This window comes from Mytilus galloprovincialis, chromosome 13 (assembly GCF_965363235.1).
Source record: "Mytilus galloprovincialis chromosome 13, xbMytGall1.hap1.1, whole genome shotgun sequence".
Classification (NCBI taxonomy): domain Eukaryota; kingdom Metazoa; phylum Mollusca; class Bivalvia; order Mytilida; family Mytilidae; genus Mytilus; species Mytilus galloprovincialis.
In genome coordinates, this window is record NC_134850.1 from 19,784,246 (window position 1) to 19,889,401 (window position 105,156).

The 105,156-nt window shown below is 33.0% G+C and overlaps 6 protein-coding genes and 1 long non-coding RNA gene across 8 annotated transcripts; 1 reads left to right on the plus strand and 6 right to left on the minus strand.

Annotated features, from left to right (window-relative positions):
* Window positions 1-16,219: 16,219 nt before the first annotated feature.
* On the minus strand, window positions 16,220-23,512 carry LOC143056605 (uncharacterized). The gene is made up of 7 exons (XM_076229718.1): window positions 23,324-23,512; window positions 22,636-22,905; window positions 20,602-20,784; window positions 18,618-19,493; window positions 18,270-18,308; window positions 17,473-17,545; window positions 16,220-16,648 (listed from the first exon to the last, which is right to left on the minus strand). Exons 1-7 carry the CDS (start codon window positions 23,406-23,408, stop codon window positions 16,480-16,482), a joined length of 1,695 nt encoding a protein of 564 aa, XP_076085833.1. The 5' UTR covers window positions 23,409-23,512; the 3' UTR covers window positions 16,220-16,479.
* Window positions 23,513-33,953: 10,441 nt separating this feature from the next.
* LOC143055909 (uncharacterized) lies at window positions 33,954-36,263 on the plus strand. Its single transcript, XM_076228959.1, has 4 exons — window positions 33,954-34,112; window positions 34,521-34,790; window positions 35,240-35,419; window positions 35,773-36,263. The coding sequence occupies exons 1-4, from the start codon at window positions 34,043-34,045 to the stop codon at window positions 36,105-36,107; spliced, it is 855 nt and encodes a 284-aa protein (XP_076085074.1). The 5' UTR covers window positions 33,954-34,042; the 3' UTR covers window positions 36,108-36,263.
* A 3,878-nt stretch (window positions 36,264-40,141) lies between these two features.
* On the minus strand, window positions 40,142-48,027 carry LOC143057059 (uncharacterized). Its single transcript, XM_076230287.1, has 4 exons — window positions 47,558-48,027; window positions 45,976-46,242; window positions 42,304-42,495; window positions 40,142-40,933 (listed from the first exon to the last, which is right to left on the minus strand). The coding sequence occupies exons 1-4, from the start codon at window positions 47,619-47,621 to the stop codon at window positions 40,485-40,487; spliced, it is 972 nt and encodes a 323-aa protein (XP_076086402.1). The 5' UTR covers window positions 47,622-48,027; the 3' UTR covers window positions 40,142-40,484.
* A 699-nt stretch (window positions 48,028-48,726) lies between these two features.
* LOC143057061 (lithostathine-1-like) lies at window positions 48,727-76,210 on the minus strand. 2 transcript variants are annotated; one of them, XM_076230290.1, is made up of 4 exons: window positions 76,058-76,210; window positions 74,319-74,585; window positions 71,146-71,337; window positions 48,727-49,075 (listed from the first exon to the last, which is right to left on the minus strand). In XM_076230290.1, exons 1-4 carry the CDS (start codon window positions 76,119-76,121, stop codon window positions 48,816-48,818), a joined length of 783 nt encoding a protein of 260 aa, XP_076086405.1. In that variant the 5' UTR covers window positions 76,122-76,210; the 3' UTR covers window positions 48,727-48,815. The 2 variants fall into 2 exon arrangements, with proteins under 2 accessions (XP_076086405.1, XP_076086404.1); XM_076230289.1 differs by lacking the exon at window positions 48,727-49,075 and adding an exon at window positions 70,043-70,512.
* Window positions 76,211-79,210: 3,000 nt separating this feature from the next.
* LOC143057060 (uncharacterized) lies at window positions 79,211-88,020 on the minus strand. Its single transcript, XM_076230288.1, has 5 exons — window positions 87,908-88,020; window positions 83,634-83,900; window positions 81,611-81,808; window positions 80,680-80,793; window positions 79,211-79,549 (listed from the first exon to the last, which is right to left on the minus strand). The coding sequence occupies exons 1-5, from the start codon at window positions 87,963-87,965 to the stop codon at window positions 79,254-79,256; spliced, it is 933 nt and encodes a 310-aa protein (XP_076086403.1). The 5' UTR covers window positions 87,966-88,020; the 3' UTR covers window positions 79,211-79,253.
* A 537-nt stretch (window positions 88,021-88,557) lies between these two features.
* On the minus strand, window positions 88,558-92,202 carry LOC143056218 (myogenesis-regulating glycosidase-like). The gene is made up of 2 exons (XM_076229298.1): window positions 92,126-92,202; window positions 88,558-90,798 (listed from the first exon to the last, which is right to left on the minus strand). The coding sequence occupies exon 2, from the start codon at window positions 90,788-90,790 to the stop codon at window positions 88,796-88,798; it is 1,995 nt and encodes a 664-aa protein (XP_076085413.1). The 5' UTR covers window positions 90,791-90,798; window positions 92,126-92,202; the 3' UTR covers window positions 88,558-88,795.
* A 2,518-nt stretch (window positions 92,203-94,720) lies between these two features.
* Window positions 94,721-101,521, minus strand: LOC143056323 (uncharacterized). The gene is made up of 6 exons (XR_012972297.1): window positions 101,407-101,521; window positions 99,475-99,624; window positions 98,336-98,468; window positions 96,288-96,435; window positions 95,999-96,089; window positions 94,721-94,975 (listed from the first exon to the last, which is right to left on the minus strand). It is a non-coding gene; the product is annotated as an uncharacterized LOC143056323 (long non-coding RNA).
* Between the last annotated feature and the right edge of the window lie 3,635 nt (window positions 101,522-105,156).

Below are 105,156 nucleotides of genomic sequence, written 5' to 3' on the forward strand. Positions count from 1 at the left end.
CCTTGTAGACTCATTATTCTTAATACGTATTATTTGCACCTCCGCTCATGGCAGTGTAATATATAACTGCTAGAAGTACTTTAACATATAATAAATAAGGTCAATGTCAGAAAAATATTAAGGTTTTCGTATGAGACCTAAAAACTTGAGAAGGCCAGTTTATAGATTTGTGCCGAAAAAGTTTATTCTTTTAATCCAGTCAATTCTGCTAGAATAGCATGTTTAACAAGAGGCTGTCACAACGACAGCAAACCGGATTAATAAACATTTATTTGTGTCCTGGCAATATCACAAGAACCATTACTGATGAATGGTGAAAGTGAAAATCGTCAATATCAAATTTGACCTCCATTTTGTCATCAGTATCAACATATTAAAATTTGAAAAGCTTAGATTGAATGGTTCATGAGTAAATGCAACAACGTGAATGGAAACGCCATTTTACAATCTTTCAAGAACCATAACTCCTGAACGGTAAAAGTCAAAATCGTCATTATTGAACTTGACCTCTATTTTGTCATCAGTAACAACATATAAAAATTTTAAAAGCTTTCGTTGAATAGTTCATGAGAAAATGCACGGACACGACTGGAAACACCATTTTTCAATCTTTCAAGAACCATAACTCCTGAACGGTAAAAGTCAAAATCGTCATTATTGAACTTGACCTCTATTTTGTCATCAGTAACAACATATTAAAATTAGGGAAGCTTTGGTAGAACAGTTCATGCGTAAATGCACGGACACGACTGGAAACTCCATTTTTCAATCTTTCAAGAACCATAACAGTTACTCCTGAACGGAAAAGTCAAAATCGTCATTATTGAACATGACCTCATTTTGTCATCAGTAACAACATATTAAAATTTGGGAAGCTTTGTTAGAACAGTTCATGCGTAAATGCACGGACACGACTGGAAACTCCATTTTTCAATCTTTCAAGAACCATAACTCCTGAACGGTAAAAGTCAAAATCGCCATTATTGAACTTGACCTTCATTTAGTTGTCAGTAACAACATATTAAAATTTTAAAAGCTTTGGTTGAACGGTTCATGAGTTAATGCACGGACAACATTTGATTGCCGCCCGCCCGCCCGCCCGCCCGCCGTACATCCCCAATTCAATAACCGACATTTTTGTCACAAAAATCCGGTTAAAAATGTTAACACAATATAATTCTTATTTTCTATCGACTTTTAACAAGATGACACTTTTTGGAGTTCTCAATTCTCATCACCATGTTCGTACTTTATTTGTCTTTTAAACGAATATATTCGAGCGTCAAAGATGAGTCTTTCTGTAGACTAAACACCTCTAGTGGAAACAGTTTCAAATCTGGCATCAATAACGAGTTTTCGTTTTACTATATTTGTTCAATAAACAACACAGGACTATCAATTTATATCGTTCTTTTTGATGATTTGTAAATCGAGGAAATGCAAAAGAAACAAAAAAAAAACAAAAAAAAAAAAGTTTTTTTATCTTTCTTAAGCTACTGAAGTTAAGAAAAAGGCTTATATATATATAAATACTTTTTTTTTTTCTTTTGTGCTTTTGTACGATGGTATTCGAAAGTCAGCAAATAAAAGATATAATGAGTCTATTGTTAGAATTTTTCACGAGTTATTTTCCCCAAGTCTTTTCAAACTGCTTATGAAAAGAAGCAAACTTGTGCCCTTCAGGCCAATGATACTCGCTGAAACTGGTATTTTTGAAACATAATGAGATATTTCTTATTTAACTGTCTTTAGGAAAAATGTTCCTTGTAATACTCGTCCTAGATAAAAGTTCTATTGTTATTAAATTCAACTGGCTACAGACTGTTCCCCGATTGACTTATTTGTCTCGTTATTTTCAAAGGAAAATAAGTTTTCAGGTATATTGGCATCTTTTCAAGATAGTTAGAGACAGCAAGAAAAGATTTGATAAAACAGAAATTGTATGATAAACAATTAGGGAATGCATACAATATCTAGATATGATTTCCGTGTAGACTTATTATTTTATAGCTAGTATAAAACCAGGTCCAATCCACATAAGACAATGCCCGTACAACCTCAGAAATTTTACCGTTGTTATCCATTAGTTTGATGTGTTTGAGCTTCTGATTTTGCCATCTGATTAGGAACTTCGTTTTGAATTTTGAAGTTCAGTATAATTGTGATTTTACTTACTATGTTTGGTAGATTAAGACAACACGAAGTGTTATAACTGTAGTGTAAACATGGATATATGCGTCATGTATGTACATGTCAATTTTGTTTTTTTGTTTTGGCTAAATTAGTTAAATGTAGACCCTCTGAAAAAAAATGAACAAAAAGAAAAAAATACAAAATCAGTATTTACTTATGTGTAATATTTGAAGTTGAAAATAAAGCAAACAATACAACTATAGGCGTTAACGCGTTTACGCATCTCGAGTTAATGTAATTAGTTACGATATGATTGGTTTAACGCCGTCAAGTGGTGAACCTTATTTATCTGTATGACATATATGAAGTCAGGAGATTTTATTCGGATTCCGAAAGGGTTAGTAAAAGTCATGGGATTTGGCGAATTGAATGATTCCATGCATGAGAAGGACACATATTTTTTTAGAACTATGTGTAAAAGGTTACCATATAAATATAATGTTTCTTCTTATATAATTTCAAAGGAAACTTGTTTTCATTTGACGAATCAATATTTTTCAGTAAGCACTGCCTGTTGAACATATAATTCGTCGACCACAGCTCAAAAAACCTGATGTTGTTGACAAATATCTGCAGGCTGATAATAAATCCACTGTTGCTTGTCCAAATTATACACTCCTCAGCATTCATATCAAAACACGTTTCAACACTGCAAATTAAAACAAGAAACTTTATAAAAATATTAATCAGATTGAGGTGGTAATTTATAAGTTAATGTTGAAAATAAAAACAGTTAGTTTGTGTTCGACATGGGGATTACAATTTTAGATTTTAAGGCAAATTTTAAAGATATGATATTGTTACCAAAACGGCCTAAAGGCTGAAAATCTAAATGAACAGACCCTGTGTTGTCTGATTTTTTCCCCCGATAGTAAACACGAATTTAAAAGTTGGTTGTAGAAAATAGAATATGCGGGCCATCGGATAACACTTGTTGAACCCGATTGTCAATATAATTTGAAAAAGTAGACACTATACACCGTTTCAAGCTGGTGCCCACAATGTCCGAAATTCTAATATAACGTGCTTCTTTCGCTTTGTGAATAAACCCCTGCTCTAAATCCAATACAATGTGTTTGCACATGCGTATATGGACTACTGCAAAATAATGAATTTTATCAAATTGGCATGCATTTGATATATTTCATTAACTTAAAGTTCTTCCAAACTCATTTAAATGATGCACATGTTGTTATTAATTCATTTATTAAGCCTGTAATGTGTTGCAATTGGAAATGGACATATTTGACTTAGATACGACATCCGTTCATGCTGGCTATTCATACTCCTCCCTCTGAAAAATCACAATGCCAGTCATGTGCTGGTTTACAGACAAAAAAGGGAGTTTCCAGGAAGAGCCTACACAAACCTTCTACACTCATACACATCAAACATAGAAATTACCTTAAGTGTGCTAATCAGAATCGAAATAATTGATGCAAGCTATTCTGTATTGTAGTTTTAACATGGATAGGCATTATATTCGTGTTATTTTAGCCATCACTATATGCTCGGGCAAAGATATTCACGAATATAAACATATCCATGTAAAAACTACAATAAAGTATAGCTTGCGTCAATTATTTCTTAAACAATACGAAACGAATGATCGCATTGTTTACTGGTAATAAACTCTGTTCTTCAAATAATAAATCATAGATTTATCGATTCCATTCTCACAATATAGCTTAATTAGCAGCAACAAAAGTTATCATGCAACATTAACAAAGGGAAAGGAGTTAAATGACCATATACAACCATACACGTAATTGTAGTACAAAATTGCAACGTGCATATCAGTATCGTCTGTATGCATTGATACATAATTCATCGCTTATATTTTATTCCAAAGGTATAACGGATCCACATTATGAATTGCTATAATAAAAGTTGTGTAAAAAGAAATTTGTGACCAATTACCATGGAAATCCAAAGTGACTCTCAAACATCCGGTACTTTTATCATACCCCGGTCGTTTTTACTTGGTGTTATTTTTAATAAAAAAAATGTGATGGATTGTTAAAATTACTTTTATTTCAACCGTTTTCAGATTTAATAATATGAAATCTTTGTGAGGGTTATGTTTTTTTACCGATGTGAATAAATTCCATGGGAAATGTTTAGGTCCATATTTACATGGTTCAGTTTAAATCATTTAGAGTTCACACAATGGTGCTGGTGACATAACGTGACACATGTATTCTTTATGAGATTTCAAATTATTTAACAAATATCATGAAGGCAAATATATGGCTAAGTACATTTTTTTTTATCTACCATGACTGTGGACAACGTTTTTCTCCTACTATTGCATTTCAACATAGATAGTTGGAAAGTGTTGTCCTTTCCTCCCATACATCACGTATCCAACGGTTGGGTGGACGCTGCATATTTAAAAAAACAATTAAGGAGAGGAATTTGTATAAGTGACTTGTCACTTTTCCAATCAATGTATTGTAATTATTTATCTGTTTCTGAATAAAATATTGTTTACACTAAAAAAAAACAATTATCTCCTGTGGCATGGTTTCCACTCTTAAATATTCTTTTTTCTAAAAAAGCATTTTGAAATTTTCAGGAAAGTACATTCAAATGTTTTACCTCAATTTACAGATTACACCTGCAGATTCCTGATATAGGAAGGATCCCAGCTTCTTTTGTCCCCGACGTTTTCTACATGACATTGTATATTAAATTCCAAAGTTTCAAGTCGTTTAAGCTCTTTTGTCCTCATTTCAAATTAAGGCGACAATCTTTATGGTTTTATGACCTGTAAAAATTTACATACTTTTAAGTGCATATAGGTGTAATACCATCAAATCAAAGTACGTCACATCCGGTTGCATACGAAAAAGGGTCGAACAAAATATTACCTTGAATTTGATCCTACTTTTAACTGCGATAAAAAAAAATGCTGGGTCATAAACATTTATTTGGTGTGTTTCAAAGCACCAGTGTTATTTACATGGTGCTCCTATAAAACAATTTGGTAAATTGAGCAAATGTTGAGTAAAGCTTGTCCACAGGGAAAAAGGTAAGAACATTTAATTGGTTAACTTCCAGTAATGGTTATTTTCTTATGTGCAATGTTCAATCTCAAAACTGCTAGAAGAGTTCTTTCACCAATTTTCACCTCCATCTTTAATAAAATCAGAGCTACAAAACAAATACCGCTTTTCTTTAAGACTGGAATTACCAACCCAGTACTAAAAAAGCTGAAGGATCTAACATTAGTAGAAAGTTAGAGAGGAATCACAGTGACACCAACAATCACCAAACTATTTGAATATGTTCTGTTACCACGTCTTACCAAAAACTGTATCCAAGCAAACATGCAATTTGGTTTTACAGAAGGGGTCTCTATTCTTGTAGCTGCCTTTCTCGTATCAGAATGTAAATCAGAATCCAAACACGTAACTTTAAAACCGTTATATATGATTGCGGTAGACAGCCAAGCTGCATTTTTCGTGGTTTCTCACATCATTCTTCAAGATAAACTGTATGAATGTGGCATACATCCAAAGCTTTGGTCCATAGTCAAATATCTTTATACAGACATGTCCTCAAAAATAAAATGGAAAGGTGAAATAAGTGACAAATTTCCAATACAACAAGGAGTGCGACAAGGTAGTGCCATTTCCACTCACCTATATCAGGTTTACATTAACAACGTATTGAGTGAACTAATAAAAAGCCGAAAAGCCGTGTAGGAATAATTGGCAATATTTACACTGGCACACCGACATGTGCAGATGATATAGCACTTCTGTTTGATGATAGTGAAAAATTACAAACTATGCTAAACACTGTTCAACGAAATGCCATACAGGACATGGTCACAATTCATCCAACAAAAACAAATGCTGTTATCATCAATAAAGGCAAAACTGTAAGAAAAAATCTACAATGGAATCTCGGCACCACTTGTATAATACCAACCAACCAAACTAAACATCTAGGTATAATAAGAGCTGAAATTAACGAACGCTAGCTCGCAGGACACTCTATTCCTTAATTAACAGCGGACTTCATGGATCAAATGGCTTAAATCTCATCACCTTTTACCAAATATATCGGAGCTATGTAATACCTAAACTACTTTTTGATGTTTAAATACTACCACTAAAACAAATAGATATTGACCGCCTTAGAAAGTTCCACATAAACTGCCTAAGAAAATTCCAATCACTGTCTCAAAGAACAGCCGTCTTTGCCGTATATCTACTTATTGGTGCACTACCCATAGAAGCAGAGCTCCTCAAATGTTAACTGAGCATTTTTATATAGCCTTCTAATCAATGAAAATGATAGTATACAACAACTTAATCAAAGACACATCTCTATCAACATCAACAACTCAGGAAGTTTGTATAACATAGTATCCAAAACGTTGGAATTGTATAACCTACCGAATCTAGAATTCTTTCTGAATAATCAAATGAACAAATTACAGTCGAAACATCAATATAAGATAGCGATTAACAACTATTGGTCACAAACCTAAAAAGACCAATCAGCCAATAAATCAACACTGAAACATCTCTGTGTAGATCAAGTGGAAATAGTAAAACCGCATCAAATTTGGCAAACTATTGGGTCATCAGTCACTGAGTTGACAAGGTCTATCAACCACTGTCGAATAGCAACAGGAACATACCTACTACAAACCAACATAGCTAAATTCAGTAACAATAAAGAAACTGCAACATGTCCATTATGTGGTCTAAAAAAGGAACATATGATACACATGCTCACAAGTTGCATACTGCTACATGATGTCAGAAAAAACACATCTATTAAGATTAAAAAAAAACCCATCATCATTGGATACAATGGACTAAGACAATGAATTCTTTTTTTTTATAAACAGTCAATTACACAGCTGATAGTTGATCCAACCTATTACAGTAAAACAATGAAATCCACATCAAATTTAGTACATATAATAAAAGCAACAAGTGCAATTCATCATAAAAAACTGAAATTAAAATTAGAATTGAATATTACATAAAGAAAGGTATCCTACCAACAAACAGCTATCCTTCTTAGATTTAAGAGATACTACTTTTAAACAAACAGTATAATATAGTAACTTATTATATACTTAGTAGTAAATACAGATAAATTGTATGTGTAATACAATCATTGGTAAGCGTGCTGTATCAGCCACTCGTGATGATATCGATATCAGCACGGTTACAAAAGCTTTATCACACCTTTAATCTGTATGACGTCACGTCATCGATTGCAGTCACTGTTGCAAATGTTTTCAAATCCCTAATCTGTATGACGTCATGTCAAACTTATAATCTGTATGACGTCATTTCAAACCTCCTTATCTGTATGACGTCATGTCACATAAAAAAACATCTACTTGAGGTATATGTATATAATAAAGTGTATATGATATGGCTTTTTCAATATCACACACCGTATCAACCCTCAACCAATATAATCACTCGAGCAGAGCTCTTGGGATTATATTGGTGTCTCGGGTTGATATGGATGCGATATTGAAAAAGCCATATGATATTCTCTATTCATTCTTATCTTAATATTTGAATGCTGCATGAAAGTAACTGTTTTATGTTTTAACTATTCTCCACATTCATGACGTCCTTGTGAGGAAACCAAATAGTGCTTTTAAAATATAAATTTATTTTATGGTGAACTGCATGAAATAAGAATAACGTTTTAACTGTACAAAATCTTATCAGAAGGAAAGAAGAATTTTGCTAGCTTTGAACATGAGCTATCTTTTAGACAGTGTGCTTACTCTATAAACATTTTAACCTTCTTGTAGTATAACACAAGGATATGGATGTATATATGTTGCACATGCTTTGCACTATAGTATATATACTAATGGATGACACTTTTTAACTTGTACATGGGGGTTGGAGTTGTTAAAAAAATACATTTTAAAACTATCCGATGTATATAGTACTTTAAAAATAATCTTAATAATACAAGTGAAAACAACTCCGTTTCTAACTGGTGTTTCTAATTGGAAGGAAATACGAAGAAGAAGAAGAAGAAGAAGAAGAAGAAGAAGAAGAAGAAGAAGAAGAAGAACAAGAACAAGAAGAAGAAGAAGAAGAACAAGAAGAAGAACAAGAAGAAGAAAAAGAACAAGAACAAGAACAAGACGAACAAGAAGAACAAGAACAAGAAGAAGAAGAAGAACAACAAGTAGAAGAAGAACAAGAAGAACAAGAACAAGAAGAACAAGAACAAGAAAGAAAAAAAAGAAGAAACAATGAAATGTAATGTAAAGTTTTGTCTTTCGTACTGGACAGGGTAACAGTTTACTCATGCCAAGTAATCCTTTACCAGTATTTAAAAATAAGGAACATTATGTACAATTGTTATCGAGCCTTAGACTTTTGTCGAAAAAGCGAAAGATAGCAATCCTTCATTCCGTCGTCGGTGTTGTCGTCGTCGTCGTCGTCGTCGGCGGCGGCATAGGTGTCCATAAATATTCACTCTATGGTATAAGTTTTTGAAATTTTAATAACTTTGTTCAACTATCATGACTATCCTGGATTTCTAACAGACTTGGACAGAAGCATGTGTATGATTATAAGATAGTATCCAGAAGTTTGTTCTTTAACAGAATTTATTTAAGTTCTTGCGATAACAGTGTTTTGTGGATTAAAATTAATGGTATGCGTTGTTTTACTATAATCAAGTCTGCACTACTACTAGTGAACATTTGGTCATCACCCTAGTGTTCTTTTTTCTTAGCCGTAAGGACTTTGGTATTGGTATGATTCGAATGATAAAAGCACTCTTCATTTTATAAAGGGATGCTGTCATTATGCATTAAAGTACACTGCAACAAAACAAATTACAGACTATAACTTGCAAGGAAAATAAAAAATCTCTGATAAACTCAAGGTTACAAATATGTAAAGGCAAAGTTAAACTTATTTAAGGACAATTTAAGGAGTTATAATATCAAAGAACACACACTCAACCGATAATGTTCTAGTAGTATTTAAAATACAAAACTAATTAAACATATTTCCATGTATTGTTTCTAAATGTTTATCTCTATAGTATTATTTAATATGATAAGATAAATGACTTACCGAAGAATACGCAGTCGGAATTCATCTACTGTACATAAACTTTCTTCCATTTCTAATGTAGTGATTTATTCATTACAAACGAGAGTTATACGCTGGGAAAGTTCTCAGTAAAATAGTGTAGCTCTTTATTCATGATTTTAATTTGATTAACATGGTAAGGTTTGACAAGAATTTGAAAAGCTATGGATTGCAACGGGTCATGTTAACGCTGCTCACTCATACAAACTATATAGTAATATATTTTGTCTATAAAGTACATGTACAGAACCAGCTACACGATCGGAATTGTAGTACTTTAATATTAATACTCTAGAAAATGAAACTGTACTTTACAATTTTCCCTTAAATAATATCGGAGAACAGAGCTCTATGAATTTAAAGTGTACATTTTTATAAAGAATTTTCTGAGATAATTAAGAAATGATATATTTATCCAATTATGAAAATCATAATTTATCAATCACCTGCAACACTATTACCATGATTACCATAAAAAAATGTAATGTTTATCGATAATTTTTTGACAACTGTAGCTAAAGATTTTCTGCATTAAATAAAGTGTTAATCTGTTCATATAAATTTTTAATTCACAATTTATATGCAACAATTAACATTTTGTTTCGGCAAATACGAACGATATGACATCTTAATATAAGCAAGCAATAGATAATTGATTTGATTTTAACATGTTTAATGATAACTCTATTAAATGGCATTCAAGCCGAAAAAAACTATACTTGCAAATCTAATAAATGTTTCATTAAAGCGAAACATGGATAAAAGATGATAACTTAATAAATGTTTTACCAGTACCTGTAGTGACGACTTTCATTGTCCGATCTTCTTGATATATATCGACTTACTCCAAAAAGTGCTTTATCAGTTGTTTATAGGATAAGTACTGCGGCGCTTTGAGTTCATGCATTAAGTTTTTTATTCATATATACAATTTAAATTTATATAACATACCGCATTCTTATCTATAGCTTTAATATATATAATAAATATAATAATGCCGCGATATAAATTTTAAGTTATAAAAACTAAACATAGTGTTCACGCAATTGTCTGGTTCTAAATACGCCACGCGAAACTATTTCTCGTCAATTGTCAATGTAAATATAAATATGAAAATGATATAAATATGAAATATGATAATGGTATGAGTGTATACATATAATAATTAAATAACAGATAAATAAAATAATGAAAACAATAAACAAAACACAATGAATACATTTATCCGGTGACATACACCAACACTTTCCATAAGGTGATCACTGCTTTTAATATTATATAATTATATCAGACAACCATTTAAATAAACAAGAACCAGGAATATTTACTTTGAACGACAAAATTAGTTTACTCGCGTAGTGGTTTTAATTATATGTAGATTCTTAAAAATTCTAAAGAACTTCTGATTGATTTTAAATCTCGGTCTGTTTCTGAAATAAGTCCTAACATAACTTTTGATTTTTTAAAACCCTGTGTACCACCACTCGCCATGTAAACCTATTTTGTTTTTTAAAATACTTTGAACGACACAATTATTTTATATTTCTTCCTGTGGGACGTTTACATATTCTGACGTCATACACGCGAAGCAATGAATGTGGTTTTTAAATTTGACAGATGCTTTTTATGTTTTTTAGTTAAAAATTTGTTGGTTTTGAAATAGTTACACAGTGATGACTGCTGTATCCATATTTTGACTATTTGACCTATTATGTCTGTTTTGTCCATACGCCGCTGTAAATGTAATGAAATTCGATGCGACTGTCGTGTAAGTGAGGGGTTTGGCGCTGTGGAACCGTGTTTGATCCAACATTTTCTACATTTGAATACCTGTACCAAGTCAGGAATATGACAGTTGTTGTCTATTCGTTTGATGTGTTTTATCATATGATTTTGCCATTTGATTAGGGACTTTTCGTTTTAATTTTCATCGGAGTTCAGTATTTTTATGATTTAAATTTTTAACATATATTATCATCCAGGTTATTTTAAGGGACTACATGTTTATAGGGTTACTTACCGCCTTTATTGTTGTGTGTATGTGTATTGAGAACTGGAAGTGTAGTTCTATTTGTATTTTCTCTCGTTACTTTGTCGGTTGTCGGCGTTGCTTTTGTCGGTATCATTGTTGGAGTAGGTCTAGGAGAAGTTGTTAACCAAGACTTCGGTGGTCTTAATGTTGGAATTGGTGTCGGAGAAACAGTCAACCCAGCTTTCGTCGTTCGCCTGGATAAATTAGATATTGTCGAAGACGGTGCATGTTGATTTGCTGTTACGGATAAAGTGGACTTAGTTCTTGATAATGTAGTTGAAATTGTGTTAGTTGTTATTGTCGTAGATACATAAGTCGTTGGAAAAGGCGTTGTAGCTCGAAAGGACGTTGATGCAGTACTCATTTTAGTGGTTTTCGCAGGTATCTTTGTGAAATTAGTGGTTGGTAATATTATTGCTGATTTCTGTGTAGCTGTTGCAGGTGTTGTCGACGTCTTAGTAGTTTTTACATGTGGTGTCTTTGACGAGGTTTTCATATCAGGTGTTTTCATTTCATGTGTTGTTAACAAAGTGTTCGATACATGTGTCATCGTGGACAAGGTGGTTGAATCAGCTGTTGTTGGATCGATTGTCGTTGCAGGTGAATTTCCTGTATTGGTTGGCTTCTGTTTAGTTGATATTGTTGTCTGTAGTGGAGTTGTTTTTGAACAGTAAACAACCTTAATGGTGGTACAGTAGTCGAGGGACGAGTTTCAACTGATATAGTTATGGCATCATAATCGTTGATCTAGGAGTGATTCGGGTAAAGTCTGTTGAACAAGTCTAATAGCATTCAATAAACGAAAAGTGGTACACATATAGTTTATGAATAAACTTTAATTTTTCGTTTATGCTATTATTCAAACAAGTCTTCTTAAAAGGCAATTTGCGCCATTCGAAAAGAAAACTTACTATAAAATCTCACCCGAGAAGATATGATTACTTGTATTAACCGGATTTGTAATAACTTGAGCAACACGACCGGTGCCACATGTGGAGCAGAATCTGCTTACCCTTCTGGAACACTTGAGATCACCCCCGGTTTTTGGTAGGGTTCGTGTTGCTTAGTCTTTGGTTTTATATGTTGTGCCTTATGTGTTGTTGTTTGTCTGTTTGTCTTTTTCTTTTTTAGCCATGGCGTTGTCAGTATATTTTCGATTAATGAGTTTGACTGTCTCTTTGGTATCCTTCATCCCTCTTTTGTGCAAAACAAATTCGGAAAGTTGACATAATATAAAGATAATTTTTACATCATACTTTTTCTATGTTTATTGTGCTTGTCTCGGTTATTTTTCTTCTTTCACTGCATAACAACTCATCTTGGGTCCCACTTATGGGTAAATTGGTGTAGAAAGGAATAAATTTCATTTTCAAAGAATTACCAAAATAAACATAATCAATTGACAGAATGTTTTAGCACATATAACTAATATTACTTAAAAAGAACGAAGTTCGTGTGTATAGGACATGGCAATTCATTGTGGAAAGAAATATTTTACCGTTCTTAGCATTTCTTTTGTAAATGTCCAAATAGACTATCCAAGCTACAGTGAACCGATATAATTACTTTAAAGTTATAAATCAGCAGTTACTGTATTAACAGATACTGCTGTAATGATATTGTGGTTAGTTGCACGGGTAATCATACCATTTATATCCTTTATCTGTGCGAATTACCGCGCAATCTTCCAATTGTCCACTTAAAAAGATAAATTTATATATTTATATGTATATCTACCAGAAAAAAAAAGTCATTACAATAAAAATCGGTGATTTGTTGGTTAACATATATCATTATTTTTATTATCATGATTGCTATTTTCCCTATAATGGTCTACATGATTTGAGTTTGGTTACTGGATATTTCATTTCCAGCGAAACGAGTTTATCAAACAATCTTTAACAAGAACACTCGAAACAAGCACCATGACATTTGAAATTAGTAAAATATTTTTAGATTCAGAATGAAGACAACGTTAACATTTTTTTTAATTCGGTGCGCCTTTCTAAATATGTTTTTGCCATCGTTCGTAAACTCTGATCAATTCGTGAATGATTTTGTGGAATTTAATAAACCTCGTGCTTTCTCGGTAGATTAGCCTGTATGACAATTACAATTGAGGATATTTCCTTTTTGTCTGTCTCTTTGGAAGCGATTGTTGATTTGAATAAAAAATCTACTATCGTGTGAAATGGAAATATGAATTTTCAATTTACTTTAGTCTTAGGGGAAAACAACTACGTCACAGCTTGCACTTTTTCAGTCTATGTTGATCGATGTAGTCTAGTTGACGGAATGATATATAAAACTTATAAAAAAGAGGTATACAGTATTGATGTATTGTAATGTTTAAATACAACAGTATAAGAAAACACAGTTTAGAACTAAATACATCCAACTAGCTCCACAAAACAAAATAGCGTCCTTTACCCACTGAATTTAACAAAACCGATTTCGTAACACGTGTACCCTTTCTAAATATCATTCTACCAATAAAAGTAACGGATAGAAATATCTTTGTTAACATTAAATAATCACATCTTAATTATATATATATATATAAGGTTACAATAATTTTCAGAATCACGGTCAATAGCATATCACTTCAACCAAACTATATGTTACAGCTGTTTACGTGTGCATTTTGTTTAATCGAAAACTATTAATTAGTACTAATGTTAAACTAAATTACAATATGAATTGTTTTATGGTTTTATGTTTCACAATTAATATAATATGTCTAAAAAGGCATGAATTTTTATGTCTTGTGATGCAACGATTTTCTAAAGCTAATACTTATTTCATCTGGTAGCAACGACGGGTCATTTGGGATCAATGACGATGAAGATAAAAAAAAAAAAGGTAACCTCTCGAGCAGTTGATATTAAAGTGAAGCATGCAGATATACTGCCACTATACCAGACTCCCAACATATAGTTAATCCGACTGTTCTAGTCCGTCTGAAATTAGAGAGACTCGCTCGCTTAGCTTTTCGGGAAGTTAAATCACGAAGTAATGCCAAGTTTGAATTGGGAAGTTGAATATGATAAATATAGTTATTAATGTGGAAACCATTCAGCATTTTCTATTTACTCTGGTTTTCATTCTGGTCGACCCTATTATAGCATACCCTACCTTGTGAATTTGTTGTCGATTTTTTTCTCATCCTTATGCCACCGGTGCTTATGCGGGATAAAGCAACAGAATTTTGTCCATTAACTATTCCGTTAGAAATTAAAGTGAATGTTGTAAGAATGTAAACATATTTTGTAAACTGTATAAAACTAAGAGAAGAATATATGACAATTTAAGGGTGTACAAAACAACTGGTCATCGTATGGCCTTCTACAAAAAGCAGACCGCATACCGGTACCGTAAAGTATGCTCTAAAGGTTCACTCATTTTAACAATTTCTCTATTTCTTGAAATTCTTTCATTAAAAACATAGGAAATATTTGAAAGCCAATAATGTAATAATTCCTGAATACTTGAAGAGTGATGTACTATTATATTATGTATGTATGCATTTTTCTGTGCTGAATGTTGTTGTGTTTGTTTGTACTGTAGCGATGTTGTTTATATTGTCATATAAGTGGGAGGATTGGCTAGCCATAACACCAGATCCAACCCACCGTTTTGTTTTAAACTGAGTATCAAACTTCCTTAGGTTGTTTGAAAGCATCAAAAACTTGTCTACCTTAAGCGAGAGGTTGTTTAGTCAACTTTTTTTATTAGGAGTTCTGTATTTTTCTTGATACATTTGTTCGGTAAATGCAGTTCACAGAAATGAATTCCCGTATAATTCGACCTTTTTTCAAAGTAAATAAATGGTATATTTGATAAACTTAAATGGCAAAATTTCACCATCAAATACGTAACATATCATTTAAAAAAACATCCTTTCGGTTCTCCAAAACTTAAAAGACATACAGCTATATAATAATTGTCTTTTCTTACACTATGTCGTGTTATGAATTCAACACCCACAAAGCACGAGTGCGACTGGCAAATCGCAATGAACGTTAAAGTAACCAGGCGTTGAAACATTATATCATCAGTCGATTCTATGCGTGCCTTAGTGTAATCATTTTATCCAGTACATATAATTATCATAACCAATATTCATAGATAAATTGTATACATGAAAACATAGAATAATTCGTGTTTTGAATAAGATAATGATTGCTTAAAAATACCAGTTATTTCATATTGACGTGGATCACTTGGAAAGAAACTGTCAGACTACCCATTTTCAGCGAAAGAACAGAAAGTGTGCCAATCCACGTAAATAAAAAGTTTGTTCGTTATTGATACCAAAAAAGGCATTTTGTGCTTAGTTGTTTAGCTAATGTAAATATTCTTTGCTTTGTTGTAGAAGATGTATTTCCAGAAGGAACATGAAAGTGTTACCCGACGTGACACTTCTTCTAAAGTAATATAGTAAGGAATAGGTAGGTCTTTTTGATCTTTTTGTATGCTGCATTCTTATAAAATTTTAAGCAAAATATACTATGTATTTTGAAAAGTTGTGACGCATACGTAGCATTGACGTAAAGAATTTATTGCGGAAAAGAACGCAATTTTGTAACGTAAAGACAATATGAAATAAATCATTTGGCTGCTAATATTCTCTACAAAATGCATTTCAAAAAATAACAATTTATAATATACCTTCGAGAATCCGAAGGTATACGTTTTTGCTTCTTTTGGTGCATTATAATTCCTGTATTCAAACTTTTTTTTATAGTATTTAGATTATAAAATTGCAAATTGCATCTCAATGTATTACAGCTGCATTGACTTTTAAGAAAGGAGTTCTCAAATTTCCCAAAATATATAGTGTCATCTTGGTGATTATTAAAAGTATAAATATAATGTGTAATATAGTTTTGTAAAAATAGGTTTATTTAAAGTCGATATGTTTATATTACATACAACACATATACATTGGCACTCAAAACATAAAACAGAATATAAAAACATATGTAAGAAATGATGGTTACTGAAACAATAATACATAAACACGCAAAATGATACTCATATAAACCCAAACAAGCATACACATATTAAATAACTTAGCATTCATTCAAATTCAACTATTCAATTGTTTATACAGATCTAATTTACATTGGTATATACAGATTAAGACATGGACTCTCCATTCGTAAAATATTTTGTCGGTTCATACATATCATTTATCTGAATTTCAGCACCTACTGGTGGAACTGATGTATCGTCATACATGACACTATACATAGGATTTTCGGCTGCATGTACTTTTCTATTTGCATCATTTGAGGATATCCTTCTCCTGTAATTGCAAAAAAATACATTAGATGTATGTTTGATTGTAATACGTTTTTCTTCCTCAAATTAACATTTATTTCAAAATGAATTGTGACATTCATAATGGCACGAGTTTTATAATAAAGTGCACAGGTAAATAAAATAAAACTTGATAGAAATCGAGTCTTCGTGATCATAGTGAAAAACGTAATTGTAAGTATTGAGTGCTTCTTTTAGTACTTTAATAGGGTTTTAAAGTGTTGACCGTGTGCACATTTTTTAAATGAAATGCTTCCGTGCTTCATAAAATGTACTTCGGTCAACGCTTTTACACCCAAATGAATTTACAAAAAGAGGCATTCAATTCTTATATCATCAATAGTTATTGCATTTCAGAGATACAAACAACAGTATAGCACAGTCACATACTTTTATTTTGACATTTTCATGTGAGTAGTTTAAATATATTATTTTACTACGTAATCTTTACAGTAATTTTGTGCTTTTCCTGTCAAAAAGATTTTAAATTTAACTCAATCAAATGTAGAGTAGAAACTCATGTATTGACATTAAATCGGTAATTGGTGAGAAAATAATCTAATTTGTAAGCAAACGTTACGCTGTTTTACATGCAAATATCATATAAGATCAGAGGGTATGCCCCTGAATTATCAAGTTAATATATTCAAGACATAAATGACGAAGTCAAGATGATGTAGTCTGAAAGTTTGAACAAAAAACCATGAACCCTTTTATTAATACATTACGATAAACGACGATAAAAATAACACGGATTTCGGTATTTTTGTGATTTTACTTATTAATTTGACAAACAATAAATATAAGTACCTCCTGACGACAATAACAGCAACAATAATACCTGCTACGACAACTGCAACACAAACTCCTCCAATTATGTAGCCTTGAAATATATATAACATTGATTAATTATGCATACGAATTTATCTTTAGTTAATGATTATTCTATAATTCTATCATGAGTTACCATAAAAAAAATTATTCAGTGCCCATATTATTTTGTATTTCTCATGTACTCGACTTAATTAAAGTGCGCTCCAGAGTAGCTGTTTACAGGTAATAAGTTCTCGAAAACAGTATAAAAGGTAGCAATTAAAAGTTGTTATTCATAAATTTTGAACGTGTAAAGCAGCGGTTTGAAATGGAGTTTTTCATCCTGCAGTGCACTTATGCAGTACATATTGTCGTAAATGTCCTTTAGTAGGTGAATGCACATAACCAGCTTCACATTTGGATGTGTTTAAACTTAAGGAGTAATACTTAAAAAAAAATGGCCGTGAACTTTTAAAGGTTTCAATACATTATGAAATCAAACAACGTAGTAATTAAAAAAAAGATTTTGATACAAGATTTTTCAGAACTAGTTGGTGGTATTGAAGGAAATGATACATCTATCCAATTATGACAATAGCACTTTCAATTATTTGTTAGTCTGTATTTAGATGTAGGGATCAGGTGGTTTGTTGTACTTCAAAGAATATAAAGTATCTTTTTGTAACTTTATTGGGGTTTAAAAGTGTTGACCGTAGCACATTTTGTATTTTGTAAGTGCGGTGGAGCTTCTTTCTAGAAATTTTCGTGTGTGATTTAAATCATAAACAAGTTACCTGTACTTGACTTGTTTGTTGGTTTATTTCCATTGTCACCTGTAATATTATTGAAAACAGATGAATAACAATCACTTCGCAAATAGTTTTTAACCGTCGAATACTTTTGTCAGTTTTAAAATGTACAAATGCAGAAGTCTTTGTGAGTGTTTTTGTTTCTATCTTTCTATCTTTCAAGAACATAATCAATACACCAAAAAAAATAATAACTAACCGACTAAATAGGAGTAATTTGTTTTTACCATACACGTAAATGTGCACAATTCACGTCAAAATAGTGAGAGAAACAAAATCCTATTGAGTAATATTTGGATATTTTGTTTTTTCTATGTTTATAATGGTTCTTACTGCGTCTTAAGAGGCCGCCTTGATTATTGACTAGCTGTGTAGGTAGTGGATTTTCTGGGCTAGTCGTCGTTTCCTTTATTTCTTGAGTAGTTGTGGGAGCAGCTTTCGTCACTTTCATTGTTGGAATAGGTGTCGAAAACAAAGTTGACTTAGCTTTCGTTGTTCGCAATATTTGCGTTTTTAATGGCGTTCGTGAGGTCGTTACCAAGTTAATGGTTTGAGCAGGTGGTTTTGTTGACTTAGTAGTTGGTATTGTTGTCGTCGATATTTGAGTAGTTGGTACAGGTGTTGTTGATTTCTGAGTAGTTGCCAATGTTGTTGCCAATGGTTGAGTAGTTGGCAATTTTGATGTCGGTATTTGAGTACTTAGTACAGGTTTTGTCGATGACCGAGTAGTTGGTGCAGGTTTTGTCGTTGTCTGAGTAGTTGGTGCAGGTGTTGTCGATGACTGAGTCGTTGGTGCAGGTGTTGTCGTTGACTTAGTAGTTGGTGCAGGTGTTGTCGATGACTGAGTCGTTGGTGCAGGTGTTGTTGATGACTGAGTAGTTGGTGCAGGTGTGGTCGATGTCTGAGTCGTTGGTGCAGGTGTTGTCGTTGACTGAGTAGTTGGTGCAGGTGTGGTCGATGTCTGAGTCGTTGGTGCAGGTGTTGTCGTTGACTGAGTCGTTGGTGCAGGTGTTGTCGATAACTGAGTAGTTGGTGCAGATGTTGTCGTTGACTGAGTCATTGGTGCAGGTGTTGTCGATGACTGAGTAGTTGGTGCAGGTGTTGTCGTTGACTGACTCATTGGTGAAGGTGTTGTCGATGACTGAGTCGTTGGTGCAGGTGTGGGCAATGTTTGAGTAGTTGGTCTATGAGTTGTGGTTGGTATAAAATCTGTTAAATAAATAAAAATAACTTCAATTGATATAAAAGTTGTAGCACAAATAGTTTTTGTGTAAACAAAATTCGTTGTCTCTGTAAATACTCAAATAATTATCCTCAAATGTGAATATATGCTTCATGTGTTTCATTAAAAAATACATAACTGCTACTGCCCACAAACAAAAGCTATGATTAGTATGATGTAAGTTTACGTAACGAAGATGCAACTGTATAAAGAAATATTTGGCAAATTATGTGTTTTATTTAAGATTCTCTTTTACAAATAAAATCCTTGTTGCACTCTGTGTAGGAGTAAGCAAATATTTTAGAATATATCAAATTTTCAAGGAAGAATCAAACAACTGATCTGCATTGTAGTATATCACAAATTACTACCATTTCTTAAAAAGGATTACGTTATTTTGAGTAAGAAGGGAACAACATCAGTCAATAACAGGCTAAGATCTATTATGTGAATAGTGTTAAGACTACAGTAACAAATATTATGCTTAAGGTGGTATGGATGTCTTTCACCGTCTTGGATTGTAAAAAACAGAGAATCTAAGGTCCAGATTTTCAATCAATTTAGCAAAATTTGATGCAGAAATGCAGATAATTAATGTGAATTTGCATTTTAAAGCACAAATTTATAAGATTATAACTTATAAATATTAATATTTGTACAAGTGTTGATTAGTTCTGCTTGAATTTTAATATTTTTAAATTGGCATTTTAAGGGGAGGTAACTCTGAAAAAGTGCATTTTCTGAAGGAATCTACATGGCTATTTTTATTTAGCTAAATAAAAAAGCAAAGTGACCCTATCTTTTTTTTTATATTCTCAAAGCAATTTAGAAAAGCTATCTTCTCGTATTTTATTTTACAATTCTATCATTTAGTTTAGCTTCTAATCAAATAATGGTGATATTTCATGTTTAATCCATCCAAATGTGTCATTTTATCACGACCTGTAGCTTGAGAATATGCACGGTGACCTATCAATTTTATGATATTTTTGAACATATATCAATAGATACTACGTTTTGGCAAAGTATGAACTAATTCTATCATTTTTAATTTAGACTCCCATGCCACCTTAAGTAAAAGATTAATATACTTACTGTATTCGCATATACTGCTGTAATGATATTGTGGAACGTAACTGTTGCAGGGGTAGTCATGCCATTTATATCCATCATCTCTGCGAATCACAGCGCAATCTTCAAATTGTCCACCAGAGAAAAGAAATCCTCTGTTTCCTGGTCCTTGTCCTCTCTCCCAGTTGCCCCATGTCATTTTGTGTCCTAATATAGTTTAAAACATACATTTCAAGATATAGGCGTTGCCACAGATTTTCAAATAAATTTACATACATTTATCTAAATTCATGCAAGACATTGTAATAATTTTTACTATTTTATTTGCTTTAATTGTAATAAACAAACATATTGTATATTTTGAATCATAGAATTGTATGAATTAAACATATCTTTAAACTTTTTAGCACTATTCAGTCGGAAACCCGGTTGAAATAGAACAAAAGAATCGAAGCTCTTTGTTAGAGAAAGCGAAAAATGCCTACTGAAATGTTAACTATTATAGTAACAAAAATTTTTTAAATTAATAGAAACAAATAACAGTACAATTTTCTTCTCAATAACGATGTGTTTTATTTTAAAACACCATTTGCATAAGTTTTTATTTATCTATTACATAGTTAAGCAGAACAATTAGATATCAAGTCGACGACATGGGTATCTTTCAAGTTGGATGACGAAAATGCATAACCTCCGATTAAAAAAAAAAAACACGGACGGAGAACATATCAATCTATTAGTTATTTTATCTTGAAATCTTAAAAAGCAAGAATATTTGATACATCATCTCGCTTCAGATTCTATCCTTTTCATATATCAAAGCTACAGGTTGACTTAATAACATAAAAAAAATCACAGTACTTGAAGATGAAATATATCGGTCAAGTGAAAAACCTATCTAATGAATCACAAAAACAGAGTAGGTGTGTTTGAATAGCTATTTTTTTTTTACTAAAAGTACTTGACGACAGTCTTTCAAGTTGGATGATGAAAATGCATATCTTCGGAAAAATAAAATTTTGAGTGTGATAACTAGGGTTTATAGTCAACCACTAAAAAAATCTAGTCTGTCCTTCCACGAAATAATTAATTTTAATTGTTTTAAATGTTTATGAATTTTCGAAAATTCCACCTGACAACCGATCAGACAATAGTTTTAAGTCGAACCAATGCAGATAAGATCATTAACTGATGCTCATTAGCTAGTAGATACATTTGTCTTTTAAAATACAAATGACATTTAAAGATCGTAATGGTGCTTTGTGGATAAATTTATCGATTTTCAAGAGCAAAATTGGCAGCGCGTCATCCCTACAATGGCTTTCATTTTTACGATTGTGAAAATGAACTGGCGTAATGGGGAGATAATTTTAACGAAGTAGAATCCTGACTGTATTATGTTTGCGCTGTCACTTTTTTGCAAGACTTATAAAAAGAACAGGTGTGTATCAGCAATGTCTTAAACACATTTGAAAAAAGTGCCAATGACTTTTTTTTTTGAAAGATGTATGCCCCTTTGTAAGCACCCTTGTACATTTTGTAAAACTATCTTCAAATGTATATACATTTTGTAAAAGGTTGGTATGTTAGCAATGTCTTGGTGAGTTCTATAATCAGCGCTCAACTATTATTTTTACAGGCATTATGTCACTTTGAAAGATAAATTAGATTGAACTTTGCACAATAAGTAGCCTGACACCTATATTTATTGTCATAGTTTTATGAAGTGTATGCCGAAGTCTTTCAACAAGGTTTACAAAACCTTGATACAAGTTAAACTATACTGAAAATTGCCTTATCGACGATCTCATGCATTAAATTATAATATCTTCTGATTGTGTCTTTCGCTGAAGTTAATCTGATCTGGGTTTTTTGTTTTATGCTTCTTTTTATTTACATTTACTCGATAATTGTTATTATAGATATGTAAAATAACGAATATGGAAACAAATCTTCTTCAGAGTTTTCTTTTATTACACGATTTTACCATATGGATATTTTACATTAATTTCTTTGATATCCTGTTGATAAAATAAACATGTTAGTGAACTAACATACCATTAACCCACTTCCAATGTCCTTCCCTTTCTCTATCAGTTCCACCAATCCAGATGCCGTTTTTAACCCAGCCTGATGTTTTTAAGGCATTCATGATAAATTGTTGTTTTGTCATGTCTTGTATCACCACCAAGTCTCCGTGATGTTGTGTACAATATTGTCTTGCATCATTCCAGGAGTGTTCCTCACGTATCAGCTGAATACATGTATCATTAAGGGCATACAAGAAGTTATCTCTTGGAATGCTCTGAGGGCACCGCTGAACATTTCCTATTGGGTAATGAATTTAAACAATGAAAAATATAAAAGTATTGATGTATCTGCATTGTAATAAATTGTGTACAGATTATCTATTTTAATTCGATTGATCATATTCTGGTTTGTTTTTCTCTCAGCCAAATGTTGTTTTTTTTTCATATTGAAGAATTTTATTTCATGCAAATACAAAATGTTAATGAAGTACATACTAAGTATTTGATTGTTTATGACAGGAATGACCATTCTCAGCTTAAATCTTAAAATATCAGGTCACATTTCAAACAAAAACATGTACTCATATGAGCAAAATCATGGTTTTTTAAAATATGACATCAATGCATGTATTTCATTAGCAGTGCACAAAAACCTTTGCAAGTCATACTGCTCGTACCTCACACCGTAGACCACAGATTACTTGTTATTTACTTACCATGATCTAAAACCCCGTCAAAAAACCATGGTTCACAATAGGACAAAAGTGTCACAAATATAATAAAAGTAAGTAATCCATCCATGTTTGACAACAAATTAAATGATGATGCAGTTTAAGGTAGCTTCAAGTTATATGTTTACAATCATTATTATATCAGCTTGTCCAAACTAACATGTAGACAGTCCAGCATCGTACGATGAGAGATAATTATATATTTATATCAATAATCAAAACAAAAGTCATTATTTACATTAAATTGATAATGAAAAGGGATAATTTGTTGACTGACAAGCCTTACATTGATATTAATAGTGTGAGACTTATATGTATAACGTTTGTTATCAAAATTAAAAGATATATATATCATTCGTCTTTTCGGGAGATTGTCAGGTATAAGAAATTCGTACAGAAACTAAATCACTCGTTATATTTAATCGGGATTTTTTTGTTGTTATCCGCGGAATGCATTTAAACTATTATATATGCATGTACGTACAAACAATTGTATGTAATCTAGGTCGTTTTCTGATGAGATTCTTGCACGAATAAAAGTTTAATATTAAGTAAACTCGAAACAAAATGCATTGGATTCAAAATTAGTAAAATATTAATGAGTTTAGCATGCATGCAAAAACCGCCAAAAATCGTTCAAGTTCAAAATAAATCAAATGAGTTTCGCCTTTTGCCCTTGAACAAATAAACAAAGTTGATTAGTTTCAACAATTAAACACATTTTAGAAATCTCTTGTCTTTTCTTTGTTCAGCACTTTCCAAAATTCATAACGCAGGTGTATTTTTCATACATATAATTTTTTTCAAAATGGGGTTAAAGATTTCAATTGTTTAAAGTCTATTATATTAATTACTATGGCTGCTTTTATACAGAGTTGTAATTCAGATACTATAAATCACTGGAGCTGAATTTTTACTACTTAATAAATAAGCTTTTAAAATATTTATAGAAAATATAACCCACCTGAACTGGAAATATTAGCTTCATGTCGATCGCGGTCAAATGTAGTCCATAACCCGATCTTTTTATTACTGCATGGATTAGATCAATAAATACCTATACGCCGCTGCTAAGGCAGCAACCATTTGATTTTCGGGGGGGCTATGGTTTTTTTTTGGAAAAAAAAGTTTGTTTCCTGTTTTTGGAGAAAAAAATAATTTGTTTTTGATTCTGAGAAAAAAAAATTGTTTGTTTCACCCTCAGCTGCCGATATATGTAATGCTAAAATTGAAAGAAAAAAAATTGTTTTCGACTTGTCGCGAAAAAAATAGATTGTTTTTCGCCGCAGGCGAAAAAAAAATTTGTCCAGAAAAAAAAAACCAAAGATTACCTCCCACCCAGACCATTGGTGTCAAAAAGTATGTTTAGCCAAAAAAAGTCATATACGACATTTTAGAAGCCTAGCGACGATACAGTAATTTTCGCGACGTCAAACGTCGACATCGGAAAAAATTGCAGTTTTCGGCTGATTTTTATCATTCAAACTGATTTAACTTGAAAACGAGTTCATGGACCCCTCTTGTTTAATATGACATTTGGTTTGATTACGTAAGAAGGTTATGTGTACCAGTTTTTATGAAAACGTAAATAGTGTATTTTTTTTTAATTTGATTAATATACAGCAAAAAATGACGGTTTTTTCCTACATTCATGATTATTTGATAAATTTGAGTTATTTGTAAAAATAAAATGTTCAATTTTATGCAATATTTATAAAACACATAAATTACAAATAATTTAACAAAAAACAGATCGTGTTTATCTTTTAAAACAAAAATGTTATGTATTTCTATCGAAAGGAAAAATACGTCCACAAATCCGTATTTTCAGGAAATATCTGAAATTTGAACCTCAATTTACTCAAAAAGTAGCGCATGAATGTATATTTTTTATTACATAGTTGATATAATCAGGTCAAAAATAGCCTACATGCAAACTATTATCAAATTTTAAATACGGGATCAAAACTGTATCGTATGTCCTTTTAATAGAATCGAGAATACAAATCTTAGTTTGTATTTCTGCTATGGCCTTGAAATGTTTGAGTTTAAGCGTTCGTGATGCAGTTAAACCAAAACAGTCATTTCGGATGCACCAAATCTAGAAAATTTTATAAAAAATTATAAAATCTGGTTTGCATGCAAATACCACCAAATTTCAGATGAAGTGAATGTACATTAAGCAATTATAGACATCCGTTCAACTTCAAAAATGTAAAAAAAAAAAAAAACATTCTGTATAGTCGGTTATAAAAGGCCCCAGCATGAAACGATTCAATTGAGAAAACTAACGGCCAGTTAAAAAAAAAAAAACAATTTACGAAAAAATAAATATGGCAAACATGAACCAACGACAACTACTGAACTACAGACTTGAGACAGGCACATACAAAATGTGACGGTGTTAAACGTGTTTGAAGACATAACCCATTCCCTAACCTGGAACAAGCTGATATTCCAAAAAATATCATGAACAACAAAAATACGAAAACTACGCATTACATGCTTCTGACTCGGGATAGGCATATATAGAATGTGGTGGTGTTGAACATGTTTGAAGGCGCCAACACTCCCATAACCTTGGACAATGATGTAACAATGCAACACGAGAACACACTAGAAATAAAAAATAGTATTTAGTCTGCATGAATTAAAAATTTAAAAAGAAGTTATTTTTTTTTGGAGAGAATTTAAAAACATTATATAAAAGGAACGAAATGATACGAAAGAAGAAGTATACATGCAATGTACATTTGTCATTAAAATAGTCCATTAAAAATAAACTTATAACAGTTACTACTCTTTAATGTGAACACAATTTTAACCCCGCCACAATATTTATGTATGTGCCTGTCCCAAGTCATAAATAAGGCCGTTAGTTTTCTCGTTTGAATTGTTTTACATTGTCTTATCGGGGCCTTTTATAGCTGACTATGCGGTATGGGCTTTGCTCATTGTTGAAGGCCGTACGATGACCTATAGTTGTTAATGTCTGTGTCATTTTGGTCTTTTGTGGATAGTTGGCAATCATACCACATCTTCTTTTTTATACAATTACACATTTTAGAATTATTATTTCTGTTTGAAAACAAATAGTGTATAAAAATGTATAATATACATGTAGTTGTTATCTTGTTTGTGTACATACTTCGATTATGCCCGCGTCACACTGTCCCGATTTTTATATACGATGGACACCCGAATGCGAAAATTGTAAGTTCGTACGAAGTTGGTCCCGATCTCGTTAAAATACCAAAAAGTGACCGAAGCAAGTACGATGAATAACGAAGTCTATACGATGGTGCCGAAATTATATACGATAGCAAAAGATGGACATACGAAGGTTAACCGAAGACGGGTATTTAAGCTTCATATCTCAGCCGAAGCCTACACGATGGATCACGAAGGCTACACGATGGATTACGAAGGCTACATGATGGATTACGATGATGGCGCGATGGCCATACGATGTCTAAAAGACGTCGTGTACAGTACAGCTTACGATGCATTAAATTATATGCCGAAGGCATCACGCGTTTTAAATTGTTTGATCAATATTGAATATATATTATATTGTACATTTAATTTCTGGAAATTGGTTACTCATTTTTTTGGAAAGTTTGCTATAGCTTGCTATTGCTACTTTCCATAGGCATCGACCTCAAACTTATGGTGACAGATTATCGCAATTTATTCTGCTCCGAGATAATTTAGTACTAGTACTAGTGTTTGAATTCTGATTCTTGGAAGATTCTTTTAAAATTTTGAGTAACTACTCTTTTGACTGAATAGATTACAGCTTGAACAAAAAAGAAATGAATGTTCACCGACGATTCAGATGAATTTAACTTGTATTACATTTAATTTAATTTTGAAAAATGAGTATGACAAACACTACTTCGCGGATCTGCCATGCGCTGAAGAGAAAATCACAAGAAATCTACGCGAGATTGCGTTTTCATTCATAAAAATTTCATGAATGAACATTTTCCGCTCTACTTTTACCTGTTTACTATGTACGTACGTAAACGTGGTGTATCGAAAAAATTTGGAATGACTGCCGGATTAAAATGCGAGAACAAGTTGACATTTTGACCAAGCCGTCGGATAATTGACACGTGATAATGGTTTGTTATAACAAAACACAGGTGTGGAATATAAAATACTCGATAATCATATGTCTAATGTCTCACGCTAAGGAAGAGTAAAGTTAAATACCGGCTTTGATAAAAAAAAAAAAATGCATTGTTTTTGTCTAATTTAAAACATCGCTTGGATTTTGATGCCAAAAATCATATGAAACTTGTTAATTCCGTTATTTAAATACATTCCAATGTGGATATAAGGCCCTTCACTCGTTCAGCATGCTCAAGTGGATCAAACTGACAGGAGAAAAAAAAATTGACCCAATGTCAATTCTTCTTCAGTCTTCTTCCAATAATTTAAATCATACCACCTCTGGTGTATTATCGCAAATTCGTATCATATAGCATCCGTATTAAAAGCAACCGAGTCAGCATGTACTTCTTAGAATATCAAAGCTCAGGGTATGATGACAAGTGCTGTAGAAATTATTAAGGTTCATGATGTGTACCCTTTGGCTAAAATGGCTGCATTTTAACCTCAACATTTAGATAGATTATAGACAAACATGTGCATCTGGAAAAGTTTTAAGGCATAGCATGACCTATATAAATAGATTTCAATTTCTGTGTCATCCAAACACAGAGGCAATGATTACTGTAATATATCAAATGAATGGCTTACAACAAAAATTCTATGAATCTAGTGTATATAAACTTTTTATTCCTATGGTCATACTGCTGTTGTTATGCTCCCATCGTATTGAGTTTTATCCTGTTCTCTTACTTAAGTTTGCCTGAACCAAATTGTATGAAACTTATACGCAATGCTTATAACCACAATTCACAAGTCAAGTTTGAATTTTAATTGTGTCACTTTTACCATTCTAACGTTTTATTCTACATGTACTTAACAAATAGAAAAGTTGCTGGAAATTTTAGTTTCTGTTCTCTAACTTTAGTTTGTTTTAACCAAATGTTATGAAACTTATACAGAATTCTCATTAACGCAAACACTGATCAAGTTTGAATTTTTGTGGCGATAGTTATACCGTTTAAGAGTTATGCCCCTATACATTCATTGTATGTAAAAATTGCTAAATATTTTCGTTTCAATTATCTAACTTTTGTTCGCTCAACCAAATGTTATGAAACTTATACACAATACGTTTAACCATAAAACCAAGATCAAGTTTGAATTTTGGTGGAGTCATTTTTACTGCTCTAGGGTTGTGCCTTGTTACAAATGGAACCAGATGCTCCGCAGGGCACAGCTTTATACAACCGCAGAGGTCGAACCCTGAACAGTTGGTACAAGTATGGACACAACATTCAAGCTTGATACAGCTCTGAATTTGGATTGCATCAATTTTCTTTACATAACATATAGGTTTCTGACACAAAACAAATGTCAATATCTTACAAACCTATTGTGCATTACTGTGTAATTAGAATGAATACACAATGCTTATTTCCCCATAATTCAGATCAAGTCAAAATTTTGGTAGTTTTGAAGTTGACATAGATTGCCCATGATTGGTTTAATATAATAATGTCTAATGTCTAATGTCAAATGCCATAGCATGGGTACTTAAAGAAATTAACAAAGCTTTCTGCATGTATATATTTCATTATTTTAGATCTACAGTTTAAGATTGCAATAGAATATATCAAAACTTTTTATGATAGACATAAAAAAAGTGATTTTTGATAATTACTGACGAGACAATGGTTTCGTTTAAAACATTAAAGCTGGGATGAAATACATATTTGAAATAATACACGTCTATAACCTTTTTGGAATAATACACAACTACAGTTGCAAACTTTCCAGAGGTGCTATCCAGCACTCTGATTACCTGCTGGTTCTAAAGACAATATTAAAGGTATTTCCAGTTACTGAACGTTTTGGTTGATTTCTAAAAAAATAGTTTATGTATCAAATATGCATATTCAATTTACCATTTTCTGCATGTGTCATATACAAATAAAGTGTCCATATTTGTCCCCAATATGTTACATACGAGGGGATGCCACGCTCAGCATTGCCTTGTTTGAACTGTAAAATGTGTGCACTAGTCTAGATAATCACCCATAGTTATGCCCATGTTTACTGATCTATCTGAAAGGTAAGGTAATGGGTTCGTTGATCCCTTTTATTCAAAAAGAGCTCTTTCCAGAAGAATATCATAATAATGTAGACAAAAGGAAGGATGTGGGGAAAGCAACAAATGCAGCAAAACATGACATATAGAAAACAAAATGGTTATGGAGTAAACATTCGTGTGACAACAACTCAGACGATACATAAAAAAATCAGAATAATGAAGAAAAAGTTGGTTTCCCTATATACGTGTACCTGTAGTGTTGGTGTACGAGGCGCGTTTATGATTTTCATTATGTTACTTGATATGAAAAATTGACAAAAAATAATATTTTACTTGTAAAAGTAAATCCTGATCCTGTAATTGCTGCTCTTCTTGTTCCATTTGAATTAATAGAAACAACTCTGACGCCTTTCTTGTTCTCATAGAATCATGATATGAGCTCCATGTTTTGTGAACGTCTCTCTTAACTGTCGTATTAGACTGACTAGTGCATATCGCGCATGACACTTTAAATGTATTTTAGCGCGAAAATTAACTTACATTTAGCTGGATTTATTGCCGTCGTAGTTCCATCTTGTCGCCTTCGTACTTTTATTCGATGGCAACACGACGGGATTACGAGGTCTTCACGAAGTCGTCTTGCCATCGTAAGACCTTCTGGTAGTTTCGTGATTCATTCGTGTAGACATCGTAATGTCAAAACTGCCCGATGGAAACGATGGAAACACGAATGCAATTCGATGTTCAAAGATGCATTCCCGGTGACATTACGATGGTGAGGATGGTGATACGAACTCAATACGAACTCTCAACATCGGACGCACCTTCGGGGATTTTTTAACATGTTAAAAAATTTAGAACTCTTCCCGAAGTTGTCCCCGAAGGCTAGAAAAAGTGGCCGATGGTTCTACGATGGTTAAAGATGGCACTACGAATAGCCCGATCTGGATACGGTCAGTCCCGATTTTGAAAATTTCCATAATCGTGTTGCCATCGGCGTAAAAATCGGGACAGTGTGACGCGGGCATTACTGATTTCACACTGATACATGTTTGTGTTTAAATGACCTTTCAAGGTCAAATTTTTTACATGTTTGGAAATAAAAAATGTTTCGAAATTAAGCAAAGAAATTCTATTGAAATTTTTTTTTTTCGTTTTAAAAAATATCTTTTTATAAATTTTTTTAGAAGTACACTCTAGATGAAGGAAACCCTTTTTATAATTCTCATCATTCCTTATTGATTGTTCACCAAGCGGGTGAGACATTTGCTGTTTCGAAATGGTATGCTGTTAGAAATACCACTTGCATTCATCGCTGATTTTGTGACAATTTGTAACTTGTTCAAGTGTTTGTATCTTACTCTGTGGGATATTACACCCTGACACATAAAACCGCGACCGTAATCGGTGACCTAAAGGTATAGTACAATCGCTGATAATGAACGGATTGTTTATTTACATTTCATATTTATTATCTTTCTGTACATGTATTCATGTCAGAAATGGCAGGAGATTATTGGCTCATGATCATCCATATCGGACCATATATAATTTCCTTTCTTTTCTAATCAGATTGGATTTATATTTGTCATACATCCAGTGGCAAACATTTCATGCATGTTTAGAACGCGAACAAATTCATAATACATACAATACGTAGATCTTGTAGTAAGGGCTAACCAATATGATAGGCGGGGAATTGTTAATACTACTAGAAAAAAGACTTTACTACAAATTAGCCTCGCAACATGGCTGTGTATTTATACATCCCGCAACCAAACGAACACCCTAAATTGACAAAAGTTCGTTTGATGTGTTTGAGCTTTTGATTTTGTCATTTGCTAAAGGACTTTCTGTATAAAATTTTCGGCGGATTTTTCTTTATTTATTTGACTTTTTTCTTTTTACTGTCTTTTGTAAGATGTTAAAAAGTACCTAACTCTATTCCCAAGTCTTGGCGTATTTCAAATTAAATGACATTTTCAATGTTGTTTTGAAGACCAAGGACGTCAAACTTATAGCTGTAACCAACAAATATGTCATTAGACAACCTCAGTATTGCCTGTGCTGTTCATTACCTTACTTATCTATAAAAAGTTAATTAGTCGTTTAATTATGAATGATATCAAAAGAAAATTGCGTCTTCTTGAAATGTCCCTGTGGACAGCATTCTTTTGTAATTTAAAACTAGTCTGAAATGTCCCTGTGGACAGCATTCTTTTATAATTTAAAACTAGTCTGAAATGTCCCTGTGGACAGCATTCTTTTGTAATTTAACACTAGTCTGACAGGCAGCAACATTTAAATTGATGCATTCGTTCTCATCACTCTTAATCTAGGATTGTATCATACATTTTATATTTTATTTAGGAATTAATTATTTCAAAAGTTCAATAGAGGTTTTTTATAAGGCAGTACGAAGACGAATATTTATAGATGTATAATAAATTGGGAGAGTCACGAGGATATTATTCTTACAAAAATAAACTGCAGATTGTATTTCACAAGCATTCATTAAAATTCAGTTACACGTATTGGGGACAAGATTTTACTTTATCATACAACTATCCACTAGAGTTCAAATGCACGCGAATGTGCGCATTTATAACAATAAGAAAACCCAGTACCGCATTGTCAGTGGAGATACCAGGGGACATGAAAACTCATAAGTCGAAAATAAAGTGACAAAGCCATGGATGATAAATACAAACAGACAAGCAAATCAACAAGACTGAGCAACACGAACCCCACAAAAACTTAGGTGTGATCTCTGTAGCTCATATGGCACCCAAAAGTTTGCTCATGTTAGTACAAACCCGGTAAAAAGTCTAATTGATAACAATTCTCGAAATTCAAATATTATAGATATGGCCCAACAAAAATCACTAGTTGATAAAATGCTATAAACTTAGGACAGGAACATAAATAACACAACACAAGAACAAACTGTAAAAATCAGTTGCAAAAACTCAATGTCTCAGTACAAAGCTCTACCACGATAAACAAAAAAATATGTCAAACAAAGCACCCCAAAACAAGTACTCGCGCTTATTGAATGCTACTCTCGAGAAAGATATACACCAAAAAAAAACATAAATCAAATTAAGTAAACAAATAAAGAAATATAACAAAACGAAATGACACGAAAGCATCAAATACGTTTTTTTGAAAGACAACACCACATATGGGACCGGATCTAAACAAGAAATTATTCGGATTGCATAAGCTAAGGTACTTCAACTTTCATTCTCATTCGGTACATGTATAAAAGACAAATGCAGGTTCATTAAGGACTTAACAATCCCCTATGACTATCTATACCAGGAAACCAACGAAGAATGGTGGACATATAAATAATATTTATTTAACTCCGGGGTGCCATTGTTTTAAGTTATCATGTTTCAATTTATATTGTTTGATGTTTATGTTGGTGGGGAATAAAATTACATAATTGTTTATATATAACTATCGAAATATTCATAGAAACAAAGGTACATTAAATCTAATGAATTCTTTCTGATTACAATGGTAAATATTTGGTTGAATTGTCTGGTAGTTCAAATTTGAGATGAGAACGAGTAGTTTGAAGGTAAGAGTCACGCACAATTTTGGATTGGTTTGAATAAATAAATATAGACTTTAGACAATTTAGTTTTTAAAATATCTTTGAACAATTTATATATCGGAATGCCGGATTTCCTTTATTTTCTTTTTTTTTTTTGTCAATGGTGGTTGCTGTCTCATTGACATATAAACCGCACCTATTTTACCCTGGTATCAAAGAGTTAAACTGCACTGTACGGAAAGTAGTTGTATGCAATTAAACCAAATATTATTTATTTGATAAAAGATCAATAATCGAATTGATTTTGCACAGCACTGGTTCAATAGATGTATCATAAATACACACACTTCGAAGGAATATATCCCAGTTTCTTTTCAGTACTGAATTTTCATTCCTGAATCTAAGTGATTAATTCAATCTGAATGAATTATAAATTCTAGTTTAGAAAAGATTACATCTAAATTACCGTTTAAGAACAACACACACAGAAGTATTTACTTTCTCGGAAGCGTCGTACAAAATGTAGCACTAATTTTCATATCCAGAAACGAAGAATGAAGTAATCCTTAAATTATCGCAAATGTAAATCTCATAGACATTTATGGTGGAAATAACCGCTATTAATATTTCTAAAAAAAAATTCATGTTATCTATGATTCATTTATATTCACTGTGTTCAATGTTCGGACATTCGATGACCGATAAGAGCACGTACGAGTGATCAAGATATCGAATGTTGTTATTGTACAGTTCAAATAGTTCGGACACAGACAGTCATCCTTTCCAAATGTCAATGTATACATGGTTCGTTTTGGTAGTTATCTATAAATGCCGTTATACCCTCGGTCATTGTTTGTCTACATGTCTATGTTGATAAGGTATACAACTTAATGTATATAAAGTGAATGCGACCCCTTATGTACATGTGAAAAATTAGAATAACTCAACCATGGAAGCAGTACTTTTATTCTTAAGCTTTTTAGTCGTACTTTTAGAGGCAAATGTCATCTTTAACAAAGGTAAGACCGTTTGTTGTACAGAATAAATTGATGGGTTGGTGTTTAAAGCACGTTTCAGCATTATTGTGCTTTTTCGTGACGATCAGTTTTTTTTTTTTTTTTATTATTGGAGGAATAAACTATGCGGGACATACAAAATTATAATGGTACTTAAGCACATTATGGAAAGACTTCTATTGGTCAACAAAGTTAATGCTTTTGTTCATTTCAAGCAGTTTGCATGTTTTGGGTGTGTCTTATGTTCTGATATTAAAGCTCTATGGAAGTGTAACCCTATTTTTTTTAAATATAAAAAGTCTGCTACAATATGTATTCTCATCAATTAATGTATATTTATGGCTTAGGATACTGAAGAACTTGAATGAATTTGTCCGTCATGTTAACTTTATTCATATAACATCATTACAGATGATCTAACACGTTGTCCTCCAATTCTTCCTCGGAACTCAAACTTATTTGCCTACATAGACACGTGTTTTGAAATAGTTCACGACGAACATTCCTGGAATGATGCGAGAGGACACTGTCAACAACATGGCGGAGATTTGGTTGTCATCAAAGATCTTACAAAGCAACAATTTGTAATGAATGCTTTAAAATACCTTCGTTGGGATAAAAAGGGAGTTTGGATCGGCGGAACAGACGGAGACCATGAAGGCGAATGGAAATGGGTCACAGGTAAATATCAAGCGTCATTTATTGGGACATGTTTTACTAAAGCACAAATATTCCTCTTTACCGACTACACGGTCATAAAAACTGTTAGTTGTATTCTTTTTTTTTTTATAAGTTACTAGCAACCATCTCTTAATTGTTGTTAATTAGTAAATACTCAAAAAGCATCAGTGGTAAAAGACGTATCTGTTAAACATTAAACTAATTTTAAAAGATATATCAAATTAAGAATGAAAAAGGGGAATGTCAAAGAGACAACAACCCGCCCAAAGAGCAGATAACAACCGAAGGCCACCAATGGGTCTTCAATAATTTTTACAGAAAATCTTGAAAGATAATTGCTAAATTTGAAAATATAGGACACGAAAAATAGAATTTCTATATAGACTTTTTTTTTTAATATGTCTCATGTTTCTAAATTGAACTAAAGAAATCTTCTTTTTTTTAATCAGGAGAAAAGATGACTTGGGGTTACTGGCAACATGGTCAAGGAGTGACTCAAACTGGGTTTCTGTTTGCAAAGGGGACTTTTGAAGATTGTGCTCAGATCCGTGTAGATGATTCCTACAAATGGCATGATTTTCCATGCAGTGGTGGACCTGCTTATCACTATTCCAGTATTTGTGAATATAGTGAGTAGTAATAGTAATAAGAAGATTTTAAAAGGATAAATACATACATGTTCATGTATATACAAGTGTTGATACATGTACACTGAAGCAATCTTTGAACAACTGTGTTTTGACACGTCATAAAGTCGTTAATACATGTACCTGTGAATATAGAAGTCAACGAAACTTTCTTCCCAACGAATGAATGCATATATTTGGAAGAGAGAAACGAATACAATATATGCAACATTGTTTGCATCATATTTCTTAAAATATCATTTATGTAAAGACAAGATAAAATTGTTTCAGAACTGTGTTTGTATACAGCTTTTGTAAGGTGCAAATATAATTGTGTAAATTATCATATTTTTCAGAAATGCCAAAAATGTTGACATCTTCTACAACCATTACGAACGTTAAAACACCGGTGCCAACAACTATGGCTAAGACTGAAACACCAGCGCCGACAGTTTTGCCAAATGTTGAAACACCAGCGCCAACAGTTTTGCCAAACGTTGAAACACCAGCGCCAACAGTTTTGCCAAACGTTGAAACACCAGCACCGACAGTTTTGCCAAACGTTGAAACACCGGCCCCTACTTTACCAAATGTTGAAACACCGGCTCCTAATAAAGACACATCAACCAGAATGAATTCAAACACTCAAGGTGCTGGTATAGTAAACAAGGACACCGTCGTAATTGGCTGAGGAAAAGGATATGAGTTTTGGGATTTAATTAAATTCCAATTACTGTTTGAATTACCTGTGCATAATATATATAAAATGAATCATAGTTACGCCTGTCCTATATGGGTATTTTTTATTTTGTTATTATTTGTAAATAAAAGTTTTTTTTTTTGTTTATCAATGTTATCATTTTGCCTTACAAATGTCTTTGTGCTCATCTTTTCTATTTATGCGACCTACTCACAATCATATAACATCATTGGCCTAGATATAAGAAGATGTGGTATGAGTGCCAATGAAACAACGCTCCCTCAAGTCACACTTTGTAAAAGTAAACCATAATAGGTCAAAGTACGGTCTTCAACACGGAGCCTTGGCTCACACCGAACAGCACTTACGATGTACAACACTATGTAAGTTTAAACAATTTTTGTTTGAATTGGAGGCATGACTTCATGGCGTCATCTTGAGATGTATCATTTTAGGCACATTTGTTCTATGGGTTAATCAGTATGAATCAAAAAGTGTGCGTAAGGTAATAATTCGTCCAATAGCAAAAGTAATGTTAATACAAAAAGACGTGTGTATGTCGATCAACACAGAGACACATGCAGCTGTCTATAGCATGTATAAGGAAATAGTCTAGACATTTCAACATCATTATCAGATGACAAACGCAAGATGTAGAGCTTAAGGTTACAATAAACCATTAGATTTTATTGGCGCAGCCATTTTTACATGAAGGTAACATGTAACATAGTATTCAAAATTAAGAGTATGGCTGATCCTGATTTGTTGATATGTGCGCCCGTTATTTTTCATCATGAGAGACTAGCTCTGCATTATACCAAAGGCAAAATGCAAAATAAATCATTTTCCTTAGCCCTAACGGAACACAGATGTCGTTTCAACGCTAGGATAAGACACGTGTTTTTACGCCCAACATTGATGGGCATGGGAGAAAAGTACATATTACGTTAAGAAAAGCCACACGAACCTATATTATTTTTACCACAAAATACTACTAGAGTATCCGAATAATTTTTCTTAACTCTAGCAAGGTTTTGTTAAAATCAATCTTCTAAAGTCTGCATCTCGAAAAAGACTATCTAAAAATAAGATCATCGAAAGTATCAGTGGAACAGAGAACACCCCAAGAAGGGCTTGACGGCAAAATATTCGCCTTTAAAAATGAATACAACATTATTTAAAACATGAATAATCGGGCAAGTACTCGCATAACATGGGTCAACAGTTTAGAAAAGGGAAGTAACAAACACAATATATTCGAACTTAACATTCTGCTCATGTTTACAACTGATTTAATGGAAAACAATAAACGATGCATCTAGAGGAAAACAAAAAACCTAACAGTAAGGAAAACTTATGTCGACGCATATATTTTGCAAAATATAATAAAAAAATATAGCGTTTACTTAATCACTGATCAGAATATAAATTGATATACTTCCATTTATTTTACACACAGATTATAATAACAATAAGTTAATACACTTTATTTCATTTTTATATATTTCTTATTTATCATGTAAATCTTATACCTAATAAGTTAACGTGAACAACATTGCACTTTTATCAAGATGACATTGACATTAATTTCATCGCTATAATTACATTTCGAGCATGCGTGTCACGTACTATTTATGTAGAATAGTTGCATAACAAGTCTTATCTTTCAGTGGTCGATTAAAACACAAAGCTCTCATATATTGCCCGAGAACACAGTTTCTTCGTAGTGCAATCCTTCAATAAATTCAATTAATAAATCGCAAATGCTCTGTCTCAAAAAGATTTTTACAGTAGGAAAGAGTATGAAAAACATTGGCAACTTATACATGTACATTGTTTACACTCAAAGGACGGTAACTGTGTCATTGGACTTTATATATAAGATTGCTAATAGTTTCATTGGTTCTATGAGGGTCTGGATGGGGTTAAATGATTAAGAATAATGCCCTTAAAAATGAAGATTAGAGAATAACGGGCCAAAAAAAATGAAGATTAGAGAAATGCGTGGTCTAATTTTTGAAGATTAGAGAAAAAAAGGGGTTATCTTTTGAAGATTAGAGAAAAAAGGGGTGAACATTAAATGTTTATAGAATAACAGACCCCATCCAGACCCTCTTTTTTGGTCTATTGATTGGTTGGTACATATAAGATTTTTTTTTAAACATGTAATCACTGAGCCCTTTATTATCTTATCTACTCTATAGAGTTTTTCCATCCGAATATGTCAATGAAAAAAGCTACATAAACTTGAACAATATATAGTAAGAAATCGAAGGATTTGATGAAGCTTTGACATATCTGTCGAGACACACTGTCGATGTCAGTTGTATGACATTGTGCGAAGTAGTGTTTACGTTTTTGTCAAGTACAATATAAAAGAGGGGCATTCAAACTAATAGATTGAAAATAAACTGACAACGTCATGGCTACAAAAACAAAAAACAGACGGGGTTTAGACAAATAAAAGTACACAAGACACAACATAGAAAACTAAAGACTAAACGAACGTTAAACCTACCAAAAACTGGGGTGGTTTCAAGGGCTCCGGAAGGGTAAGCAGAGACTGCGTCACATGCAGCACCAGTCGTGTTACTCATGTTATTACAAAGCCGGTAAATCGGTAGGTCACATTTGTGAAAAGGGAACGGGATTGAAGTTATGACATGAGGAACATATCCGATATAAAGATTCATTCAACATTACCACCATACTTTGAATTTTGCAACATCTTCTTTAAAGTGAAGCGGAATGATAAAGCAGGCTCCGATTCATATTTTCTGATAAGAAATTAGACATAGTGCGTTTCATATCAATGAATCTTATAGTAACGTTACCATAGATAAAAAAAAAATCATTAGGAGAGTCAACTATCTATAATTGAAAACAAGTCAATCAAGCCAAACGCACACATTAGTACATGTACTAGTATGTCACTTAAACGATCGGGTATCTTTATTAATATATAAAAATATTAAGATGTGGTATTATTGCCAATCACCAACTGAATTAGAAGTTAACAACGATAGGTTACCCCTATACGGCCTTCCACAACGAGCAAAACCAATACCGCTTAGTAAGTTATTAAAGGCCTCAAAATGACAAATGTAAATCAAAGTACTAAAGTACTAAACATCGGATTACTGCAAGTTCTTGTGGATGGTCACAAGCACTTGTCTCAGAAAATATCACACCTCTATACCTGTAAGTGAGTTTAATGTACCGATGTCAAAGGAAAAGTCTGAGAGAAGTTCGTGCGAGGATGATAAATAAATAACAGGGAATTCAACCTTATCGTAATAACTATTATAGTATATTGATACAAATCAGTATCCTCTGGTTTATTGTTATACATGTATATTATAATAATATTTGTATATTACAGTTACATGTATATATAATTTTCCTCCATTTGTATATCATTATGCTCTACTATATTAATAATAGTGCAGTGCATGTGCATGGTGGACACTCTTCTGTAATACTTCGATTTTTCTAATAGAATTAGATTAAAATATTCTTCCGCATGCGTAAACACACTTTTCTGTACGTGTGCATACATATTAAAGGTTTTTTACTTAATATAGTATATATAATTCAAACGACAAAACATTTACATATTATTAATTTATGTTCTAGAAAATATATTTTTAGGAGTATCCATTGAAAACTGAATTTATAACAAGCGATAAAGAATATTATTTTGCTTGATAATGTCCGTGCATTTATCATGTTTATAGATCGGTTACGATCCGAAAACGAAAGTTATTAAAATCTAGGCGACAGCAATACACCGAAATGCCCTCATGGTCATCCGATGTGAAAATTCAAACGAGAAAACAAACGGCCTGATTTTTCATGTTCAAAATAATGAATGAAAATAAATCAGATATATAGCAAGAAATAACAACGACAGGCTAAATATTTGTTCGAAAGTACTTCAAATGATACAAGAAACTTGAAGGTTTTTAGGTGGTATGTGAAACAAACTTTTACCATTTCTGGTATCAAAAAGTTAATGCCGTAAAAATACTTTGGAGATTTTATTTGGTAGATTTATAATTCTGTAATATATTCAAATTCAAAAGCCATTAGATTTTTTAACATGCCACATTATATATCCTCATAAATTGTTAGATATGTAAATAGATTCATAACTTGTGAAGAACAGAATGGGTTAGAATGCATTCGACAATTATAACAATTATTCATTTTTTTAATATTTTGACTGCTATGACGATATCATTGCGCTATTCAATTTTGACACATAATCGACATACGTAATATAGTTAATGGCTATGGCATTATCATTTCAATTGTTTTGTTCATAATAATTATTAATTAAAGATAACTGGTAGATAAAAAGAGTTTTCATCGGCGCCTCCTGCGACCAATTATAGCCGTTGGTGGAGGAAGAGTTGAGGCAGGAGTTTCTTTGTTTGGTTGAGCTGTTGTCGGCGCAGGCGTTTCAATATTAGGTAAATGTGTTGTTGGTGCTGGGGTTTCCACATTAGCCATGGTAGTCGTTGGTGCTGGCGTTTCAGCTTTTGGCATTGTTGTTGGCGCTGGGGTTTCCACATTAGCCATGGTAGTCGTTGGTGCTGGCGTTTCAGCTTTTGGCATTGTAGGCGCTGGGGTTTCAACATTTGCCATGGTAGTTGTTGGTGCTGGCGTTTCAGCTTTTGGCATTGTTGTTGGTGCTGGGGTTTCAACATTAGCCATGGTTGTCGTTGGCACTGTTTTAAAAGACGACATCGTCTTCATTGTTGATGATGACACGGTGATCATAGGCTCCAGTGTTGTAGCCATTTTAATTTTTGCTACAAAAGAAAAATTTAACAATTCGCCTGTTAGATCTAATGTTTTTAGCATTCAATTTGATGGTGATAATATTACATGGCAAAAAAGGCTGTTTTAAGTATTTAAGTATGTTTAGTAATTTCAATACCTGTTGATATGCGATTCTTAATCACAAAGTACTACTGCAGCACTATGCAGAATACACAAACTGTGTGTTATAAAATATACAACTGAAATCACTCGCTTTTATTGTAATCATTATTATACATAGTGTCGATGTTGTCAATTTTATCTATAATGAAAAAATATCTTAATACTTATGTGCTATGAGTATTATTAATAAATACATCTAGTGCATACGGCATAAGTATTACACATCGTAAATGTTTACTGTAATAACTGTAACACATAAATAGCACCATAACTGAAAATCCTAAACATTAAGGTCCGAATTAACTATTTATTTTTTACCGTTTTTTTTTTTAATTTTTTGCTTCCAAGCTATAACACATAAATATTGGTTAAAACGGGGGAGGGCGGGGGGACAAGCAGATCCAACTGAAGCATAATTTGTTTTAGATCAACTATTTTGATATCCGGATACTTCGTCCTCGGTTAGTATAACCTGAACAGGCCAATATATAACGTATTGATCTTGTCAAAAGTCAATAATTGATAAATGTATGTGTATTGCTCTATGTTGAAGGTCATACTGTGCATGCCCCAACTAGACATACAGAGATAGTGCATGGTTAACTATCGACAAGAAACAAATTACTTCGGTGTAATCACCTATTATATGCAAATTTACAACATTAAACGATAAGCATTTCATTGATTAAAAAATCAGTACTACTACAAAATTGTCATATGCAGATGTCATTAATTCAAGAACCAAATCTTTGCTTAAGTTTGTTAATACATTTCAATATTTATATATCGATGTATAGTCTATATTTTTTTTAATGAACACACGACTAATTTGAATTAAAGCAGATCACGTGAACTGGCTTCGCTTACAATGAATTTGGAATGCTCTCTTCTGTTTTCAATACCGTTTTGGGGTCCTCATGTTTTGACGTTATGGTATACAGCTTCATTCTTTAAAAGTATATCGTTTGTTCACCAAGTTAATAGAATTGTGAACTTTTCATTTCTATATAGCAACATTCCAGCAGCGCCTAAATACGGAGTATATATCTCCCAATTGATACGATATTCCCGCGCTTGTATTTCTTATCATGATTTCCTTGATAGAGGATTGCTACTCACAAGGAATCTATTAAACCAAGAGTTCCAAATGGTGAAGTTTAAATCATCAAGAAAAATTAAAAGGAGTGCAAACGCATTTTTTTTTTATCAGAGTGAATATACTATATTTATATCTTACGGAATTCACAGGCATACGAATATGTATAGCCAAACGCTCCTAATATTGGTTGACATGGATAATCGTGCCAGTGACCGCCATCATCCCGTCTTATCAGTGCGCAATCTTCATTGCCGCCATTTGCAAACAGAAATCCTGAGTTGTGATTATTTCCTTGTCCATTTGCGAATCGGCTATAAGAAATCTTGCTTCCTACATAAATAAAAAGATGATGTATGTTGGATAAATAAATTGACATACTAAGATAAATGAAGACTTTAGTGTTTAAAACTAAGGATTTTCTTATCCCAGGAATAGATTACCTTAGCCGTATTTGGCACAACTTTTTGGAATTTTGGACCCCAATGCTCTTCAACTTCGTACTTATTTGGCTTTATAGATATTTTGAAATGAGCGTCACTGAAAAGTCTAATCATATGTAGACGAAACGCGCGTCTGGCGTACTAAATTATAATCCTGGTAACTATTTGCTTGTTTTTTTTCTCTTTTTTTCTTTGTTGATATTAGCTGTCTCATTTTGATACACATTATTATAAAGTTAACGGAATATTATCTCCAAATTAAAGATAATTCAGGATATTAGGCACTTTTGATGTTCGAGTTGTTGGCAGTAAAGTTTCAATCCATACGCAACTATATCAGTCCTATTCAGGACCGATAACTCTGTCGATAGATATTATAGGGTATACGATATTGTTGAAATCAGAGCAATCGTATTATACGACGTCTCTGTTTAAATGTATTACAATAACATTTTTTAACACGAGTTAAACTTTATACTGATTCACTGAATGCAGGGATTTAGCTTAAAATATTTAATTAAAAAAAAAATAATAATAAAATCTCGTTGAATTTCCTATAAAATAATAAAAAAAAATCCATTTAAATTAAATTAAAATTTGAATCATAATATTTCTTGAAAATAATTATGGAAACATAAATATTTGATTATCTTTTATATGTTCTTAAAGTTTATTATGATACAAACGTCTTCTGATTTGACACGGGAAATTAAAAGAAATTATTTATTTGTACATTTATTAAAACTTTTGTATTATATCACAAATTTTAAACTCTGGTAATACATGTGTACACACTGACAGGATAAATCGGTGCATTACGTTTGCGCGCATTACCATTACATTTGCGCGCAAAAATCATTACGTTTGCGCGCAGCTTTTGATTACAATTGCGCGCATTTTTTTGACAGGTAAACTCAGGTAAATACAGGTAATAACACTTATTTATTTATAATTTGTTCAATTATTTATAAGTATAAGTACTCAATCCTGTTAGTCATAGTCCCCTGCTCACCAACGATGAGATGGAAGTGGGATTTCGAGCAAGATAAGTCCGTTTTATTATGCACAAGCACTATACATCCTAGAAATATAATACATATGAAAATGTTAAAATGTTAAAACATAGCTGTTATCTTTAATAAAGTTAAAAGTATTGATAAATTCATTACTTTAAATGTCGGTACGTGCCGAAACTCCATGTTTGTACCTTGGTGTAACTTCACAAACTAATTTGAATTATTTACTAATTTTTAGAACGAACACTATAAGTTGAAACACTTTTCATCCTGAAATATTCACAATGAACAATATATAATTTGACTTAGGAAAGGTTTTCAAAATTAATAATTGATAGTCATATTTATTATGAAAATAAAAATAATATATAGTCAATTACAATTTGATTTAATTTTTATTTATATTTTTACCTGAGTTTACCTGTAAAATGAGTGCGCGCAAATGTAATCGAAAGCTGCGCGCAAACGTAAAACATTTTAATCCCCAAATGCGCGCAAACGTAGTGTGCCCGGATGCTTAATGTCACCTGGTTGCTTTTGGTTTGCACGTCTACCTGACAATATATTGTTACGTAACATTATAACCCAAGTCAGAGTTCACCTGTTCTGTAAAGGGATGAAATTTTAAAGGTATAGAATATTTATCTATAATAATTGTTGGGCATTGGCGTTTTTTCTCATCGGATGAAAACATTTTTTTGTTCTATAAGAAATGTATAAATATATTTCTACAGAAAGATAAAATATACAGAAAACAGGAAAAACACCTTTAAAAAAAGAAGAGAAAAAAATGTATTATGAATTTTATTGTAAAATATTTTCCGGTAACAGTAAATACTGGATATCTGTCAAAATAAATGTTCCCGTGTCACACTTAAAATAATATTTTCTTTATCAAGACATTTTGAAATCAATCATATCGAAATGTCACCAAAGAAAACAACAGAAATATCAGAGATTCTGAATGAAAATTTAAATATAATCTAGAACAGTCCTACTATACAAATCCTTGATTTGATGCAACATTTCCATATACATCATCCGCCATTTTGAAAAATCCCGAAAATTTCCCTTTTTTAAATCGATGTTTGACCGAATTTGCCCTAAAATTAAACTGTTTTAAGTAGTATTCCCCGCCAGATATATGTTTCAATATACTTAATCGATTTGCAAAGTTTGTTTTTTATTTACGGAATTTCTTTATTTGTTGTACAAGTAGACATGGGTATCGGTAATTTAGCATTGAGTCAACGGAGAAATGACGAGAAAAAGTGCATGTTTTACAACTCTAAAATGACCGACTTTAATCAAAAATTAAACTGTTAGGACCAACATTGTTTGATAGAAATATGTTTGAATATGCAAAAGTTAGAAAACGGGTCAGGTTTATGAGAAAATTGAACTTTATTGAAGCATTTATGCATTTTATATGGGGAAATATAATACAAAATGGCGGCAAGTATACGTCACAGAAGTCACGTGATGTCTAACTTAGTTTGATATTGGTACGAATTTGCAGAGGTACGAGTTGACACGGTACGAGTTATCTTGCCATTGACATTCCTGAGTGGTGTGTCACGAATTACAACACCATTTTGTTTCATTTCCCTGTTAATATTTAGACGCAAGTTTAGTTTATATGTACCTAGTTTTTACAGATAATGTTTACAGTGTTGTAATAACTTGATCGGGAATGCGAAATGCATATATAAAAATTTGAATGGAGTTTTCAGAATATAGAGTAATAAACCTACAACAAAAGGTCAACAAAATGAAGAAAAGATAAAAATAGCCCTAAATAATGAAGCAAAGGGAAAAAAAGGTGAGTAAGTACAAATAATAAGAGAATAATGGACAACATAAATAAAAAATTTGTTTTTAAAACCCCACTGAAATGAAAGTTCTCCGTTCCAGATCCTGATATTATATTCAAGAAATACCGTGAGAATAAAACAAAAAACGATTAAATTTTGAATACCAAATTACTATCAAGAATTAGATTAACTCGTTTGTCAGCTAGTCAACGGTTTTATAAGTTTTGGGGATTTTCAAATCTTTTTGGCATGATGATCATCACTGAGGAAATATCAATTGTCGAAGTGTATTAATTTGTTCAGTAAAATTGTTCCTGTTATGCTGTTAAGGATTTCGTACTCTATAATTGATAAATTAAATAAATTAAAAGAATGGTCAAAATATGGATGTTCAGTCGAGAGTATTATAATTTTAAAATGACTATATTCAAGAAATATATGCTATAAATATAAGAAGATGTGGTATAATTGCCAATGAGACAACTCTCTACAAGAGACTGACACAGAAATTAACAACTATATGTCTAGAACTAGACATACCATCAATCCAGCGCCAGTCCCCTTCTCTCTGTTGGTCAGTGGCACCTATCCATATATTATCAGTATCCCAGTGATCGAGACGTAGATAATTCAGTAGAAAAGCTTGTTTACTGGCATCCTTAACCATTACCAAATCTCCTCCAAGTCTTCTACAATTAGCTCGGCCATCTGTCCATGATTTTTTGTCACGGACAAAAAGTACACAGCTGTCGAGATATTCATGGACATACCTTAGAGAACGTATTCTTGACGGACAGTGTGAGAGATCTGGAAAATTGCACAAGTTAGATAGTAGCTACAACATGTCGAATATATATTAACTTGTGTCGGACAGAACACGACCTTATGCAAATGAAAATCAATGCATTTTTGTTTACCCATTTCGATTCATTTTCTATATAGAAGACTTCATAATTATGATTTACTTGTGTCTAATCCATTTTGCAAATAAAATATATTTAAAATGATTCATTAAATTATTAAATCTTTTTTTCTGGTTTAAAAAAATATCTCTACGGAAAGTATGTATTAACTGTTTGAAAACAAGAACCCTACAACACAGATCAACAGTCATCTTTAAGTTCGTATTTAAATGTTCTATCATTATATAATTACATTAGATGTATGTTTCATTATAATACTTTATTCTGATTGGCTAACTGCACATCACCTGTTATTCCGTAAGCAGTTGCATTGCTCAATACAACTTTTCATTCATGATAACACGTTGTCCAACAATAAAGTGCACAGGTGAATTAAATAAAAAATGTATGAAATTCGTGTTTTCATTATCATAGCTAAAAAATGTAATTATAAGCATTGCATGCTTCTTTTTGTAACTTTATAGGGTTGTAAAAGCGTTGACCGTGCGCACATTTTTAGAATGAAGCGCTTCCGCGCTTCATACAAAATGTACTTCGGTCAACGCTTTTACACCCCAATAAATTTACAAAAAGAAGCATTCAATTCTTAAATAAAGTCTCATGCATGTACATGTATATATTGATGGTGCACTTGCATGGTGATTTCTGTCCGACGTATCTTATATCATAATTATAACAGGCTGTAAGTTATTAAGATCGTATTTTTGAAAGATTAAATTAAATTCATTTTTATAAATAAAAAAAATATATTTTCCTTCTTTCTTTTTTTCTGTGTAATAAAAGCTATAAACGTTTAACAAATTTACCAGAATTTGGCGCCTTCGATAATTTTGAAAAACAGAAAGACAGGTACAATGTATTCAACTGCATCTAATAATTATAAAAAAAAAAAAGCACGGACGAAATGCATAGAACAATGATTTGTATAAAGAACTTTTAATAACTTACAATGTAACTTGAGATGTTTGGCTCACAGAACATGTCTGTAAAGCAGTTTTTTCGCGTTTTTTTTTTTTTTTTTTATTACACTTGCCTTGACCAATTCAAAAATAATGAAGTTGTTTTGTTTTTATCTTATTTATTGGTTTGAAATGATTTATATTTTCAAATTCAGTTTTCAATTATTAGACTATCCTTTTTTAATTCCTGTTTTTATCAAATATTTCTATTTTCCTATATATCAACGAAAATATACTTACCAGCACCATAAACTGCTTGCTGTACGAAACCAAACAGAAAAAACACAAAAACTAGATTCATCATGAATCAATGAACTTAGAAAGACACCGGTTAGAAAGATTTGGTGTTAGATACTTGTTGGTTCTTTAACCCTTGTTATTGAACTATCTTACACTTAAGAATCTTCCTTGTATTCCTAAGCAAACAATCATATCTCAAAGTTAAAAGGATATATGAACAACATTCTGCTCTTGTGTATCAAACGGAAGATTGTCAAATCTTCTAACCTTTTAAGTTGTTGACACTAAGTGATAGTATTGTTTGTTCTGTCTTAGTGAGAAAGTTGACCCTTCAAGTTGTAGTCAATTTGCATTACCTATATTTTGTATAACTCTTGTGTCAGTTTTTATTGCTGACTGCATGTTTTTCAAGGGTTCTATTTTTTTCTCAAAAGTATGGTCTGATATGCATGATATACATCTGAACACGGGGTACAATTTATGTGTGCTCGTATTTGTTTCATATGCTAAGCGATTATTCTACATATTACGTATACGCTATCGCTGACAGTTTTAGAATAAAAGTCTTTTTGAGTAATAAACTTATCAAATATAGTTGAAATATCACAAAATAAATGGTTATCAGGAAAACGTCAGCTGAACGCGAATCTTTGGTCCATGAAAATGAGACTATTTTAGACACCCATGTAGATTGTAAGAATAACTTACAATCCAAAAGAAGTTGAAGTATCGTGTAGAAATAAGAATTGTCACAAAGACAGCTCTCCACCAAAGACCAAAATATATAGAAGTTAACAACTATAATAGTACGGCCTTCAACAATGAGATAACCCAATACTGAATGTAGTCAGCTATAAAAAGCATCGAAAAGATAAATGAAAAACAATTTAAACGAGCTTCGAGAAAATTGAATGCCTGAATTATGTACAAAACAATGAACCAGGTGAGCCAAAAAGTCTTTGTTAAAGTTTTGTAAGTGGAAGACATTTAAATTTGTTTTTTTCTCGAGAAAATCAATTATTTGTTGAAGTAACAAGGGCTTTAAAATATTGTCTTTGGTTTATTAGATTTCAATAACAGTATGAAAATGCAATCTACGTTAGTCAACAAACAGTCTAAAAAGTATCTAAAAATCGTTCGCTAAAAATAGATTTAGATTAAAATTGAAATTGAAAAGGTTCATTTCTTTAATATCGTAGTAAAGATCAAATTGAACAACATTTTCTTTAGGTTTCAGTAAACTTATCAGAATAAAAATTTAGAGTCTTCGTTTTTTGCCAATGATGTTTGCCATTGTTGGTGCTGGTGTTTCAATATTTGCCATCGTTGTTGGCGCTGGCGTCTCTACGTTAGGCATAGCTGTTGTTGGCGCTGGCGTCTCTATGTTAGGATTAGCTGTTGACGGTGCCATCGTTTCAATAGTACTCGTTATCGGCGCCATTGAACTCGTGTGATTTGAAATATCAGTTGAACCTGTTTGGTTTGTCGGACCAATTGTTGTACCATATCCACTTCTGGCTAAAAGTTATAATCAAACAAGAACTTTTATGACAAATCTCACATACATATCTTAAAATTACTTCATTTCAATAATGTTCTCAACAGAAATATATATATTTACTATGAAAATAATACTGTTTTTAAATGAGCGAAGAAGACAGTGTTGTCGTTATTTTTATCATATATATAGTGCCACAATTCAATATTAGCGAACGACCTTCAACAATGAGAAAAACCAATACAGAATAGCAAGCTACTTACTGAATTCACAGGCATAAGTGTAATGATATCCTAAACTCCCTAAACCAAAATTACATGGATAATCATGCCATAGGCCACCATCACTTCGTCTGATCAGAGCGCAATCTTCGTTTGAACCATCAGAAAATATAAATCTTCTTGTGTTGTGGTTATTACCTTGTCCGTTCGCAAAATTTCCGTATGTTACTTGACTCCCTGAAAGTAAATGAATTCAGTTAAACAATGCAAACGAAAGTGTATCCCGTCAAATAAATTGACTTTCTTATTTTGGAAAAGATAATAAATATAAATGTGATTTTCAAAGATTTACAAAGAAAAATTTGTTTGTACCAAAAAAGTGTTCTTATTTGACATTCAATAAACAGTTAATGAGAAACGTGTGCATGGGCATCTTCTATTCAATATGTCCTAACGATTTCAAATAAAAAAAGTTCCCCTAAGAGTTTCAGAAGTTATTTGAAAATTGGCAAACCGGAATCTAAGATTGGCTCAGGGGGACGTGTTTTTCATCAAATCGATTATGGTTATACAATTTTGTAGAATATTTTCCATACGTCAATTTTGCCAGTTGTGGTTAAAGTCGACCAAGTATTACAAATGCATGTAGGCTTACAACAACAACAAAAAACCAAATCAACAACAAAAATAAGATTTTCATAGGGTTCTAATAAAATTACTATTTGTAACTATGCGCAACAAACAGTGCTACCATGCGGTATATCATATAGTTATTTTCGTTTATTGTTATGTACATAAGTAAGGCCATTCGTTTTCTTGCTTGGATGTTTTTACAAGTGTCATTCTTGGGATTTTTCGAGCTTGCTATGTGTTAAAGGGTTAGCTCATTGTTGATAAAGGCCGTATAGTGATCTTTGATTAATAACCTTCTGCGTTTGTGGTATCTGGTAAAAGACTAAGTTGTCTCATTGTCATTTATACCACGCCTTTTTATATATTGACTCAGCAGACCTGAACGGAGCACCCAAGAAAGACAAAAGACCAAAGTCGCAGACCTCAGACAATCATAAAAATTAAACAAATCAGGTTTTCTTTACTGACACATCTTAGGAATCAATTGTCAGTGCTTCAAAATTATCATGTGGTATCTGTGACGTCACAAATCACACAATTTGAAATGGTTTCCTGCTTTTACTGCTACTCGAAGTGAATAGTGACTTACTTTTGATGGGCGCAGAAAGCTGCTTTTTGAATTTGTTCAAAAACTTAATATTTTTCATAAAATCATCCGTCGGAGATGTGTATCAGCTTAAAACATTAAACATATATATATATATATGTGTCATATATTTATACATTAAAGTTACCATGGATTACAACCAATGTATACATACTTAAGTGGCCATCAAGTTTCCTTGGTAACACTCAATTGTAATTTTTTTCGGAAATTCTAAAACAAATTAGAAAATAATCTAAAAGTTAGTTGTTCTCTTTTAAGGTACAAAAAAAATGAGTCTGGTGAAGAGTTAAAACACAAACAAATAAATAAAAGACTTAAAACTAATACCGTCTATCCAGCGCCAGTCGCCTTCTTTGGCTTTATCTGTAGCACCGATCCATATATTTTGTGTATTCCAATGTTCGAATATCAGAGAATCCAAAATGAACTTTTGCTTTGCGCTATCTTTTATCATTACTAAATCTCCTCCAAAGCTCCTGCAGCTTTTACGAGCATCGTCCCATGAAACTTTATGTTCGACAAACAGTAAGCATGCATCTGTATAGACACGTACGTGTTGCAGTTGCTGAATTCTTGATGGACAAGTTGATAAATCTACATAAAAAAGATGCGCCAGGTAAATTCAAATACATGTATATAATTATATACTGGTATAACTGTACAAGAACTGTTCAAAACTAAGTATCTTACTTCCTACACAATTCTAGGAATATGGTTGGTTAAAAGCGTCCACGTGTAGACTGTGTATATTTCATATTAGGTTAAAAGGGAGGCGGGCCTTATTCCAACACGGTTAGTAGTGGTGGTACGTCACTTTCTAAAAACAAAACGGTACTGAGACAAAATCTAAGAGGTTTCAACAGAAGAAGAAATTGATGATTAAGATTGAAATAAATTCGTAAAACACATTTAAATCAAACAAATTGTTATTGTTGGCATCTGTTTCTGTAGAATCAATGGAAGAAGTTTTTTGATGCTACCAGTATTGAAAACATGCTCATTTTGATAGGTTACTAGTCTAAATTTCACACCTTCGCTCTCACCCCATATGGAATTTACTGACCCCATATATACCGCATTAGGTCACAAGCACACTATGTAACTAATTATGTTACAGCATTCATTTAACTCGGTTTTTGAAAATGCCTGTACCAAGTCAGGAATATGACAGTTGTTATCAATTCGTTTGATGTGTACTATCATTTGATTTTGCCATAAAAATGATTAGGGACTTTCCGTTTTGAATTTTCCTTGGAGTTCAGTATTTTTGTGATTTTACTTTTTTTTTGCATGATTTTCTATGTTGTATTTTGTATTCTATTGTTTGTTGTTTGTCGCTTTTTTTTCGCCCTGTTATTTCGTCATTAACATGATTTCGTGTCATAAAATAATCTCTAATATGAGCACAAATTTGGTTATTCCTTTTTGAAATTTGTTTTTTTTTAGGACATGTGCAGATAGTTTTTTTTCGCCAAGTTTTGCCATTCTTAATAATCTTGATAACACCTTCGTATTTCCATACAATACAAAACACTATTGGTACCAATAAAGTTTGAATAACTAAAACATATCGGTAACGTTTTCTTTAAACGCTCTCAAAAATGATGTTTGCACGAAAATGTAAGGATAATTCACGCAATTGTGATGCACCGATCAAAATAGAGCGGTATTTTTTATTTGAAAAGTGGATTAAGATTCACCTTAATTATTGTCTAGACACATATCTGAGAGCGTTTTGACAGAAATATCAATATGGTCCGTGATGATCGGAATTATTATAGTTCCTATACACTCACACATATTTACAACGTATTCACTAGTCCCTCAATACACACACACACATGAACAACGTTTCCACTAATCCATCAACACACACACATGAACAACGTTTTCACTAGCCCCTCAACACACACACATACACACACATGAACAACGTACTCACTAGTCCCTCAACACACACACACATGAACAACGTTTTCACTAGTCCCTCAATACACACACACACACACACACATGCACAACGTTTTCACTAGTCCCTCAACACACACACATGAACAACCTTTTCACTAGTCCAACAACACACACACGCATGGACAACTTTTTCACTAGTCCCTAGACACACGCAACATAAACAACGTTTTCACTATTCCCTCAACACAGACACACCTGAACAACGTTTTCACTAGTCCCTCAGCACACACACACACATGAACAACGTTTCACTAGTCCCTCAACACGCACACACACATGCACAACGTTTTTACTAGTCCCACAACACACACACACATGAACAACGTTTTCACTAGTCCCACAACACACACAGATGCACAACTTTTTCACTAGTCCCTAGACACACACACATAAATAATGTTTTCACTATTCCCTCAACACACACACACATGAACAACGTATTCAGTAAACAATGTAACTGAAAAAAAATAGACAGTATTTCAATTAGTGTTACCTGCTTGGCAGTATACTTGATGAACAATGGCAATTATAACAGGTACAATCCTAAACGACGTCATCCTAGTACAAAAGAATTCAATACAATGTATTATATAATGCATTATCAAGAACTAATGTCGTTAAGATCATTCATGACACCACTGTACACTTGTACATGCAAGATTACTATCGTTTAGATAAAAAGTACTATACATTTCGTACATTTCGTACGTCCCGATACTACATGATATCATTATTTACTATTTGGTTACACCAATTTAATTTTGAATCCATATGGTATCATAGAAAAATTGGTCTGAACTGACCTCCAAACCATCAATGATTCTGTAATGAGGAGTACCCAAATTACATTCATGCTTAAAATCGCAGCCTCAAAAGTAAAAAAAACAGAGCTTTTGTTTATTTATTTTTTAGATATTTTGAACAATTGGATATTACAATGTAGTCCATGCTTATTCTCCTTTTTTTAAGAAATGATCGAATACTTGTAGTGTTGAGACCTCATAAACATGTATAACCCCGCCGCAATTTTGCGCCTGTCCAAAGTCAGGAGCCTCTGGCCTTTGTTAGTCTTGTATGATTTTTAATTTTAGTTTCTTGTATATAATTTGGAGTTTAGTATGACGTCCATTATCACTGTACTAGTATACATATTTTTAAGGGGCCAGCCGAAGGACACCTACGGGTGTGGGAGTTTCTCGCTAAATTGAAGACCCATTGGTGGCCTTCGGCTGTTGTCTGCTCTATGGTCGGGTTGTTGTCGCTTTGACACATTCCCCATTTCCTTTCTCAATTTCATTGTAACATATTGTATTTGCTAATTTTAAAGAGATGACGTTTTGATGACGTCGCATGGCGCCGGTTCCGTACATTTTGCTTTTTCAGTAAATATACATACTGTAAACGTTTTGTGTATATCTGAATAGTTTTATGTTAAAAGACGTGCATAGTATCAAATCATAAAAATACAAATTGTTTAGTCTCTACGCTGCTGTTTTTTTTTTCTTTCTAAATAAGTGCAATTTAGGTACTCGGTGCAATTTGGGTACCGTGACGTTAGGTCTTTACAGAAATAATTTTGAAAAACAACTTTTTTTAGTAAGTTTCTATAAAATATCATCATGAAGATGTACAATGAAAATAGATTCTAACACTGCATCGGAGCGTTTTAAATATTTTTTAAAGATTTAACTGTCGAAAATGGATTAATACGCGTAATGGATTAATACGCGTACTAGACGAGATTTGGTGGGGAAATTTGTTTCTGTAATGATTTTCAAACAATACGCAGTCAAGTTATTCTTTCTTTTCGAATGATCTGCAAAAAGATGTGTTCTTTCTATGTAACGTCATCAGGCATGGTCGCCTTTTTGTCACGCCGTCACAAAAGGAATCTCAGAGGAAAGCAAGAAAAGTCGACGTCATAATCCGATTTTAACCAATGAAGAAATGAGACCAAACAAATCACACGTTGATTAAAAAACAATTATACAATGGATGCAGAAAGGGAAAAATTGACGAAGAACTAGAGACATAAAAATATATTCTTTTTCGTATATTAAATCATTAGGCAGCAGTACAGTTAATTAAAAGCCTACGTACATTTGTACCTGAAACACACATTGTTATGGCTGTTTGTGGTATTCAGGTTTTCATTGTGTGTTAATTTGTGTTACTACGTTTTTGTATTGCGTTAAGCCTTCCAATTTATATTTTATAGTTTGTCTTTCTATTTTGTAATGTTATCCTATTGTTTCAGAAATGGGAGAAGGTTGGGTACAACGGTCCTAAGTCAGGAATCTGATGTTCATTGGTTGTCGTTTGTTATGTGGTTCATAATTGTTTCTCGTTTCTCGTTTTTATATACAGTAGACCGTTGGTTTTCCTATTTCAATGGTTTTAAATTAGTAATATTTGGGGCCCTTTATAGTTTTATGTTCGGTGTGAGCTAAGGCTCCGTGTTGAAGGCCGTGCCATGACCTATAATGGTTTACTTTTACAAATTGTGATTTACAGGGAGAGTTGTCTCATTAGCACTCATACCACATCTTCTATATCTAGTTAAGGTGTGTCGTGATTCAACGAGATTAGATACCCTGTTTCTGTCATGAAGCCGCACAACAGTTCTATTCCTCTCCTATACAAATCGCTTCTTCAATCATAACAATGTATTGCATGGGAATGATATCCCATGTGCGTTAATTCCATTTCCAATGTTCTATATTTAGCAATGGAAGCCTTCTTTTTTGATTGACAAAACACATATTAAATATAAAAAAAGAGGATGTGGTATGACTGCTAATGAGACAACTCTCCACAAGAAACCAACATTACACAGAAATTAACAACTACATATATAGGTCATCGTACAGCTTTCAACAATGAACAAAGTACATACCACACAGTCAGCTATAAAAGGCCCCGAAATGACAAACGTAAAACAATTCAAATGAGAAAACTAACGGCCTAATTTATGTACAAAATGAACGAAAAAAATAGGTACTAGTAACACATCAACAAACGACAACCACTGAATTACAGGCTCCTGACTCCTGTTAGACGAGGGTGGTAAAGGGGAGGGGGGTGCTTGCACGAAAAAAACGTGAAATAAGACATAATTTCACGTTGAACGTGAAATAATTTCTGTAATGAACGTTGCACGAAAATAAATACTTTTATTTGAACCTTTTGTGACCTTCTTGTATATATTAACTCTTTGTTTTACTTGATATTCCCGATTTAGTATACACATTTATGATATAATTGGTTTACGGCTTTTAAAAAAGTATTTCTTGACGATCCCTGCCAAGTGTTTGAATTCTATTTGAAAAATACCGAGCACGCAAAATAAGACTTTGAAAATCACGATGCACGTAAAATTAAATAAGCAGAACACGTTGAACGAGGCACCCGTCTTGCACGACTGTACGTCAAATAAAAAAGTAAAAACACGTTGAACGTGAAATAAAAAACGGCGATCACGTTGCTCGAAAATAACCCTTTACCACCCTCTTAGACACATACATACAGAATGTGGCGGGGTTAACATGTTAGCGGGATACTCACCCTCCCCTTACCTGGGACAGTGGTGTAAAAAGTAAAATAAAAAAAAATACGGAACTCCAAGGAAAAATTAAACACGGAAAGTCCCTAATCAAACGGCAAAATCAAATAATAAAACAAATCAAACGAATGAACAACAGCTGTAATATTTCTGACTTGGTATACAGGCATTTTCAAATGTAGAAAATGGAGGACAGAACCTGGTTTTATATACATGCAGTACAACATAAAAACGAACTATAAAAATCAGTTGAAAAAGACTTAACTCATCAGAGGGATACACATAGAAATGAGGCCCCTCATGGGGGGGTCCTAGTAATCACATAATCACCATTTTTTTGCCAATATAATCACATAATCATTAAATATTTGCTTATCTTTAGTAATCAAATAATCATAAACTAAAAATACAGTCCTAGGTAATCAAATAATCATGAAATATTTGGCTTAATAATCAAATAATCATTAAAAAAAACGGCCAAGTAATCACATAATCAAAAACCCCATGAGGGCCCTCAGAAATACATATTACAAAAACCCAGAATGGACGTTGCCGGGTACATGAAGGTTATCCCTACAACAACAAACCAGATGCTCCGCAGGGCACAGCTTTATCTGACCGCAGTGGTCAAATCCTGAACAGTTGGGGCAAATTTGGTCACAATTTTCAAGCTTGATACTGTCTGAATTTGGATTGTGTCCAAATTTTGACACAAAATAGGTTTTGTCACTAAATAAATGTGTTCAAAGATCTAACAAATCTATTGCACAATACTGTGCAATTGAAGATTTCTTCTTGAAACTTTTGAGAACAAGCAGTGTTAGGGAGGTAATCAAGTAATCAAACATAAAATATAACAGTATTCCTTAAACTTTAATTGCATCACCTCCCTTACACTGCTTTTAAATTGTCTAAATTGTCCTTTGTTTTCCCCCTTTTTTTGCCCCTAATTGCTTAATGATTTGAGCCATAACCCCTCATAACCATCCCTTTAGTATGGAAACTTGTAGTATAATTTCAGAGAGATTTATACACTTAAACACAAGCTTTTGACTAAACACTATAAATATGCTTATTTGGGCCCCTTTTTTTACCCTCACTTATTGAAACCCCTCCCCTTGGAGCAAGAACCTCAAAAATCAATTGCAGCCTTTCCTTTGTAGTAAGAAACCTGTAGTATAATTTCAGAGAGATGCATACACTTAAACCCAAGTTATTGTCTGTAAACTAGAAAAATGCTTCTTTTTGGCCCCTTATTCCTAAATGTTCAGGGATATTAACCCCAAACTGAATCAAAGTCTTCCCTTCATTATATAGAACCTTGTGGTAAAATGTCAGAGAGATCCCTACAGTTATACATAAGTAATGGTCCCAAAACTACAAAAATGCTTGTTTTTGGCCCCTTTTTTGGCCCTTAATTCCTAGACTGTTTGCCCCATAACCCTTAAAATAAATCCCAATCTTCTACTTTATGGTATGAACATTGTGGCACAATATCAGAGCAATTGAAATACTTAAACCCAACTTATTATCCTGAAACTAGATAACTGCTTGTTTTGGGCCCCTAATGTACCTTTGGGACTATAACCCCCAAAAACAATCCCAACCTTCCTTTTGTGGTTATAAACATTGTGTTAAAATTTTATTGATATCTATTTACTTATACTAAAGTATAAAGTTTCAGGGCACTTTATACCAAATATATATGGTCACCACGTGAGTCAGTTAACTATGGCATGGTATTGGTTGCAAAAATTCGATATTTTTCATTTAAATGCAATATTTTATATTTAATTGGTATATTTCTTCATTTAAATGCAATATTTTTTCATTTGAATGGTATATTTTTTCATTTAGATGCAATATTTTTTATTTGAATGGTATAATTTTTCATTTAAATGGTATATTTTTTAATTCAAATGCAATATTTTTTATTCAAATGGTATAATTTTCCATTCAAATGGTATAATTTTTCATTCAAGTGGTATAATTTTTCATTCAAATGGTATAATTTTCATTCAAATGCAATATTTTTTTATTCAATTGGTATAAAAAATCATTTGCATGCAATATTTTTTATTCAATTGGTATAATAGTTTTATATTTATATGCAATAATTGCATCATGGGAAATTCTTTGACGCCTTAAGGTCAAATTTGCAACAACGTTTGTGATTGGTCGGTATTGATTTGGATTTTTCCCCCTTTCTTTCTAAACTTGAGTGACCAAGAATTAAAAAAAAAACGCGTCAGCCTCAGAATATCGCCCATCTAACTAAAATTTGGCGTTCGTGCGAGTTCGTTCACTGGCAATTAATGCCAATAATTATTTGAACTGAGCCACCTCTTTTTTTGCTACACGAAGAAAAAAAAATCACCTAATTACAACAGCAGAACCAGAGACCCCGCGACAAGGAGAGACATAGGCTGTTATACTCCGGAACTAGTTCTTTAATAAAGACAATTTAGGATAAATTGGAACCAGTTGCTAACCCATGTTACAACAATAGTCCTATGACATACGACTTCACTGTATGAGGCGTGAACTTTATATTTAATACTATCTATAATATGTGCTCTCATGTATAATGCCGCAAATCATTTTACATTTAGGATTCGTTGCTGAGCTTTTTTTACTGTTCTCATCTCCGAATCCCTTAAATAGACTTTTTTAAAGCCCCACAGTAGTTCAATAATTACTATATCATGTATATGTCATTGCTAAAATAAGTATGCAGAGCATATTTCAAAACATATTTTATCTTCAGGACTTTTAAATGATTTACTTTTCAATACTGCATTGGGAAAGGAAAGGGGGAAAGAACTTTATTTTGTGATACAGTATATAATATAATTATAGGTATCCAACAAATTATATGATTGTACGTTTACCATTATCTAGACCCGTACAAAATGTATATATTAAGACACACATAACAGGGGCGGATAAAAAAAACCTCGGTGTCTTAGGGGGAGGGGGGAGGTTCAAATTTAGATATTTGTATAGAGATGTATATATGCGAGTATTGGCAGCAATGGTTATGGCGTGTGTGTGTAGGGAGGGTTTCAGATCAAAGATCGTTTCTATAATTCTATATTTTTAGTTTTTACCATTTCACTCTATTCTTTATCCTTTGGTCTCTATTATATTTCTCCTAAACATGCGTGACATATTTGCCACTGGACATAAGGCAACCAAAAATCAATCAACTTATTCTGTATATTTCATCATTTCTTTATTATGTTAACTTAGGTTTGGTCCCGCCCCTTATCTATTTTTTGTTTATATATTTGATAATGCCATTTTTTTCGAAAAAAGGTAGGGGCAAGGCGTTTTTAAAAACATATTAATGGGTCGCGTTTTTTGTTTGGTTTTTTTTTGTTTGTTCTTCGGAAGTGAGCCAGAAGAAGTATATTTCTGTTTTCTTTTTTGCATTTGGAAGATCTTCTGGCTCTCTTTTACCTCTTCTTTTTTGATAGGTTATGAAGACGGTAGGGGCATATAACAAACATGGCGTCGTTTAGTCTAAATGAAATTATTAATTTATGAATGCAGATATATAAGAATGTGGGCTCTTTATAAACGTTTTTTTATGGTATGACAGTAGGACAATAAGCTGGATAAATATAAGAACTTCACGGACAATAACTGTTTTAAAAGGACAATTATTTGATATTCTAGGGAAGGGTTTTTGATTGATTAGTGTTTAACGCTACTGTCAACACTATTGGGCTATTCCGTGGTGGTCAGTTTAAATTTATAAATGAAGGATGGGGAAGGGAAGGGAGAGCATTATTACTCAATTCAATGTCACTAAGGGGATGACCATTTGATATTCTGGGGGGGGGGGGGGGGCAGGAGGATTTGTTTTTGATCGGTTATTTATTTTTGTAAACTAAGAGGACAGATTATTCATTTTCTGCACTATTGAAGCAAGATTTTCCATTTTCATTAAAGCAAGGGACTGATTATTCATTTTCACAACCATATTTTTGATATTCGAAAACATACAATTTTTTAAATGATTTGTTTATTATAAATAATACATATAGTATAGTCAAGTCATTATGTACCATTTAATTAGATTAACCATCCCCCTCTGCAGAAATGAATCTTTTAAATTCCCAACTGCATATACATGTATTGCATACATACATAGTATTGAAGTTTAGTTATAAGTAGGAACTTTTAAATGTATTGGCAAACATACTACGCCGAGCGGAGCGAGGCAAAATTTTTTTTGAAGGGTTTTGGAGCCACTGAAGGCCCAAGAAGCTATAGAACAAATGATGCAAAATCATGCTTTCTGGGTGTTCCGAAGACCCTTTCATAATCTGAAAATGAAGTTTTGTTTTAATAATTTTTTGACAATATTTTGGTCTCAAAGCAAAATGTATAAATTCAGTGCAAGACTGAAGTTTCTAGGGACAACATCAAAAGATCAATGTGCATGATAAAGCAAAAATGGAATTCACATAGTTAGGCCTGTGGCTGCTGTTTTTTTTTTTAAACTCATGATCAAGTTCATAACAAAATTACTAGATTACAAAAGGAATGCAACACTAACAGAATACAGAAGGGTAATCAATGAACAAAAGACAAATAAATAAGAAACATTGATCCCGAAAAATCAGGGCTATAAGTCTGAGGGAAAACAGAACTTTCTTCTTGCAAGGCCGTGAACACAATTTGATATGGAGACAAGCGTTTGGTTTTGAAATTTCCTACATGTAGTTACGGCCCTGTTAAAATAAAGGTGAGGTAAGGTTTCCTGAAACAATATACCTCAAGTTAAATGAAACCAATTTTCAGACATTTCAAGTATATTTAAATAATATTTATACTTTTGTTATTAAAAAATTTGGGAAGTGTTTCCCGATTTTTTTTGGGGAAAAAAGATGAATTTATGAAGAATCTGGTGCCATCTCATACTTTCGATTAGACCTGCTGAGTTATTTATTTTCTATACATTGCAAGTCAGGTAATTTTTTTTCAAACTACCACAGAACAAACCATTTATTTTTGTGATTATCAAGGCTGAGTTATCTATTTTCAAAATCCTCCTGCCCCCCCCCCCCCCCCCCCCCCCCAAGAATATCAAATGGTCGTCCCCTAATCATGCATATTTTTCAGCTCTTACCAGGCAACCATATTCATATATGAAATCCTTCTGTCCCCCATGGACCCGAACAAATAAATAAATATAAAATGGCTCTTATTTAACACAAGTTTAGATTGATTGATTTTATGTTGCTAATTTTAACACCCAGTGACAAATATTTTATGCTTGTTCATGAAAACACGAGTTTAGAAGTCAGGTATATAATATAAAAACGAAGAGATGGAATGTGATTGCAAATAAGGCAACTATCCACCGGAGTTCAAATATGAAGTGGATGTAAGCAATTATAGACCATCGTAAGGCCTTCAACAATGACAAAAACCTGATAATGTAAAGTCGTCTATAAAAGGCCCGACATGAAAATGTAACGATTCAAACGAAAAAACTAACAGCCTAATTATACATAACAAAACACTTTACAAAATATCAAATATGAGTCGAGACATGAACCAACGATAGCCACTAAATAACAGGCTCCTGACCTTGGACAGGTAAATAAAGAATATGGCAGGGTTGATATAGAAACGAAGATGTGGTATGATTGCAAATGAGACAACTTTCCACAAGAGACCAAATGACACAGAAATCAGCAGCTATAAGTCACCGTACGGTCTTCGACAATAAGCTAAGCATACATCGCATAGTCAGCTATAAAAAGCACCGAAATCACAAATGTAAAACAATTCAATCGAGAAAACTAGCGACCGAATTAATGTACAAAAAAATGAACGAACACAAATATGTATAACACAGCAACAAACGGCAACCACTGAATTACAGGCTCCTGGCTTGGGACAAGCACATACATATAGAATGTGGATGGGTTAAACATGCATGTTAGCGGGATCCCAAATCCTCCCCCTAATCTGGGACAGCGGTGTAACAGTACAACAACATGTTTGTGAGCACTCAATCCATCCCGAATATGGGACAGTGGTATAACAGTACAGTAATTTAACAACCTGTAAAATCAGTTGCAATTAGATTAACTCAAAAGATCGGAACGAGACACACACGAAAAAACTAATTTTAAGACAATAGACACAAAGCACCGACATAAGAGTATTTGCAATTACTGGAAATTTGCTCAGAGCTAATACATGTAACAACTAGAACTGAAATAAATCTTTTTCTTCCTGATTGAGTTATCAAACAGTACACAACGCGCGGCAAAGGATTAAAAAAAAAAGTCTGAGAAACGTCTGGTTTACGTTGTATATAGATATAAGAAGATGTGGTATAAGCGCCGGTGAGACAACTCTTCATCCAAGTCAAAATTTGTAAATGTAAGCCCTTATAGGTCAAAGTACGGTCTTCAACACGGAGCCTTGGCTCAAACCGAACAGAAAGCCATGAAGGGCCCTAAAAAATGACTAATGTAAAACCATTTAAAGTCTCACCTATTTTAAAAACAGGTATACAATGTACTTGCATATATATCTATATAGAATTGAAGTTTTTGAAAAGTGGCCCGAACGTTGTGACCATCGAATTTTGCAATAGAAATACTAGTCAGGACCACAAGATTTTAATAAAACAGCCAGTGCAGGACTCGCACGAACGCCAGATTTAGTTAGAGGGGCGATATCCTGAAGCGCTTTTTTTTAATTATTGGTCACTCAAGTTTAGAAACAAAGGGGAGAAAATCCAAATCAATACCGACCAATCACAAACGTTGTTGCAAATTTGGAGAAGGGGCTATAAGGGGCAAAATTGGCCCCACTTCAGAGTCTAGGCTTAAATTAAAATATTGTTTGTTTGCAGTTTACCGACCGACCCTTGAAAATCCTCCCGACTGTGAAAATTTTATTGCTTTAAATTTGAAGAAATTTTTTTTAATACTTCTATTGACGCGATCCGGAACTTTGGGTCCTTTCCGGAAATGATTTAAAGTCTGGGTCAATTACGCATTTCAAGTTCGCAATCGTAACTACTCGGCCATTCTCGCTATGCAATACAATTTCTTCGTGCAACCAGAAAAGCCGAGTAGTTCCGATTGTTCAAGTTAGGTTTTTCTTAGCTTCCCGTCAAGCGTTCATGTGACCATTTAATGATAAAGCACATGGAAATTGTTTACAGGTATCCATGAAGTCACGGAGGAGTACTTTACGCTGTCGTCTCGTTTCAATTTTAAGACAAATAACAAACAAAAAAAGTTCATTACTAGTAAACTGTTTATACAGATTCAAGCACATGTAATGATGTGTGATGATATCATTGACGATGATACAGCGGATATTCATAACTGACACGATAACCATTCTGTCTCAAACAAATCGGGTACAGAATCTGTGGCGCCTGACTTTATGGAACCAATTTCAGTGGTTAAATAATTCGACAGCAGCTTGAAGTATGGCATATTTTCTACAAATCGTTGTGAAGACGACAAAGATGAAACCACTCCTCCGTGACTTAAATCTTCATGGATATCTGTAAACACGCCTGTACGGAGGAAGGGCTCATTTGAAATGTTAATGGATGTAGATCATGCCAAATCAATAAGAAGCAACCCTAACTACACAAAGATGTAGAGAAAATGAATGGTTAGCTTGAAAAATAAATATACTCTCTCTATATTAAATCTATCTTCGATTGCAATGTGTATGCTCCTTTAGGATAAGGGGGCTGCCCCACTCATTGCAATTATTCTCTTTCTTACAATATTAAATATACCCAAACTGTGTGGCCTGCGTGAATTCAATTAAAACATGTCCTTAGGAGCTATGCTGCCAATTTTTTTTATGCATTAAAAACATTTCAGTACAGACCATTTACTTTTAATGGGGTGCTATGGATTTCACCCCAAACTTTAGATTTCTTTGGTTTTCATTAAAGCCTGGCAAAAATATAACCTTTATATCACATATAATTAAATATTGTTAGAAATATGAAAACAGTCGAATGTCTTAATACTTTTTTTCAAGTTGCCTTTTTTCAATTGAGGAAGATTCAATGGTTATTTTTTTTTTATTAAAAATACACTCTTTAATACATTGTCTTATAAATCTTTAATATCTACATTTTTCTGATGAAAATACTCTACTCATGAAAACATTCTAGTCAAGAAGCATTCATGTCTGAATATATTTCTTTAAAACAGTTCTGGTCATGACATTCCTTGTTTATAAGTGTTCCAGTATCTAATAATTATACCATATTTTATGTCATAAATTGGATAATGACACTATGTTAAAGTTTCAGTTTTGGTTAAAAAGTTTTTTATCTGAAAATGCCTGTTCATTTGATGTTGGTTTTCAGCATGTCCAGTGTTTGTTGTTTTAAAATGTTTTTTTTTCTTCACAAGAAACTTGGTTTAGTGTACGTAACTGCTTGTTTAAACTGTATTTTGGCTGATAAAATAAAATATTTTTCCTACCTACCGACCCTTCAGTCTGAAGGTACAGTCGGAAAACTGCAAACAAACATATTTTTAAGGTTGGCCCTATTGATATTTCTTCCAATTGATCTCTATGATATGGAGCTTATAAAACACCAAAAATTTTATAGTTATCTCTTGCGGTTTTCTTGTTAGGACGTCGTAAAAATGGTAGGCCGACTAAGCTTAAATATCAGATTTTTACGTATTTTATCCTTTTTCATGTATTGTGTACATTTTACAATAGATTACACCTTAAATAATCAACGTGCATACATAATTACTAGTGAACCATTGTATTAATTCAATGAAGAACAAAATTGATATAAAGTTTAGCTATTTAATATCAGTAAAATAGTTGCTATGGTAACAACAAGTTAACATTCGTTCTATGTACATGTATGACCAAATTATAGAAAATTTTCACCAGAGAAAATCTACAGTTATTGTTTGTATAAAAAAGAAGATGTGGTATGATTGACAGTTAGATAACTGTCCACAAGAGACCAAAATAACACAGACATTAACAACTATAGGTCACCAAACGGCCTTCAACAATGAGCAAAGCCCATACCGCATAGTCAGCTATAAAAGGCCCCGATATGACAATGTAAAACAATTCCAACGAGAAAACTAACGGCCTTATTTATTTTTCTTTTAACTTGAATAACCAAAAAAAAAATGAGTTTGTGTGTACTTTAATGTACTCGGCTGATAAAAACATAAGGAGGTGGGACATATTACGCACTAGTATACATATAATATATGAATAAAGATCGCAATTTCATAAACTATACATTTCAACAATTACCGGCTCAACCTTAATAAAACTGAAATATTGTTAGCACATTTTTTTATTTTTTTGTTGTTAAGGTGTCTTTACAATATCATGATAATGTGATTTAAAATGACAAATGTAAAAAATTACGAAACGATGAAAAAACAATTGTATTTGATGGGACTCGAACGTACACCATCATGCCCAATGCGCAGCGTGTAGGCGATTTGAACCACATTGACACAACTATTTGAAGTTAATAACTCATATTGATCATTTTGATTCATAAACGGTAGGAACAATTTTTTTTTTTTTTTTTGATTTCTTTACTTTTTATTCAACTAAATTGTTTATATCAATGATATGGCCATTTTATCTTTGTTGATTATGTCGTGGTCTAAATTATTTTTGTTTTACCAAACAGACGTTAATAGTGCAAAATGGAAACTGAGGTTTTCGTCTGGGCGTGTTTTATTGGTCTCTTCTGCACATCTCCAGAATGTCTTCTGGTGAAGAGTAAAATAAAAATTGATTTTGACGTCGAATATAGCAGATTTTTGTTATGTTGGCAGACATAAATCAAGTTTTCGATGACCTTTTTTTTTTTTTTTTTTTTAGAAAATTAAGATACGTCCCGTAGACATGCATGACTGTGAAAGTGTGCTCTGTTCGTTACAATTTTTTTGTGCTTTCCTATATCTCAATTTTTCTAAACAAACCAGGCTTAATCTCCCGCTATTTGATTTTTAAGATTAATCTTTAAACTGCACGAAAAATCGTCAATGTTTGTCAATATGACTGATCAAAAAGTACATCTCAGTCTATACATTTTTTTTTAAAGAAACCGAACTGGATTTTTTTTGTATAAAGCTAAGATATCTGGAAGTTCTAAATATCGTTTTTCTATGATGCTCCTTGAAGAACATCTTCTGGTCCTAACTATTATTTCTAATGCACAATTTTGATGGTCAAAACCTTCGGACTACCATTTTTCTACAACCTTCATTGTATATGGATCTATATCGTAGTGCATTTATTTTAGACAATAAATTCAAATTTAAAAAATCGCACCTACTCTTTCTCAAAAAGATTTTTACAGTGTAGTGTACTACCAGTGGGACAAATAATATCAAAATTATAGAAACTTCTACCAACTCTAACTCAAAATATTGACAATTCTGTGTTAAGGGGGTGTAAAATTCAGTTTGACAACTTCAGGCGTGATAAAATTTGGACCTTTTTGAACTGGACCAAATCACTACTTAACATAAAGATTCAGCACCCATTTTTTTTTAACATGTAAATGCATCCCCCTACTTAATATTTCATGCATTTAATATCAAGAAATAAATTGGGAAAGTGTATCAAATAAAACATGTAAGTTATACACTGTTTACACTAGGGACTATAGACAACGAAAACCAAAGGACGATAACTGTGTCCTTGGACCAGTTGGTTGTGTACTGATTGATACTTCATTCTTGGAGAACAAGATTTATCTCAGTACTAGTTGCAACAAGTTTTGAACACATCACCAGTAATTGCAAATACTCTTAGTTCAATACTCTATTGTCTTAATTCTATTTTGCTGGTTTTTTTTGTGTTTGTCTCGTACCGATATTTTGAGTTAATCTAATTGCAACTGATTTGTGCAGGTTGTTTTTATATTGTACTGCTACGCTACTGTTTCAGCTTCGGGGAGGGTTGAGCGCTCACAAACATGATGTTGTGCTGTTAAACCACTGTACTAGGTTAGGGGATGGTTGGGATCCGCAGCTTACATGTTTATCCCCGCCAAATTATGTATGTAAAAAACTATATGCTTGTCCCAAGTCAGGAGCCTGTAAGTCAGTGGTTATTGTTTGTTGCTGTGTTACTTACTTGTTTTTCGTTCATTATTTTGTACATTAATTAGGCTGTTAGTTTTCTTCTAGTGATTTCGGGGCCTTTTATAGCTGAGTATGTGAAATGTTGTCTCTTTGACACATTCCCCATGTCCTTTCTCAATTTTATTATGCTTATTGTTGAAGAGCGTATGGTGATATATGGCTGTTAATTTCTGCGTTATTTAGTCTCTTGTGAGAAATTGTCTCATTGGCAATCATACCACATCTTCGTTTTGATATCAACCCCTGCCATATTCTTTATGAACCTGTCCCAAGTCAGGAGCCTGCAGTTTAGTGGTTATCTTTGGTTCATGTCTCAACTCATTTTTGATATTTTTTAAATTGATTTGTTATGTATAATTAAACCGTTAGTTTATTCGTTTAAATTGTTTCACACTTTTCATGGACTTTTATAAACGGCTTAACAGTATCAGATTTTGTCATTATTGAAGGCCTTACGGTTGCCTGTAATTGCTTACATCCACTTCAAATTTGAACTCCGGTGGATAGTTGCCATATTATCAATAATAACACATCTCTTAGTTTTTATATTATATATATCTGACGTTTAATCTCGTTTTTCCTGAATATGCATGAAATATGTGTCACTGTGCGTTAAAAATTAGCATCAATTTAAAGTTGTGTTAGATAACTGAAAACCATCTGATATTTAATAACTTCGGTTGGGGTGGGGACAGGAGTATTTCGTATATGAATATGGTTGCCTGCTAAGAGTTGAAAAATAGGCATGTTTAGCGACATATTAAAATGATCAATAATACCCTCGTTCCTTCTTCATTCCTCATCTAATGATTTAAACTAACCACTAGCCAAGTCATGAGTGATGAAAGTAGAGTTTAACAACAATAAATCAAAATTCCTTCCCTAGAATATTAAATAGTTGTCCCTTAACTGTTATTGTCCGTGTAGTTCTTATATTCATCTAGCTTATCATCCTACAGAGATGTCCTACTAAGGCTGTCGTACCATAAAAACATGTATAACACAGCTCACATTCTAATATATCTACATTCATAATAACATTGAGAAAGGAGATGGGGATTGTGTCAAAGCGACAACAACCCGACCATAGAGCAGACAACAGCCGAAGGCTCTCATAATCTAGTATAATATAAGAGCATAAACCTTAAGCACGGGGAGGCTCTCTATTTATTATTGTCATTTCGACTAAACAACGCCATTTTTGTTTTGTGCCTCTCCCGTCTAAACCACATATTTAAAGGGAAGAGGTAGAAGAGAGCCAGAAGATCTTCCCAATGCAAAAAAAAAAAACAAAAACAAAAACAACAGAAATGGACCTCTTCTGGCTCACAACCAAAGAACAAAAAAAAAACACTCCCCTGCTGTGCTGTGGAATTTTTTACGTGTTAAGTTATATATTGAAAGTTTTTTTAATTCTGTCTGTTAATATCAAGTATTTAACGAATGATACACTGATTTCTATTCCGCTATAAAAAGTTTCTTATCAACAGAAACCAGTAAAATTCCGTGTGTCAGTTCCGTAATCACTTACAATAAATATAGACGACAAGGGCTAGGCTGTACTTGAGAGGCTATGTTATACCTTTAAATGAAGAAAAACACTTTATAATTTACTTTCTATAATGAAACTGTTTTATTATCAACCATTGACAAATAATATGTTAAAAAAATACAACTGTTCCTGGTCAACCTTAGTCCGATAACGGTATATATGAAAAACGGACGAAAAATTTTGGAACTTTGATGCCGTTTTTGAGCAAGTTTTTAATTAAAATTCAGTATGAGCGCAGCTTTGCCCCACTGAAATATTTCAACATAAGATGCTTTATGTTGATATTATTGCTCTGATAAAATATTTCGTTGGGGCAAGAATGCGCTGGTACTTTTTTCGTAAAAAAAAGTTAGTGAAAATGAGTAAAAAATTGTGAAAAGCCAACAAATATGCACGTGAAGTGTTGTCAAAACACGGCATTATGACGTCATAACTACAAAAAAACATTTTTTTCATAAAATGAATATGTGTAACGGAAAAAGAAAGCCGTACACATACGAATAAGTAGAATTTGAAAAATTCTCGAAATTGAGGCCAATTTTGCCCCTTATAGCCCCTTAAAGCGTCAAAGAATTTCCCATGATGCAATTATTGCATATAAATATAAAACTATTATACCAATTGAATAAAAAATATTGCATGCAAAGGATTTTTTATACCAATTGAATAAAAAATATTGCATTTGAATGAAAATTATACCATTTGAATGAAAAATTATACCACTTGAATGAAAAATTATACCATTTGAATGGAAAATTATACCATTCAAATAAAAAATATTGCATCTAAATGAAAAAAATATACCAATCAAATGAAAAAATATTGCATTTAAATGAAGAAATATACCAATTAAATATGAAATATTGCATTTAAATGAAAAATATCGAATTTTTGCAACCAATACCATGCCATAGTTAACCAAATTGCATCATGTCCCCATAAATCTATAGGAGGTAAAATGAATAAATGTATGTTAAATATATGTATGTTAGTAAATAACAAACTAGCACGTATCAATCATCATAGTACGTTTATCATGTGAAGAAAAACAACAAGAAAGCTGTATTGCTAGGTGTATAAAGGTGATAGAACAACATCCACCAAAACAGAACGATTTTTCTTATGAATGAAAGGATATTTTGGATATAGTGACCAGACGTAACAAAAAAAAAACAAAAAACAAAAAACAAAAAACTCAACATACAGAATTCAACACTATTAAAAAGAATCTACACATCTACACTGCTCGCTAAAAATGGGTAAAAATTAAAATTGAAAAGTTTCATTAAGTTTTATTATCGTAATACATATTAAATTGAACATCATTTTATTTAGGTTTCAGTAAACTAATAAGAATGACAATTTAGAGTCTTCTTTTTTTACCAATGATAACAGTATTGTTGCCAACGATGATATTATTGGATGCTGTTGGTAATGGAGTCTCAATGTTCGGCATTGTTGCGGCTGGAGTTTCGACATTGGGCAGAGTAGTTGGTGCTGGTGTTTCTATATTCGCCATCGTTGTTGGTGCTGGCGTCTCTATGTTAGGATTAGATGTTGTTGGTGCTGGCGTCTCTACGTTAGGGTTATATGTTGTTGGCGCTGGCGTCTCTATGTTAGGATTAGCTGTTGATGGTGCCATCGTTTCAATAGTAGTCGATGTCGTCGCCATGGTAGTCGTTGTCGGCGCCATAGTAGTCGTTGTCGGCGCCATAGTAATCGTACTCGGCGCCATAGTACTCTTTGCTGATAGTTTGAAACGAGAATATTTATAATAAATCATGTACAATCTTAATAAAAGTCATAACAGTTTTAACTTTAATCATTCACATTATAATAATTTCTTAGACAGAAATATGTATTATAAAAGCTGAATTCGTGTCAGGCCTTTAGATCAAAATTATTTGATTTTCACTATTTCATTTCTGTGTTTTTAATAATTATAAGATGTAAAAAAAATTTGATTCATTATATTCCTATGCTGGTATGTTCTTCATTTTGCACCGTTTAATCTCTTGATATATATTGTTTCGTGTAAATGTTAATGCTTATTTGAAAGTGAATAATGAATTTGTACTACCTATTTCTTACATTTCTTTTATTTCCTTCAAATGATAAGTTTCTGAATTATAGAAAAAGACGTTGTTTCCGTAAATTTTGTCTTGGTTCATTCCAACGTTAAGTGTAAAAATATTTAATATCTAACTATGTTACACTATAAAAATAAGAAGATGTGGTATAATTGCCTATGAAACATCTCTCAATCAGAGTCCAATTGACATATGAATATTGAAAGTCAGCAACTGAAGATAACGGTAAGGCCTTCAACAATGTGTAAAACCCGTACTACCGAATAGCAACCTATAAAAGACTACTTACGGAATTCACAGGCATAAGTATAATGATATCCTATGTTCCCTACGATTGGATGACATGGGTAATCATGCCACAGACCACCATCACTACGTCTTATCAAAGCACAGTCTTCATTTGAACCACCAGCAAATAAAAATCCTGTGTTGTGGTTATTACCTTGACCTTTCGCAAAATGCCCGTATGCTAAATGACTTCCTGAAAAGAAACGCAATTAATTGAATAAATACGAAGTAACCGTTAAAAGTCAATTTGTCAAAATAAAATTGACTTTTTAATTTCGTAAAAAAAGATATAAATCAGATGTTTTAAAAAGTTTAGATGGGAAAAATATACATGTACTTCACATGTGTTGCTGGCACTTGCCTATTATTGTACTTTCGTAAGATCTTTTTTTTTAAATTGGCCAATCAGAATAAAAGATTTCCGATCCAACTGATAATTTGTAGCACAATATTAGGACTCATAGCAACACATATTTTTCAGAATGTTGCAATATAATGTGATTTTTTATTACTTATGAGTTGGAATAAGGAGATAACTGTATTGTATTTTAAGCTCCGACGGCATTAATTGGGGATTTGATGGTCGCAAATTAAGTTTACTGGCGACGCGTTAGCGGAGACAGTAAACGGGCACTTGCGACCATCAAATCCCAAATTTATTGTTATCTCCATTCTAATGAAACTGACAGAAAACAACGTTAAAACATTATTTAAAATCTGTCATATGCCCTCTGTGCTTGCTCCTACGTCCCAGAGCATCAATTGTCAATTGATGCTATGTAAGAAAGTGACGTTATCCAATCAAAATGAACGTTACAAACGTTGTTGCATTAGAATGTCCATTTGCTTCAAATGTATCTTTGGCCTCTCTTGGACAACTTAACCAGTGGAAAATTTACATGACTGGTATTATTAACAGTGGTTTTCTATATAAAGGAAAACGATTTGACTTGCAACAGGTCACATGCAAACTTCTCACAATTTGTTGTAAGGGTGCTTTACTTGCGTAGAGCTGGAACTTTTCATACATGAGCAGTATAAATTAACGTCCTCCTTCCAACCGGACGAAAAAGCGTTTATATATACATGTATATATTTTTCAACTATCGATGCATATCTGTCGAGTTGGTTACACTTGCGAATACAAGGGCCAAGTGACCATTTGGGGCAAAGAAAGGGAAACATATCATGCGTGTTCATAACGAGAACACGTTAACAAGTAAAAGAGGGACGAAAGATACCAAAGGGACAGTCAAACTCGTAAATCTAAAACAAACTGACAACGCTATGGCTAAAAATGAAAAAGACAAACAAAAAACTTACAGCACACATGACACAACATAGAAAACTAAAGAATAAACAACACGAACCCCCAAAAAACTAGGGGTGATCTCAGGTGCTCCGGAAGGGTAAGCAGATCCTGCTCCACATGTGGCACCCGTCGTGTTGCTTATGTGATAACAAATCCGGTAAATAGTCTAATTCGGTAGGCCACATTCATGAAAGAGAAGGGGATTGTAGTTACGACGTAAGGAACATATCCGATATCATTTGTGAAACGGTTATTCCATAACGGTCAACCAACTCGTGATGGCGTCCGTAAAATTTACGAAGAGATGATTTCAACTTCACCATTTGGAACTCTTGGTTTAATAGCTTCCTTGTGAGCAGCAACCCTCTATCAAGAAAATCATGATAGGAAATGCAAGCACGGGAATATCGTATCAATTGGGAGATATATACCCCGTATGCAGGTGCTGCTGGAATGTTGCTACTTAGAAATGGAAAGTTCACAATTGGAAAGCTGAAATCATCTCTTTTGTCGTAAAGTTTTGTTTTCAACCGACCCTCATTTCTAGATGTAAGTCAAGATATGAGGCCGACTTAACTGTATCTGTGGTATCCTTTATCTCTAGCTCGATGGGATAGATGCGTTCCACATAGTCACCAAATTTTGAATTATTTAGTGAAAGAACATCATCTATATAGCGGAAAGTAGAGTTAAAGGATATTGCTAACTTCTTATCTTTCTAAAATAGGTTAGACATGTAAAAGAAGCCGTCTGTGCTGAAGGTAGGGGACATTCGGACTGCCACTAGAGAGTATGAGTATATTGGATATGGACAGACATTCTGCCTTGCAATAGGCCAGATACGGCCCTCTTAGAGAGTTTTGGCACTCTCCACACGAGATTTTGGATAAAACATCCCAATTCTGATATGACTGGACGTGGCTGCGTATTTGGACATGGGTTGTATTACCGATCGAATATTTACTGCATTGCATCAAATATCAACATTCGTTGACTTTTAGTAATAGATAAAGTTGGGAAGTAGGTTGTTTCAGTGAGAGAGAACCATACTCCAGAAATTATATAGTGTGGATTTCCATAACAGATAAAACTCGGGTTATAAGAAGGAATACGTTTTATTTAAAAATAAAAAAAGATGTGAATGTGAAAATAACAACCAAGTCCAAATTGATGAGACAATTATCCTTCAGAGTGCAAATAATAATCATAATCCACCATTCAGCCTTCAACAATAAGAAAAAACTAATACCGTACAGTCGGTTTTACAAAGCCCCGACCTAGCTTCGTTGTTCTTAATATACATAATAGATAAGTCCCTGCACGATTTGCAATGTTTACAGTTTGTTATTATCAGTACAAGGAAACTTTATAAAATTAAATTTAAGTATGCATATGGTCTAATAGAATAGATAAGGAGTTCCTATATGATTGTTTTGATAAAAAAAACATTATTTTATTCAATTAACCTAATTGTTTTCATCGAAAACTACAGGGATAACACCGAAAGCCAATATCACCCAATGAAATAGATTGGTTTATCAAACTAGAAATATCATCTTTTTTTGTTAGAAGCAAATGGATATTTTGCATAAAGGTAATATGACAAGCAAACATGTACCATATGTCGAGCAGGATCTTCTTACCCTTACGGAGCAAATAAGATCACCCCTATTTTTTTGTGGGGTTCTTGTTGCTTACTAGTCTTTATTTTTCTATGTTGTGTCTCGTTTACTATTAGTTGTCTGTTTGTCTTTTACTTTTTTTTTTAGCAATGTCGTTGTCAGTTTATTTTCTCTTTATGAGTTTGAATGTCCCTCTGGTATCTTTCGTCCCTCTTTTTGAACAAAACATGAAACTAATACCGTCTATCCACCGCCAGTCCCCTTCCTTTGCCCTGTCTGTTGCACCAATCCACACATTTGCTGCATTCCAATGCTCCAATCTTAAGGAATCCAGAATGAATTTTTCTTTTCCACTATCTTTCACCGTTACTAAATCTCCTCCAAGGCTCCGGCAGCTTTTGCGAGCATCATCCCATGACAATTCATGTTCGACAAACAACAAGCATGCATCTGTATACACACGCACGTGTTTCAAAGTCCTAATTCGTGTTGGACATGCTGATAAATCTACAGAAAAAAGGGGTCAAAGAATTTTATAATATTATATAAAACTTCAAAACTTAATATTTACAGCATTCGTTTAATGAGGCTTCGCATGATTTGCATAACATGACAAGACCTTTTTTTCGCATAACACCATAGCCAAACTTATTAACGTGTAAAAATAATGATGACACGAGCGTTTGTAAACAATTCAATTTGAAAGAACTGCCATAAAAAAACCTACTAGTATTGTCGTAAAAACACATTGTTTTCCTTTTATACATGTAGGTAGGAGGTCGACCAAACTCTAACGAGTATCGGTCAAATCGATTATGATAATTGCGAAATTAGAAATTCAACACGATAGAAGCAAACAATCATAATTGATTTGTATACTATCAATGCAGTGATTCAAAATGTGTGGACTATAATTATATTAATTAGTCCCCGTTTACTCCACCATTTTCTAGTTAAACGCCGGCCTGTAGTTGTTGGTCATTCATTTAATGTCTTTGAACGTTTGAGTTTGCTATTTGATTAGGGACTTTCGGTTTTGAATTGTCATTACTGTGCGTATTGATATATGTTTTTCTTTATTCTACATTAGACAGAGGTATCAGGAGAGGGTTGGGATCTCACAAAATATGTTTACCCACCGCATTTTTGCGCCTGTCCCAAGTCATGAGCCTCAAGACTTTGTTGGTCTTGTATGTTTTTATTTAATTTTAGTTCATTTGTATGTTTTGGATAAAATTGAGAATAGAAATGGGGAATATGTCATAGAGACAACAATTTGACCAAAGAGCAGATAACAGCAGAAGGTCACCAATGGGTCTTCAATGCAGCGAGAAACTCCGCATCCGGTGTCGTGCTTCAGCTGGAGTTTAGTATGACGTCCATTTTCACTGAACTATAGTACACATTGGTATATATGGGCGAGCTGAGGACCACCTCCTGGTGCGGGAGTCAAATACCCATATTGATGACCTTCAGCTGTTAACTGCTCTTGTCGGGTTGTCGTTTCTCTGACATATTCCCCACTTTAGTTCTCTATTTTATTTATAGCTCTTTAACTGTTAAGGTTCTTGTTTATCATTGACCTTGAAATATTATGTGTAAAGCAGCACTGTTTATTTTAATACAGTAAAGTGTTTCAAATGCAAACAGTTTTTGAAGCGTCGTTTTCATTTTTTTAAATAATACGGATAAACGTCTCCTTAATATATCATGGCAAATAAACATTATACATATTCTATCAGAAAAAAAAATATATTATTAAGAAATTAATTGAAAGCTTGAGCGTTTGTATGGTTTTTTTTTCGGAATTATTAATATGGTCATCATTATTACTTTTAAACATACATTGAATTGTACATGTGGACAACGTTTTTGAAATTGAAGGAATAAGAATAATTTGTAATAAAACGCAAGCAATGAATTAAGGGTAACGAAGAAAAAAAAACATTTTCATATTAGGGAAATACAAAAAATGTTACCTGATTGGCCGAAGACTTGATGACAAAGGCCAAGTGCAATGGTCAAAACTATGGACAACGACATCTGAATACGTAAGAACTAAATACAATAATCTAAAAGTAGATAATGCAGTAGCACGATTTCAAGTCATTAAGTGCATTCATGACGCCATTGTACACATACATAAATATATATACATGCAAGATCATTATCTTTATGATCGACTTTTCGCACTTCAAGATAAATGAAAAACTCAGATTAACATAAACTTAAAATTAAGTGACAGAAAACAACGATTCAATGCAGGTCTTTAACCAAAATATTGTTCGAACTCTAATTTTTCTTCTAGTAAGTTTTTATAAATTTAATCATGAACTGAAGATATTTCAAAATAAAATACTTACTTATTTTCATAAAATAAAGGCAAACATGCAAACATTCCGGAAAAAATATACTCTTGTTGATATTATTTCAATATAATTACATTAGATGTATGTTTCATTATAATACTTTATTCTGATTGGCTAACCGTACATCACATGTTATTCCGTAAAGCAATTGCATCACTCAATAAAACTTTTCATTCATTTCATGACCATAGCTAAAAAATGCAATTATAAGTATTGAATGCTTCTTTTTGTAACTTTATAAGGTTGTAAAAGCGTTGACCGTGCGTACATTTTTAGAATGAAGCGCGGAAAATGTACTTCGGTTAACATTTTTACACCCCAATAAAGTTACAAAAAGAAGCATTCAATTCTTAATTGGAGGACGCTCGAGTGCGGCATGATGATGTTTTCACGATTCTTGTTATCGATCAGGAAGCCGAACAGAAATTGTTATCCTCTGATAAACATGTGTACACATTATTTGTTGTATTATCAGTGCCATATATTGCATTGGCATGTAACGTTTCATGTACATTTATTCACAATCTTTTTTAATCACAGAGCATCGATTCCGATATGTGTCGTGTTTATAACGGAGTCACCACAAAGGACCAAGCGTGTATAATCCCGGGTTATAGAAATGGACCATGTTCATCCATATGAGGATGTACATCCACTTTAAGTATCGTCTTTTTGCTATACGGATTCTTTTAATACGAAGCCACCTCGATAATGGGAATGACCACGCTAAATTTGATACCTCTTGAACTGAAAGTTAAGGAATATTGGTAACAATGTTTGAGGATTACTAAGTCTGGCCATTGATCTTCTACTCTTATCCAACATCAAACGTACTACGCTCTTTTTCCTTTTTGCTGTCCATTTATCGGCCTGTTTCCCAGTGCATAACACATTTGATTTAGTCTTGTTAATTTGTAATCGTCTCAGTATGTCTGAAATATTTGCCACTGGACTTTGTAAACAATAAGCAATCATGCAATTGACAATCACATTGTTGAGGAACATATTAACATTAGTGTTTACGCAATTTACAAACATAAATTTAAAAAGTCGAGGCTAGTAGTAGCGAGAACATTTAAAATACAGTTTGTTTTTATCCTGCTTTTGTAAAAGGTTACCAAAATGTTTTTTCTTCTTTATTGTTGCTTTTCGGAGAAATAGACGTTTATGGACCAGAATGAAAGGAGGACATCTGCATGAAATGTGAAGAAATCCGTGATATGATTTTAACTGTAAATGTGTAATTCGAGATAAAGTAAGTTTACGTTCTACTTTATTTACAAAATGATGAAATTAAAACGATAAGCAACAACAAACAACAACATGTACCACATGCAGTAAGTGACTGTATAACAAGATCATGAGTTGAGGTACGTGTATATAATGAATAACGACCAAGCTAGTCTAACTCAACACATTCCATATTTTCTGAATAGGCTGGGCTACACCCAACGACCATAGCCAATAATACAGAGGGCCGCGAGATGCTGGATCAATCTTTGACATTCAATCAGTATACTGAAAATGTGAATCTTCTTCAGCGTTGAAAAAATCAAGGAGAAGAGTGAGTAAACTCGGTCGATTCCGTTCGTAAGGAGTGTCGATTGATTTAAGTGTTGTTGATATAAGTGTTTTGGAGTTTAGTGTGACGTCCATTTTCACTGAACTGGAACACAGTTAAGGGGCCACCTCCGGGTGCGGGATATTCTCGCTGAGATGAAGACCCATTGGTAGCCTTCGGCTGTTGTCTGCTCTTTGGTCGGGATGTTGTTTCTTTGACATATTCCCTATTTCAATTCTCACTTTTATTAAATACAAAGATGTGGTATGATCGCCAATTAATGAGAAATATCTTCACAAGAGACTAAAAATGACAGAAATTTAAAATAACTAAAGGTCAACGTACGGTCGTCAACAATGAGCAAAGCCCATACCGCATAGTCAGCTATAAAAGGCCACAAAACTACAATTTAAAACATTTCAAACGAGAGTAACTGAGTAGTCAGTATCTGAGTTTGATTATAGAAAAAAAAAATAATTTATTGTATGTATGAATGCAAAGCCATGATATTTGCACAGAAACACATCAATGACAGAAATGTTGCTTAAATTGATTTTAAATAAACTCATCATAGATACCAACAGATAGAGACAAAAGTGCTGACTACTGGGCTTGTGATACCCTCGGGGAAACAAATCTCCACCAGCAGTGGCATCGACCTAGTGGTTGTAAATGAACTCATCATAGATACCAGGACTAAATTCAGTATATACGCCAGACGCGCGTTTTGTCTTTAACAGACTCATCAGTGACGCTCGAATCCAAAAAAGTTAAAAAGGCCAAATAAAGTACGAAGTTGAAGAGCATTGAGGACCAAAATTCCTAAAAGTATTGCCAAATACAGCGAAGGTAATCTATGCTTGAGGTAGAAAAGCCTTAGTATTTCAAAAAATTAAAAAAATTGTTAACAGTAAATTTATAAATATAACCATATCAATGACAATTCATGTCAGCACAAAAAGTGCTGACTACTGGGCTTGTGATACCCTCGGGGTAATAATAAATCTCCACCAGCAGTGGCATCGACCCAGTGGTTGTAAATAAACTCATCATAGATACCAGGACTAAATTTAGAATATACGTCAGACGCGCGTTTCGTCTACAAAAGACTCATCAGTGACGCTCGAATCCAAAAAAGTTAAAAAAAAAAATTCCTTAATGCTCTTCTTAATGTAATATTTACAAGTACAAAGAAACAAATCTACATTTCTAAAGATTTTTATATCCAACTGAGAATCTAAGGTTTTAATATACATGTAATGAAAATCCTTGTGACTGGTAAGTACCGTTGTACGTCATACCACATGTATAATGACCTTCGTCATACTTTGTTACGAAACTTAAATACAGGTTATATTCTCCTTGTGCATGATCACCAACAATAGCAATAGTTGACAGCCTTGGATTGATTACTGTGCCACTTGCATATAATGTCCTGGAATCTGGAGGTCCATGCCATACTACAATTCCATCAGCACGTCTAATGGGACAACTGAATGTTACATTTCTGCCTGATTTTACAAGTTTTGTCAGTATGAAAGCTGCAAAACAACACATTAAGTTTTTAAATAGCGGATTTCCTTATCATTACATCAAACTTGAAAATATAAATTCATTTCGAAATACACAAAACGAATTACATTTTCATGATTATAATCTCAATAAAAGAGACGAAAGATACCAAAGGGACAGTCAAACTCATAAATCGAAAATAAACTGACAACGCCATGGCTTAAAATGAAAAAGACAAACAGACACACAATAGTACATATGACACAACATAGAAAACTAAGGAATAAACAACACGAACCCCACCAAAAACTAGGGGTGATCTCAGGTGCTCTGGAAGGGAAGCAGATCCTGCTCCACATGTGGCACCCGTCGTGTTGCTTATGTGATAACAAATCCGGTAAATAGTCTAATTCGGTAGGTCACATTCATGAAAGGAAAGGGAATTGTAGTTACGACGTAAGGAAAATATCCGATATCATTTGTTAAATGGTTATTCCATAACGGTCAACCAACTCGTGATAGCGTCCGTAAAATTTACGAAGGGATGATTTCAACTTTACCATTTGGAACTCTTGGTTTATTAGCTTCCTTGTAAGCAGCAACCCTCTATAAAAAAAATCATGATAGGAAATGCAAGCACGGGAATATCAATTGGGAGATATATACCCCGTATGCAGGTGCTGCTGGAATGTTGCTACTTAGAAATGGAAAGTTCACAATTGGAAAGCTGAAATCATCTCTTTTGTCGTAAAGTTTTGTATTCAACCGACCCTCATTGTCAATTTCTAGATGTAAGTCAAGATATGAGGCCGACGTAACTGTATCTGTAGTATCCTTTATCTCTAGTTCGATGGGATATATGCGTTCCACATAGTCACCAAATTATGAATTATTTAGTTAAACTAACATCATCTATATCGCGGAAAGTAGAGTTAAAGGATATCGCTAACTTCTTATCTTTCTTCCTAAGAAGTTCCTGTATGAAGTCGGCCTCATAATAATAAAGAACCAAGTGGGAACGATGCTAACGGAATGTATGTAGGTCAGATAACTAATTCAAAATGTTGATGGTATTAGACTACGCAATCGAAGACTTAAATGTTTTCGTAAACTTCCTAATACATAACCTTCATACGCTCTTCTAGCTCTATAACTGTACCTTTAGCTGTTGTCGACTGTGTTGATACTGTTGTGATAGTTGTATTATAAGGATTGGTGTTTTGTGGAATGAATGTAGTAGTTGATCGTACTTGTACAAGCTTATCAGTCCTGGCTAAAACAAGAAGAAAATGATTACAAATTAAATTCTGTTTAATAATTCATGCTTTCCGAGAAAATAACAGCTCTTACAACAGTGCACGCTCATTGCAGTCATTAGTGTTACGCGGGATTAATGTATAAATTCGTCCGACTGGGGACTTTTTACTAATTTGGAATAGATTAGGAATAGGCATGACTTTCAGTATGCAATAGGAAAGCCAGTGTGGTTCAATTGTCCAAATAAGCTATGAAACATTGATGACGAATTGTTCACTTGCAGGAATAATTAGATCTAAACAAAAACATGTGACCTTCAATTTACACCTTAGGTAGAAATGTATAACACATGAATTGTGCGTGTTACATTATTTAAAGGAAAAGAATGTCAACATTGAAATTGATACAATGGTAAATGATTGGATTGACTGATTCGATCCACAAAAAAAAGAGTTCTTAAACAGGTATAAACGATGATAAATATGTATTTTTAATCTATAATAGGAAATTAAACTGACCTAGGAAAATTCAATTGCACGAGTTTGCATTCTATTTATACCAATTTATGTTTATATCGCTTATATGACCATCGGAGGTCTTGGATGTCAACTGGATAGTTAATTAGATGGCGTCTAGACTAAAATACACACGAAACGAAGCTACATATTATCGAACTCATGACTTGTAAACTGTTTATTCAAGACTTTCAATAGTGTGGATAAACTTTTTGCATTGTTATAAATCTAATATGAGAATTTGAGTCAAATCGGTGAACACAAATTTAATAGATAGTGTCCCTTTAAACTGTTATTACACTAGCAATATATACTTACGGAATTCACAGACATAAGTGTAATGATATCCTAAGCTCCCTAAACCGAAATCACACGGATAATCATGCCATAGACCACCATCACTACGTCTAATCAGTGCGCAGTCTTCGTTTGAACCATCAGAAAATAAAAATCTTCTTGTGACGTGGTACTTATTTCCTTGTCCGTCCGCAAAATTTCCGTATGTTACATGACTTCCTGAAAGTAATGTATTCTGTTAAGAAATAAGATTATAAGGTAATATAAATTAATCAGTTAGTAATATTTAGCACATAGTTGATAACATCATTATTGTTTTGCATTAATCGATAAGAAAAAAATCCGGTGATTCAAACACGATTAGTGGCAAGAACAGAAATGTACTCCATTAAAGGAAATATATATAAAGTAAGGTAGTACAAAGTGAAAGTGAACGTCAGCATGTTCTGAAAAGATGATGTAATAGTCATGTTTGCAAACTGATGACTTGGCTATTAAGATAACTTGAATTGGGCCCTCTTATCGATCAATGTTTCAAATATTTATCTTAGTAGTTTCAGAATAATAAAATTTTAAAACCAAAGAATGCCTCTGTTCAGTCATGTTTTCGTTATGATGTGTTGAATAACTTGCAAGCGTCAATTTTGCAAAGTAAAATAAGAATTGGTCTATTAGATTCATAGAAAAATATACGATTTTCATAGGGTTTCAATATTTCTATTTATTAAACTATTTGCCAACATCATATCAATTCTCTAAGATTCACTCGTTTTGAACAAAAAGAGGAATTTTATAACTGATCTATAAATAGTTGTCATACAATTAGGTGGTTTTGCTACCTGTAACCATAAACCCAGGTTGAACCCTCCATTTTTATCGAAAAGGCTTCTAACAAGTCAGGAAAATGACAGTTGTTGTCCATATGTTGTGTTGATTGATAAAGTTATGAACTTTTCCTTTTTTTTTTTAAATAAATGCTGTTTTAGCTTTGTTAGTACTTTTGTTATTCTATATGTTCTTAAAAATAAGTTCTAATTGAATGCGGTGTCGGAATAGATACACACATGCAGTTTATAATTGACGGACAGATTAAGGACAAATAAAGAAAATGTAAAAGGTAGGGTCAACAACTGTGGATTCTTTTTCCAAACTTTATTTCCAGAAATATGACTGATTCAATATCGTCAAGTAGCAACCATTTCATGTATGTTACGTACGAGATCAATTATATTTAAGCATACAATAGTTCTAAAATTAGATTGACTGGAATTAAGGGTTACAAATTAACACTGTCACTGATAAAAGAGGGTTGAAAGATATAAAAATCATTTGTCTTGAAACACACAGACAGTTTACCTCAGTGTGTTGATGCAATTGTTCATTAATTTGCATTGAACTAGGACTAATTTTACATCGAGAACTGGAATTAATATTTCCACTCCATCAGTCAGACAAGGTGTGAATATACATCATGCTATTGCTATACAATACTCCCTTGTTCGTTGGGTTTTCTTACGAATACTAACTGTCTCGATCATCATTTTGGAAAATATTAAAAAAGGACAGAGCAAAACGAAAGAAAGTATTTCTAAATCAAATGTTATGCCAGATTCATGAAAACTCGAATCGTTTTCATCATTACCATACACATGCGATTAATAGAATTTGAATGAAAATGTTTAGACTTGCACTTCCCCTATTTTTGCGGGGGTGGGGTTGGGGCTGTGGTGGTGGGGGCTAAATTCAAGCGATAACTAATCTTCATATAACATAACCATTGAATAAATATTTGGTAATGATTCGACAAGGCTAGAGTTATTTGTGACATTTAACATATCATTGGAGTCACCAGAGGTTAACAAAATGCCGTTAGATTTTTCTATAAAAGTATTGGAGCAAGTCTTATTCTCTTGTTTTCAGCAAATGTATCTTTTGCACTTAGTAAAATAATAAACAAACGCAAAAGACCAAAGAGAAAACAAAAATCTAAATCCGCCTCTGAGTTCTATTTTCAACTTTATTGAACAAAAAATGAAACTAATACCGTCTATCCAGCGCCAATCGCCTTCTTTAGCCTTGTCTGTTGCACCAATCCATATATTTTGTGTATTCCAATGTTCAAATGTTAAAGAATCCAAAATGAACTTTTGTTTTGCGCTATCTTTTATCATTACTAAATCTCCTCCAAAGCTCCTGCAGCTTTTACGAGCATCGTCCCATGACACTTTATGTTCGACAAACAGTAAGCATGCATCTGTATAGACACGTACGTGTTGCAGTTGCTGAATTCTTGATGGACATGATGATAAATCTTTAAAAAATAAGATACGTATAATTATATACCTGTATTACTGTACAAGAACTGTTTAAAACCAAACGTTACAGCATTCATTTAACTCGGTTTTTGCATGATTTTCTATGTTGTGATTTGTATTCTATAATTGTTTGTTGTTTGTCGCTTTTCTTTTTTTGCCTTGTTATTTTGTCATTAACTCCAACTTGTTCTTTGTTCTTTTATGAAAAGGTGTTCTATTGAAAATCTTACCATATCTGATTTATTTCATATCATTCAATCAAAAATCTCCAAACAAAATGAGAATATTCTTTATAATAATAGTCTCCCGTTTTTTTCTTTTTTGCCATAGTTTGCCTAAACTTAAGCTATAATAGCGACTCTAAATGTTACTTTTTCATATTTTAATTGAATGTATCTACGAAAAAATGAAAAAGTTGATTTGATATGTTAATGACTATGAAACATGTGATACATCGGACATTAAGGTGATACATACCACTACAGAGAGATAACACATAACAAATCATCTAGTAAACGTTTTAATCATGTTGTATTGTTAGGGAAATATTAAGCTTCTCATAATTATCAAAATTAGTGTTTGTCAAACTGCTATATATATCCCATGAAATTTTCCCGAGAAAATGTGTGATTTATTTTTTTTTTAATTTTTTTTTGTCAAAATCTGATTAAAATTATACGAGCCGAATTGATTCTAATCAAGGTGATTGGTACCACCTTGCACTAAATGCAGCAAATGGTTGAATTTGGATAGTTCGTGTCGTTAAGTAAGTATATACTAGTATGTGTATTGCTGTACAGTTGTGTTCCTGCTTCCGGTCCATATTTATATGCTTTCATTAAACAAGATCATGCGTTCATGTGACTGTTCCAAGTTTTTTGAATTTCTTTAACATGTATGTCATATGTTTGGTCGATACCACTGCTGGTGGACGTTTCGTCCCCGAGGGTATCACCAGCCCAGTAGTCAGCACTTCGGTGTTGACATGAATATCAATTATGTGGTCATTTTTATAAATTGCCTGAATACAAAACTTTGAATTTTCGAAAAACTAAGGATTTTCTTATCCCAGGAATAGATTACCTTAGCCGTATTTGGCACCACTTTTTGGAATTTTGGATCCTCAATGCTCTTCAACTTCGTACTTGTTTGGCTTTATAAATAAATATTTTGATATGAGCGTCACTGATAAGTCTTATGTAGACGAAACGCGCGTCTGGCGTACTAAATTATAATCCTGGTACCTTTGATAACTTATTGTTTTACAGGACAAATCAGGCCGTTGGTTTTCTGGCGTTATTTATTGAAATGTTCGCAACATAGCGGCATTTAATAACTCGCAGTACCGTATGTATTTTGTGTATTGTTGTAGCCCATACGGTGTCTTATATACTCAACACCAAAGGAAACGCACCACCTGCAATCAGACCTTTAATTTCTTTAAAATGAATAATTAAAAAGAGTTAAAAATTAAAGATTCCAACAAAATAAAACAATTTAACTTTTTTTATTAGGGCAATTCATTTATTTTAAAGACATTTTTTTTATCCAATCAAATGAAGAGAGGCGAACGATACGAAAGGGTCAATCATACTCATAATTCGAAAATAAACTGACAACGCCATGGCTAAAAAATAAAAAGACAAACAGACAAATAATACATGTAGTACACAAAACACAACGTAGAAAAATAACGACTGAGCAACACAAACCCCTCCAACACTTTGGGTTATCTCATGTGCTTCAGAAGGGTAATCAGAGTTTGCTTCACATGTGGCACCTGTCGTGATCATCATGTTAGTACAAACCAGGTAATAAGCATACATCAATAGGTCACCTTTTAGGAAAGGAGACGACATTGTAGTTATGATATTTGAACATGTCCACTAGCATCAGTATAACGGGTATATAATAACGGTTAACCAACACGTGATGGTCTCACCACCTTGGACTTTTGGTTTAATATCTTCCTTGTGAGTAGCTGTCCTCTATCAAGGACGTCAAGGTATGACATGCAAGCCCTAGAATATCGTATCAACTGGGAGGTATATATTCCTTATGCAAGTGCCGATGGAATGTTGCAACATAGAAATTAAAAGTTCACACTTAGGGGGCTGAAATCATCTCGGAATCTTTTCTCGTATGTATAGTTTTCTATTCAACCGACCCTATTTCTAGCTGTTAGTCAGGACATGAGGCAGACTTAAATGCATTTGTTATATCCTTTATCTCAAGGTAGATGCGATATATTCGTTCGACATATAGTCATCAATGTTTGAATTACTTATTTGGAGAGCATCATCTGTTTATCGGAACGTAAAGTTAGCCTTTACATTACATGACCATTGTGCAAATATTTGATAATGATTCGACAAAGCTTGAGTTATTTGTGGCATTTAGTATATCACTAAAGTCAGAGGTTAACAAAACATCGCTTTCTATTTTCGAAAGGTATTGCAGTAAGTTAAATAATCATTTTAACTTATTATTTTGTTTTCAGTTACAGCAAATAAACTCATCATAGAAAATGTGTCCTATGCAACAAGTAAGTTAACAAACAAACAGAAAAGATCAAATTGAAAAATTTACTTTTCTTGACAAAAACAAAATACCGTATATCCAGCGCCAAACGCTCTTTGTCAATTTCTAGTTATATGTCAAGGCATGAGACAGACTTAAACGTATCTTTGTATCCTTTAACTCCAGTTCGATGCGATATATATGTTCGACATATAGTAATGAATGAGTGAATTACTTATTGACACCATCTGTATATCAGAACGTAAAGTTAAAAGATATTGCTAACTTCTTTTCTTTCTCCCTAAAACGTTCCCGTATGCAGTCGGCCTAAAAAGAATAAAAGAACAAGTCGGAAAGAAAAGGGGCATAGTAATTGGTTCCCATGGAAATGTCAATTGTTTGTTAACACAAGTTTTCTAAACGCATCAAATGTAATATGTTAATAAAGAAATCATGCATCTTGAAAAGTTTCAAAGACTGTTTTGAAATCAGAGTAATGTGTAGTAGGATTTATTCATCTGTAAGAAAAGATGCTTGTACCTTCTCTGGCCAATCATTTTTATGAAACAAAGCAGAACCAGCTCATTAAAATTTGTCTAGTTTCAAATGTGGAGTTCTTTTGAAAAGTGTGGAAAAGTTAAATGCTTTAATTCTATTGCAAGATAAAAGAGTCTTAGATAGTATGTACACTGAAAGATCTTTGGAATTTGTATTATCAACATCCGATTCACGCCACCTCTATTTAGGTAACGTTGTTTCACAATAATTCTGGCGTATATACAAAATCTAGTTCTGGTATCTATGATGAGTGCATCTACAACCACTGGTTCGATGCTACTGCTGGTTGAGATTTATTTTCCCAAGGGTATCACAAGCCCAGTAGTCAGCACAAAAATGAATTGTCATTGATATGGTTATATTTATAAATTAACTGTTTCCAAAATTTAGAATTTTTGTAATACTAAAACTTTTCTACCTCAGGCATAGATTATCTGTATTTGGCAAAACTTTTAGGAGTTTTGGTCCTCAATGTTCTACAACTTCGTACTTTATTTGGCCTTTTTGATATTTTGGATTCGAGAGTCATAGATGATACTTTTGAAGACGAAACGCTCGTCTGGCGTATATACAAAATTTAGTCCTGGTATCTATGATGAGTGTATCTGAAGCCCGGTTTTGATTGATGATTCTTTTGATTCCAATAATTAATGTAAACAAGAATTTTTGTAATTAAAAGAAAACTATTTGATACAAAAATGTACACGCATATGTCTGTGACAAAGCAAAATGACACATGTACGCAGCGTACATTCTTTTGTGATTGTTAAATATTTACACGATAAGAATGCAGTTGATCTTTACTTTTATGCATGCCGGGACTGTATTACTAAACATTCGATAACTATTTAAAGTACATTCTAAAAATGAATTATGGTTTGTATTAAAGTAAAGTACAGAGGTATATATTGTCAATTTTACATACAACTTGTGTACACTCGATAGTTCCTAACGCTGCCATTTACATCAAACGTTAACACCATGTTTCATTTCAACCATACATATGGATGTACATAACGAAGCAATTCTACCAGACAAAACAGCAATCCTTATCTCTAACATTATAGTATACATACCAGACTGAGTGTAGACCACGTGACTTATAAACAAAGAGGAAAATATTTTTGTCGTCATTTCCCTTAGGTATCTATTCACATTTAGCATGAATAAAATAACGACAGATTGTCGGAAAAGATAAGACACGCATTAACTGTTCACATTTATCAGTGTTGGTTAAAAAAATACTTTTTTTTCTTGTAAAAATATGTTTTCAGAAAACATGTTTGTTCTGGGTTTTGAATACTTATGAAACACAACATTTTTTTTTAAAGATACATTTAATCAGAATAAAGGATTGCAGTCCAACAACTTCACACAATAGAAAACGATTGCACACATGTACAGTATGTTATTATCTTGCTAGTGATTGACCTATTACATAATTTTATATGTGGTTGAATAAGAAAATCAGACCTGTACATTTTACATGTGTACCTTAAAAATAAAATGTTTATTTTCGAAGAATAAAGAACCGAGTTCAGTTTAGAAACTTCACCTTCTTTTTATAACGTCCTGTTAATATATTTAATTCTTTATTGTCACATAAGTAAAATGATAACTGTGACATAAACAAAAATAACAAACAACAAAAAATACACACACAAATATATATAATTATATACAAGCAAAAATAACTAAGAGTCCTCTGTCCTCAGCTCTAAAGACTGTTTTATAAAGGAACCTGGTATTTTTTTTCACTTTTATACTTTATATTTGAAGGATTTAGCAGGACTACTAGTTTTTAATTCAATTGTCAAACTAGACGAGTGAATATCGGTAATTCGTCAAGTTTCACACTATAATTACGCAAATATTCAGGGCCATTAATAACCCGTCCGTCTATTGACGCCCTCCATCTGCCTAGAGGTAAATATATGTCTCTTGAAATTGCTCCCTGTTCTAACACAGGTGCTACTAGTGTGTTATTTCCAAGCAAAAATTCGGTGTCAATTATTTGACATTCTTTATCCAGCGGTGATATCCACCACAAAGGGCGAATAATAGGAGCCCCTGTCCGAACCGACTCTTCGGCCAGCTTAATTATAAGATCGGAATATTCTTCGTGCAACTGCACAAACTTTCGAGATATATTGACAACTTCATCGTCGTACTGCCAAGGTACAATAGAAAACTGCATTGCCGGAAGTAGTGCAGTAGCCTCTAACCATCTAATAAATAACTCACGGTCTGGCTTATTCCCTTCATATGCATTTCCTCCAATCATATCAGGCAATACGAATGGATATCCGAGTAAACCGAATGTCAACGCAGTGTTGATCAGCGTTTTCAATCCATTTTTATTTTCCCAGTTCGAATTTTTATCAAGCATGCGTACAAACACTGGTAAATGCTGTGTGCTGACACCAACTCGAACTTCTTGATGTCGAACTTCAGTATCAGAGGCATAAGCTATCTCCGCCCATTTAGTTGGATAGAAATTTGGACTGTCGTAAGCGGTTTCGAAAATATTTGGCAACCAGTTTGTTTCACCTGCATCAAATTTGAATGAGCTTATATTGTATGTTTTTTGTAAAAATTGTAATTTTTCAATAAACCACTGCACTGCATCCTTATTCGAAACATCTAAAATCCCCGCTGCATTCCCGTCCCACCACGAAACAAGGGCCGGCACTTGTGAATCATATTGTCTTACAAGAAAGAATTTAGATGCCGCTTCTTGAAATGTTAATGAATCAATATTGAAGAATGGATGGACCCAAATAGTTACTCTAAATCCCATTGCATTTAGTTGTTTAACCATTTCAGTTGCATTAGGAAATTTCTTGACATTAAAAACCATATCACCATATTTTGGTGTCCAGTCATCGTCTATTTCTACTTGTGAATGTGAAAAGTTATATTTTAAAATATTTGAAGCAAACTCTATTACAGTTGTTTGATTTATATCTTTATGGTATTGAGCCCATGTTGACCAAATCGGATACTTAAATAATTTTCTATCTGGAATATCTGATGGCTTGGAAAATGACGCCGACATGAAATCATGAATCTTCCGAACGTTATCAGCGATGCAAATTGTGTAAGACAAATGAGGGTACCCTCCTTTGATGTTCGTATATGGATACTTTTCATATTTAGCCATTAGGCAAATTTGTTTATCGGACGTTTGGTTGATGCTAATATAAAGCGGATCATCGCTACTAATGTTTATCCCTACTCCTTGTGAATTGATGAAATAACGTTCCTGTACACCTCCAATGCGTTTAGCGTATGAATCATTAGCAACAAAAGCAGAGAGGTTCATTTCCGTTCGCTCCAAAGGCCAGAACTGGTTCCAATCCTCGTAGCCACCGTACCAGTGAGCATTATGTAAATCGAAACAATCTAACAAAATTTGATCAGAGCAATAACGTGTTCTCCAATGTATATCATAGCATTCGGTGGATGCATATTTATTATAAGATATAAGTAGATCTTTTGTACCAATCCAGTCTAGACAAAGAACATTATCGGAACTCCCACAGTCATCAGCAACTATTTTTGTACTTCCGGTATTTGATAATTGTCCGGATAGACGAACATCTGTATCTGAATTTCTTATTTTAAAATTCCAGGTATATTTTTCCAAGTGTAAATTCCCAACAACATACTCGTCTGCAGTCTGAGGTTCCTCGTTATTATTTAGTCCAACTTGCCAGGCAATTATTCCAACAATAGCGCTGAGCAATATCAATGAAAGCAAGGCGAGACCAACTTTCATTCTTCCATTAATTTTGTGTCCAGACATAAAAACTTCTGAAATGATTGAATGATATGTTATTACTACAATCCAATTTACACAATATACGTAAATCCTAATAAATAAATAGACAAAAATTTCGGGGGGAAGTTTATAAACAGATAATCTACTTTATTAAAAGTAGAAATTGCAAGACAAACCCTTCAACGGACTTTGCTTCAGTCCAATTTTAGCTAAGAATATTTTTTTTAAACGCAGATGTTGACTGGGTTTCAAGATTTATTATCCCTTATCTTTTCAAGACCGACTTTTAACCACTCATACTTGGAATGCTTGCTTGGTTGTCTAGGATGTATAGATACCCAGCCACTATCAATTACAATGGGGACGTTATTTTCAGTTTTCATGCAAAATATCTGTCCCTAATAAACAAACCTTTATTTTCTAATGACAGTCCTTACTCCCCTTCCTTTTGCATATCTTGCAGAACCTATTTTATTGTATAATTCAATTGATAATTTGGTTTCATCACAAATATGCATTCAATATTTGCCACTACACGTACGTAAGCAAGCAACACTCAAACGGTTAATTATTTAAAACTAAATAACTGTAATGATGAGCACAAAACAAAATCATTTCCATTAGTTTTTAATAGCAACCGCGTGAATTCAGGTTAAAATTATCCAGATGAATGGTTTGTATTTTATTATATAATAGATCACATTACAGGTATTGATTTTTCAGAATAAAACAGATTGTATCTAGTTTATGTAACATGTATATAAAAAAAAAGTTTAGACTCTTTTGTATATCCAATATATTTGGACATTTATATACCTATTCATATTTTGAAAATTCTTTTTTTAGAATATGTTCAGGAAGGTTTTTATATCGACTTCATTAACAAAGTTTTGAGTAGGTTTGAATTATATTTATTGTATATAAATACGATATTTGGGAGTCTGCATGTTTGCTCCCTCAAAAGTTCTTTCATACTCATCAATCAGTTGAAAAACATGTAGCCAGGTTAGACTGTATGCTGGCAACCCGGTACAAATTGAAAAGCTTATCTTACAAAGGAGTAAAGAAGGTGCATGCCACGCTTTTTAAGAACCCTTGCAACAACACTTCTGTAGGTTATCTGTTTTAAGGCTAAATTTCTGTCTCTTTCCAATCTACCTTCTTTTCCCATGGCAGTTTGAATTTCTTCGACATTAATCCCGGACGCCTCTATAACAGAACCTATAATATTATTGTTACTTTGTCATCGTCCTGAATATGCATGAAATATTCGCCACTGGACGTTAAGCAACCAACAGTCAATCAATCGTTATAATGGGTTGATCCAATTATTAAGATATTAAAGAGAAATCAACTTACCTTTTATTTTTACAATTTCGATAAAGAACTCCTCGTACGGGATAACCAAGGTCGTTCGAATATTTAGCAATCGATTTGTGTTATCACGAAAAGGTTACACTGATTGTACAAGTATCAAAATGTTTTGAAACAGATTATAAATTATAACAAATAAATTGTTTAACTGTGATAAATGCAAATAAGGTGAAGAAATATTATCAACAAGTGAACCTACTTACAAAATGTAGATAAAATTGTTCCTCATATATGTACATAGTGTATTTTAAGTGTTGTGTGCGTGTTTAGAAATGAATCTAAAACGTTACTGTAGCTTCAAACAATTTTAAGCAATTAAAAATGTTATTGATCAGAAAAAAATGTATAATTTAAAATCGTTGAACCTAGCACATGTAAATGTTGTTTTTTTTTCATCTGCGTCGCCAAAGACATAATGAGGTTTTCTAAATTAACCCGCTCGACGTCGTCTGCCCATCCGTCCTGCCGAAAGAAAACTTTCGACAAACATTTTTTGCTTTTAAGAAAGGTACTGATTTGATGTTTTGCCTGCAACTTTACTGATTTGAGCCCTTTTTCTGCTGATTTAAATAAGTTGTTATTATGTTGTTTACTAAACGTACATGTATGTATGCATGTGTCATTATAAAACTGGACTTCCCATCAATACAGTAAGATAACCAAAAACTAAACAATAAAAATATAAACACAAACAGCTATACTACAGATCACATAACATTATGAAAGTTTCGTCGCCAGGGGGATAGAAAAATTGTCACTTTCGGTCTTTTTCTGAACAGCAGTAACACCGTTGTCGAAGAGGGCGTCGGTTTTCGGCTGTGTCGAATGTAAAAAATCGCTAGAACCAGGTCAGAAAGGGGGATCCGATGCAACTAATAAAGAAGGTGCCGCGATCTCTGCACGTTACAAACCTAGCAAAAACTCTCTCAAGGTTCGGTAGTTGGCCTGTTCCAAATATATATATCTCATACCATACTTTCGAGTGGCATTTAACCCATATAACATGGCTCACCTATTGTGTTTATTATTCAGTTTCATCTCGTCATCAACATGCATAGATTTTTTGCCACTGAACGTAAAAAAAAAAAACAGAAATCAATCAATCCTCTTTCACATTTAACACCTGTTTCGTGTAATAATTCAGTTTAAAAAAAGAATCTAATCAATGGTTGTCTTGTCTGAAAACTCTGTAGCCTTACCTGCGGATATAGATATCCCCGAAGCAAAGAAACAATGATAACAAATAGTATCTATTCTATTCCCCGTAAAGTAAACTTTTTGAAGAATAATCATCGTACAATTCGTCCGCTTTTCTACACGAATTTTTCTGTGATAAAACATAGTTTATTTCGAAATACAGTGTTGTTCTAGTTTAAATATGATATAACTTTTTCTACGGAAACGTCAAATAAGAAGTTGGAGAATAAAAGGTTGAACTTGTTACATGCTTTTTTTTAACAGGTACCTCCCTGTCAGATTCTAACGCTTTGAAGATAAAGAGAAAATAAAGGATCATAATCAACCCTAGACAGTAGTCACACTATTTGGAAACAGTATAAAAAAATCTTGTCAGAAATATAGAAAGTAGAATATGATGAAAACAAGAATGTGTCCATAGTACACGGATGCCCCACTCGCACTATCATTTTCTATGTTCAGTGGACCGTGAAATTGGGGTCAAAACTTTAATTTGGAATTAAAATTAGAAAGATCATATCATAGGGAACATGTGTACTACGTTTCAAATGATGTAACTTTAACTTCATCAAAAAGTACCTTGACCAAAAACTTTAACCTGAAGCGAACGCACGAACGGAGGCACATACCAGAAAACACAATGCCCATCTACTATCGTAGGTGGGGCATAATAAGAATAATTTGACCTAACTAGACTTCACATTTGTTTTTTTTTCATCGCTTTAATATAGTAATAAGAAGATAATGGTATGATGGCAAATGAGACAGCTATCCAACAACGCTCAAATTATATATTAATCATCGATGTTTAGTCGGGTTACATTTGCTAAGTCAAATTCTTTATAATATTTTCGCACTACATTTTATCTTTTAACATGTATGTCGTAAATTACGTCTTTCATTCTATTATCCATGATGTTTCTGACCTCTATTATAAAAGAGAGTTCTCGAAACAACTTAGACAATAAATACAGATAAAAAATTTATAAAATCATAAATTTAGTTGCATAAATATTTATGAAATTATACATCAACGCTATATATGTACCCTTATATGTTAAAGGCTCCGTGTTGAAGGCCGTACCTTGACCTATAATGGTTTACTTTTATAAATTGTTACTTGGATGGAGAGCTGTTTCATTGGAACTCATACCACATCTTCCTATATCTATATACAAATCGAAATGATCAATGAAATCAGCTTGAACAACTATTGGACAGAAAACTCTTCCATTGAACGCTTGTTTCATAGAGATTTTGTTCTATACAGTGATTGTGTCATGCAAACTAGAAAAATAAAAGACAGTACATCAGTGTTTCCTACTTTTATAAACGATATTCCTCCTTGGCTATTCACCACAATGTTCATATTTTCGCTGTTAATGAAGCACTGTTAATCTATAATTTCATACAACATTAACCTTTTAATTAAAGACCTTGCACGGTTCATAACTTTATAATTTAGTATTGTCAAAGACGTGTTTATCATTTTTTTTCTGTTTTTTCAAAATTCATTTCAGTTTCATCTTTGGCCCATTCTTGAACTTCTCCACTTACAAAACATCCATAAACAACAATTCCCAGCAGGCATACTCCCGCACATACATAAAACATGTGTCTCCACTCCTCAGCTGTATTCTAACAAAACAATAATTGTCAATGTTACATCTAGTATGTTGATGAATAGTACACATGAATAATTATTTATAAACATTCATTATAGAATTTCTTAGAGTTAAAATTATTTCTTTCTGGTCATGCACTGCAAATCCAAAATCCTTTAAAATAAGCATCGGGTTATTCATCAATTCTTACCAACAAGCTGTTTATATAACAAATGATACGAAAGATAAAATGACCGCAAAATTGAGGGTAGCACAACCATTCTTCTCTCGCGTTTATCTTATTTTATATGTATACCGTTGCATTAGTAGGGGTAAATGCATGATCCACGAAAGCCATGTTGAAATTCATATCGCATATTATGGTGTTTATATATGTTTGGCTAACCCGAAAAAAACAGTTGACATTCTCCTAGAAAACATTTTTAATAGTCAGAAGGCTGTTACGGCTTTGTATCTCGAAACGATAATACCAATTCTTAAATAGGTGCCAAGTTTGAATTCAACTGTAAACGTATTACTTATTTGTTTCGAAAATGTTGTAATAGAATACCCCCCCCCCCCTTTTCCTCCTCGAATATTAGCATATATAGTTACAACATGTGCAGATAATATAGATTAGTTGAGAGCAAAACAATTTTCGATAATAAAAGTACTTTTTACAGAAAATATCTACAATGAAAAATGTGGTTTTTAATTCAAACAATTGCAAAAATACTACATTCACTGTAAGAACACCGCTCGTGGCGTGATGTGTTTGTCTCGACCTTGCTTGTCGGGAATATTTCGTGCTGATGGTCAGTTGTTCACCTTGGAATACTCTGCCTTCCTCTTCTAGTACCACAGCTTCTTCAACCAGTCAGCACTTTATTAATCGTCGTGACTATAACAGTTTCCTGGAAACGGCCACTAAAGGTAACGAGCCAGTTACGGCTATTTATCTAGCACCGATTATAGAATTGACAAAAACACCAGTACTTACTTGCAGCCTACTTCCTTATCGTAATTAATCATGCATACGTGTAAATATATTACTTACATTTGGTGTTAACATACTTGTTACAATTGGTGCCACCATACCAGGAACAATAGCTAGCGTATTGGTCAACCCAAGTAAGGTGCCCGCATACCTAAAAGACCATATGAATATCAGTATAACAATGTTAAGTTGTGGAAGCACAGGAATTCAAACCATTATATGTTTTCTTAAACGGTAGCGTTTGCAGTCATTTTGTATTAGCAAATGTTCCTCCATATATATTAGAGAGCGATAACTTCAAATCTTTTTTATATATGCGTTAAACTCGAAACACAATTTATTTACTTACTTTTGTCCTATATCGATATTGTTAACAAGACATCCAGCATTGTGGAAACCATTAAACAAAAATGCTAAAGATAATAGGACCACAATTTCACGATCTTCTCATGATGTGAAACCAGTTCCGATAAGGAATAGACCACTTCCAACAAAACCTGATAACATAACGCAAACATTAGAATTACAGAAACCAGTCAGTTTGATTATATCCCTTTAAAGGTTGTGAAGGATTGAAAAATAAAAAAGACGAAATGGGCGGATAGACAAACAACGCTTGACCATAACACGTTCGTTTCTTAGTTACAGCACTGCTTAATAAAACATTAGAATTACAGAAACCAGTCAGTTTGATTATATCCCTTTAAAGGTTGTGAAGGATTGAAAAATAAAAAAGACGAAATGGGCGGATAGATAAACAACGCTTGACCATAACACGTTCGTTTCTTAGTTACAGCACTGCTTAATAAAACATTAGAATTACAGAAACCAGTCAGTTTGATTATATCCCTTTAAAGGTTGTGAAGGATTGAAAAATTAAAAAGACGAAATGGGCGGATAGACAAACAACGCTTGACCATAACACGTTCGTTTCTTAGTTACAGCACTGCTTAATAAAACATTAGAATTACAGAAACCAGTCAGTTTGATTATATCCCTTTAAAGGTTGTGAAGGATTGAAAAATTAAAAAGACGAAATGGGCGGATAGACAAACAACGCTTGACCATAACACGTTCGTTTCTTAGTTACAGCACTGCTTAATAAAACATTAGAATTACAGAAACCAGTCAGTTTGATTATATCCCTTTAAAGGTTGTGAAGGATTGAAAAATTAAAAAGACGAAATGGGCGGATAGACAAACAACGCTTGACCATAACACGTTCGTTTCTTAGTTACAGCACTGCTTAATAAAACATACGGTCATACCTCATGTCGATATCATGTGGTTTTATATGTAAGCATTGCGAAAGGTCATACATGTTCAGACTAAAAATTATGTATTTACTCAATCTGTTGGATGTGTATTGAATGATACTTTACTCTAGGAGTACTCTTGAATCGGCACTTTGCGTCTTTTGTTCATTGTATTTGTTTGTTTGTGCTGTGTTTGTTTTTGGTGCTTCAATGTTTTTCTGATCATTTAAGCCACTTCCAACTTATTATTACAGTTTTTTTTTATATTCTGCTGTTACACAACTGTTCTTAGTTGAGTGTTCACAAACATGTTTAACCCCGCCACATTATATACATATATACCTGTTCCAAGTCATAGGTCTGGAATTCATTGGTTCTCGTTGGTTGCTGTCTGTCATTTGTTTCGTTCATGTATTTATCATTGTCGTTGGATCGCTCGTTTGATTGGTTTCCCATTATGTCATGCCTCTATATTTCACTTTACGGTATGGTATATGCTCATGTTTATAGGCCGAACAGTTCCGTAAATCAGTTTCATATGGACTCTTTTTTTATGGAAAGAATCTACTTTTAAAAGTTCTATCAATAAAATAAGTCTTGATTTGTTAAGGTTTTTCGGTCGGATACAATTATACTTCTCTGACATCAGTTTAACATCATTTAGCTTTATCAGCAGTTTAAAGGCTGTTTCTTGAATCGTACATATCATAACTGGTTTGTTTTTATAGATCATTTAAGCCATTTCATATTCATATAAAGGCAGAAGATACCGAAATAGCGGTTTGGAAACTAATATAGAAGAGTCGAAAAAGGACCCATTTGAAGATTGCACTATCACAAGTCCAATAAAACAATAAAAACACTTAATTAAGAGTGAACAGTATAAACACCAGAAACGCCATAGAGGACACTGGTACTCAGATGCTCCTTTCAGTAAGCAGCTTTTACTTCTCTAATTTCCGCGCCTGTCGTTTACATTTTAATCTGGCAATATTCTCTGGTGACATCAATTAAGATATAATAACTGTTGAACATTTTTAAATGTCTTTTGCCTAGTCCTTATATAGCAAAATGTGTTTTGAAGTGTTATGCCGCTTTTAACTTTTATTATATAGTTATGATTTATATAATAACTTTGTACCTAGACAGGAACATAAGCGTCTTATAACTGTAGTCGAAATTATACTTTTTTTACGCAGGAAGTCTACTAATTGGCTTATCAAAAATCCAGTTAGAACTTGACAGGCAAAAGGCAATGACGATACAGCTCCATTCTGGAATAAAAACCATAGTTACACAACAGCCCATGTGGATTTTGATTTTTACACCTGCCCACAGTTGGCGCCCCACCCGTGCCTATTCTAGCTATATTCTCTTTTTTTGTACGAATATTGATTACAAATGCTTATCTGCTTTTGATAATTGATTGTACTTACAAGTATTTCGATTCAACAAAGAAATTGCATTCTACTCTTACGGGTGAGCAGTGTGGACAAGCTAGAAATTTTGCCCACTTGGTGTCCTCTCTCACTCGGGCGGGTTGACAAAAATAATCCACCTGAGCTGTAATGTATATGACAGAGATTTTATTTTCTTAATTCAACAAAATACTTTGATAAAACAATGCAGTGCTGTGGAAATAAAATTCAAAACAGGATATCCATTAGTTTAAGAGTTTAAATCCATTATTCTGGCATGATTTCATTTTAACCGTAATTCAATTTTGAACTGAAACGGTCATATCAAGAAAGTAAGAAATTAGGAATCAGTGTAGCTCTGAGATTTGGCAGAGCCCATTTTGTTTTATTATTCCGACGATAATTTCCCCAAAAAATATAGAATTTCCTTCTTTTTGTCACCAAAATTGAAAAAAAAATCAGAAAGAAATTCTGTCTTTGATGAAATGCTTGAAACTTTAAGTTAAACCGGAAACAAGCTGTAATTTGACCGCATTTTCCGTATAACCTGCTCTGTATTCGTCTTTTTAGAATCCTAAGGACTATAGATAATCTCATTGTTCGTACAACAACATGAAAATATTGTTACGCCATTGGATGGATTTCCATTGTTTAGAACATTCTAAACCAATCACAACGTTTTGGTGTAAGCTTTTACAAATATTACCCAGAATGCATTAGATTCTTAATCGTCGAATTGCCCAATGTTAAATAGATAATACTTACATGCAGAATGGTCCGAAATACGCATGCAATTCACAGAAACGTTTTTATATATTTATCTGTTACATTTAAAAAAAGAAGAATTTTCATATATACTCACACTTTGTATATCATATCTTAAAACTGTCTTCATAAAAGTTGGAATACTTGTAACTAACGCATATAATACCCAATTAACACAAAAGCGACCTGCAAGGATTGCAAGAAATGGAGGATTTTTCGCTATCTGACACCATGGAACAACAGCTGTCTGAAATGAAAAACACAATTATGTTATCAAAACGTCTTATTTTTAGAAATAGCTTTATTCTTAGAACAATTCATTCTGACTAAGGGGTTTTCAAGATTTGATGACAAAAAAGACAATAACGCTTTTAAAACCCTATAAAGTTAAGAAAAGAAACATTCAATACTTATAATTACAGTTTTGAGCTAGGATCATGAAAACACGATTTTTATCAAGTTTTTATTTAATTTACCTGTGCATTTTATTGAAATACGGATTTTTTGTGTTGTTACAAAATGATAGAAATTATTATAAATTAAGGAATGTATCTCCCTCATGCAAAGCTCTGATTCCTTTCACGGATTTGGCTATACTTTTTGGACCTTTTGGATTATAGCTCTTCATCTTTTATATAAGCTTTGGATTTCAAATATTTTGGCCACGAGCATCACTGAAGAGACATGTATTGTCGAAATGCGCATCTGGTGCAAGAAAATTGGTACCGTTCATTTTATTATTGGGGGACCTCGTGTCATCATGAATTATAAATTTCATAGTGTAATGAATTTGATTAAGGGATAACGCGATATTGCAGCTAGCCAATCAGAATAACGTATTATAATGAAGCATACATATGATGTAATTATTGTACGATACCATAAACAGCAAAACGTATAAGCCGGGATAACAAAACAATCAACAGTCTACACAACTCTATAGAAAAAACGAAAGATTGAACAATACCATTCCCAAATCCCACCAATATTTGTGGAAGAACTCCATGCTCAGTAAACAACAGTCATTTTCCCATGTATGTCATTCCATGGTAAAAGCCGATGATCAAGTGTTTTCAGAGATAGCCATCAACAGAGAGGGAGAAATAATAACGAAGTTGTTGCCACCATAAAATGTAACATATAATATCGTCAACAGCTATAAAAATTCAATTACAGTCAACCAAGTCATGATGAAATGAAAACATCACGTACTTAATTCGCCTTTTCAGAATGTAAAGGACTATCGATAATTTTATTTTTCGTACCCCAAAATGAAAATAATGTCACGACATAGGTTGAATTTCCATTGTTTTTGGACATTTTCAACCAATAACGACGTTTTGGTGTACATTTTTGAAAATATTACCCAGAATACATTAGATTATGAAACGGCTAATTAACCATAATCAGGAACGATCAAAGCTAAATGTATGATAGTGTCCGCAAAACTTTGAAAACATCAGGTTTGCCATTAAAATTAAAAATTATAATACCTTTTGTGTAAGGAACAACACTCTTTTAAAAACACGTAAAACTTGGATTGCAAATACGATTTGGATGTGTGCTTGTTTGTCTAGACTGCAATCTTTGTGTGATCTATTTCATTTATGTCTGATCTTTATACATAAAATGTAATTATTGTAAACTTATAATAACAAGGCGGACGACACAACTTATTAATTTAAAATATGCAATTGGAACGTGGTGATCCCTTAACGTCTTCAGTAAAAAAAGGAAGGATGTCCAAACAAAAAAGCCTCAATCAAAGTAAGCAGTTCTTATATATGTATTAAGCTTAATAGATTTAAGATAATGTTGAAGGTTCAAGACGGATAAAGCGTTGAAAAACCGACAAAGCCATTGCACAAAGTAAAAACCCTACGCAAAATAAAGTAAAATCACAGAAATACTGAACTCCGATGAAAATTCAAAACGGAAAGTCCCTTATCAAATGGCAAAATTAAATGATAAAACAGTGATAAACAAAAAAGTTTGGAAATGAACAAATAAGGACAAATACAAATATTACTCGTTTGGTTGTGTCAAATTGTATGTTTGATTTGATATAATTTAGTTCTTCTTTTGAAATCCATTGATTTATGTCTGGTGTATCTCGTATACACAAAAACCATGCTATAGCCCATACGACTGTAAATCCACCTGAAATGATACATAAAATGTGTTGTCAAAATTGTGCCTCCCTTATATGAGTGACACGACGGATGCCACATGGGGATCTCTGCTTACCTTTCCGTAGCACCTGAGATCTGCCGCAGTGATTGATGGGATACGTGTTCCTCAGTCTTTAGTTTTCTATGTTGTTTCTTGTGTACTGTTATTTGTCTGTTTGTCCTTTTATTTTTAGCCTTGGCGTTGTCTGTTTATTTTCAATCTATGAGTTTCACTGCCCCACTGGTATCTTTTGCCCCTCTTTTACGTCTCCATTATCCATTTCTCGCATCAAAAGATATTTCTCACGTAAAATGATATTGAATTATGTCCTTGCTTATTCGTTAGGTTATTGATGACTTTCAAAGGTTAAAAAACGATGTTTATTTCCTCCATGGCAACGCCAATCTATATCGATGTATACATGTATTTATTCAAAATTGTGTTCACCTGCTTATAACACGCGTGCAGACGAATTATAAATACTGATATAAGGAGAAACACTGTCGGTAGCCCGTGGTTTTTGCTTTTGCATGCTATGACTATGCTAAGAATTTGGCGCCTATTCGGTTTAATATTCATTTTAATGTTGTGCCGTGTTTGATACATTGAAAAATGTCTTGATTTTGTTTTATTAACAATAGGTCAGAGTGTTTTGGTGCGAAATGAATATATTGGTCTTCAAATTAAACATCAGTAATGTGATTTGAATAACAAAATAGTGCAAAATTTAAACTTAGTATACTTATTCATAAATACTTACCAGTCAAGTAAAAAATTGATCCCCAGCCATTGTCAAAGCCATACTTACAAAGGTAACCAGAGGTTATAAATGATATACCAATACCAAATGGCACTCCTGGAAACAGAATTACTCATTATCTAAAGGCTTGAAATCAGAATTCCTATTCTCAACTCTCCCTCGTGCAAAGCTCTGATTCCTTTCACGGATTTGGCTACACTTTTTGGACCTTTTGAATTATAGCTCTTCATCTTTTATATAAGCTTTGGATTTCAAATATTTTGGCCACGAGCATCACTGAAGAGACATGTATTGTCAAAATGCGCATCTGGTGCAAGAAAATTGGTACCGTTAATTTTATTCTAATAAATATTCGTACGAAAATCTAATACACATAGCCAAATAAATTAATATTAAAATGTAAGATACATTTCGAAAATGTATAAAAGTTATAAAAACTTATCAACGATACTATAGTCAAAAGTGATCTACCACTCAAACGTTCTACTTTGGACATGTAATTCATAAAAAAGCTCATTTTAAAAAATCCACCAAATTTGTATTTTATGTCCGATTTTGTGAATTTTTTAATGTTATTAAACTCAGTTGATTAAATTCAGTTGTTATGGTTATATGAAATATTTTTATTACAATTGTTTCATTGAGATATTATCATCAATTCATAATATTGAATTTAATTATTGTTTGTATATGCTATATTATATGTATATTATTCGTGCAGAAATAAAGAATTGTCCTTAGACAAAAAATCTTTTAAAATCTAGAACATAAAAAATAATGGCAAACATAATTGTTCTGCTGATTACGTAACACCAGGTACCATTGGTAGCAGCATAACTATAAAAGACAGCAATACAAATAAACAATATTTTTAACATCGTGGATGTAATAGGCCAAAAAGTAAAAGATTGAGTGTGGTAGGAATATGAATATCCGTTGGGTATTAACAACTAAAAAGGTGAGATGTGTAACCCCAAAAACACTTCAATAAAAGTATACTTGAATATGTACAAAGCAAAACTTTTGTTAATCTCGAGGGAGACGTTGTATTTAGCATCAAATCACACGACATATCGTGGTCAAGTGGACACGTGTGCGGGCGTGGATCGAAATGTCCACCCAATGCCCCACCGTGGGCGCGTGGAAATGACAAAGTCCACATGGACTGTAGTGTACTTTCCTTACCTAAGTATGCGATTGAGGTCAGTTTGCTCTTTTCCAAAAGAGGTGCCCACCGACCAATAATTGAGTTTCCTGAAGGGAGAACAAGTCCCTGCGAATGAAATATATTAAATGTACTTATTTGAACAATGAAGGGAAGACGAAACATTGCATGTAAGTTAAACATACAAAATATCTGTTAAAAATAGATAAATAGAGGAAACAGAAGTTGATCAAACTCCATATCCCCATTACAAAAATCTTCGCAAAGAAAGTGGAATCAAGCATTAATATTCTTTGTCAACCGTCCTTTTATTTCTAGTCCACTTTTGCTGTGTTAACTTTAAAAAAAATGTTTTCATGATGAATACAACCTTTAAAAAAATGAAATCTGTCCCTCTAAAAGAAGTCTGCATCAAAATATGTTTGTTACGTTCAAACATAGTAATTACCCTTCAATCTATGTATGTACTCACTGAAGAGAGTCCCAAGATAACACGTACTACAAATACTGCGTTCACAGATGTTCTGGCACAAAATGGTGTCACAAGTGAGCAAATTCCAGCTATGATCAAAGCCAAGCCGAAAACTCGTCTGCCGCCATATGTATCTGACAACCAGCCTCCAATGATTTGGGTGCATATAAAACCATAGAAAAGGGAGGAAAGTAATTTTGCTTGAGTCGATTTGTCCCAATCAAATTTTGCATTCTGAAAAAGGTAGAAGAGTTTTAGCCAATGGCATACTGCCACTGGTAAAAACGTGTAGTCTTTAAAAGAACGAAAAAATTAACTGCAAAACGTAAAGAAATTGATGGATAATAATGGACAATTTGGTTGATAAAACTTGGATAAATAAGAACCGTTTTGGCCAATTAAATACTGGTCAAAACCATCATTTGAAAAAAAAAATGGATAATACGTGTACAAAACAAATAGCACAAAAAACAAGCTGCCAAGCATTTTACTTGTGTATGAGCCATGTACAAATAAAATTCATACTTCGAGACCATGTATGGTTATTATATATTTATGTGCAATAAAAATTGCATATGTTGAAATATATATTTTCAGAAAACGACAAATATGTGTACAACCATACGCCATATAGCAATAAAGTTAATATTTACCTCAGTAGAGATTTGTCTATCCATATGATTTGTGCAGTGATCAGGGAAACTACTGTTAAAACGAATTTCCGATGAAATGTTACCAGTTTTCACCATACATACGAGGACAACGCTTAGGTTGAAACATAAAGCATTTTGTAACGTGATGCCGATAAAAACAAAATACGAAAGTATCCAACGTTGAGAGCAGATACATGGGATATCTAAAAGAGCCAAAAAAAGCAATATGATTGATTAATTGATTGAATAGTGATTAATTCTACTTTCAGCACTACTGGCTATTTCGTGGCTGTCAGATTTTATTAATGGAGGAAACCGGAGGGGCTTGAGAAAACCACGGATCAGAGAAAAGCAAACACAAAAATAGCAATATGATTATTGATATTTAAACATGTTTTATCTCCTACCACTTTTTATACATGTTTCATCACACCATAAATGTTTAATTTATATTTTAATGACTTTTTTAAATAATGTCCCACAATGCAAGACGTCGAAACTTTCGACATAATAAATATTTACCGCAGTTTCGGATAATGCATATATAATGTTCAATT

Excerpts from the sequence above, each read along its gene's own strand:
- LOC143056605 (XM_076229718.1), bottom strand. The coding sequence starts at position 23,408 with ATGGATGGATTACTTACTTTTATTATATTTGTGACACTTTTGTCCTAT. Across the intron at positions 22,906-23,323 it reads TGACGGGGTTTTAGATCATG|GAAATGTTCAGCGGTGCCCT; the intron begins GTAAGTAAATAA and ends ATTACCCAATAG. Across the intron at positions 19,494-20,601 it reads CAGCAGTATATGCGAATACA|ATTTTATACCAACCACAACT; the intron begins GTAAGTATATTA and ends TTTATTTAACAG.
- LOC143055909 (XM_076228959.1), top strand. The coding sequence starts at position 34,043 with ATGGAAGCAGTACTTTTATTCTTAAGCTTTTTAGTCGTACTTTTAGAG. Across the intron at positions 34,113-34,520 it reads AAATGTCATCTTTAACAAAG|ATGATCTAACACGTTGTCCT; the intron begins GTAAGACCGTTT and ends ACATCATTACAG. Across the intron at positions 34,791-35,239 it reads CGAATGGAAATGGGTCACAG|GAGAAAAGATGACTTGGGGT; the intron begins GTAAATATCAAG and ends TTTTTTAATCAG.
- LOC143057059 (XM_076230287.1), bottom strand. The coding sequence starts at position 47,621 with ATGATGAATCTAGTTTTTGTGTTTTTTCTGTTTGGTTTCGTACAGCAA. Across the intron at positions 46,243-47,557 it reads GCAAGCAGTTTATGGTGCTG|ATCTCTCACACTGTCCGTCA; the intron begins GTAAGTATATTT and ends GCAATTTTCCAG. Across the intron at positions 40,934-42,303 it reads TTCGTATGCCTGTGAATTCC|CAAAAATTAAAATGGCTACA; the intron begins GTAAGATATAAA and ends TTTCTTTTGTAG.
- LOC143057061 (XM_076230289.1), bottom strand. The coding sequence starts at position 76,121 with ATGTCGTTGTCCATAGTTTTGACCATTGCACTTGGCCTTTGTCATCAA. Across the intron at positions 74,586-76,057 it reads TCAAGTCTTCGGCCAATCAG|ATTTATCAGCATGTCCAACA; the intron begins GTAACATTTTTT and ends TTTTTTCTGTAG. Across the intron at positions 71,338-74,318 it reads GGACTGGCGGTGGATAGACG|GAAGTCATTTAGCATACGGG; the intron begins GTATTAGTTTCA and ends GTTTCTTTTCAG.
- LOC143057060 (XM_076230288.1), bottom strand. The coding sequence starts at position 87,965 with ATGGTGTTAACGTTTGATGTAAATGGCAGCGTTAGGAACTATCGAGTG. Across the intron at positions 83,901-87,907 it reads CTATCGAGTGTACACAAGTT|ATTTATCATCATGTCCATCA; the intron begins GTATGTAAAATT and ends TATTTTTTAAAG. Across the intron at positions 80,794-81,610 it reads CACTTATGTCTGTGAATTCC|CCAGGACTGATAAGCTTGTA; the intron begins GTAAGTATATAT and ends TTCTTGTTTTAG.
- LOC143056218 (XM_076229298.1), bottom strand. The coding sequence starts at position 90,790 with ATGTCTGGACACAAAATTAATGGAAGAATGAAAGTTGGTCTCGCCTTG.